Here is a 144,179-nt window from a genome sequence, read left to right on the forward strand (position 1 = left end):
TTCTATATTTCGTTCATGCTCTAAAGTTTTCTTTCCTGAACTAATTGGCCAACTAGGCCCCATAAAAATAGTCATTTAACAATTTAGTTAAGTTTTAGCTGAAGGTCAAAGGCAAGTGAATTTTAGCCTTCTCTTAGATCAGCAGAAACCAAACAATATGAGGCATAAACACCAAAGGCATGGAGCTGGGAACAGGAAGCCTGGAAGTTCAGCTCAGTTGTGCTAGTATCTAGCTAGTGTTTGTCTTGCCATGCTCAAGGTACTTCACTTTTCTGGACCTGTTGTTGTTGTTTTTTTTTCTTTTCTAAATGAAGGAACTGAATAGAGCATAATGTCTGGGGTGTCTGTCAGATCTAACATTCTGAGACTCGGCATAGCTTCATCTTTCCTACAGAGTCTTCCCTGGAGTGGTCCAGAAAGTCCTAAACTGAATTTGACATATTTTTCTCTAGACCACTTCCTCTTCCGGTATTCTTGTTCTCAGTTTCTCAGAACCACCATAATTCACTCATTCATTCATTCATTCAATACTTATTGAGCACATAGGAGGTTCCAGGCACTGCTCCTGATATTGGTGATACTGCAGTGAATAAAAGAGACAAAAATCCCTGCCCTGAAAAACCTCATATATTCTAGTGGCAGTAATGGAATAATATAAAACATTCTAGGAGTTATAGAAAAAGATGTAGGGGGAAAAGAGATAGAAGATACTGGTAAGGATGATGTGCAAGTTTTAAAAGGGTGGCCAGGAAGGCCTCATGGGGAAGCAATACTGTAGATACCTGGATGCTATCCCCTATCCCCCTCTTTAATATCTACCACATGACACTTTGTACACATTTTAAAAAGTCACTTTACTTGTCATGTTCCCAAATGGTCTAGAATGGCTGTTTCCTTCACTGGACAATGAACTTTCTGAGCATAGGACCATGTCTTATTAATTTTTGTAATCTTGGCTGTAACCAATCAATGACTTCATCTGTGTTCTGATACTCCCATTCCCATCATCTCACTGTTCTCAGTAATCCAACAATGATGATTTATAAATTGTGACTAAAAGACATATATGGAAATAGTCCCATTTCAAGGCTGATTCTCTCTCTCTTTTTAAAAAATATATTTTTATTGATTTCAGAGAGGAAAGGAGCGGGAGAGAGAGATAGAAACATCAATGATGAGAGAGAATCATTGATTGGCTGCCTTCTGTATGTCCCCTGACTGGGGAATTGAGCCTGCAACCCGGGCATGTGCCCTTGACTGGAATCGAACCCAGGACCCTTCAGTCCATGAGCCGAGGCTCTATCCATTGAGCCAAACCAGGACAAGGCTTATTCTCAACTAAAGTTAATTATCAGAGAGTCTCAGATTCTCAGACTTGGGAGAACAACTCTAGGTAGCCTAATTCAACTACCCCCCCCCCCCCCCCCCGCCCCGGGCACTTGGAGGCCCTTCTTCAACATTTCCTGTAAGTTGTAGAGTTATGGAGCTCTTCACATATGGTGTAATGGTGATAGGGGTGTGGGGAATCCTCAGCTCACTGGAGGCTTTGTTTTTTCTACCCTTTTTTGTTTGAGGATGTTATGTGTGAAAGGAATGAAGCAGGAAGTTATTTGTATTAGAACGCATATGTATTTACATACACAGTGTAGGTTTAAATCCGCAATTGCTTAAGATGATGAACAGCAGGCTGTTACTTAAAATGTTAAACATGAGTGAGGGACTGAGATTGTACCCAGAGAGGAAATTATTTGTAATTTGAAGTTAAAACCACCTGTCAAAGCAAGGACTCAGTGTAAAAAGCAAATGGGTAGGTAGATCCATAGATGAGTGGCAGGGGATAAGAACCACCAAGGCAGCTGGCAATCTGGGCATCAGTCTAACTGTACAATCAGAAGAGGAGGCTATACCTGACCACAGAAGCTTCAAGTAACACTTTTGCCCCAGAGTTTTGTGAGGAACCCCTTACGTATTGTGCATGTCCCAGTAAAACTCAGTATGCTTGAGCTGCTTAAGGCTGTATTTCACCTATGAGTCAAGAGCTTCTAATTCCCTATGTTCTTTTTCATTTGCTGGTCTTGTAGGACAAAGAAGTGTATCGGTGGGTGAGAGGAATAACAAACTCTTCAAGAATCAGAATTCTTTAAATTCTGCCTTTGCTTCTTGTTCTTAGTCTTTAAGTAGTTTGGGAGTAAAAACTATCTATTACAAAGGAAAGTATTAAGAGTTAAAAAGTAAAAAACGTATTATATCCAGCAGTTAGTTATTCGGTCCATCTTTGGTAACTATTCCCCTGGTTGATTGAAATCTGTCTTTTCTATGGCTTCCACCCATTGATTTTAGTTCTAACCCAGGACCACATAGAACAAATCCAAATGACCTCTGCCACACTGTATAGTCCTCGAATATCCTGAGGCAGCTTGCATATGTGATCAGAAATCACTGAACTCATGAATATCATGTGCCTAGCACAGTGCTGGCTTGTGGTAGCACCTCATAAATGGTAGCTGTTGTTATCAGCTGTATTATCACTGTTTTGTTTTGTTATTTTTTAGCCATTTTTTTTCATAAGCCAAATCCTTTTAGGAAAGTGGTTCACACTGCTGTCACAGAATTAACTAAACAGAGGTTCCAACTTAATTACATCAATAACTTTATGTGTAAATGTTAGACACCAGGGTGATGGACAATTGCAGATATCTTTTTTTACTTTTCACTACCTGTACTTTACCTTTGCTATGTGCCAAATTACCCCTGAAGGCTTGGCTCAAGTTATTTCCTCTTTGAATCCCCTTCCCCTCTTCCAAGGAGAACTGACCATCCCATTTCTTCCCTTGAGTTGAGATTGAATAATAATATTACTTCCAACTTTTTTTTGTATATATTTCTTTGTGTTCTAGTGTGAGTTTTTATTTGGGATGGGTTCCTAAATGTGCATTCAATAGGTCAAAGGTTATACATATTTTACATTTTGATAGATAATGTCAAATTGTCATGCAAAAAAATCTGTACCAATTATATTTCTTCCAAACATTGCATGAGTGACACAAAAAATCTTAACCTATCAAAAATATGAGGTTCCTCACTCTAAAAAAATGATAAAACAGTTAAGTTTCCACTTTGACCCATTGAAAGACATTCTCAGTAAAAGTATATTTGCCATTTCAAAAGAGTATTTTATAGAGGGGCCTAAACATTGGTCTTTAGTTCTTTTAGACAAGTATTTATAGTTGAAACTATTTGCCATTTAAATTCAATTCACCAAAATTCAGTACCTAAACAACTGAACAACACTTCTGGTTTCTATTAGTTTTCTATCTTTGTATATCAGAGACTTTAGTAATAGCTCTGATGACTTATATCATAAACAAAGAATGTGCTTAACTCTTGATATTCAAGGAATGTGGCTAAATGACCTTCTATAGCTTCCAATTTAAAAAGAAAAACATCAACCACAAATTTACTTAAATTCTTTACTTCTGATTTGAAATTCTAGCATCTCATATGTAAGCTTTTTCATTTATTAAATATTTTTATTAGTTCCTACAATATGCACGTGTATTTTGCTATGTACTAAGAGGATTAAAAAACTAGATATGGTTCTTCTAAGAACTTCCACACATATAAAAATATATTTAGAGGAATCTGTCCATCCATTTATTCATCCATCCATTCAATTATTCATTCAATAAACAATGTCTCTGTTGTAATAATACAGTGGGAACTCAAAGTTGAATAAAAGGTGATCCCTGTCCTCAACAAAGGACAATCTAGTGGAAGAAACAGACATGCTTATGTCCTCCTGGGGGATTAGAGAAGGTTTTCCAGGAGAGGTTGGCTTCCTTTCCCCTCCACCAGCAAAAGGAAACCCTAATTATCTACAGGGAGATGTTTGAAGGGTATGTATAATTTCAATAGATGATGTAAGAAGTTCATTCATGTTTGAAGAAATATGAAATATGCTGGGCAAAGGCGTGCAGATGCAAAAGTACATTGGAGAACAGGTTAGGGGGGAAGGCAAGTAATATAGCAGATATTGAAATTGTAATTGGAAAAAGTTGGCTAGAGTCAGTAAGAAGGAAGGGTATCACTCTTATGGGTAAGAATGATTAGAGAAGACTTTATGGAGAAAGAGGAAATACTTAAACAGGAGTTGACTAGGGGTCTAACGTTCTTAGGGAACAAAGGAATGGATCTATTTCGGAAACAAGAAGTATCCAACATTGTATCACACTCTTTCCTGCTTTAGGGTTTTCACATGGACTATTTTCTCTGTCAAGAATCCTCTTTGCCTGTAACAGAATGCTTTTGGTAGCCATTAACAAAAAACTCAAGTTGGATGGACCAGTGGTTGGTTTGGCCTTCAGTTTATAATTCCATCAGGGCTCCATCCCACTGTGTTTATGCTAGTTCTCTCCTGTATGTTGGCTTTATTTTTCAAGGCTGGGTTTTCTTCTGGTAGAGAGGTGGCTGCCACTAGCTCCCAAGCTGCATGTCCTTGTTCACATCCAGGAAGACAAAACAGCTCTTTCCCTTCCACCTTCAAGAGGAAGCCCTGACCATCATTCTGATTAGTTCAACTTAAGTCACATACCCACTAAGAATCAATTACTTTGACCTGAAGTCTGTCATATACTAATTGGCTTAGGCCAGTCCATCTCTGAACCAATCACTCTGACAAGGGTGCAGCAATCAGGGGCCCAGTCCTTGAGATGAGGGCAGGCTCTCTATACCAGTCCAAACTGGTGGTTAATATACTATGTGTGCAAGGAGTATGTGGGATGAAGGAGGAAGGAGGGAGGTAATCACAAAGTCTACTCTATTTCTCCACTAGGTTGCCCAGCCAACTCACTGCTTCTGTAGTTCTCATCTTAAATGTGAAGGTTGCAGAAAGGCTTTCCCTGATCTACCAAACTAAATTAGTCTTCCTGTTCTAGCTCATCATGGTGCCCTATAATTTTTCTTCATAACACTTAATCACCTTTAAGTTATATACTTCTTTGTGTGATTATTTGTTAGAAGTTTGGTTCCTTCACTAGACTCTAAGCTATATGACAGCAGGGACTATGGATTTTCCTTCACACAGGTCGCTAGCTGGCACATAAGAGGCATTCCATAGGAGTACGTGAAATGAATCAATGGATTCATCTCATCTCCTATTCAATAAGGAGAAATATTTTGATCAGCTTCAAAATTGTTATAGCAGGGGAGGGAACATAAAAGTGAATATTAAGCTCAGAGCTGTTATAATGTGAGCTGATAAGGATCATGTACAACAGATAAGGTCCATGGATTAAAAGACTCACTGTTATTGTAAATGAACTGTCAAATTTCAGTTTTGCATAAAAAGTCTTGTCATTTGTAATAATATTTTCTTATCAAGGTTACATCTCACAGCAGAGTACATTTTAAATGCACTTGCACAAACCAGGACTGCCTTGCTTTTCTTATAATAAATTATCTGCATCAGAAATGCATAATCATGGAATGATAAGGAGGTTTTTATATGGGCTAAAGAAATGATTATTATCCAGTAGAACTGCTGTCATTCAAAATATACATTTTGACTCCCGGCTGTTTCAAGCTTTATTTTCATATTAAGTTTAGTACAGTTTTCAATTAGAAGAATTTAGAAAAAAATCAAGTTTTAACACTTTGACATATTTATGTCAGGAAAGGTGGGTCTAATCAGCATTAGGTAGGGTGACTGTGGGTTTATCTAGTACAATAATTTCACTTTGTTAGGCAATCTCTGGGAATAAGCATTCATTTGAAAAAATAAATCATCAGTGGATTTATTTATTCTGCTCCTCACCCATTGTTTGTCTTTATTATTTGCTATATTATATAGTATTGATTAAAATGTATAAGAATATCATTATATGAAGAAATGAAGAGAATATGCACAATAAAAAAATAGAAATCCCAGGCTTTTAGTTGACAACAATATATATTTTTTAGCTTGTGCAAGATACAGGTAAAGCAATGAGAGAGATTTTTGTGTGGTTAAAATATTTGTTGGGCCCTGGCTGGTTTGGCTCAGCATATAGAGCATTAGCCTGCGGACTGAAGGGTCCTGGGTTCAATTGTGGTCAAGGACACTTAGCTCACTTTTAGGCCCTATCCCACATACAGTGGGGAGGCAACCAATTGATGTGTCTCTCTCACATTGATGTTTCTGTCTGTCTCTCTCTCTCCTTTCCACTCTCTCTCTCTCAAAAAAAATATATAATTTACATTATATATAATATATATAAAGTTTTATATATATTTATAAAGTTTTATATATATTTATAAAGTTTTATATATATTATATATATATATAATGTGTGTGTGTGTGTGTGTGTGTGTGTGTGTGTGTGTATCACATATACATCTCAGTCTTCTTTTGTTCTGTTCAAGAACACACTTTAGGCATATTTGAAATCATTATACCTTGCACAAAACCAAAACAGGAAATGGGCTTGTCTTTAAAATGTTTTACTTTTTGAGAAGCTCCTGGCTGTTTCCTAAATCTAAGTGGGGTTTTTAACATCGCATTAAGAAAACTAGCTTAGTCAGGAGGCAAAAAAAAAATCGACATTAGGACATTTGTTTTATCTCAACAGTGACTTTGGATAATTGCACCAGATTCCTGTGCCTCAGTTTCTCCATCCATAAAATGCTTTTCAGTTAGGTGTTCAGTGTTTGTTGAATAAATGAATGAAATAATAATCAACACTTACTGAGTTTTCACCATGTGCTAGACACGTTATATACATTATCACATTGAAGCCCTATGAAGTACATGTGGTTATTAGCTATTTTATAGAGGAGAAAGTTAAGCTTAATTAACTTGCCCAAAGTCACACGGTTAGCAATGTGTGAAATTTGAACCAGGACCGGCTAACCCCAGTGCCTGTGATCTTAAACATGCTATGTCTGAGTTGTCCCTCTGCTCCAGGAGGAGAAAGTCAGCTAAAGGCAACTAACAACACTCCAGCTATCCCTTGCCTGGTGAACTTGTGCCTGTGCTTTGTCGTGTGACACTGTGTGAAGAAGGAGCTTGGCATGGCTGGAATCTCTCACCAAAATGACTGGTCTTGAAGATTGAGTCACTAAGGTCCTTCTAAACCAAAGAGAAAATAATTGATCTCAAAATGTGTATTGCTCTTTGGCTCCTTTATGGTTAAGTGAGGGGCATAGAGCTAAGTATCACTGCCACCTCTTTCAGAAATCTAAATATAACGCCCTCAACAAAAATTTGACACCTAGCAGAATAAATGACCCAGGGATGCCTCAGACCCAGATGGCAGTGGTTGGAGGTTTGGAGAAGGAGGCCCCACTACGGTTTATGGGAGACACAGAGTATCCTAATTAATATTTACAAAGTGTATACGTGAACATTGAAGTTGAGTTTATGAGACTCTGAAAACCTTCATTTCATTTTATAACAGTGCCACATACTGACCTGGCTCTGTGGAATTTGAGATGAGACTCTATGTTCTTCCTTAGAATTTAGAAATACATTCCATGTTTTGAAATCAGATTGAATTTGGATTGATATAGTGAACACATTCTGGGCATAAACTGAATATTTTATAAAGCTGAAGTGAAGTGACAGTGACTCCATACCACTGTGGGTGTCAAGGGTGTGCTCAGCAATGCTAACCCTGTGAGTCCTGAACAAAAGTGGAGAAGCCACAGCACATGTGAAAGGTCAAGAGGAACAAACGCACAACCTATTAGGTCAGGCATGAAAAACAGGTATCACAAGCCTATAAGTATATATCTTCCCTAATCTATTTTTAATATATCTTCCCTAATCTATTTTTAATATATCTTCCCTAATCTATTTTTAAAATATCTTTTAAAAAATTCAGTTTGGTTGAGAGGAAGAAAACAAAGGAATTACCCCAAGGAACAAAGAAAAGATAGGTAGAGTGGAGGAGAGAACTGTAAGGAAAACAGAAGAAATGTGATTTCTGAGTATTTTCTTAACTAGAATCACATAACTAAAAGAGGTTAATGCTTCATAAATTCTAAAAAGTGCTTATCAAGCCCTAGTCAGTTGCTAAGACCATGGCGCCGAGGACCGAAGGGTCTCAGGTTTGATTCTGGTCAAGGGCATGTACCTTGGTTTCAGGCCCAATCCCTAGTGCTGAGTCGGGGCACGTGTAGGAGGCCACCAATTGATGTGTCTCTCTCACATCGATATTTCTCCCGCTCCCTTTCACTCTCTCTAAAAATCAATGGAAAAAATGTCCTTGGGTGAGGATTAACAACAATAACAAACAGTGCTTATCAAAACAAGAAGGTATTTTAAGGCCCTCCCTCTGGAATGAAACCAAACACAAAACTATTTAGATTGATACAAGCCAGCAGACAGCAAAATACTCTGTTAATTTTGGAAGCCTACCATATGTCATGAATACAACAGAATCTCTTAACATACCCTGTGGTCTGAGTATTGGATGACATAATATCTTTCTGGTTTAATTGTGCATTTCCTTGCTTCCTTTGGTTTCTGTCTATCAAAATAGAAATATTCTATTGATGCATATAAATATAAAAAATTAATAGTTAATAATAGAACAACTTAGTATGCTCAAAACATTTAAAAAATCAAAGCAAAGCATATATAAAATATTATAGAAACTTCTAAAAGACAGTTTTCTGTGTTAATTATTTACCTTCCAAATAATATTCAGAGCAATAGGTTTTTTAAAAAAATATTTATTATTTATTTATTTATTTATTGTCTAAAGTTTTAAATATGTCTCCTTTTCCCCCAATTGATCCCCCCCAGCCATTCCCACCTCAGGCAAGCCCCCACCGTCCCAGTGTCTGTGTCCATTGGTTATGTTAATATGCATGCATACAAGTCCTTCGGTTGGAGAGCAATAGGTTTTAAGGTGGTTATTCATACCATGTACAATGCATATTTATGAAAATGGCTGTAGAAAATAGAGGTAACTAGCTCTGAAGAAATTACTTAAATTATGTAAAATAATTAAATGGTATTAAATTATTAACTTATAAAACTGAGTACCATAAATGTTTGACGTAACACACTTAGATATCTGAGCACAATTACTTTTATTTACTAAAAGTATTTTTCCTTGTATAAAATATCTAAATAGCTGCACTTTAATCATTTGAAATACATTTATAAGAAGTTAAAATATTGTGTTTATGGAATCAAAATCTATTAAGACAACATCTAGATATTTGATTATATGTATTAGGGAAAAAAAGGTAAAATGGCTTCGTGTATGTTAAGGCAATATTAATACCGATGCACTCAAGAATGAAGACAAACAGAATTTTTACTCAAAATGCTGTACAGGTAAATATCATCTTTTCTTTTCTCCACAGGTCCTTTTATTTCCATGTGAAACGTAAAGGGAGCTCCTTTTAAAGAATTTAAGGATAATGAAGTAGTATAATTAATATTCTAAGTAAAAATAAATTGCCACACATATGAAACTTTTATTTCTGGATCATACATTTCAAGGAAACAGAATATAATAAGATGACTTTAACATCAAGACTAAGTCAAATGACTCCTTTGTGCTTCAAAAGGCACTTGCATCTTGCAGAGTGAAGGACCATCGGGAGCATAAATTATCATTGTCTGACTACAAAGAATCCTGATTTAGCTCTGACTAGATAGCTGCTTATGTTATTTGCTTTAATTCTACTTTTGACTTCATATAAACAATAACTTAAGTGAAATGGTTCTAGAACTTTTTTTAACTAATATTATAACATTAAGTATAACAATACATACTACATATATTAAATAGGAGTAAAAGTTTATCTATCTATCTATCTATCTATCTATCTATCTATCTATCTATCTATCTATCATGGTGTCAGGTACATCAATGTAAAATTGCATTTAGGAAGTCCATGAGTGACAAAATAAAAGAATTAAAAAAATAAGAAAATAAAGTCCATGACTGAATAGTGACTTCAAATTAAGAACCAAGTTTAATTGGGAGATTAGAGGAGCAGATTCTTTTGAACTCTTCAATTTTTGAAACTATGTACATGTATTATTGTTTTATTTTCTAAAAAGAAAACAAAGTAGTTGACATTTTCTTAGGCTAGAATGGGGGCAATAACATGTTATTAGTTTTCCCACAGGTAAAATGGCTTATTTTAAAAGTATCTTGCAGGGTCAGAATTGAAATTTTATTCAATTCTTTCTCATTGTTTTTTTTTAAGTAATACTATCTGAATTTCAGTTAGTATGGTATGATTGTGTCTAAAAAATAATTGAAGTCATAAAATCATCTTACAAGAACATTATGACTAAGATGAGAGATACTGAGAAGGTCTTTAATGTTTTGCAAAACATGTAAGAAAAAGAATTATGTTGAGTTGGGACAATGCACGGAGAGGCCGATTTCACGGTGGTTCTTTAAGGGAGTTGACATTCCCCGTATTGGAATATGTAGAAAACAGGTGCCTGGCTGCAGGGCAGTTTATTTTTTAAGCTGACCTAATAAAACCACATATATACATACACTTATGTTTTATTCATGGGAAGCAACAGGACATGTATGTTATTGTTGATTTAAAAAATGTTTTTATTGATTTCAGAGAAAGAGGAAGGGAGAGGAAGAGAGAAACATCGACATCGATCGATGGTTGCCTCCTGCACGCACTCCAACTGGGGATGGAACAGGAAACCTGGGCATGTGCCCTGACCGGGAATCAAACGGGACTATGTGCAACCAGCTGAGCCACACCAGCCAGGGTGTTATTGTTGATTTTTAACTCAGGATAGTTTAGGACAAAAGGTAGGATCCAATAATCTGGTGTGTCAGTGTAATTATAGAGGTGAAATAATATTAAATGCTTGATTTTTGTGCTATAGGTTGAGATTTGGAAACTGACATCAACTTTTTTGAACTGGCCACCATGCAGCCTCAGTTATGGCAGTCACATAATTCTTACTTGCTTATGTCTCCAAGTTTCCTGGTGGTTTTTAATAACAATATTTTGTTGATTTAACTAATGAGATGACATTGTAAGATAACTTTCCTACTAGAGAGCCTTGCTTACTTCCGAATGTTCAGCTGAGTACATATAGCAATAGTTCCTTTTCTTTGAGTGCTTACCATTTAGTCCTCTCAAAAATCTTTATAATGGTGCCACTATTGTTTTTGTACTTTACCAATAATGAAACTGAGACACAGAGAAGTTAAGAAACTTGTCCAAGAACCTGTTCATGAATGTCAGAAGTGGGATTAATTCAAGTCTGTCTATTTCTAAAACCTGAGCTCTTTCTACTATGCCATCTTCAGACTCCAGATCTTGTTTGTAACCATTTAGACAATATTTTGTTAAAAACACATCCAATTATTAAAGATTAATTATCTCTAAATGTTTTGACAAGTTTTCCTAGTTCACTGACTTAACTAACGGGCCACCTATTTCTTCTGAGTTTTGTTCCTGTTCATTAAAAAATGTATAGTTTTATTATCTATCGTTCTTTTTATATTTTTACAGATTGTATCTAATCTGCACAGTTTCATTCCAGATCTTTAAAAGTGACTGACGGAATAAAGTGTTTCACATTTCCAGTTTCTTGCTGATTTATAAGGAAGTCATTGTCTTTACATCACCATAGAAAATCCCCAATGTTATTCTTACACCTTTCTGTGTCAAAGAACGGAATGCCAGGAAATTCTTCTGTCTATAAAATGCCACTCATTTAAAAAGAGTTAAAATCTGAGTTTGTTTTCAAAAGAAAATGATCAGCAATGCAGTGAAACGGCTTCTGATGAAGGAAGTAAATAAAGCCAATAAATCACCAGCAAAGGGTTGGCCATCATAATGGACTCTGTTTTACGTGCCCGAACACTTCCCCTTAGAACTTCTATGCATTATTTTTTACTTACTTATCTGTTGCTTTGTCACTGTTCTACACTTTCATGCATTCCTCTTTTGTCATCTCAACTACTTTATAGTTTCACCAGAACAGGATCCCCCATATTATAGTTTTATTTTAATTTTTTAAAGACATGATCCGAAAAGTCTCATGTTATGAATAATCGTCACTCAATAAATACCTAGTGAAAAACACTAAAATAATCATTTCTACGGGAAAGGAAGAATTCACACCATAAACTAAGAAATGCTCTTTGTTTGTTAAATACCTTTTTTCTAATTCTAAAATCATAGTGTATGTTAAAATGTGTGCCTCCTCAAGAGCAAACACCAAAGGATTAATCTACCAACAAACTCAGTTTTTTGTGAAAAAATCATGAGGACAAAAAATGTTTATTAAATTTTATGAAGGCGAAGGCTTAGTCTGTGGGTGGTGAATATCTCACCCATCTCAGTCGTAGGTTTTTAAAAAATTGAAATGGAAGGAGCATTGAAACCTTCTTGTCTTGGCACAAGAACATCACACTCTTCCTGAGAAACTGCTAGAGGTTTTGGTTTGTGGGCATGTTACTCAGGCTCTTATTCCTTCATTAGGCGACCCAAGAACATTGATTTTACTATGTAGTTTGTCTTTCTGTATTAGATTCATTTGGGATTATTTGCCAAGTATTATAGACTCATCTTAGTTGGATCTAGATCCTCTGGACTAAACCTTTTTCAAGGCATAGGAGGAGAAAATGCCTTGCCCAGAGCCCTTTTCTTCTTAAATCTAATCTTTTCCCTCCTTGAGCCTGTTTTTGGGGGACAAGATAAACACCAGGTACAGCTAGAAATAAAACTTACCTCTGAAGACCCCAGAAAAGACACATGGGTTCTACTGGTATGTGTTTGATTTATAATTTAGACATAATTTTTGTTTTGTTTTGGATGATGGTTGAAGTAAGGTCTTCTGAAAAGGGCCCACAATATTCCTGACTCTTATAGCTGCTCTCCCCGCTACCCCATCAAAGTGCTTGCTAAATTTTCTGAAGTTAGGACAGCAATTAGACCCATAACAATGAAGTTCATTAATGAGAACTAATTGAAAATTAATTCACCACGACTCTACTTGTTGTGTTGTTAGTGAGCAAGTCTCGAATCATCAGAGCATGGCAAAATACTTCAAAATGACACATAGGTTAATGAGGTGGTGAAGCATCAGAAGAACAAAGTCTTGTAGTATTAAAATAGCCGCCAAGCTTACAGCAGCTGCTCGTCCCTCCCTTCTGACTCCCCTTCCTGCCTCATTCCACTTTCTTGTTACATTGTCACTCGACAGAGTAGACACCCAACACGCTATCTCTTTTCCCAACAAGTCTTTCCTAGAGAAGAAATTCCACAATATTTTCCAGGTTTTGATTACTAAATATGAACTTGGCAAATGTCCATTTATCTACTCTCCAAATCTTAAGGAATCCACTTTTTCATTTTAAAAAATGTTTATTATGGAAATTTTCAAGCATATACAAAAGAGAGAATGCAATAATGAAGTCTCCTTACCTGGCTTCTATAGCTAACTACCAGGAACCCATTTAAAACCATATCTTAGTAAATTTGAAAGAGCAAATATTTAGACTTAATATTAGAGCAAAAATTTTCTTTCTCATAAAATAGATATTGTGTCATAACAGGCTTGCATTCGTTTCTTTCTTATTTATCTAAAAAATGGTAAAGGCATTGTATGTACAAGGTGGAACTAGGAGAGATGGGACATTTATTCATTTAAAATGCTATCTATATCTCTTCTGAGAAATCATCTAGGATTCTCTCAAATCATATTTACATGCAGATAGTTTCTAATTTTATGTTTATATTTATGGAGTTTCCTTTTCCCTGTTAGGTCTCAGCTGTCATTCACATTTCCCTGTGTCTTTTGGTCACTCCAAGTGGGCTTGCTCTCCATTTTCATTCTGTTCTAAACACAATTCATATGTATGCTGGCATTTAAAATACAGGTAAGCTGGCGTGTGACAGAATCTGAGGAATCACTTCCTTTTTTCTCGATCGCATTATTTCATCATTTTTGAAAATGAGAAATTAAGGGAAGAATTTTGAAGATAAATTCTTCTCCATTTCATTATTGCCAGAGTCAATTTGTATTTCCTTTATCATTAATCCTTTTAGAAAATCTCATCTCTTGACTTGTCCAAAATTTATTATTCAAGCATTCTAGTTTCAATCTCAATCCAAAGAAGAGAATAAATACATTCTCTCTGTTATGTCTTTTAGAAAGTTTTCTAGGAAGCTATTCAAAGCTATTGAACTGTTCTGGAAATCTTTATACATTCTTTCAAGGAATAGAGTTTAGATATACCTTCGCAGTAGAGCAAGGCCCTCTTGAAAGTCCTTCTTTCTTCACATATTCTGTGTATATATAAGTTTAATTCCCCACTTCTCACGAATCACTTCAGAAAAATTCTGCTTTATGTGCTTTCCAAATTTTATTTAAAAGAAAAAGATATTTCCTTCCATATGACATTATTCTGATTTAGTCAACTAAATTGTTTAGGCAAATGTATATTTATGAGGTTGCTTTATTATATTTTGAAATAAGAATTTTTAAAACGGGAAAACAGAAAACCTGACAGAGTGAAAAGTTAAACAGCCTATGAAAACGCCTAGCACTGCCCTAGGTGGAGTAACAGATTGCTGTTGGGCTCTAACTTATTTATTTATATTTCTTATTTATTTAATTGCTAAGAAAAGTTCTTGTGTAAGTCAGTTTTTAAAAGATTTGATGTAACGCTAGCCATGACTTTATTAGTACTAGAGTCAACTTCAAAGGAGAACTGGAGACATGAAAAACACACATGAATTATCTTAATTTTACTCTCTATTAAATTTATCTGGTATGTTTGGTCAGATATTTTCCTCCTTTGGATTTCTTCTACACTTACAGTTATTGATTTAAGGAATAATATGCATCTATTTAGGGTCCATCCACTGCCTAATTCTGGGATATGTGCAAGTATACTTAGTAAGCAATACAATGTGATGAGTTAACAGGAATCAGAGAACAGAAAAGGAAATAGACTGTTCAAATGAAGAGCTCCATTATGAGAGAGGAGTCCAAGACTAGATGCAAGAAGAGCACATAAAGTTGTCTTCTCCTTCACAGAAATACAAGCTTAAATACATCATGTTTACCAAGTGAAATTCATGTACATGGTATTTCTTGAATTTCTGCATGTCTCTTTATTTTCTAAAAGTCATACCCATTTTCTGTGCACCTTGGCAGTTGTCATGAACAGAGTATTTGAATGACAGTATCAAAGAAAATATGTCTGTTTTCCTTTATTATTAACAACCAGTCAATTAAATATATCTAATTTTCCTTCGATACCTTACAATGGAACTTACAGTTGAGACTTGATCGTGTAAAAATTTTTTTAACTGTAAAAACACACACAACAACAACGAAAAAAAGAATCCTTGGCTTAATTTGACTGAGCATTTCAAAGCTGGTATTTGCAAACTCAGAAAAAAGAGCTTTTCATTAATCCATGATTTGGAAACAGTTACTCTAACCCACAACCACATCCAAATACAAAAATCCTAATGGGACTATTTTCTTACTAAGCCTGTAACAGTTTACATTCACCTAATGGCCTGGGGTTATGAGCAAACTACTCAATTAGAGAATTTAGGCTGGTTGCCCACATATTTTTAGAGCAAATTATCCCTTCACAAATGCAGAACCCCCTATATAAAACGCCTAACCAGTATTTCCTGTAAAAAAATACTATTCCCTAAATTCCCACCTTAAACCTACTAAGAATTTCTCTTTTTGCTAGGGCAAAGATTTTATGGAAATATTTGTTTTTATATCACATACCTTACTGTTGGTCTTCCTGTGGGCTTGTGTTTTGACCTTAAAGCAGCTAAAAAATTATAATCAAAACACTTCTAAATAAGATATTTCTTTTCTAAGTACTTTTGCTAAGTACTTAAGTTAAGAACTTAAGTTGTAAGGAATAGAGCCCTGCCAATTCTTTGATAACAGATCTTCTGCTTGGGGGGTTAAATGAATTTCATGGTTATCCTTAACACTTACTATTTCTTCTTAGACCTCTTTCATTTAAAAGGGGGTCGGTGCTTCCAATCTATAAACACCCATTAAAAGTTCTCCACCCTTTTATACTTGGCTGCTGGTCTTAATTGTCTGCAGATGGGTGGATCACTGCGTTTTTATTTCAAAGGTAGAGATTTGCAAAATGTAAACGAGCCTACTAAAAGTTCTAAATCAGACTCAACATCCATTAAAGGGATCCCTGTGTTAATGGGCATAGAACTCAATCTGAAAGTGTCCTTTTGTAAAAAAAAGTTTTCACCCACATCTAAGTGAAAATGTGTATCACCTCCAATGCATTATACACGTATTCAACACAATCAGTGCGTTGCTAGAGGGGTATTTAACATTTTCACGCAAAACTTGGAACTATGAAAAATGTTTGCAAAGCATTATGTTTTCTCTTATAATAGTTGATAGATAAGAGATTTCACATAACTTATCTTACATTATAAATTTCAGTAGGGTGAAAACAAAACATTTTTATATTTTAAACAAAAAAATAAAAAAAAAATCCAATACAATATAGACCTAGAGCATTAACAAACATATTTTATTGCATTTAATATAAAATCTTAGAAAGTGACTATTTTCAGTCCACCTACTAAATTATAATTTTCTATCCTGGCAAATCCTTTTTAAAAAATGAATCTCAATTCACAGTATTGCTGGTCACTGAGACCTGAAACCGGAGCCCGTTGTTCTTGGCACTGTGGTGTTCTGGCTTATCTTGCCTAAGGGACTGACAGTTTATCTCAGATTCTACAGTTTCTTCCATCCTTCTTTCACTAGCATTTCCCCTTAGTCTTGCTTTTCATTAGCCCACCCTGATGGCTAACCACTTCTAATCCATAAATTAAACAGAAGGAAAACACAAAAGTGTGCTTCTTTTATCTCTGGAAATCAAACCCATCACAAACTCAGTTTAGTTTGATTTCTCTGGGTGTAAAATAAATTATTTCAAGGAGCACGAAATATTGCTAGAATACCTGTGCTTAAAAACAAGTCTTATATATATTCACCTTGCAAAAGAGGATGCGATGCAATTGTTTTGGTCTATTTTATCCACTTTGGCTTTGAGCCTTGTAATCTGTAGCCAGTAGTCACATCAAGGTTTGAATATCTGACAACTACATTTCCTTCATCTTTTTTTTTTTTTTTCCTAAATGCAATGCACAATTTATTTAACGTTAGGGGAATGGTGTTTTTACTGAACTCCAGTTTTAATATACAGATTATAGTGACAATATTTAAAAGATGGTCCTGTCTTTGAAATTGCCTTTTCTTCTTTCTTTTTTTCTTCTTCTTTTTTTCTGCACCACAAAAAAAGGCAAGCAAACATTGGGTATCTAAATAGAAAGAAAAAACAATTTAAGTTATTCTCCTTCAGCTTGCAAAAATACATTTACAAGCTCTCAACAAAATTTTACTTTTAAAAGCCATTTTAATATTTGTTATCTTTTTTTGAGTAAAATAAGCTGATGCTTTTACATGTGGATCTTATTATGTGAAAAGCTGTCTAAGCCTGCTATTGAACATAATCATATGAATTACGAACTGTGACTTTATTTCTTTTATAATCTTTGTAGTTCTTGCCATTACTTTTACATGTCTATGTCTGGCATTATGTAGCTTTGAAACTATGCCAAAAATATTTATTGTCGTATATCTGGCATTCTCATACTATGTGGCTGAGTTTGGTTTCCAAGCTGGGCAAAACTTATTAGCAGATACAGTTCGTGGCATTTGTTTGAAAAAAATCATATGTAATTTTATGACCCCCCTGAAACACAACCTTTTGCACTCTTTGAAACATGTATGAAGTTGAAATGCCAATGCTTGAGCTATCTCTTTTTTTCAATTATTCAGTTATAAAGCACATAAAATGGAATGAAATAATAACAACCAAAGAAAACAGAAAAGGAAAGAATGAATTTAAGTGCAAACAGAAACATTTTGAAATATTCACATGGATGGTCTGTATAAAAATATTTCCCTAGAATGCAAATCCCAGGAAGCTGGAGCAGGCCCCATTGGTACAGTGCAGTGCTAGTCCTTTGTGGTTACATGAATCAATACTAAAGATAGAAGGCAAAACATGTATGAATAGTTCTTTTATAAATCTCTGTTGCTTGACTAGTAAAATTCTTTTAAAAAGTGTTATGAAGATATTCAGTTTCTGCACTTGTTTATTATGCTGAGGTATTGCAAAGAGAACCTTGTGCATTTCATTCTCAATATATTTTTGTGTACATAGATAAACTATTAACATTATTTAAGATGTTTTCAAATTATTATTAAGGTTAAATAATATTTTCTAGAAGAAGGTAAAATGACTTATGTGAATCTAAATGAACACACATAAAATATTTTATTTAATGCATTAATTAATGAGGGAACCAGTGGAGTGTTATTATAAGCAAATCAAAAGAGAATCCAAAGAACCGCATGCATTTGGGCAATATGGAAAGTTAAAATACATTTACAAATAGATGCAAAACTGATGTATGCTTAGAGCAGCGTTTTCCAACCTTTTTCATCTCATGGCACCCCTAAACTAATTATTAAAATTCGGTGGCACACCAAAAATTATGAAAGAGGAGTCCAAGACTGGATGCAAGAGCACATAAAGTTGTCTTCTCCTTCAGAGAAATACAAGCTTAAATACATCATGTTTACCAAATGAAATTTATTTCTCTGGATGAGGCTGATGGTGTAGGGTGGGATATAGGAATAGAAAGATTAAATTAGATTAAATTAAATTAAAATTAATGATTTTAATTCAGTCACATTGAATGGCTATTGTTGTGTTGGCTGTTGTCATTTTTTAATTTGACAATCTAAGGGAAAAGAGGTCAGTGACATGAGTAAATAGTCCGGTATTGCATGTTTTAAAAATTCTTGCAGCACACCAGTCTGCCGCTTCACACCGGATAAAGCTCACTGGCATAGAGCAATAATCAATTGCATTCTACTGGATATAATTTATTTGCATTTTTTATGAACAAGAATTATTTGTATTATCTATTTACTATAATTTAGAGATTAATAAATAATAATACTTGTGCCATGTACTTTAGATGGGAAAGATTCTATTATTTGAAATGTAATGTAAATTATTATTCCACATTTATATATTTAGTAATGTTTTTGGTCAATAAAATACATATACACAATGTCAAGGAACTGTATTTGTTGCTGGAGATACAACAATGATAAAAAATAACCCTCATAGGTTTATAGTTCAGTATTGGAGACACACATTAATCAAATAAGCACAAAAATAAATGTACAGTTGTAGCTGTGATCAGAGCCACAAAGATCTCTGAGAGAAGTCTGCAGGACCTGAAAGGGTAAAATTTGTAGAACAGTAATCTCAATGTAAGTTAATTTTACTTTAAGTAGCATCTGTATTTCCTGATTTTTGTATTGATCAAAGGTGATACTTTAAATTAAAAACACATTTAAGAAAATTTTTTCTTACTGAGTCAATTATTCATATAAAACATAGTAATTCTGCAGCACACAAATAAGTCTAACATTTACATACTTCAAATATTATTGTAAAAATACTGCATGACATAAACTTCTGTGTTAACTTAGTAATTGGGATCACAGAAGAGAATTATAGATGGTCATGATTAGTGAAGTCAAAATTAAATGAGCGAATCCTTTGCCAAATGCTTCTGGAGTCCTCCCTCCCCACACTCTTCTCCTTCATAGTTCAGTGGCCAATGTCCTTGTTCAAAAAAACTACATGCAACATACTTGGCCAATAGAAAGAGGTCACTTTTCATTCCATGACATCCTGTATTCTGAAGTCCCTGTTGGGTTACCCAGCGCTCAGTATCCCTGAGCACTTTTGTTGCCCATTTTCTTCATTCACTTAACTGTATCGGCACAATTCTAATTAGATTATTTTTATGAAGCTTAGTCTGATAAAATAGAATAAGCTTCAGATGCATCTCTTTTGCAAAAGGTTGTAAATATCTACAGCACAAAAGCTAAATTTACACATATGAATGTGACCCTAGCAAAATAATATACATTCGATGTTTTTTTCCCATGGTAGTGGTGATAGTGGTGAGCTAATGTATGGATGAGTCTGATCTTATGTGTGAAGCCATTAAAAATGATCCAGCATCTTTAATCCTTTACCTTGAGTCTTAGATTAGGTTTCCTAGAAGCAGACCATCAAATGAGGATTCATGTGCAAGTGAAATAAGAAAATACTCCTGGGGAAAAACCAATAAGGGGATGTGGAAAGCAGGGCAGAAAAGAAAATACAGCCAAGCAAGGATGAATCTCAGGCCAACTACTGAGGGTAGCCTCATCCTTTGCCTGCATGGGAACTCTGGAAGGTAAGTTGTGGCTCAGAATGATCTTGACCAGAAGGTAAGATCAAGCTAACTCTTGGCACTTTCCAGTGTTGGCAAAGTGAGATCCAGTGTCCTCAGAGCATCTTTTGAAAAATAGCTCAGTGTTTGCTGTTGAAAGCAGAAACACACAAAGGTAAAAAGGGATCTGAGGATATTGGGGATAAACATTGATAGTTTTGCAACATACTGTTTGGTCCCCCAAAATTCATTTTCTTCTTCTTCCTGGTCACATGGTTAGATTATGATTGCAGCTTCTCTTGCCAGGTGTGGCCCTGTAGCTGTCTCCTCTTCAGTGGTACTGAGTGTAAGAGATGTGTGCCACTTCTGGGCCCAGGATAACTTCATCCATACTGTCTTTTCCTCCCTGCTGGCTGGAACTCAGGGTGACCCAGTTTATACTATAAAAGTAATGGCAATAATAAAAGATTTGATGATGAGCCCTAGTCGGTTTGGCTCAATGGATAGAGTGTTGGACTGCAGACTGAAGGGTCCTGGTTCAATTCTGGTCAAGGGCACATACCTGAGTTGCAGGCTTAATCGCTGGCCCTGGGTCAGGGTGCATGTGGGAGGCAACCAATCAATGTGTCTCTCTCACATCGATGTTTCTCTCTCTGTGTCTTTCCCTCTTCCTTCTACTCTTTCTAAAAGTCAATGGAAAAATATCCTCTGGTGAGGATTAACAACAACATCAAAAATTTAAGATTTGATGATGAACATGATAGAAGGACTGGAGTCCCTGAAAGACTTCACGGAGCTGAACTCCTTGATGTTCCAGAGCAATCACACTGGACTGTTAGTAAAAAAACAAACCTCTTCTTCAAACCACTGAATAATATTGTTGGTTCTCTAGCACAGCAACCTAACCTTTTGCTAATTAATACAAGATGCCTATTTTATCATAACATTATGTTATATTACAGATCCATTTTTGCTTATTTCTGATTTCTTCTATTAGAATATATATTATAGGAGAGCAGGAAATTTGTCTATCTTTCTCCTGTTGGCACAAAATATCCAATGAGTACTTATTTAGTGAATAAGTGAAAGTGCAGCTACCTTGCCCTACAACAATTAAAATTTTAAAAATTACGTTACAATGAAAGAACTTACTGTAATATTGTTAGGAGTGACATAGAACAAATGGAAAAAGTTTAATGAAAAAAACACAAATGACTAATAAGATAAATATTGATATATTAAAAATGGACAGAAGATAAATGATATAATCTTGAAAATAAAAGGGGTTGAAGGGCACCTTGGTAACTGTCTTTGTGTCTTAGAAAGGTGATTATAAAGAGGTTGCTGACCAACTGTTTTCCATGTCTGCAGAGGAAAAACTAGCAGGAAAGAGCTTAAACTGACCTGACAGTAATAGTGATTAAACATTAGAAAAGGCTCCAGAGTAATACTGTAGAATCTCTGTCCCTAGTGAATTTTAAGGACAAACCATCTGTCTTAGACATTTCAGGCAGAGCCTTGCAGGAAGAGAGAGGTCTGGATTAAATGATTCCTTGAGCTGGCTCCCTTTCAATTTCAGGAGTCTGTGCTCCTATACAGGGTAACAGGGAACCTGGCAGCGACATCTTTCACTCCAGTGACCAGTGGAACTGATTAATTGGCATCTCTTATCTGTAACTTGAGTTATTTCTCTGGGTGAGGCTGATGGTGTAGGGTGGGATGTAGGAACAGAATGATTATTTTCTCAAATTAATGATATTAAGAAGTATATTTTGTACCTAGAGCTCTAAGATACTAAGTAATTTCCGTATGGCCAAACTAACTGGAAAAGTCTTGAGATTTTTTTATACATTTCAAGTGCTAGGTTTTATTTAGTAAAATGTAACTTTAATAGCAATAATGGAAATATAATGATTTAATGTCAACAGTGAAATGACAGAACATAGAGAATATATACCTTTGATATTCATTTATAATATTTATTTACATTGGTGTTGCAAATCTATAAACAATGTAAAAATGCTATTTATGGATACTGCATTAAAATTTATACTATGTTTAAATTACTCATCAATGGTCATATAGAAGTCTCTAAAGACAAACTTTCACTTTTTAGAAGTGAAATTTAGAAGAGAGATTTTCTAAGTCTTAGAAATTTGTTTTTTATTACTAAATAATATCACAGCTTTAGTTTTGAAGAAAAACTTTTTTATTGGTATACGTATTTTGCATTTGGCATGGAATTGTGAAACAATTACAATTGAGGAGTTATATATTGAAGGGATTTCTAACTGTACTAATAGATAATACTAGTGAAACTTTATACATTTGTTACAAGTTCAAAGATGGAACTTTTGAATTCTTTCAGAAAAGGTGGAAAACCCTGCTTTTATACTCTAAGAGTCTATCTATCTATCTATCTATCTATCTATCTATCTATCTATCATCTATCTATATTAGATATCTATCTTCATTACACTCTTTATGTAATGAATCTTGAAAGTAAATGTTGCTCTTGAATGCATGAAGTCATGTTCAACCTCCCTCATAATTGGAAAAATACAAAACTATAATGAGATATTATTTTTAAAAGCTTATTACACTATCAAAAAAACCCCACCTTTTAAATGTGATCATTCTCTGTGTTGTCCAGGGTTAGAAAAGGAGCACATTACTGATGGGACTAGGATTTAGTACAGCTTCTATAGAGGGAAGTTTGACAATATCTATTGAAATTACAATTGCATATATCCTTTCACCCAGCAATTCCACTTCTCATGGGTATTTATTGACACATAAAGAAATGGCACATGTACAAGGTTATAGATTGTTGCAGTGTTTGTAATTGTAAAAGGTCAGAAAGAACTTGAATGTTCATCAGTAGAAGACTAGACAAAGAATGCTACATTCTCTCAATTGAATGTAATGCAGCCACTAAAAATATTGAGAATTAATTCTTAAGATGTATGCAGAATAGTGTATAGAGTGAACTACTCTTTGTGCAAAATAAAAATTAACAAAAATTTAAAGAGAGAGATTTACATATTTACACAATGTATCTGAAAAGCTACCGAAAAAATGGCAACAGTGGCAGCCTAGAGGCAGGGGAACTATGAGTCTTGAGGACAGGGTGGGAGAGAGACTTAATTTTCACTGTATGCCCTTTAGCAACTTTTACATTTTGTGTTATATGTACGTATTACCCATTCAAAAAGTAAACAAAATAATTAAAACTAGAAATATCAGGAATGGTATAAGCACTCATTTATTTTTAGTTTGAGGAATATTATAATATTTACATTTAATATAAAATTATAGGCAATTCCAAAGTTTTTAAGACTCTGCCAAACTTTCTGAGTGGGTTATTAATATTTACAATATGAAAATACACCTCAAAGCAATTTAAAAACAACATCCTATATAAAGTCACAGGTTTTCATTATTTTCTCCTTTATCCTTAAAGTATGAGGTCCTTGAAGCTATACTCTTTCACCTAGAAGGATAGAATGGAAAAAACAACACACTACTTCTTTTTAAAATGATCATTTTTACTTACTGAAGTAATATGTGTCGTGCATATTTCAAATTTGGTAGTTTTTAAAAATTGACCTTAAACAAGTACCAATTTGAACTTAAACAAATACTTCCACCAACAGGGTGTAAGACTACACATTCAGAGCACATCTCAAGTAGAATATCCGAAGTGTGTTACTCCATTATCTCAGAAAAATGGCCATAAATATGTTTATTTAAATAATGTAGATGGAGAATAAGAACAACTTACTGATAGATATATAGGTAGAGTTACTACAGGAAGCATAAGGTCTCTGAAGCTCTCTGAAATGAACCATTTTGCAAAAGGTTGAGAGTGAAATTTAAATAACTTTAGTGGAGGAAAACATGGAGTAGATCATTCTAGAGTGAAGTTATCTCTAACAGAAATTATTAAAAGATTCTCCAAACAGCAAGCACTTTTTAGTAACACAAATAATGTTTGTAAGATAAAACCAAGATAATTTGCTCATATTCATCTGTTGTGGAGGGTCAAGTTTTAATGCTAGAAAAATTACTTTTGGAGGTATTAAAAGATGGCATCTGTCAAAACAATGGAATATAAAGAGAATAATTCAAATTTGCTATTAATAAGTATAAAGAGAAATAATATTCCAAATTTTTTCATTAAGTTTTGAGAACCAGTACTAAGGCGAGCCATTTTAGATCCTAGAGCAAAAGAAAAAAATTAGTAAAACCGATCTTGTCATTATATAAAATTTTGATATTTTATTATAGATTTTGAATAATATTGAATTAAGTACTATTTATATTGATTACTGAGTTTTTTGGTAATCCCTCCTATATTTTAGACTTGAGGCAAACACCTTGCTCATTTCGTCCTAGTTCCAATTCTGTTGGTCACCCACATAGTAAAATGTTAAAAGAAGAGAAATAAATAAAGCCTCTCAAGGGCCATTTTCTCAATGTTCTTAATAGTCTATGGAGAGATATTAAAATTAGAAAAAATAGAATTGATGAAATGCTAAGTTCTAAAAAATTCTTATGTTAGCAATATATATATATATATATATATATACATATATATATATATTCATATATATTATGAAGAAATCAAGATTCAAAGAAGTTAGTAATTTGCTTGTGACACACAAATGGCATATGACTCAGCCATAATTAAAACTTAGATCTGTTTTTTATTAAGGCCCAAATTCTTTCCAATATACTAAGTCCTTTCTCATGGAACTATTGACATTTAAATCAAGCCCCGAAAGAAGAGTAGGGATTGCCAGGAGCAGAAAAAGGGATATGGCATTCCAGGCAGTGGAGGGGATGTGGATAAAGCCTGGAAGGAATGTCCAGAGACGGATTTACCATGAAACGAAGAAGGGCTGTGTGTCACGAATCCTGGGAGGAAACTGTTACAAAGCTTCTTCACAGGGACTCCAACGACGTGCTCACAGGATCATATATTTTTGCAAAATTTGCCCTAGTAAAATAATTTAATTCCAATCAGAGAAGATTGCTGTGTCTTTCCCTTTTGGCTTTCCTTCCATCATACGTCCCCTTGTGTTAGGTGGCTTTGCAATTGCTCAGGCAATTTTAGGATCCAGCTTAGGAGCAGTTGATTTGGAGATAGGCTATTTTGGGTTTCGTGCGATATATTTACATCGTTTACAGCTACTCCTGTGGTGATTGCTAGCCCTCTTCGGATAAGATAACTTATAGGCATATTCCAGTTGTCCATTCTGCCAATTCACTTGGCACGATGGTATCAAGGTGCAAGGCCAGAGACTATCACAAAATGAGTGGTACCTAGTGAGAATTGTTTATTAGTGGAACAGAAACAAGATTTGCAATGTATGGAGCTAGAAGCTAGTCTATGGAAAATTCATTCAATCAGATGAGTAAAATGTAAGTGAAGAATTGAGTTCCCATTAATATCTAGTGAAATTAAAAGTTATTTCACATCAGGAATGTACTTGATAATGCAGCATATGCAATTATATATGACTCACGTGTTTGTTTTTTGGTGGGAATTGTGCAAAGTAGGGTTTATCAAAATTCTGGTGTTTGTAGGGCATATACCTGTAGCAACACTAAAACAATGGACATTCTGTGAATTTTTCTGCATCCCAATGTATTAAAAAGTATCTTAGGCTAACTGATTCATCTTATCCTGACAAAAGCTGGTGGTTCAGGGGACTTGATATGCAAAGTTACCACTAACACAGTGCAGACAAGTATTCCAGTGACAAAACCCCCGTATATATTCATCAATAAACCAATGTATGCAATATGAGTAGTTTAGTTACACAAGTTTCCAGCTCATAGTATAAATTCAAATTAAAAAAAAATGCATTTGAATTGCTCCTTCATATGCTTTAATTTTGGAATTTTTTTAAAAAAAATCAGGCTTATTGATCATTCTAAGATTCAAATACAGTGGAAAGAAAGTATCCTTTTGGAAGCCAAAAATTTAAACTGAAGACTCACAAAAGCTTCAAAAACTATCTTATATTAAAGTATGAACTGAAAGTGTCAAAATCATGGAGAAAAGAAAGCATTCACGAGGGCCAGAAAATATAGGTGGTTAAAATGACAACAGAAAAGATAAAGATTATAAGAATCAGGATACTCCTAAAGAGGAAATGAAAACGCAGAAGAAATGGAAAATAGCAAAGCAAAATACAATTTGTGTAGCCAACAAAGGTTGGCAGCAGCTTCATGTTGGTGACTTCCTTGACTTTAATAAAGACTATGGTTTCATTAGATCTGTTACAAAAAGTAATAATGTCATTTAATACTTTAATTAAAGACTTTTTTCCTTCAAACTTGTGAGTCCAATAATATTTATATAGAATCAACAGAATATGAAATGGGCAAAAGAGATATTTCTCAAAAAGATTAAAAAATATTTTAAATAGTCATACTCTTAGATTCTAGCTAGTCTATTCCAAGGCAATAAAAAAGGAGGTCATAAATATTGTTTTGTTTATAAATTATTTTCAATAAGACAGACATTACTTCTACTGGATGGTTTTTCAGACTTAATGAATATATTGAAAAAGCTGTGACTATTCCATGAGCAAAAGAAAACTACCTTCTTTAAGATTACACACAAATAAAAAAACAGCTAAGAAAGAATATCCCATATTATTTTGAAGTGTTCAATAGAATAGTTGAGGTTATTGCATTTTTAAGGGAATCTTCAGAGGTAATGATGAAAATAACAATCATGATTCAAAAACCAAGTTTAATGGGAATCCTAGAAATGATTGTTAAATGTAACTCATTTTTGCATGAGAACTTGGAAAATACACAAAATGAAAAACAAGTAACGGTTAATGAACCGGAAAACCAGAAGACTTACAAATAACAAAAGGGTTAACAAATAAATAAACCAGACACCAAATATTGCTTCATTATTGTAGATTCTATGCCGGATGTATCCAACCCTGATTAGATGGCCATTATTGTGCTCTACTGCTGTGACTGAAAACTGTATAGTTTTAAACTTTTTCACTGACTGAAAACCAGCCTGTGGCTTTATTCAACAATGTGGAATAACTTTTGGACAATAGTAACCTGTGGTTGAAAACATTCATGGAGTGTTGTCCAACAACATGGCTGCTATGAAAGGTGAGGAAAAGGGCTCCTAGCACTCTTTAAAGATATTAATAAGTGTGCAGGATGTACACCATGTGCAGCTCATTTCTTTAATCTGGTAAGAGAAAAAGCTGCCTCCACAGTTGTTAACCACGTTGGCATTTTACGACAGTTATTTTCCTTTCAGGTTCCTCTCATAAATGGAGTATTTTACATACACATATTAACTTGGATTAAAAAAAAGTCTAAGTGTAATATAATGCGTTGTCTATTGTAAGTTGTTTAAGTCTTGCAACATGGGTCAAGGACAGTTTATGGACTCTAAAAAACATTTTTCAAAGATTTGAAAGAAAAACCGCAACACAAAAAAGCAAAACGCTTATTCAAAAAGATAATAAAAATCAAATACAATGTTTTAACTTCAATTCAGAAAGATACTTTGAAACATTTCTGTAAGATATGTAAGAAATTGCAATCACATTGTTTGAATTATATGAAGTGGATAATCGTTTGTCATGTTTGAATTTATTTGTAAAGAACTGAGAAAAAATTCAGATAAAAAATTAATGGAATATGACACAAAAATGAAAAAGATAAGTACTTAAGTCAATATAAAGTATTTTGATATCAAGAAGAATTTTAACTAGAATGATTTCAAATCATCACCAAAAGCAGGAATTCACTAGATGAGATACATTTCAAATAGAAGTAATCGATAGGTTCTTGGATTATTTGCTAATCTACTTAATGAGACGAGGGAGTCATATAAACACATTGAAACTGGTTGATTTGACATAAAATAATTCGTTTGAAAAAAGTAATATAAAACACATAATATGCCATTTCAACAAGGACATCACGGGTGGGTAATAACTCTCGTTGTTTAAATGACGTTTCAGATTAATTATTGCATAAGGAAATTTGAAAAGCCCTGACATCTAATAGTACATATGTGAAAACAATCTAACAATCTAATAGTACTTTTCCCACATTTGACAGCCATTCTAAAAATGTACATAATATTAATACAAAGCTGACATATTTTCCTAAACTGTAAATAATGCATTTTTTAATCAACCAAAAGACTGAATTATCTTTCTATTCTTTGTAGAAAATGACATTACAAAATCATTGTCATATGAAGAGGCAATTAGGAAGGATGCAGGTTGAATTTCTGATGTGGCCTAGGTGGAGTCAGCCCACTGAAGCCTCTCTCTCTGCTAATTACAACTGAAAACTCAAGACAAAATACAAAAAGCAACTATCTGAGGACTTCGGTAAGCTAAGAAAAGCAGGCAGATTGGGGAAAGGAGTAAACCTAGAGAGTTTTTTGCTCATGTTCTTAAGCTGAGGGTGGGCCCCTGGCAGAGATGGGCATCCATACTGCAGAAAGCTAAAACTCGGAGAAATCCTATTTATGGCTTACCCAGGCCTGGCCTGAGCCATTGGTAATCATCCTCCTCTCTCTCCTTCCTGTAGGTTGGGGGATGGAGCTGAAAGTTCTAAGCTTCTAATCAAGGTTTAGTTTTTCTAGTGATTAGGTCCTGTCCTGAAACTATCTAGGAGACCCTCAGGCAACAGGCAACTCTTAGCATTCCAAAGGCACTTTTATATAGGAGATTGTAAGGGTTTTAGGAGTTCTGTGCCAGGACCTGAGGATAAAGACCAAATATGTATTTTTTTGTATCACAGTGGGAGACACAGAGTTACATAGCAAAGGCTTTGAGATTGGAATTACAAATCTCAAAACTCAGATTAACCTTTAAATGGAACATGAGACAAATACTAAACAGCCTAGCAAATCATTCAACCAACCAATCAAAACAAAACAAAAAACCCTGAATTAACATTGAAACCATCACCTTTATTTTTTATTTTTTAATATATTTTATTGATTTTTTACAGAGAGGAAGGGAGAGAGATAGAGAGCCAGAAACATCGATGAGAGAGAAACATCGATCAGCTACCTCCTGCACATCTCCTACTGGGGATGTGCCCGCAACCAAAGTACATGCCCTTGACCGGAATCGAACCTGGGACCCCCCCAGTCTGCAAGCTGACGCTCTATCCACTGAGCCAAACCGGTTTTGGCAGAAACCATCACCTTTATAAAGAGAGATGAAACTTGTGTTTTGAGCTTATATAGATGGATTGCATGCTACCTAGAATTAGCTAAACCAGCGGTTCTCAACCTGTGGGTCGTGACCCCTTTGGGGGTCAAACGATCCTTTCACAGGGGTCGCCTAAAACCATCGGAAAACACATATATAATTACATATTGTTTTTGTGATTAATTACTATGCTTTAGTTATGTTCAATTTGTAACAATGAAATTGGGGGTCACCACAACATGAGGAACTGTATTAAAGGGTCACAGCATTAGGAAGGTTGAGAACCACTGAGCTAAACTGTGAAGTCTCTAGACTGCCAAGTCCACCTAAGGTTTCTGACACCAGCTGCAAGTTCAGAGGGGTTCTCAAAACCACATTCAGGTTTGGTCATTCACTAAAAGGATGCACAGAACTCTGTGAGAGTTATTATACTATGGTTACAGTTTTGTACGGGATTTAAGATTTGAAAATCAGTATCAATCATCATATCTACTCAGTAAAGAAGAAAAATCATGTGATTTCAATAGATGCAGAAAAAGCATTTCACTATTTTTTTATTTGTTAAACCTCACCTGAGGATATTTTTTTCATTGATTATTTTTATTTTTATTGTTTTTATTGTTGAGAGTATTACAGATGTCCCCCTTTTTTTTCTTCCCCCCTGTCTCTCCCCCCCACCCCCATCTCTCTCTCACCCCCTGTCTGGGTCTGTGTTCATGGACATGTCCATTGATTTTTAGAGAGAGTGGAAGGGAGGGAGGGTGGGAAGAAAAGAGAAACAACATTGATTGGTTGCCTCCTGAACTCGCCCTGGCCTGCAACCCAGGTTCATACCCTTGATCGGGAATTGAACCTGAGACCCTTTGGTGCTTGGGTTGAAGCTCTACCACTGAGCCAGCCACACTGGGCTGAGCAACAACCTTCTTCTTTTTTTTTTTTAAACTGATAATTCTCTGAGTATGATCTATCTGGGGAATAAAGAGAAGTCTTTAGCCTCTGTGTCCACAAAGATAGTGCCTGGGGATGGTTTGGGCTCTGTATACTACACTGCACAGGAAGTTGGTCTCTATCTTGTAGGGAAATATTGGGTCTGATTCAGTACTGCCTTAGCATTGGGACTTTTCTAGAACATATGTATATATAAAGAAAACTAGTGCTTTTGACTATATCTTCTAAAGTGAAGTTCCTATTACACTATAGCTAAAAATTTAACTTTTTAAAGTTGTTCACAATTCAGCTGCATACAGATTTGTGTGGAATTTGTATACATACGTTATAGATAGAATAATATGGCTTGAACAAGAGATTTGGTTTAATGCCTACTGTTTGGAAAACTAGATCTTAAGTTTATAAGAAATTAATTGCATAGTTAGAATTTCTAGTCATCTAATTTCAGAGGTTTGTCAAGCAAATCAATCCTACCTTCTTTCTCATGTATTGGTTTGTATCTCACAGCATCAAGCATTTTCATTTACCTGTATCTTCCTCTGTCCTAATTTCTTACAACTTTGTCTTTCACTTCTCTCATCTCTTTTTCATTCTTTGAGCTTTCACAGTCTCCTTCTATCTAAATCCTTGGCATTTTCCAATTCTTTCTTTTTATAGGACTTTTTTTAATACCCAGTCTTCCATTGGTGATCACTTTGTAAATCACCATGTCTTAATTTTTTTTCCTGTTAGCTGTTGCCTACACATGTTTTACTAAACTCCTTAGGGCAGAGAATTTGTCTTCCATATTTTATGCTTTGTTTTTACACCATGTACTCTTATGACTTTTATTAACAGTAAATCTTAGTATGACTTAGATAAAGCTACATCTTTCTTATTTTATGTGTAAACTTTACAAGCATACAAAAGAAGATTCAAGTTTCACCAGCTACCTGATTAGTCAGTGTATCATTATTTTTTAAGTAGCATTAGAAGGCCACATTTTGGAATTACTGGGCACCAAGCCAATAATTTATTTTAACCTGCTTAATTTATATATACAGTGTATTTTTTCCAGAACAAGCAAAGTTGTTTTGTTCCATTGTAAGAAGGAAATGTTCCTTTTTTTTCAATAATTAGATTGATTTCACATGGAATTGTGCACATGACAGAATACCTTGTGTCCTAATTTTAAGTCATGCCTTTCAGATACAAATGGTCTTTGGAATTATGCTTTATTTATGATAATAGGAATCTTCAATGTTAGACTGGACAAATGTCAGTATCAAAATACATTGATAGCCCTAGCTGGTTTGGGTCAGTGGATAGAGTGTTGGACTGCGGAGTGAAGGGTCCTGGGTTCAATTCCAGTCAAGGGCACATGCCCAGGATTCAGGCTCAATTCCCAGTGGGGGGTGTGCAGGAGGCAGCCAATCAATGATTCTCTCATCATTGATGTTTCTATCTCTCTCTCTCTCTGAAATAAAAGAAAATATATATGTGTATATATAATACTTTGATGTTTTTAAAGTTATTTCTGTTGAGTGTTTCCTTCCCACGTCCTGTGTGGTTCAGGGTTCAGGACCTGGAAGTGGAGCCAAACACAAATGAAAGAGAAGAGACAAGAGATAATTTGGGAATATTGGGGGCCAGGCGGGCAAGTCCAACTCAGGAGGAAGGACTTCCTCCCATGCTCAGGCCTCACCAAGCTTTTATTGATCTGGGATGCACCCATAGCATAGCCCTTAGGCAGGCGGCCCCCTGCAACAGGCAGACTAGCCCATCAGCAAGGATTTACATAATAATAGATGGGGAAGTTGCTTCAGCTACCACTGTCTGGACAAACAGAGGTGGCGCCTAGCTCCAACCTTTGCTAGGGCTTCAAAGGCACCCAGCCTTGGGGGAGGGGGGGTTCTCTGTCTATGCTTATCAGATAGTGAAGACAATAAACTGTTTCCCACATCTTCACAGAAGTCTAGACTTTATTTCCTACTTTTTTTTTTTTATTGGAACCTGTGAACCAAATTTAGCACACATATGCTTCAGGAAGGTGTGATGGATGAGTTTATACTGAAGTGGGCAAGCGGAGAGGTTGAGGAGCCACACTACTCATTCTGCTGCACTGGGAGCTCTTGACTTTGGTGCTGTTTTTCCCCTGACTTGTTCCTCATCTCCCACATACTCTCTTGTCTTGTTTACTCAACCTACCTTCTGGAGGTAGCTGAGAATAGCTTTTTTTTTTTTAAATATATTTTATTGATTTTTTTACAGAGAGGAAGGGAGAGGGACAGAGAGTTAGAAATATCGATGAGAGAGAAACATCGATCAGCCGCCTCCTGCACACCCCCCACTGGGGATGTGCCTGCAACCAAGGCACATGCCCTCGACCGGAATCGAACCCGGGACCCTCCGGTCCGCAGGCTGATGCTCCATCCACTGAGCCAAACCAGTCAGGGCGCTGAGAATAGCTTTAAGTGCCACCTCACTTAGATATATGTGCATTTTCTTCAATCCTTTCCTGAGGATATGTTTTTATTGATTTTTAGAGAGAGAGGAGGAGAGAGAAACATCAATGTGAGAGAGAAACATCGATCAGTTGCCTCCTGTACATGCCTGAACCAGGAATCAAACCTGCAACATTTTGGCGTACAGGATGATGCTCCAATCAACTGAGCCACTCGGCCAGGGCAATATATGTGCATTTTTAGTCTGAATTCTAAAAGATGAAAAATCTCAGCTACAGGATTTGAGTAGTGTGACCTTCCTGGTATCATTGTACTTAAAGGCTTACTTGATGAGCCACCAAACATATTTTTGCTTAATAAGAAAGGTGTGTATGAAAGGATGTATTAGTTTTCTTTTCCTGCCATAACACATTGCCACAACTTAAGTATCTTAAAACAGCACTCATTTATTATCTCACAGTTCTGTGAATCTGAAATCCAGGCAATTTGGCTCAGCTGGTTCTCAAAGGCCTTGGATGCATATGTGCATAACCCATGGGCATAGACAAAAGGGTGATTCCTTGATTTCACAAGGCTGAAATCAAGTAATCAGCAGGCTAGCTATATACTTTTCTGGAGACTCCAAGGGAGAATCTGTTTCTAGGTGGTTTAGGCTGCTGACAGAATTCAGTTCCATATAATTGTATGACTGAGTTTTCCAATTGCTTGCTAGTTATCAGATAGGAGGCATTCTCAGCTTTAGAGCCTGCCCACATTCCTTGGATTATGATCCTTTCCCTTCATTTTCAGTCAGCAACAATGGGTCAAGTCAATGTGTGTGTGTGTGTGTGTGTGTGTGTGTGTGTGTGTGTGTGTGTATGTATATATATATGAGAGAGAGAAACATCAATGAGGAATATCATCGATTGACTATCTCTTGCATGCCCCCTACTGGGGATTGAGTCCACAACCCAGGCATGTGCCCTGACCAGGAATTGAACAGAATAACAAGGTCAGAAACAAATCCACACAATATGACTACTTGGTTTATTACCAAGATAGCACTGCAGGGGAGAGGGGAGAGGTCTGCTTGTCAATAAATGGTGCTGGTTTAAATTTCCACATTGGAAGGAGGTGGAGGGGTGTGAGGGCTACAGATGTCTCACATTCTTCATACATAAAAAAGTTAATTTCAGGTCTGCTTAGAACTAAATTTGAAAAGCAAAACAATAAAATTTTAGAAGACATATGTCCTTAGGGTAGGAAAATATCTCTTAAACAAGATACAGACATCACTAATCATAAAGGAAAAGAGTGGTAAATGTGACTCCGTTAAAATTTTCTTTTTTCTTGGAGGGAAGGTAGGGGAGGGTGGGTGAGTGGGAGATAATCAACCAAAGACCTTGTATGCATATATGTATCACCCATGGACGCAGACAATAGGGTAGTGAAGGCCTGGGGGGGCGGGCAGGGGTAGGTTGGAGGGGGTTAATGGGGGAAAATAGAGGACATATGTAATATTTCCAACAATAAAGGTTTAAAAAATATTTCTTTTAATCAAAGGACATTATTAAGATAGTGAAAAGGCAAGCCACAGAGTGGGAAAAAATATCTGTAGCACACTATATAATCAATTAATACAAATAGATAAGAAAAAGACAAACAACCCAATATAAAAATGGGAAAACACCTGAACAATGAGTCCATGCTCATATAAAAAGATTCTATTCTTTTAAAAAATATATTTATATTGATTTCAGAGAGGAAGGGAGAGGGCAAGAGAGTTAGAAACAGCAAAGATGAGAATCATTGATCGGCTGCCTCCAGCAGACCCCACACTGGGGATTGAGCCCACAACCCGGGCATGTGCCCTTGACTAGAATTGAATCTGGGAGCCTTCAGTCCACAGGCTGATGCTCTATCCACTGAGCCAAATCAGCTAGGGCAAAAGATTCTATTCTTCATTAATAATCAGAGAAATACAAAATAGTGTCATAATAAGTTAGCAGTACACATCCTTTAGACCAGTGGTTCTCAACCTTCCTAATGCTGTGACCCTTTAATACAGTTCCTCATGTTGTGGTGACCCCCAACTTCAATGTTACAAATTGAACATAATTAAAGCATAGTAATTAATCACAAAAACAATATGTAATTATATATGTGTTTTCCGATGGTCTTAGGCGACCCCTGTGAAAGGATCGTTTGACCCCCAAAGGGGTCGCAACCCACAGGTTGAGAACTGCTGCTTTAGACCGACAAAAATTAAAAGTTCAGACAATTCAAGTGTTGGTGAGAATGTGGAGCTACAGGAACTTTTATGTTACTAGAGGTCCGGTGCATGAAATTCGTGCACTGGGGAGGGGTGTCCCTCAGACCAGCCTGCGCCCTCTTGCAGTCTGGGAGCCCCACGATCGATTGCCCCACAGAGGAAGGCCCTGACCGCCCACTGCAGCGCCACCTGCCAGGTAGCCTGGGTCTTCCTCTGCCCACCTGGGCAGGCTCTGCTATTGATTACCCCGCAGAGGGAGGACCTGCCCACCTGCCGCAGCGCCGCCGGTCAGGTAGTTTGGGCCTCCTTTTTTGGGGCAATTGCTGAGTCCCTCCGATTGATTGTCCCGCCAGCCGGTGGCCTGGGCATCCCTCTGCGGGGCGATCATGGGGTGATGGTGGGACCCCCTGACCAATTGCATCTCACCTGCCTTGGTAGGCCTGGTGCCAGTGCATGTCATAGCGTGATCGTCCGGACGGTCATTCTGCTGTTCGGCCGTTCAGTTGATTTGCTTATTACACTTTTATTATTATAGAAGATTGTTGGTTATATAAATTGGTACTATCATTTTGAAAAATTCTTGCATAGTCTTGTAGAGCTGAAGATAAACATGCCCTATGAACCAATAATTCCATTCCAAGCTAAAACTTCTATAGAAATCTGTTTAGGTGCTTCAGGACACACACACACACACACACACACACACACACACACACACACACATACACGCACACTCACAACGGCATTGTTTATAATAGCCTACAGGTTGATATAGCCTACCTATATGTCCATCAATAATAGAGTAGATAAGTAAATTATGGTATATCCATGCAACATAGTAATTTAAGCAATGAAGAAGAATAAACCACAGCCACATCCCATGGCTGAATCTTAAAGACATAACATTGATTAAAGAATTTTAATATGTATAAAAAACTTACTCTATAATTCCATTTATGTAGAGTTAAAAAAAAAACAGGCATAAACTATATTGTTTAAAAATGAGCAGTTAGGCAGTAAAACTACAAAGAATGTAAACAATTCGATAATCATTATAGTGGTTATTTCTGGGCACTTGGGGTTTATAAGTGAAGGGGCACAGTGGGACCTTTAGGGATGTTGGTAATGTTCTACTTTTTGACCCAGTGGAGGTACATGAGTATTTAAGTTATAGTCTTAAGTAGCACACTCCTGTTTTGTGGACTTTTCTCTGTGTTTGCTATACTAACAATCACAAAAAATAATTCTAATCTTTTTCTCCCATTCTTCCTGATTCGTTCTCTAGTTAAAAGCATAGAGACTTAGAGCTGTTATAGCAAGACTACAAAGAGAACACACAGTTCAGTCTTTAAAAACAAAAACACTTCCAAAGTAGGTTCTCAACACCACCAAAAAAAGCTTTGCTGAGAGTGAAACATAGCATTTGATCTTATTTCCCTCCCAGCCCTGGTCAGATTAGCTAAAAAAGTACTAAACTGGGAGGAGTATATGGAACATACCACTGAAGAAGATTGGGAAGCCAGGGAGGGAAGGATAGATTGGATGGGAGAGTGGAAAAACAGCATCAGAGTGGGCTGAGTGCCATTTCAGTGGACAGGAAAGGAGGCTTGGGCTAGAAGCCAGGAAAGCTGTTATCAGAGGAGCTTTTGAGGGCTGCCTACTGCCTACATATGCATCATCCAGCAAAGGACACTAGCTTTCCTCCGAACTTCCTGATAGTGAGCCTAAGATGGAGGGTGAAGTTGTGGTACTGTACAATCTTCCTCTTTCCATTCCTCCCTTCTGTTATACCCCTAGAGATTTTAGTCTGCGGGGCCCAAGAATCTGTATTTTAGTAAGCACTGTGGGTAACTCTTCTGCAGGTGGCCTCTGGTACTGGAGTACCATTGCCCAGGGAAACACCCATCAGCACTTGTTAAAAATCCCAATTTATGAGCCCCATACCAGACACGTAGAATCAGAATTTCCAGAGAAGGGGTCTGAGAGTTTACTTTTTTAAACAAAGACCCCAGGTGATTCACAGGGAAGCTTGGGAAACTGCTTGAGACTACTTTTTATTTTCTGTTTTTCTGCAATGTTCTTAAAAACATCTGTTTATAATAATTGCATTTTGAGAAAAATAAGTACCTCATGGAAAAGAACAGATTACAAACTATATTTTCTTTCTCCAGTCCAGACTTCTCCTCAGGGCTGAAGATTCATAATCTGTTTACGTGGCGTCTCTCCTTGCAGTCACAAAAACATCTTAAACTCAATGTGTTCAAATTGAAATCACCCCCTTCCCCATAACCCAACTCTATGTCAGTGTTCCCACATCTTAGTGATAGTAGCATTACTATCAACTCACTGTGCCTGACAGAAATCCTGTCATCTCTGACTCCTCCCTCTCCTTCAATCCCCATTCAGCCCCACCAAATCTAAATTCATCATCAAAAGCTAACATTTTCTTTCCTAAATTGTTCCAGTTCCCCATTAACATAAAATAAACAAAAACAACCATTCAAACCTGTAAAGAATTTTTGTGTTTGAGCCAAACTGTCAACAATTGCTGGGAAGCAAAACCTCTACGTGTTGGGATAATGCTCCGGAGAATGGCAGGTTTTTACCTTGTTCTTATAAATTACCATCAAAGGAGGAGCCATAAGTGGGTTACAAGAAATCCATTGGTGATAGATTAGGGAGATTGGAGAAAGCAAAGCGGGGAAACCTCTGGGACTGGATAAAAAGTGAAATGATGGACATATGGTTCTTTCCCATTGGTGGATACTCTTTTCCATAGGTGGATACAGGATAGTTAACAGTTGACAATTAACATGACAACAATAACCATGGGGGGGAATTTGTGGTCTCCAGCTCTGGTGCCATGTGTTGTGCCCTAAAGGGTCTTGAAAAGGGGAAATTACAAGTTACCCAGACATTTCACAGGTATGCTATCTTAGATGCAGAAAGACAATAGGCTCAGTAAAGATTGAAGTTGATTATTGTCAGGGAAAATAGTGGCCTAGGAAATGACTATGGACTATAAACAGCTTTTAGTTAAATTTTTAATTTCAGACCATCCTTTGTGGTTACTTTAGGTCTTTGAGTTTGCAAAACCGCCATGCAGGCCTTCTCTGAACTAGTCAGGTTAGCATGTGGCCTTTTTTTTTCCATCCATGCCCCCACTTGTCTTCATCTCCTTGTTCCCACCCCAATCCACTTGACTACTACCAACTCTAACCACCATCATAAATCCTAATTGGTCCACTGCTGGTCCTGTTCATATTTTCACATTGCAGCTGGAATGATCTTTTCAAAACACAGTGCTGATCAGATCAAATTCCCTCCCCACTATGTTCTCAAGAAAATGATGAAGGTTCTCAGTATGGCCAGTGAGGCCTTGCTTAGTGTGGTCTTAGTGCTTCACACTGTAGCACCCTCTCCCTGCAGCCTGTGGCCTACGAGGCCACAATGGCCTCCTTTCAATCCATCAGACTTATAATGTTCCTTCCTGGCAAGATGCTGTTACATAAGATGTTCTGCTTCCTTTTCGGTTCTTCAGTTTTCCATCCTTTAGATCTCCATTCCAGAGTGACTGCCTCAACGAGGCCTTTCCTAAATGTTCTGACCAGGTCAATGAATGATCCACTGTAAGCCCCGTAGCACCTATTTTTTGCAACTTTCATTTATTTCTCTAAATACATGTGTCTCACTTAATTAGACCTTTTAGAATTCCTTTGGCTAGAATAGTTTCCTGTCTCATCTTTTCTGGTGCTCTTGCAATTTCACTTCCTGAGAATCTATTGCAGTATAATTTTAGAATTAGTAGGAAATAGCTCTAATATTTGGACTCAACTAAGCACCACTTTCATTGGCTTTCCCACATAACCTCTGGCTTACTATTTCTGAACCTTTTGAACATTTGTCTCCATCACAGTACTTAGTTTGTTGTTTTCTTGAAGGGTTCTTTCACTAGTGTCAGTTGCTTCAGGGCAGCTGCTTTATTTATCTCAGTGTCCTCAGCACTTAACACAAGGTCTTGTCCTCAATATTTAGATGGACCCTCGCAGCTTGTAGTCCAGCCATATAGTGCACATGTCCATTTCTCAGCTGGTAACGTCTTCCCTCACTGTGCCTAACACTCTTACCACTTGATAGAAAGAAGGCCGTGGGTACAGTGTTACCTTCAACAATAAAATCTACTTTTCAGTTTCCTCATTTGCAAAAGGATACCTTAAAAGTTGGTGGGGAGGATTAAAATAACGACTCAGTACTTCTCTCCCTCTCCTTGCCAGGCCAAATCTCTGCTCTTCTAGAGCAATTACCTAGAGAATTTTGTGGCTGGATTAGGTTTCTGGAATCTCATCCAGCTAACTCTTCTGTTTCCCACTTCCTGTTTCCTTCCCCTTTGCAAAGAGACTCTCTGATGGCTCAATTAAAACTAGAGAATAAATCCTTAGCAAGTGGAAAACATTCCCTACCAATTCTTCTAGAAAAAGAGATCTTCCTGAGGGGAGATGCAGTATTTGCCTAACAGCACAGGCCTTCAAACACACACACACAAACCCACATGCTGAAATAGCGAAGGTTGAAAAACAAAATGCTTACTTTCTATATTAAACTAGGCGAACGGCTTTCCTTTTCTTCTGGATTTATCAAGTGCCTGACCCAGCGTACACAACAAGCAACTTTGGTTCCCTTTCCTTCATCCTGCTACTAGAGATTTTTAGCAGCGAGGACAAGGAACTCCCCAGAGGATTATCTGGGTAGCTTCAGAAATAAATTATTCTTACTATGTAGATACCACGTTCAGTTGCCTTTCTTGTTTGCATATTAAAAAAAAATTTACACTCTAAAAATCAGCGCCACTTTTTCACCTTAGAACGTGTAACCAATAGAACAATCCCACGCACGTGTGTGAGCACGGGGTCCGAAACACATGCCACCGGCGTAGGTGATACACGACAACAGCTTTTGCTGCGGCTTCTCTACGCTTCTCCGTGCTACCTGGTGTGGTCCTAGGATCTAGTTACTTAGGACTGTCATTCCAATTTGACGTGGAAACTGAATCCTCGCCAGGCAACGTTTCCAAACGGGGGGGGGGGGGGGGGGGGGGCAAACGGGGGCTGGGAGGTTACGTTGTTTGGGCCCAGGTGTCAGATGGACCTTTGAAGGGAGTGTTTTTGAGGTTTCAAGAAAGAAAACTCGGCTCATGTTGTTATCTCTATTTTGGAATCAGCCTCACTTGGCATCGGAAGCTCACCACGCACGTGAGGTGAGCGTGCAGTTATCAAGTGACTCCTTGACGTCCTTGGTGGTAGGAGCCTCAGGCTCTCCTGGCTGTTTTCTCACCGATTTTTTTTTTTTTTGGGGGGGGGGGGCGCTGGTCTCTTCTATGACGTGTAGCACTAACTTGCTCTGCTACCCGCCGGATGACGGCGACCAGGGGGGACTCTTCAGGGAGGAGAACCTTCCATCCGCACCCACCTCCACCTTCAACCCCATTCCTCGATCGTGATGGTCCTAGAGGACCCATCTCGGGCGTTTTCTTTCTCCGAGGAGATCTGCAGAACGGGCTGAGGAGGCAGAGGAAGAAGGAGAATAATGGTATCGGTAAGAGTCAAAATCCATAGCATCCCACCTCCGGGTCCCGAGGACCTGCACCCGCTTTGGCTGTGAAGTCACCGGGGGCGGCGCGCTCAGGACAGCCGCTCGCCCGCCCTCCCCAACGGCCCGCCCGCTCACAGTCACGTGACGTCGCGGCGCGCGCCGGCCGCGGCGCCGATTGGCCGGCGGCGGGAGCGCGGGGTTTGATGGGAAGGAGTTGGCCGGGCCGCTGTCTCTGTCAGTGGCGGCTGCTGCCTGCTCCGTAGGCGGGCTGCGCGGTGGCGGCCGAAGCTGGCCGAGGCGGACGCCAGCGCCGGGCTGTGCCCACTTCTTGACGGTAAAGCGCTGACAATGAGGGCACTTGGGAGGGCTTGGCAGCGGGAAGGCGCGCTGAGCTTTTTCCTGGGAAACACGCTCCGGGTGCCCGCGCTCGCCCTCCACGCCGCCCCCGCCCCTGCCGAGTGGCCTAAGCGCTCCGCGGTGGCGGCCCGGCAAACCCACTCCCTGCTGCGCGCTGACCCAGCCCCGCCGCCCGGGCCCTTGGTTTCCTCGCACAATGGCCGCGGCGGTTCTGGAATGCGGGAGACCCCTGCCTTCCCCCGGGGCGGTGGTGCCCAGCCCTGTTCGCGGCGGGGGTGGGGTGGGGCGGGGCACCCGGGGGGTGGGGGCTGAGGCGATCTGAGCCTGGGCTCTGCGGCCCACCTGCGTGGAGGCGGAGGGTCAGCAGGCCCTCCGCCGCGCCTTGGCGTTCAGTGTCCGACCCCGACTTTCTGAGTTGCTCGGAGGCGCCAGGAGTCGGACAGATCGGGAGGGACCGAAAACTGTCAGTGTCACGCGGCTCGGCCCCGGCGTGTGGGCGTGGATTGTGTACAGTTTAGGGAAGCCGGTGTGCGGCGGTTGTCCTGTTCTGAGGAATGGTGGGCCCCGGAGGGGGTGGGGGCACGGGCAGGGGCGCTCAGCTGTCGTGAGCATGGCAGCAGAAGAGCAAGTCGAGTCTGCACCGGTAGTTTTCACTCTTTAATATTGCGTGTTGGGGATGGAGAAGGAGTTGGGACCGGTGAACTAACTCCGTTTTGCTGGCGGCTCCCTCGCCGGACTAAGTAAAACCTGTGACTCACCAACTTTTCCAGGGTCGGCTTTTCCTAATGAGCTCCTGGTTTGTGATGCCTAATGTCACCTGTTTTCTCCTTTCTCTGGGGCCTGGGCGTCACCACTGACAGAACTAATCCTGTTCTGCAGGGTTTTGTGTGGATGTGCATACGCTTGATTTCAGGCTTATGTTCAAACTGGCAGGGAATGCTAATCTCTCATCCTCAGCTGTCCCCACAGTTCCTTTGTAGGAGGACCAAGTTGATTTTGAACACATTTAAACAAATGCGAGTGATGCATTTAAAATTAGAATTTCATATAGTGTTTATATATTGTTAAATCGGAAAAGGATATAAGAGGAGGAGGACATTATTGGCTATCATAACTTCATATAAAAAACTTTCTAATCAGATCATCATTTTTTGGTAGTGTTTAGTTCAGAACGAACATTGGCCTACCATGAAGACCAGAACGTCATCATCATCTAGTAAAAGTGCTTTTGGAGGCGTACTTCTTTTCAGTAATTTTATTTTTAAGCAATAAATGTGGCAATTTGGGATATTTCAGAAATGCCTTTTCAGTTATGTACTCGAAAGTTAGAGTTTTGGAACAGACCACTTTTAATCTTAAATTGAATAGTACATACACTGTGTTATAGAGGTACTGTTGATAGTGATTGAGTAGTTTCTACTTAAGTTTTAAACTTGATAAACATAACACTAAACTTCCTTTGCTTTTAAAGGCCTCCATGTTATTTTAATGGAAGATTCTGCAGAGTATTTTGGTTTATTTTTTATACTAAAGATGAGAGCAATACAATTTCAGTAAAAAAACCCTGCAATTTTATTTTGCAGTTTTAAAATTATGAAGCAGGTTCTTTATAGGAAGTTAGAAAGAAATATGTTCATATTAGAAGTACTGTCTGTACTACATGTGTTTTCTGGTAATAGTAATGACAATGGCTACAATGCACTTAAAATTTGTTGGATACTGTACCAAGTGATATATAATTTCATTTAATTCATACAATAATTCTGTGAAGTATAGATATTTTTGCCACTTTACAAATGCAGAAACTGAGGCTTAGAATTTAATTTACCCAAGATCACATAGCTAGTATGTGCTTGAGTCATATTTTGAACCTAGACTTTTTCTACTCCATTATTTTAATATGACTTGAAATGAGCTGAAAATCTAAAAATAACATGCCCCAAGATTTTAAATTTTAACATCCAAACCTGAGTGTGAATTGCAGTTAATAGAAAAAAACATCATGTACTATGGGGGCATTATTATTCATTGAAAACATATTAGATGCACCTCGTTTGTAAGGTCATGTCAAGTCCCATTATGATATCAGAGTGGAAAGAGGCTCTCTGTACATGTTCATGGGAGAGTTCTTGGGGATAAGCCACTTGAAATTGAGCCATCTGTCCACTCAAGGACAAGCACATTGATTTATACTTCAGAAAGAAATGCTAGTTATTTGGTCCCAATGTAATTTCTATGTGTTGAAAGGAAGTAGAGATGGGCTAGAAAACAGCAATGATCATAGCAGTTAAAACAACAATTTGTATTGAGAAATTAATATGGGTCAGGCACTGTTTTAAATCGTTTTGAAGGCATGATGTCATTTAAGCCTTTCAACATTTAAGACGGTCCTTAACTATCCCTCCTTTGAAGATGAAGATATTGAATAACTGAGGGTAACCTATTTGCCCAAGGTCTTATAGTAAGTAATGGGTCACAGGAATTGGAATTAAGATGTTTGGGTGGCAAGGAGGGAAAAAGTGTTTGAAAATAGAAGAGGTATGAAATTAAAGCTATAGAGAAATAGTTGATTTATTTAACTTTGTTATACTTTTATATCTTTATAACATTACATGTGCATTATAGTAAGTTAGCTTCTTTAACAAATACCAGAAATTGATAGGAAAATTGCTGGAATAATGAGGGTTTACTGGTTCTTTGATTATGAGCCTGAAAGCATAGATATGGCATTTAATGACTGTTACTCTAATGTTTTAGAGGACAAATTGAAAAGCACAATCCTCTGCTTCAGGGATCTTGAAGGCTAAGCCATAGTTTGTTTCATTAATTCCAAAACAATTCTCCAAGCAAATAATTGATGTCAAAATCAGTATTAATTACAATTTTATGCATATATTTCACATTATACTTATTTTAAAAGTGCTATACAATAAACAAAGGAAGTGCCTGCAGGTTTCTAGTGTCAGTTCTGCTTCTAGCTGGAGTTGCCTGATTTTGGCAAACCATTAGCATCTCTTCCACGCAGATTTATGCATTCAAAGTTAATCAAATGAAGGAATTGGGCTACATGATATACTATACTAACACTGTCTCCTGTGTTTATAACTTATTTTCCACTTCAGTATCTCTGTTTACCAGCTATATGAGAATGGCACAGGTGCTTTCATGTATTTTATATATGAACTAGAGGCCCGATGCACGAAAATTCATGCAAGAGTAGGCCTTCCTTCCCCTGGCTGCTGGCACCTGGGACCCTGGCTGCTGCCCTCCTCTGACCACCCGCAGGCACCTGGGACCTGGGCTGGCTTCCCTCCTCCGGCCGTCCGCAGGCACCCGGGACCTGTGCTGGCTTCCCTCGGGCCACCCACAGGCACCCAGGACCCAGGCTGGCTTCCCTCTGGCCCCGGCTTGGTCAGGAAGGATGTCTGGAATGACTTCAGGAAGACATCTGGTTTAATTAGCATATTACCCTTTTATTATTATAGATAGTTCAATCACATATATAAACTAGACTTTATTTCTGATTTTGTGTTAACTGGTTGCTTTAAAAAAATCAAAACTAAAATGTGTCTGGCTCTAATATATTTGGGGCCTTAATAAATTACTTCACTTCCCTAGCCTCAGTTTCCTCATTTATAAAATGGAGCAATAGTAGTATCTGAATGATAACATTCATGTAATAAAGCATTTATTTTAGGGCCTGCGAGAGTGTAAGTGCTTAGCAAGTGTTTAACTGATATTACCATTGTTGTTATTACTTTCAAATATTAAAAATTCTGATTTGTGATGGCTACAAACTTAACTTGGCATGTAAGTCTGTTACAAATCAAAATGTGTAGGTCAGTTGTGTACAAAACTAGATAACCATACATTAGTTTCAAAATAATGGGATGATGTATACTTTGAAAATACCAACTTAAAGTGGTTCATCTGAATCTCCCCTTCCCAGTCATCTTTCTTGATTATTTTTTAGCATCTTAAGAAGATTTTAAGGTCTATTTAATGTCTTAACTCAGAAATGTATACTTTCATTCATTAAAGTTCCTGGATTTCCTACAACTGCATTTAGAAATTTGAATATTGAGTTAATATTGAAGGATTAATAATATTTAGATTGCAACTTAAATATGGCTTATAACATTAGTTATATTTATAAACTTCAAAAAATTTTGGGACTGATTATAGTTATTTCTGTCTGTAAAAATTATTCTGTAAGTGAAAGTATTTTATAGTTAGGCTCTTTGTTACTTCTCTAACCAAAAAAGTCCAAGATAGGTATGGCTTGTGCTAATTCTAGCCTATCAGTAGTGTTGCAGAGAGTACCTATTTGGTACTGGCGTTATTATTATTTTTTTTATTACATATATGGTTTAAAAAATGTTAAGAATCATGACCCAACTTTTTATTTTATGGAAATGAAATAGTTTTATACATTGGCAATATGTAACTATAACCTGGTAAAATATATATAAGTTTGAAAGTGTACTTTCACTGGTTCAACTTAAAAGAATAAAAAATTGTATAATTATTGACTGGTAAATTGACTTAGAATATAATTGCTGATACATTTTCAAGCATATGGTAATATTAGAACACATTTCAGAGTAATAGAAAAACAACTAAATGAAGAGGCTATACAGATAGCTGACATGAAGATCAACTAACTTGAGGGGGACTTAGATACAGTTTTAGAGAGAAATGTTTATTTGGGTTTTAAACAGTAGTGAACAGATGAGAACTCGGAAGATAGAGTGGCTTTTGGCCATGTTTTTTTCTGAGCTATTGGACAAATCACTAAACCTCTTTAACTTAATTTTCTTGTAAAATGGTAACAATGAAGGCTATTCTGTGAAAAGTGATAGCATTAACTCTAACTTACAGAAAAGAAAATTAAGGTTCAGAAACATGAAATGATTTACTCAAGGTCACAGGTAGCCTTGAAAACCTTGTTTTCTTATTCAAATCCAGTTGGGTTTCTATATTATTACTTGTAAGGTGATATTATTCTAAACATTGTAAAATACCTTTAATTTCAAATAACTAGTTGGAGACAGCTGAATGAAAAAGTTGTGTTTAGTCATGTAGAATGAAAATAAAAATTAAAACTTTTCTGACAAGAACAATACGGGGGACTTACTTTAAAGAACAGAAAATTGCAAAGTAGTATAAATATACACTTCTAAAATGCCTTGCCATTAAAAAGCTTTTCCAGCTTTATCTTCACTTTTAAATATGTCCTAGTTTGGAAGAAAGGATTTTTTAAAGGATGGACTCTATCCCAAGACTGTCTAAATTAAAATTTCACATAAGTGGAGTCCAAAGAAATTAATCTTCTATAGTATTTTTAAGGAGTACTACAACATCTAAATTATAGTGGATAGGCTGTGTGTTGTAACTTAAATTTTTTAAGTGCTTGTTTTATTTCTAGCTGGGAATTTCTTTGGACAATTGATGGTATTTATCATTGTGCCCAGTTTCTACAATTAAAAGATGGGTGGATTATTTTCCCGATGGAGGGTAAGTTAACTTTTCTTTACAGTCAACTTTTTAGTCTGATATGAAAGTGTCCAATAAAGCTATTTGTGAGAGTCTCCTTTGTGATGTAGACTTGAATAGTAGTTTGATATTATCCCTGACTCTAATTTTTCTTCTCTTAGAAATTAGTTTTTTATTTGGACTTCAGAGTTCTACTTGCTATATAGATGTCTAATGTCTCTGTTTAACAATTTTTTCATTCTGACTTATGAATTGTTTTTATGTCTCTATGTATTCATGTACGAGTAGTTACCTTTCTTGTTTTTTTTTCTCATAATACCTACATTTCAATCTTATTTGAAAGATAGTTGAAAATAGTATTTTATACAGTACTTACGTTTTTACAGGTTATATTTCTTTGCTTAAAACTTGTTGCAAATATTTACTGAAGTCACACTAAATATACTTTCAGGAAATATAGGTTAAACAGATTTAAAAATGCAGTCTGATTTTAATTGGTTAATTCTTTAGAGGAAATAGCTCAACTTTAGAGCTAGAAAATATAAAATACATTGATAAATATTCTTCTCTAATATAAGAGGAGGTAATATAGTCTAGGACAGTGATGGCGAACCTATGACACGCGTGTCAGAGGTGACATGCAAACTCATTTTTTTGGCTAATTTTTCTTTGTTAAATGGCATTAAATATATAAAATAAATATCAAAAATATAAATCCTTGTTTTACTATGGTTGCAAATATCAAAACATTTCTATATGTGACACGGCACCAGAGTTAAGTTAGGGTTTTTCAAAATGCTGACACTCGGAGCTTAAAAGGTTCACCATCACTGGTCTAGGAAAAATTACTTTGCTTATTTTAGACTCCTTTTTACCATAATAATGGAGTCTAGTAATACTTGGTACACAATTTAGTTTTCAGCTATTGCTGGAACTGCTCTGTTTTGGATTTGCATTATATTTACCCCTGCCCTCCTTTAGAAATCTTTTTACAGAAGATCAAATTTATCTATTTTTTTTGTCTCTTGTGTTAGGTTGGACCATATGAAATTGCCAGTTTTCAACAGCTTTGACTTACATAAATAGCAATTTCATATGGTTCAACCTAATGTTAACAACTCTTGTGGGAACTACAATGAATTGATATTCATTACTCACTTAGATTGTTGAGTATATAATTGGTAAACATTTTCTCAAGTGTTGTATGAGTCATTTTGGCTGGTTTTTATTCTAGGTGGTATTAAAAACACCTTTAACAAACAAGCTCTGCCTTTTTTTTTTTTTTTTTTTTTAATATATTTCTTTATTGATTTCAGAGAGAAGGGGAAAGAGAAAGAAACATCAATGATGAGAATCATTGATTGGCTGCCTCCAGCAGGTCCCCCACAGGGGATTGAACCCGCAACCCAGGCATGTGCCCCTGGCCGGAATCAAACCTGGGACTCTTCAGTTCACAGGCCAACGCTCTATCCATTGAGCCAAACCAGCCAGGGCAAGCTCTGCTTTAATGAAGTATTTTTAGATGCCTTTTTAAAATCTGATCTTCAGAGAAGTACTTTAGGAATTCAGAATGATTTAGACCTCCAGAGTCCTAACTGACGTTTTAGCAATAGAAAATCAGACTAATTTTAGTCTTGAATTTTTAATATATGAATTTTTTTTGAATAATATCTGAGAAAATTTTCTTGGAGGAAAATTTGTTTCTCTTGATAAAAATATGTTCTGTTGTGTTTACGAATGGTAAAAATGGAGCTATCAGTTAAAGGTACTTCTAGGACTAAAAAGACGTTAAGTGAAAAATGCTTATTTAATCTTACTTATATAGTCTTGTTTATAATTATAATTTTTTTAAATCTAAATTTTATTTATAAATAAACAGGAATATATATAGGTTGACAGCATTTGAAAAAAACAATTTTCAGTTAAAGTGTTCTTTTATGATTATATAAATCAAGGTGTTTCTAAATTTGCAATACCAAGTTTTAATGCTGTGTCTCATTTCTGTTTCTGTAACAGACAAAACCTTCAACTGTAGAAGTTCTGGAAAATATAGATAAGGTAAGTTCTTTGTCTCTGGGGTGTTTTAAATCCATTTTAGGTATTATGTAAATACTATTTTAGTATATATTATTTTGGAGACTGGATCTGGTATGGGAATTTAGAGATGATAGAGAGTAAGCATGAAAACTCTGATGTTACATAATCTCAAAAAAATCCAGTCTATCACTGATTTAAGATTGTGCCAAGCGATAGTGCCTGTTCTAATGGAATTAGATGTGTACAGCATTGTGCAAACCAATGTTACAGGTGGATAAAGTAGATTATAAAATAGTCTGCAACAATTTTTATTAGTCTTCAAACTTCACAGCTTTTTATGCTTTCTATGATTATTAAAAATGGCTATTTCTTGGGAATACTGAGAGCGATGAATGGATTGAAAAATATAGTATAGATCACTGTTTCAATATTTATGAATTCTTTTTATAGCCAAATATTTTATAGACCTTATACAGGAGAATTCCTATTTGATTTAATACTATTTATTGATGCTAGTTTCAAACCTCCAATTTTTGATAGGTTAAAAACGGTATCTTAAAATATTGCATTTAAAAAAGTGATTTGTCAGAATAGGTATTTTTAATTTTAGTTTTTCATATTATGTTCTATTTTAAAATATTAAGATATTCTATTTCATTGAAATTTAAGAGTTCTTTCTATATAATCTCTTTCATGTGAAAAATTTTTGTCAACATGTTTATGAAATTTGAGATTAAATAGTATAAAATAATTTTCTCTTAACAGGAAATTCAAGCATTGGAAGAATTTAGGGAAAAAAATCAGAGACTACAAAAATTATGGGTTGGAAGATTAATTCTTTACTCCTCAATTCTCTATCTGTTTACATGTTTAATTGTATACTTGTGGTATCTTCCCGATGAACTTACAGCAAGACTTGCCATGACACTCCCATTTTTTACTTTCCCATTGATGTAAGTAAATTGTTCTTTTTGTTGACTTTTCCTCTTTCTGATTAGATAGTTTTAATATATTTAGTCTTTTTTTAATTAGAAAAAAAGCAATGTCTCAGATTGAATAAATATGTGTTGTTTTTGCATTTTGAAAAATATTTCTTTAAAAAAGTAAAATGATGTTTTGAGCCTTTTCATATAGTTCAACATACCTGAGGAATATGACCCAGTGACATTAGTAATAAAGACTCTGGCAATCTTTTGTGATTCTCTAATAGAGATCTATCTTCCCTATGTGTATTGGGCATGGAATGGGCATTTCAAATTGTGGGTAGTGGCAAGTGAGGGAGGGTTTGTAAATCAAAAGGAACAACTGCCCCAATGATTCTGAATATATTCCATTCATTCTACTTGTTTTCCCCTCTTTTTAATCACTGCTATAAAACAATTGGCCCTTATGATAGAAATATTTTATAATTTAGTACACTACAGAAGATGTAATGTGATTGAGAATTGAATAAAAAATTTGTCCATTCAGTCAATACACCTTTATGGGTACCAACTGCATAGACATTGGATTATAATGGTGTATGGTACACAAAAAACCAAAATTTTTGACTGTAGAGTTTAGACAGCATACATTAAATTAAGTACTAAGTATGATGAATATTATGAAAAAAGTGCCAAATGCTATGGGAGGATTAACAGGGGCCCTCACACAATCTGGGGAGGAGGTGGGGGTCAGAGAACGTCCTTTGTATTTATTTTCTATTGCTGCCACAAACTTAGTGGCTTAAAACAACACCCATTTGTTGTATTACAGTTGTGCAGGTGAGAACAGAAGGCTTGACTGGTTCCCTGTATAGGGTCTTACAGGTCTAAGTCAAGGTTATTAGCTGGCCTGGGGTCTTATCTAGGGTCTCTGTGGGGAGAATCTTCATTCAACTTCTGCTGTATCTCTCTGACTCTTTTGCTGTATTCTGCCCTCGGGTGTAGAAAGCTCTGCTTTTAGGGTTTAACAGATTATATTAGACCCACTAGGATAATCTTTCTATTTTATTTATTTGTTTGTAAATATGTTTTTGTTGATTTCAGAGAGAGAAAGGGAGAGGGAGAGAGAGAGAATCAGTGATTAGAGAGAACCATTGATCGGCTGCCTCATGCACAACCCCCTACTGGGGATTGAGCTCGCAACCTGGGCATGTGCCCTGCATGGGAATCTAACCATGACCTCCTGGTTCACAGATTGGCGCTCAACCATTGAGCCATACCAGCTGGGCTCAATGTGTTCTTTAAGTCCTAAAAACAACACCAAAATTCAAGAGTTGAGAGATCTTTCTAGTAATTCTCCTGTATAAGAAGAGAGAATAAAAAATGTAAAATCTGTAAAGTAAGAGCGTGACTTATTTAAGGGTCAAAAAGATAGGTATATCTGGCATTTGTAATGGAGAGGAAGTGAGCTTGCAGAATCAGGCAGGATCTAGATCATGGAGAATCATGGAAAAAAGTTTGAATTTCATTTTGGGTGAAATGTGAAGTTTGTACAGGTTTTAATGGAAGAATGGCTTGCGATTTAACTTAAAAGGATCATGTGTGCTGCTTTGTAGAGATTAAGAGGAGGACAAGAGTAGAAATGGGGAGGAGGCTATTATAGAAGTAATCTAAAAATGGAAGATGGGTTGGATTGCCCAGTGCCAGTGGAGATGTGTAGATGACTTGTGTTTTGGAAGTAAAACTGAGATAGTTTGATGGTAGAAAATAACAGGTAAGGGAAAAGGCGGAATCAAGGTGGTGATTCTTAGTTTTTTTGGTTTGACATGGGGGAAGGATAGGATCTTTTTCTTAGGGATTACTATAATAAAAATTTTTTTTGTCTTAGTCTTTAAGGTATATTTTCAAATTGGAACTCCTGGAGCTTATAAAATTTTAACTTTGTAGGTAGAAAAAAGAACCAAAAATTGAGGGCATACCATTACAGAATAAATGTCTTGCCATTTTATTTTCCTTTGGAAATCTTTTGGAATGCTTCTTACTTTAGGTCTAGTAGCAGACTTTATAATGCTGTGCGGCTTTCTCTCATTTTCCTTGTATTTTTTCATAAAAAGAGGGGAGAAAAGAAATTTGGAAAGGGAATTAGCATTACTGTGCTAATTTTAATGGCTACCCACAAACTGTGATTTTCTGGAACTGCTGTTATGAGTCAGAAGACTTTTTTTTTTTTTTGCAAATCATATACTAATTGTTTTTAAAAGTAGAAAAATTTCAATTATTTTAAAATATTTGTTTTTCTTCATTTTGATCTTTCTACTATTTTGAGTATGAAGCTTTATTCTTCTTACTGTGTCCTCTGACTGTTCTGCATCACCTGCATCTAGTATTTCTTGGCTGGCTAAGCTTCAGAGCCATTTCTCACTTTGTCTCATTCATATCTGTGACCTGGTTCTCAACTGCTGCAGCTTCTATTTCAGTGAACTTTTCTCTCTTGGAAGCATAGAACAGTTACCCAACAAAGAATAGAATTGTCCTTCTGATTGATGACAATCAAAAAAGCATGAAATAAAATAAAACAACATGAAAGTGGATGTTATGGTAGATAGAAGAAGACTTACCAAAGGACATTTTCTTTTGTGTGTAGTGTGAGTATTGCTCAAGCTTATCCTTGGACTCTTTTCCCTTGGAAATAAAAGTTTTGAGGGTTTGCTTAAAGAAATGTAGGCAAAAGGAGCAATAAAATGTATTGCTTTACTTATCACTGTCTTTATTGTTTGCACAGCTTAGAAATCTACTCAATAAGTGCAAAAAGTGACTATCTCTTGAGTCCAGGTTTTCCAAATACTTTTACTGGACTGAGAAGTCATGGATTCAGGGCTTAGCATATATTGCATAATCATAACTGTTTCAAAATTGTCTTTTATGGTAGATTATCAATATATTACATAAGATGCTTTGAGGTTTTATTATATCTTCTTTTCAGGTTGTAATATGGAGGAACTTGCTGTGATTTCAACCTATTGTTTTTCTGCCTTTCAGATTCAATAATATATATGTCTCTGATCTTTGCAACTCTTACTAAAATGAAATTATAGTATAAATGCTGACCTTATTTCATAGGAGTATTAATGCTTAGTGAGGGGGAAGATATGGGTTACAGTTAAATTTTTGTATTTCTACATTATGCTGGCAGATATGCATTACCTCGAGAGTTGGTTCATTTTCTAAGAGCGAACAACCATGAAGCTTTGTCTCTATCTTGACAGACTCTACAAGCAATGTTTTTCTGCCACAGTGATTTTCAACTCATGGCACACATAAACTAATTACTAAAATTACGTGACACCAAAGAATAATCTTTTGCCAATCTGACAAAAAAATTAAAAAGGTATAATATTGATTTATTCACACCAGACCGCTATTGTTGTGTTGGCTGTTGTCATTTTTTATTTGACAGTGTAAGAGGAAAGAGGTCAGTACTCCTGACTAAATAATCGGGTATTGCATGTTTTACAAATTCTTGTGCCATACCAGTATGATGTGGCATACTGGTTGAAAATCCCTGTTGTACTAATAAATTGAAAGCCATTTGAGGTTAGGGCTTTGATATTGTATAATTTTTATGCCTCTTTCACATACCTCCTTCTTCCAACTAGCTAGTAACATATTTTCTCAATCCAGCTAGAAGGTTGAAAAACATAATTTGTAGTCTTTTACACTGATAAAAACAGGTACTTGGCTTGATTTCAGCCAAAAGGCTGAGAAGTGATCATTTGTAGCCCTTTTGAAGAAAGTTAAATATTTGTTTCATGGCACTCTAATAAGAATACAAAGTATCTCTCATCAACTATAGTTGGCTTTTAAAGGAGAAGATATCTGTGAACATTTCCTGATATTTTTACTCAAGGAGGATACAATTGACTCTTTTTTTGTTTTTTCTTCTTTTTCCGTTGATCATCAGCCTAGCCAGGTTCCCCAGCCAGGTTCTCTCTTTATTCTCCTGTTACAGCTGTTTGTGTGTGTGTGTGTGTGTGTGTTACAATTTTTTTTTTCTAAATTAAATCTTTATTGTTCAGATTATTACATTTGTTCCTCTTTTTCCCCCCCCATGACTCCCTTCCTCCCAGTTCCCACCCCACCCTCCACCCTCACTCCCCACCCACTGTCCTCATCCATAAGTGCACGATTTTTGTCCAGTCTCTTCCCGCATCGCCCACACCCCTTTCCCCCCCAAGAACAGTTAGTCCATTCCCTTTCTATGTCCCTGATTCTATTATAATCACCAGTTCATTCTGTTCATCAGATTATTTATTCACTTGATTTTTAGATTCACTTGTTGATAGATGTGTATTTGTTGTTCATAGTTTGTATCTTTACCTTTTTCTTCTTCTTCCTCTTCTTAAAGGATACCTTTCAGCATTTCATATAATACTGGTTTGGTGGTGATGAACTCCTTTAGCTTTTCCTTATCTGTGAAGCTCTTTATCTGACCTTCAATTCTGAATGATAGCTTTGTTGGGTAAAATAATCTTGGTTGTAGGTTCTTGCTATTCATCACTTTGAATATTTCTTGCCATTCCCTTCTGGCCTGCATAGTTTCTGTTGAGAAATCAGCTGACAGTTGTATGGATACTCCCTTGTAGGTAACTGACTGTCTTTCTCTTGCTGCTTTTAAGATTCTCTCTTTGTCTTTTGCTCTTGGCATTTTAATTATGATGTGTCTTGGTTTGGTCCTCTTTGGATTCCTTTTGTTTGGGATTCTCTGTGCTTCCTGGACTTGTAAGTCTTAATTCTTTCACCAGGTAGGGGAAGTTTTCTGTCATTATTTCTTCAAATAGGTTTTCAATATCTTGCTCTCTCTCTTCTTCTGGCACCCCTATAATTTGGATGTTGGCACGCTTGAAGCTGTCCCAGATGCTCCTTACACTATCTTGGTATTTTTGGATTCTTTTTTCATTTTGCTTTTCCAGTTGGGTGTTTTTTGCTTCTTCGCATTTCAAATCTTTGACTTGATTCTTGTGATCCTCTGGTCTGCTGTTGGGAGTCTGTATAAACATTCTTTATTTTAGTCAGTGTATGCTTAATTTCTAGTTGGTTATTTATCACAACATTGAGGGTCTCACTAGATTTCTTGAGGATCTCACTACATTTATTGGTGGCTTCTGGAAAGTTCTTGAAAAACCTTAAAAGTGTGGTTTTGAACTCTATATCCAGTAGTGTGCTCTCCTCTATTTCTGTCATTTGTGTCCTGTTTCTTTGTCTTGGCATTTTTTATGCTTCGCTATGTCGATAGAGTGGCTTTCTGTGCTAAGTGTCCTATAGGGCCCGGTGGCTCAGCCTCCCCAATTACCTGAGGTAGACACTCTTGGTGCACCCCCTTGTGGGCTTTGTGCACAGTTTTGTTGTAGTTAAGCCTTGATTGTTGTAGGTAACACTGGGAGGATTTGACCTCCAGGCCAATTGGCTGTGAGATTCAGCTGTGTCTACAGTGGGAGAACTTCTGTGCTGCAGACACCGTTATGGGGCAAGACTTGCTTCAGTGGGGCTTTGGTGCTCACTGAGTCTGCCCCCTGAGTGTGTCCCTTATGGATCTGTGGAGTTATAATTGGATGGTCCCTCTCTGACCACTGGGTACACTGGCTCTTGGATCTAAGGAGGTGCTAATCTAGCCTCTGCCTGAGGCTACTCTGCAGAAGCCAGCTGTATAGCAATGCAAGTTGCCCTGGGGCCTTGGGCAGCTGCAGTTTGTTAAGTAGTTTTCAGATTACAAAGTGCTGGGCCTTTCATATGCAAAAGCCTCCTAGCACAGCTTGGGCGGGACGGAGCCCCAGGGGATCAACTGGATGGGTGGAGCGAGCAGTATGGCTTCTCTCAGTCCTGTCCTTAGAGGCCCAGGCAATGGCTGCGTGTGCCTCCGAGAGAAAGCTGCCCCTGAGTTCCAAATGATGCCGGACAGTCCCGTTTCTCCCGTATGAGTTGGGTTCCCAGAGACTCCCCTGGAACTGGAGCTCAGAGCCTGAGACTCCCTCCCGATTGAAAAAGACAATTGTGACCTCAGCCGCCAGCCCTCTCAGCATGCACCTCTGCACCTTTGTATTTTACTTCTGCACCGCACCTCCTCTGAGTCTCGGTATGCTTTTCTCTTTCATTCTAATTGTAGAATTTCCACTCAGCCAGCCTTCCTGTGGTTATGGATGATGTCCGTTCCTTCTTTTAGTTGTATTTTTGAAGTGGTTGTGCGAGGCAGCAATCTCCGGTGTTTTGACAATTGACTCTTGAACCAGGTGGAGATAGGGGCAATGATCCCCCCCCTCCCCCACTCTGATGCAGCTAGAAATCCATCCACATATAGCTTTTGACCCCCCCCAAAGTTTTAACTACTAATAGCCTACTATTGCCAGGAAGCCTTAATGATAACATAAATAGTTGATTAATACATATTTTGTATGTTATGTGTATTACACTGTATTCTTAAAGTGAGCTAGAGAAAAGAAAATGTTATTAAGAAAATAATAAGGAAGAGAAAATAACATTTATTGAAAAAAATTCCATATATAAGTGGACCCACATAGTTCAAATCTGTGTTGTCAAAAGTCAACTGTATTTACTTTGGTAGGTAAGAAAATCATTTCGCAAGTATTCCCTTTGCAATATTGATAATATTTGAATATTGATAGATAATCACTTGATAGATTTTATACTTAAAGAATTATGTACTGAGACATAATTAAGAGACACATCCTATTCTTTGATTTGAAGACTCAATATTGTAATGAGATCAGTTTTCCCTGGATTAATCTAAAAAGTGTGTTATCATAATAAAAATAACAATGCTTTAATAATCATGGTACCCTTCTTTAATTTTTAATGGAAAAATAAGCACCTAAAAATCGTCTTGGAAATTCTAAAAAAGGAGAAGAATGAGAAGCAGAGGCCTACAAGGCATCAAATTCATTATAAAACTTTGTTAATTAAAAGTTTGGTACAGCATATAAATAGAGACAGAGACCAATGAAAGAGACACAGAATCCAGGAATAAATCCCCAAATGATTTTTTATGTATGGTTTTTATATATGATAGAGATGACATTTCAAATCATTGGGGGGGAAATGATGTTGAGTTATACCGAAAAATAGATAAAAATTAAATATAAAGCTTGATGCCTGCCTTATATCAAAATAAATCATTCTTCTTCTGTCTGAATATGAAGATTAGTCTTGCTAAAACCTTTGATAGTTAAATAAACAGACAAAATAGTCAACATAGTTATAAATATTGAGACCTATATATCTTTTCATTTTTAGTTTTATATAGTATTTAAATCTCACCTAAAAACATTTCAATAAATTGGATAGGGCTTATGTGGTTGTTGGAAAGAGAGCGCTTAAGTTTGGCAGAATGAATGAATGATTTCTCTTTAAGCTCCGCCTTCTCTGTGTCATTGATGGGACCACACTAAGCAGTTTCTGCCTATAGCATGTATGTCTTATTTTCATTGTGATAAACAAGGCTTTATTACACCTTGAGAAGTTTCTCTTGCTACCTCTTTGTGAGATAAGCCATTTTTCTTCTCTGCTTCCACTCTTTTGATTCCCAGCATGATTTCCATTGCTTTTGGGAGCCCTAACACATATTTTGAGGGTTGGGTTTTAGCTGTATTTTAGTTTTACCAGAAAAGGAATTTTTGATTTTGCTTTTTGGATTATTTCCAGAAGAGGAAGGGGAAATGTTGATTATGTCACCTTTCTCAAAGTAGGAGTCAGTAATGGTATCTTTAATGTCTTCAGAAAATATGTTGCCACATTTTCATAAATTATGTTTAATTTGGAGAGAAAAACCTTTCTTGAGATAACTAAAACATAGATTCCTGATGTACTTTAATTCTTTTTTGAAATTTTATTTTTAAAATGCTATGAATTTAATTTAATTTAGCCTTAAAGGATAACTTACATGCACTTTCAAGTCTTGAAGACTTGACACATGGAAATTTGATAGCTCATTTTCTCCTGCAGTAGTTCTGATCAAAACCAAAAAGAGAATTTTATTGTCCATGATGGTGGGTTAATGAGTTTTATTTTGAAGTAAGGGAGTCTATTTCAATTCTTGTAGTTTATACACTTTGAAAATTACATGTTTGGTTTTTTTTAAAAAAATATATTCTTATTAATTTTAGGGAGAGAGGAAGGTGTAGAGAGAAAGAGAGAGAGGGAGAAAGAAACATCTATGTGAGAGAGGAACATTAATCAGTTGCATGCACCCTGACCAGCTCTCAAACCTACAACCTGGGCATGTGCCCTGACTGGGAATCGAATCAGCAATTTTTTTGTGCATTGGACGATGCTCAATCAATTGAGCCATACTGGCCAGGGCAAAAATTACTTATGTTTTCTAAAAAGTTCCTACTCATTTAAGAAAATTTACTGATTTACTGTAGAATTCCAGGCACTATCTCTGTGATTTTTTTCTCTCATGTTTTCTGTTTTTGTTCCCTGTACTTTTTTTCTAATTCATCTCTCAGCTTGCCACTATTTCAATTTGTTTGAAGTGGAGAAATATCATGGGGACTTTTCTACTGTTGTGGGGTCCGTGAGGGTTATGAGCCTTATGTTTAACCTCTTCTCTCATCTTCCTTTCCTTGATAAGGACAATATTCAAGGGTTTTTTAGTGCTTAGGTAGCTGTTCAAGTACCATGTGGGAATCTGGTGTGGTTATTTGGTGTTTTCAGATCATAAAAATAACAATATAAAAAGCAAGTATTAGTTATCTGTTGCTGTCTAACAAATTGCCCCAGAATTTAGTAGCTTAAATCAACAAATGTTTATTATCTTTTATAGTTCTTGAGGGGCAGGAATGTGAGAGCAGCTTAGTTGGGTGGTTCTGGCTCAGGGTCTTTTATTCATATACAGAGTGTACAAATTTCATTTAAGCTGTTGGCTGGGGCTGTAATCATCTCAAGGCTTAACTAAGACTGGAGAATTTACTTCTAAGCTCACACATGTAGTTGTTGGCAGGCTTCAGCTCCTCGCTGGCTGTTTGCCAGAGATCTCTGTCCCTTGCCACAAGGGCATTTCTATAGAGTTCCCTGAATGTCCTCATGTCATAGCAGCTGGCTTCTCTCAGAACAAGTAATCCAAGAGAGAGAAAGATAGTGAGTGGAAAAGGAGGTCCAAGATGCAAGCTGTAATCTTTTATAACATAATCTTGTTGTGACATGCTATCCTTCCTGCCATGTGCTATTGGTCACACAGATCAACATTAATGAGAGAGGACTACACAAAGATGTGAATACCAGGAAATAGAGCACACTTGTGACTATCTTGTGAGCGCAATCCCAGGTGATTCTAATGTGCAGCCAAGATTGAGAACCACTATCTTAATTGTTGATACTTAGTACAAAGGGATTCTAAATTTTGTTCCTAATCTTTTGTTGAGTTCATAGACCTCTTTGAGAACGATGAAAGCAGTGATCTCTCCAGAGAAATGTGTTTATTTAAACAAAGGCAATTTTGCAATTCAAAAGAGCCTCAGAAGGCCCATGGATTTTAGATTGAGAACTCTTTTGAAAGCACAGGTAGACTTCTGATGTCTCTGAAAGAAAGGCGCACTTTTTGATTTTCAACATATAAAAGGAAACAGTGAACCTAACTCTAATGGGAAATGTGTATTTGTTTTAATTTTATATGGCTTCTAATTTACTTATTCTAATGATGATTTTTGTTTTTGAATTTTGCCACCTCTGTAGCATCTGGAGCATAAGAACAGTGCTTATCTTCTTCTTTTCCAAGAGAACAGAAAGAAATAGTAAGTTAAATTTCTAAGTTTGTATAAATGCATTAGAAAACTCATAGTGCATTGGTTTGTAATTAAATGGCAGGTTATGCAATGTTATATGGAAATGACAAACATGGTATATATTGAAGAGTTGTTTACTGTGAAGCATAAGAAAGGTTATGAATGATCAAGATGGTTCTACTTTTCATTTGTGTTATTTCTGTCTTATTCATTTAGAATTTTTGTTTACACAAAACAAAATAATTCATCTAAGTCAAGAGAAATTATATTTGTTAAATTAATCTTTATATAAATCTTATGTTATTATGGAGTAAAATACAGTTAAAAATCTTTTATTTTATTAATTGCACCATTCTTTGTAACCTCACAGCCCCTAGGCTTTTGTTTTTATTGAAATATGCAAATTATGATGAAATAGTCTGTATTCTCTATGTGTACAGATTTTAAGAATTTTCAGGTCTTAAAACTATGAGCTATAATTAACCAACGATGCCAATTTAATTTTTAATAAAATTTATGTGACTTATGTTTTCTTTTCTTGTTTTAACTTTTCTTTTTCTGTGTGTTTTGTTTTTTTGTTTTAACTTTTCATTATAGAAAATTTCAAACATATACAAAAGTAGACTGAATAATATAATGAACCCTCTTATAGCTATCATACAACTTAAAGAGTCTTCAACTCATGGTCAGTTTTGTTTCATTTTTACCCCCACTTATCTATCTTCTGTATTATTATTCTGAAGTATATCCCAAGTATATCAATCCATAACAGACTTTTAAAGCAATTAACATAATACATTATAACAGCTGGAAAAGAATTTTTAAAAATCCTGAGGTTAACATAGGGTAATAACGTAAGTTTTAGGTGTACAACCTTGTAATTTGATATCTGTATACACTATAGTTTGCTAGCTACCAATAGTCTAGTTTCCATCGTCACCATATATTTGACCCTCCCCTTCTCCTTCCCCACGGATACTACCAATCTTGTCTGTATCTGTGAGGTTTTTTTGGTTTTGTTTTGTTTGTTCATTTGTTTCTTTGAAAAGAATTCTTAATATCATTAAATATGAGAGTATTAAATTTCTAGTTATCTCATAAATATAATTTGCTTTAAAAGTATTTTGTTTGTTTGACTCAGGATCCAGATAAGGGTCGTACAGATATATGACTTTCAAACTGCCCTTCTTGCTCATTATTTGAACCCAGTTGAGGTTCTGTGGTTTAGCCCTGACCATCCCTTGCAGACTCTCTTGATTCATTTGCCCTCTTTCCCAGTCTACTTGCCTGGCAAAACCATACCCTGTTTAAACATAATTATATGCTTAATCAGTGACTGCCAAAACCCTGTCCTAGTTAAAAACATTTATATGCTTAATCTATGCCTACATCAGAAAAGCTAAATTTGTTGGAGGAAAATCATACAACATGTTGACCAGACTTATTGCAAACACCAATGTACACTCAACATTGCACAGTCCCATTTTATAGTTCCCTAGACAGTGGTCGGCAAACTGCAGCTCGTGAGCCACATGCGGCTCTTTGTCCCCTTGAGTGTGGCTCTTCCTAAGCCTTAGGAGTACCCTAATTAAGTTCATAACAATGTACCTACCTATATAGTTTAAGTTTAAAAAATTTGGCTCTCAAAAGAAATTTCAATCGTTGTACTGTTGATATTTAGCTTTGTTGACTAATGAGTGTGCCGACCACTGCCCTGGTAGATTCACTGTTTTCCTTTTTGAGAGCATTGTTTGAGATTGTATTTTTCCTCAAATTTCTAACATCTACCTCCCTGCCAAAATCTCAGAACCAAACCAAAATACAACCAACCAACTAACAAACTAACCAACCAAATAAAAATTCAAAAGCCATAAACAAAACCACACAAAAATCTACCTGGCCACTCTCACCTGATAGTCTCACTTTATGGAGAAAATAGATGTAAACAGATGGGAGCTACCTCTACCACCAAATATATCGTTAGCTCCATCTGTTACTCAGTATGTTGTCATCCTTCATGAAATTCTGGAAGAATGACTTTGATCCTGTATGTGGCTAAGCCCCTCATTTATGCCCTGGATCCTAGATGCTGTCTGGCCATCTCAAGAACTTTGCTCTTATAATTACCCTTTCCTGGAATTATCCTCTCTTTTGCATCACCTGTTTCTGTTGGATTTTCTCTATTGCAGTGGTTCTCAACCTTGGCTGCACATTAGAATCACCTGGGAATCTTTTTAAAATCCAGGTGATTCTAATGTGCAGCCAAGGTTGAGAACCACTGCTCTATTGGCATATAATTCTGCCTCAATGCAATCATCTAGAGGGGAAAAACCTATTTGGCCTCCATTTCCCTTTAGTCTAACATGCATTTCTCTTTCCCCTTCAAAGTCCTATTATCTTTACCTCTAAAATTATCTTGAATCTTACTATTTCTAACCTTTATCACTAGTACAGTTCTACTTCAGGTCATCATCATTTCTTGCTTGCAGTACTGCAGTGGTTTTGTAACAGCCTATATATAGATTTTTTAATCCTTACCTGAGGATTTATTTTCTTATTAATTTTAGAGGGAGAAAAAGGGCAGGTGGAAAGATAGAGAGAGAGAGAGAAAGAAAGAAACAGAGATACGAGAGAGAGAGAGAGAGAGAGAGAGAGAGAAACAGATAGAGATACAATGATGTGAGAGAGAAACATGGGTCGGTTGCCTCCCACACACTCCCTGACTAGGGATTGAACCTGCAACCTAGGTATGTGCCCAGCCTGAGAATCGAACCTGCAATTGGAGTGGGGCAACACTCCAATTAACTGAGCCACCTGGCCAGGGCTATATAACCAATCTATTTTAAATTAGATCTTGTGTCTCTTCTATTTAAAATTTCTAATGATTTCTTATGGCAACCAAAGTAAAATTTGAATTCTTACCTCAACTCTCTGGCTTATTCCATTTCTCTAACCTTAATCTCCTTCCACTCTCCTTTTTTCATTTTTGCTACAGCCATACTGGCCATCTTTTTGTCATACAAATAAATTTAAATTATCTAAGCCTCAATTTATAAAATGTAAAGAAATATTTGTTTTGGCAGGACTATTGCCAAGTACCAAACAAAAATACATGTAAAAGCATATAAACACTGTTAAGTGTTATACACATGTGGCCTGATGGTACTAATTTTTCTTTTTCAATTCTTACTCTTTTAAAATGTTTCTTGCCTTAGTTAATGGGTTAAGACCCAGTATAATATTGAAGTGGGATAGCAGGTCAACTTGTCTAGTTCCTGATTAACCATTAAGTGGGATATTTGATATGGTTAAAAAAATATTGATATTTTTAAAAATCAGATTAAGGAAATTAAGTTTATTATTGTTTCCAGTGGTATTTAGTAATATAGTAGCTTCTGAGAGGATAGTAAGAAGTTTAAAACAAATATGCTTTCTGACTTCATGGAACTAACAAAATGGTAAAAATCACAGTAAGTCCTTGGAAACACTTTTCTAAGGAAATCAAATGTGTGAAATTTTTTATTTAAACATTTTTATTTCACCAGATATTGAGTTTGTTGTATATACTTTTTTCAAATATGTGAATGAAAGAGAAAGAGGCACATCGGGGCATGGTTATTATATAAAAAGATTATGCTTTAAAAATTTATTTTAGGGATCCTTTTGTTTAAAAAAAATGTTACTAATTCATTTGAATAGGTATTGCATATACACTTAATATAGACTTTATAAAAGATTGTCTTGCAGTCTTACACTTATTTTTAGCATAAAGTCAGGTTACATATATACATATATATGTATATACACACACACACACACACATATATGTATTTAAGCCTGAAGCTATTTGTCATGTTCTTGCCTTTTTTTTGGTTTGTTTTATTTTGTTCTTGCTTTTTGTTCTCTATTAGTTTTATTTCCTTTGTTTTACAAGTTGGAAAGTATAGATTAAATTAAGGGTTGGCAACTACAGCCTGTGAGATAGGTCCTTGTATAGCTCATGATCTAGGAATGGTTTGAACACTTTCTTTTTTTAAATTCTTTATGTTGAAAGTATTACATATGTCTCCCTTTTCCCCATTGACCCCTCCCTGGCCACTCCCACCCCCCCAGCACATGCCCTCACCCCCTAGTGTCTGTGTTCATTGGTTATGCTTATATGCATGCATACAAGTCCTTTAGTTGGGTTTGAACATTTTTAAATCATTGAAAAGATTCAAAAGAATAATATTTTGTAGCATGTTAAATTTGTATGGAATTCAAATTTCTGTTTTTATTGAAATACAGCCATGCCTATTCACTTGTGTTGTGTATAGCTGCTTTCATTCTATAATGGTAGAATTGAGTAGTTGTGACAGACTGTACTGGTGCTCTCAACACTTCAGACTTGCCACAGTGACATAGTTATAATTTGACAGCATTTCAAGTGCCACCTGTATTTCTGTTTTGTGACAACTTTATTTTTTGTTACCAGTGCATATTCATCATGTAAAAACAAAAACAGAAAATTGGACTTTAAATGTTGCACTTTTAGGGCACAATGCAGTATAGATTTTATTATCAAAACGCAAAGCATTGTGTTTATTATGCAATGACATTATAGTTGTGCTAAAAGAATACAAATATACATTGACATAACTACATTAAATACTCATCATGATGTTCCCAACTCACAGAAAAGCAATGGTCAGAAAATTAGAACATTTAAAATGGAATATCTCATCGTAGTAAAATTTCTTCGTAAAAATAAAAGGTGAAAATGGAATGTCTACCAAAGTAAGTTTCCGAGTGGCTTATGAAGCAAAGAAAGGCACTTACCAATGGTGAATTAATTAAATTGTGTGTGTTTGCTGCAGCTAAAGAAATGTATTCAGAGAAAATATATTTGTTTGACTAGTAATCTTTGGCAAGAATATTTGCTTGAAAAATTGAGAACATTGGCAGCAACATAGTCAATTTAAAAACAAGGCAAATGATTTCAAGTGATCTTCCTCGGCTCTTGATGAATTGACAGATGTTACATATACTACTCATTTGTAGTTTACTTAAGGAGTCATTGCTGAGCTTGAGATGACTGAAGAATTGGCCTCTATGAAGAGTCTGTAGAACAACTCCTGGAGAGAATATTTGTTAAGTTGATAAGTTGAAAAAATACATACATGAACTCAGTACAACCTGAAGTGGAATCTGCTAAGATGCAACTTTTGGTAGTAAAAATATGTGTGAAACAAAAAAAGCTTGTGAAACTGTAGGTGTTTGAATTATATGGTTAGTCACTGTACTATTTAATAGCAGGTACTTACAGATTATATTTGAATTTACTTATTATTGAACTAGTAGTGTCAATGGGGAGCTTCATTTGCTCTTATAGACTTAACCATAATCAGATATGTGAATTGTATCAGAAGTAGAAGATGAATATCTTGACCTGTTCTACCACACAGCTGTTTGATGGTTTAGCAGTGGTAAAGTTTTATTTGCTATTTTGAGCTCAGAGCCCAGATTGAAATTTTTCTGAGAGGAACCACCTTCAACCACTCACTGGCTTTGGAAATTAGCTTTTGCTGCAGACTTGATAATGGTTATCAATGAGTAAAACTAAGATTTCAAGACAAACAATCCTATATGTGAAACCTACACTGCCATGAAGTCATTTAGAAAACAAATAACGTTGTAATGACAAAAAGTAATTTTTTAAAAAAGTGCTATGAAAAGTTAAAACAAGAAGCAAGATCTCCATTCCACACAAATTTGTAGCAGATACATTATTTGAGTTCAAACTACAGTTTCAGCAGTTTTCCCCCCTGAGCTCACACAACTATAAAGGATATTCTAATATTTCAAAATTCATTTAACTATACAATTGAGGAGCTTTCACTTACCTTTAATCAGAAGTGATTAATTTATCATGTACAGTGCTGACATGATAAAAGGCAAATATCAAGAAGAAAATAAAAATAATGATTCGGTTGATTTCCTGAGCAGGATGCAAGGATGATTTCTTTCCCGGGTACTTGTCCAGATGGATTCGAAGAACGAAGCCATGGACAAAAGGTGATAGGTGAAAAGGTTGGACATTTATTGGAAGCAAATACAAACTCCCATGTAGGGAGAGGGTCCCAAGAGGGTAACCCACTTGGCTCCTTTTTTCTAAAGCTTATAAATGCTGTAGTTTTGTGTCTCTTCATGCTCCCTTTTAATTGGACCCCTTCCCGATTTTATGACTCTGTGCTTTTTAAATTGGTCAGTCTTTTGCAGAATATCAACTTCAAAGTCCAAAACCCATGTGGTTCCCCCGCTTTTTCTCTCCCTCTTGTATCATTTCTCTATCTCCTGTGAACATATGTTTACCTTTTTCCAGCATTTGTTGGCATTTCTCTATCTTCTGTGAAAGTATGTTTTCTTTTTCCCCACACTCTTGTGATTTTTCTTGATCCTTTGTGCATGTACTAGGTGTACCAGTTAATAGTGGCAAATTTTGTAATCAAAGAAAACACGATAATTTCAAGAGAAACATCAAAAGTGCTTTATTCAAAGTAATGTCCATCGCTAGCTACACATTTCCCCCACCTTTCAGGTAATTTGTGGATACCGTCCCAATAGAGCTTTTCTTGTTTTGAGGCAAACCGTTCAGAGACCCTATTTTCCACTTCTTTGTACGTTTTGAAGTGATGCTCAGAAAGTGCATGTGCCATCAGTCAGAACAAGTGGTAATCTGAAGGAGTAAGGTCTGGTAATACAGCGGGTGGGTTAATACTTCCCAGGCAAGATCTTTTAATGTGTCTCTAACTGGTTTTGAAGTGTGTGATAGTACGTTATCATGAAGCAGAATTATTTTGCTGTGTCTTCTGGCACATTCTGGTCGTTTCACGATCAAAGCATGGTTCAAATTGACTATTTGTTGTCGGTAGCAATATTAACCATCAATATTAATGGTTTCACTTGGTTTTAGAAGCTCATAATACACCACACCTTCTTGATCCCACCAAACGCAGGGCGTTGTCTTCTTTCTGAAGCGATTTGGCCTTGCAGTCGATGTTGATGGTTGACCTGGATCAACCGATGATTTTGTGCATTTGGGATTCTCAAAATAAAACCACTTTTCATTGCCAGTCACAATTCGATGCAAAAAAGACTTTTTTCTGTGCCGTTGAAGCAACATTTTACTGATGACTTTTCGGTTTTCCATTTGTCTTTGTTCAGTTGATGTGGCACCCATTTTCCTTCCTTTAAAATCTTTCCCATTGCTTGTAAACGATCAGAAATTGTTTGCTGAGCAACGCTTAATCTTTCTGCAAGTTTTGCTTTTGAGTTTGACACGCATCTTCATCCTATAATGCTTGTAATTGTTGGTCTTCGAACTTTATCGGTTGACCTGGACGTTCTTTGTTTTTCACATTGAAATCATCACTTTTAAAGCATTTAAACCAGCGTTCACACGTATCTTGAGTTGGAGCATGTTCACCATAAGCTTCCTGAAGTATACGATAACTTTTTCTTCAAAATAAAGTAATGAAGTAAAACTTCCCACAAATGCTCTTTTTTTTTTGCACAAAATTCAACATTTTTAAGCATAAAAATATCTATGATGTTAACACCTTCAGCAAATTTGACATATGAAGTTTTGAAGCTTACTGTCAATATAACAAAATAGCATACATATCAAATCGCATATATATCAACATATGTGTAACTCCATCTATTGAAAAAAAATCTGCATTATTAACTTGGTACACCTAGTATGTCTTCCTCTCCTCTTATCCTGTAGCACCTTTCTGTTCTCTGTGAATGTATGCCTTCTGAGGGCTCCAAGGCCTCACCTATGCATTCCTCTCCCATGGACACTTTATTTCTAAGACTTCCTAAACCTGCCTATTTTATCCCTAAAATTCCTTTCAATAATATGCTTTAAATTGGATATTCAGATATTTGCTATCCCAGAACTTGAATGAACAGATATTATTTATAAATTTAATTAAAAATTTAAGAAAATTTAAATTCTCTTTGATAAAAATATTTAAATCAAGGTATAACTCTTCCCCCCCCCCCCAGCTGGAATAGTATTCCTCTTTGCACTAATTAAATATTTTTAGATAAAACCTCAAAACCTAAAATTAATTTGTAAAGCAGATGTTGACAATATTTCTAGAGAAAAACTAGAGACCTAAAATACATTTGTAAAGCAGATATCGACATTCATAATTCATTTGAATGATTCTTTACCACGCCAACCTAAAGCAGACAAATCTTAGAAAAGTTTAATTTTGAAAAGTGATTAGTGTTCTCTTCCTTTCCAAGTCCCTTCTCAGGTATAATACTATAGATTTTCAAAGTATTTTCTTTATTAGTGCTTAATACCTTGAAGGTTGAATAACTTAATAAAATATATTATGCACTTAATAAACAGAACATTTTTATTAGCAATATATAAAAAGATTTGGTATTAATTTCATAAATTTGGGTGGGATAATGAAAGGAAGGAGAAATAATAGTAATGTTTCTGAAAACTGAATAATATATTTTTGAATTTGGAAAAGTGTTGTAGTCTGTGTTAAGGCAATTTTTTCTCTATTTAAGTAGCTTGTAATATCTAATATGGGCAAAATATGAAATATATGTGGGTAAAGATTGAGGTCATTTTTATCTGTATATATCAGTGAGAAATACTAAAATGAGAAAGTTTTCTTGCAGTTGCTTAATGTGTGTCATTTGGCATGATTTTTTTCTTTAAGTATCTTAATATCTCATTTAGCTTTGATTTAAATTTCTTTTTCTAGATGAAGCATTGGATGATTTAAAATCCCAGAAGAAAAAAATAGTAAGTTAACTTTTACTTAAAGTTAATTTATGTAAAATTAATAAAGAACTGAATGTTTATATGTTGTAAGTAATGACTCTTCTAAGAAACAAATATGCTTTTAGATAGCATTTTAATGATGAAGCTAAATTATGAATATTTTTGCTAGTTAATAATGATTGACAGGAAAAAGTAGCTAATGGACTTTTGAGATCCTGAGAATCTATATCAGTTGGAAGCTGAGAAGTAAGTAAATGAATAATATTGGAGGACTAAATAAGGCAGAGAGATGAAAAAGTGGTGTCCAGATTGATTATTGATTAGTGGTAAAAAAGGACCAAACATTTACATATGTCAGTTTTTAAGTTTTCTTGGCATGATAACGGTAAGAGAGAGGGAATCAAGAAGATTGATTGTAAGAGACAAATTTAACATGAATAGACTTAAGAAAGGGAGAAAGAGATTTTTTTCCCCCTTTGGTTTCTTTCATTTTTTTGTCAGCAACTCAGTTTACATGGGTAGCTATTGTAGGGGCAGTTAAATGTATCTTTCCAATATGTTGGAAGGAGGGCCAAGAGTGAGAGAAAGGACCCTAGATATTTAGAGGTTTATATATAGTAGTCTCTAATAAGTTAATTGAACTTGGCTTTTGACTTGAATTTACATGTACTTTTTTCATGTAATTATTTTTTTGAAGTATGAAAATGATAATTGATAGTACTATCATGTTAGATGCAAATGATGAATATATTTTAGTCTAAATGTAATATGTAACAATTATATATGAAATCAGTAAAATTAATATGGTTAAGATTAATGTTAAAACTGGTTCTGTGAATGGGTAGTAAAAGACATTGGTCTTGAGGGTTTTAAGTACCTGAAAATAAAGAAACTAAGTTCGAAAGTCTTTCTTATCTGTTTTGTTTAATGTTTCTTCAATGTTCTATGAGGTATTTATCAAAATTGCATTAACATTTTTCATGGTCCTAAATTGAAACATAGAAATATTTTCATTATATTATGTTTCCGGCATTCTGTACATTATGGTGCAGCTAGAATTCAAAGTGAGGAAATACTTCACTTATATGTGGAATTTAAAGAACAGTGTAAATGAACAAATAAAACAGAAACAGACTCACAGATACAGAGAACAGACTGATAGGTGACAGAGGGGAGAGGAGTTGGGGGGCTGGGTGAAAAAGGTGAAGGGATTGAGAAGTACCGATTGGTAGTTACAAATTAGTCATGGAGATGTAAATATAGGAAATATAGTCAATGATGTAATAACTATGTATTGTGCCAGATGTGTACTGGAAAGAATAGGGAGAACACTTTGTAAAGTGATTGTGTAACCACTATGCTGTACACCTGAAACTAATACAAAATAATATTGAATATAAACTTTAATTGAGAAAAAAACCAAAGTGAGGAAATAATGATGGTTCTCATAATCTAGAAGTTGTGATATGATTGATATAGTTTTCTGATACGATAAAAAGGAGCAGGTTGTGGTGGTCCGAGCCAAGCCCTGTATGTACTAAAATGGAGAAGTATTGATTAAAGTAGAAAAGACAAGGAAGACAAAAGAAAAAAAGAGAAAAAAACACAGAAGAAAATAAAAAATTCCAAGTGATGAGAAACCATTCCCATATTAGTGGCATCACATCACCAGAAAACAGAATCTTGGAGCAAACTTGGAAAATTCTGTGAAAGGGCAAGGCAAGCTATTTACTAATTCTTTAATAGCCATTGAAGGACTCACAACATAAAAGGTGCTTCATTTAGGCCTGACAGTTGGAAAATTCATTTCAGGGTTCAATAGTTGAATATTAAAATGGATTATGAAGCATTAGTATTACAGAATAGTTCAGTATGGCATTTTTCTTATAGTATGATTAAGGAAAAATAAGTTGGCTATTATAACTCATTAATTAGGAAACACAATTTATATTGACTTGAATGTTGCTGGTAATAATACTGTTGCTTCTGGGAACTAGTCCCTGGCCTTCATTGCTGGAGCACTTAACAAAACTGCTTTGTTTGAGTAGCTTTACAATTTGTTTAGAACAATAGGTTTGTTAAGGGTGAAATAGTAGTAGGCCAGGGCTAGCTAATGATTGTGCTGGTTATGAGAGGAAAAAGAAGGGACATTAGTTTGAGCAAAAGCTAAATAATTAAAACTGATCTGTGCCGCACCAGCATGGCCAAGGGTGAACCTGAGGAGGGGTGGTGAAGGATTGAAGAAAAGATAGACAAGAATACAGCTGGGGCTCGGTGGATCTCTGGTGCCTGGATGAGGACACAAAAGACCCAGCTTGCAAGCCGATGCTTTATTTTATAGTCTGATTAAAACAAGGGTAGATTAACATGTATACAAATGTTCTTGTTTTGGCAACACTTGCTGCACCTCCCACAAGCCCATTAGCTACTTAGGAAGGAATTAGGGAGTGCTACAAGGTCAGGCTTAATTATGCTAGGAGAGCTCTGCCCTCCAGGCTGGGACTTGTTTGTGGCCCTGCCACAGGTCAGCCTGAGGCTTGACCCTAGAGCCGCTCCCTACAGTGATCTTGTTCATTGATGTTTAAGTTTTCGCTCTACAGCTATAGCTTTAAAAATACTTTTATTGTTGAAATGTCTGCAGGAAAATGACTGACAGTCCAAAATTATCCAACTCCTAAACCTTCTCTTTTATTTACAAAATTAATACACTATATTTACTACTTGATATTTTATTAAAGGTGGTTTTCTTAAGGATGCATCTCTTTAATATGATTAGATTTGTAATGTAATATGTAATTTGTAAAAGTATAATTTTTAACAGTGAACGTGAATTACCAATTGATTAAAAAGTTAAATTACTTAGAAAGGAAAATGAGTAACATCTTAACAGTGTTTTAAATCTGAGGACTTAATGTAAATATTTGCTTATTAAAATAAAGCTAGGGTTTAATCTTAAGTTATCTAAAAACTTTTAAGTCTGGATGTGTATATTTTGCCACTCACATATTTTGTGGTCTTTAAATTTTTTTTTCATTTTTAAAAAATCATTGTTAAATATATAATCCCCCTGCATCCATGAGCATCCTATCAAAAAGATTCAAAATCAAGATAGAACACATGAGTCAAAATGACCTCTTTAAATGGCTTCATGAAAATGCCATGTTTTTTCCAAGATAGCATTTCTGTGTGGTAACTTCTTCCTGGCATTTCTCAGGAAATTTACCAAATCCTGAAAAAAATCAGTTGAGAAATTGGAAACATGAGAAGAAGTGTTATAATTCTCAACTACAAATATTACTGGTTCAAAAGAATCCACTAATGGCCCTGACTGGTTTGGCTCAGTGGATAGAGCGTCGGCCTGCGGACTGAAGGGTCCCGGGTTCGATTCCAGTTGGGGGCATGTGCCTTGGTTGTGGGCGTATCCCCAGTGGAGGGTGTGCAGGGGGCAGTTGATCGATGTTCCTCTCTCATCGATGTTTCTGACTTTCTATCCCTCTCCCTTCCTCGCTGTAGGAAATCAATGAAATATATTTAAAAAAAAAAAAAAAAAAAAGAATTCACTAATGTCACTTGAAAACAAGAGCTAGAAATGCTTACATTCTGAGCTGTAAGTTAATGTGGACATATCTGGGAACAGGACCATGTACAAGAGAAGTGGAACAATCTAATTAGTCAGTCTTGCTCCTGTGACCATGTTATAAGTATGTTTTATGGGCCTGTCTTATTATTAATGGTGAGTTCTCACAAATAAATGTTAGTAAGTTTATACATATAGTATACTTTATACAAAATCCTGCAAATGATCTTCCATGAAATAAATTTGGAAATAAAGGATGTCCTTAAATTGGCAATTTCAGCATGTGATTCTCTGTAAGGTTGTTAACCTCATTAGATGTTTCAAATATTACATTGTTATATTATCTAATAATGTTTGCTGGCATTTTCCAGTGTTTGAATATTCACTATAGGCTACAGATCTTTTTAAATACTTTAACAAAAAAGTGTAGAGAGAGAAAAGTTGTGACTATTATTGTGAAATACTCCTATATGAAATTAGAAAATGATGTAAAATCTGAATTAGTCAATACAATATTGATTTCAACAGCAAAACACAAATCAGGGTAAACAGACAATATTTTCATTGTTGTAAAAAGATGAGTTTAAATGTCGCAACATGTACCCTAATGTTCTGAATTGAAGATGCCTTTGAGCACATTCTTAATAATTTGACCTAAGCCAATGTAAAATGAAAGAAATTTTTCTACATTTGGGGTATTTTTCATGGAACAGAAATCAAAAATATTGGCTAGGGCAATTAATAATGTGTGTATTTTAAAATTTCATTTCAATAATGATAATTTAAATATTAAATATGTGTAGAATTATTTTTCAAAATTAAATTTTTTTAAAAAGTTTAATTGGAGCTCCAGTGGCGCAATCGGTTAGCGCGCGGTACTTATACATCATAAAATGTTTAATCCCCCATTTTTAATATTTTTTTCTTTATTTCAGAGAGAGGAAGGGAGAGGGAGAGGGAGAGATAGATAGAAACATCATTGATGAGAGTATCATTGATTGGCTGCCTCCTGCATGCCCCCTACTGGGATTCGAGCCCGCAACTCAGGCATATACCCTGACCAGGAGTGGAATGGTGACCTCCTGGTTCAGTGAGTTGATGCTCAACCAATGAGCGACACTAGCCAGGCTCACCGTTAATAAGAAGACTGGCCCATAAATTAAAAATTAAAATGTTTTTGACATTTATTTTGTGTTAGTGTTTCCTTTTAGGAAACACACTTGCTTAAAATCTTTCTAGATGATTAAGAATGGAGATGTGCTTTGAACCCAGATCTTTTCTGACTTCAAAGTTACAAGTTTATGTTCTTTCCACTGATCAGAATGTCTATTTAAAACAAATTATTCACTTAAAATATTGTATAGATAAGTGTGTTATGCTATTATGTGAAAAATTTTGGCTAGAAGTAAATGCAAAAGAAAAGGGGAATGGATTTATATCAGTGCTTTTAAAAATGGTTTTATTTAAGATACTTTACATGTACATGGACATAAACATTAATATTTGTTGAATGATATACCAGGAATTTACAATCCTTTGATGAAGAGACATTTTGGTTTTGTGTTAAAGATCACAGTAGTAGCTAATCATATTTTTAAACCTAGCAGTAGTCTCAGTTTAGACCTGTACTGTCCAAATCAGTAAGCACTAGCTTTTTTTTTTTTTTTTAGATTTTTAGATTGAATTTTAGGGAGAGAGGAAGGTGGAGGGAGGGAGGGAGGAAGAGAGAGAGAGAGAGAGAGAGAGAGAGAGAGAGAGAGAGAGAAACATCGATGTGAGGATGTAACATTGATCAGCTGCCTCCTGCACACCCCCTACTGGGGATGGAGCTTGAAACCCTAGCAACCCTGGCATGAACCAGCAATTCTTCCATGCATGGGATGACGCCCAACCAACAGAGCCATACCGGCCAGGGCTCCAAGTAGCTTTTAAAATTTACATTATTTATAATGGAATAAAATTACAATTTAGTTCCTCAGTTGCACAAACAGAATTTTAAGTGCGAATTTATCACATATGGCTCAGTGGCTACCACTTTTATTTAGATATAAACCATTTCTTTTCTATTTCTCTTTTTTATTGTTTAAAGTATCACATATGTCTCCTTTTTCCTGGATTGACACCCCCCCCCCCCCCCACACACACACCCGCCTCCCAGGACAAGCCCCCACTGCCCCAGTGTCGGTGTCCATTGGTTATGCTAATATGCATGCAAATAAGTCTTTTGGTTGACCTCTTATCCCCCCCTGCCCCCCCCCCCCCCCCCCCGGCTTCTCTCTGAGGTTGGACAGTCTTTTCAGTGTTTCTTTTGTCTCTGGATCTACTTTTGTTCATCAGTTTATGTTGTTCATTATATCTCACATATGAGTGAGATCATGTGATATTTATCTCCAACTGGCTTATTTTGCTTAGCATAATGCTCTCCAGGTCCATCTATGCTGTTGCAAATGGTAAAAGTTCTTTCTTTTTTATAGCAACATAGTATTCCATTGTGTAGATGTACCACAGTTTGTAATCACTCACCTGCTGACGGGTGCTTAGGCTGTTTCCAAATCTTAGCTATTATAAATTGTGCTGCTATGAACATAGGGGTGCATATGTCCTTTCTTATTGGTGTTTCTGGTTTCTTGGTATAGATTCCTAGAACTGGGATTACTGGGTCGAATGAGAGTTCCATTCTTAATTTTTTGAGGGATCTCCATACTGTTTTCCACAGTGGCTGTACCAGTTTGCATTCCCACCAGCAGTGCATAAGGGTTCCTTTTTCTCCACATCCTCTCTAGCACTTGTCATTTGTTGATTTGTTGATGATAGCCATTCTGATAGGTGTGAGGTGGTACCTCATTGTTGTTTTGATTTACATCTCTCAGATGATTAGTGACTTTGAGCATGTCTCCCAGCCTTCTGTATGTTCTCTTTAGAAAAATGTCCACTTAGGTCCTTGCCCATTTTTTGATTGGATTGTTTATCCTCCTCTTGTTAAGTTGTATGAGTTCCCTGTTAATTTTGGAGATTAAATCCTTATCTGAGATAGCGTTGGCAAATATATTCTCCCATTCAGTGGGCTTTCTTTTTGTTTTGTTGATGATTTCTTTTGCTGTGCAGAAGCTCTTTATTTTGATATAGTTTCATTTGTTTATTTTCTCCTGTTTGCATTGCCCTAGGACAGTGATGGCGAACCTATGACACGCGTGTCAGAGGTGACACTCGAACTCATTTTTTTGGTTGATTTTTCTTTGTTAAATGGCATTTAAATATATAAAATAAATATCAAAAATATAAGTCTTTGTTTTACTATGGTTGCAAATATCAAAAAATTTCCATATGTGACACGGCACCAGAGTTAAGTTAGGGTTTTTCAAAATGCTGACACGCCGAGCTCAAAAGGTTCGCCATCACTGCCCTAGGAGCTGTATCAGTAAAGATATTGCTACAACAGATGTCTTCTATTTTGCTGCCTATGGAGTCTTCTAAAATTTTTATGGTTTCCCATCTTACATTTAAGTCCTTTAACCGTTTTGAGTTTATTTTTGTGTGTGGTGTAAGTTGGTGATCTAGTTTCATTTTTTTTTGCATGTATCTGACCAATTTTCCCAGCACCATTTATTGAAGAGACTGTCTTGACTCCATTGTATGCTCTTGCCTCCTTTGTCAAATATTGAGCATAATAGCTTGGGTTGATTTCTGGGTTTTCTGTTATGTCTGTTCTTGTGCCTGTATCAGGCAGTTTTGGGAACAGTGGCTTTGCAATTTAGATTGATATCTGGTATTGTGATCCCTCCAACTTTGTTATTCTTTCTCAGGATTGCTGTGGCTATTTGGGGTCTTTTTTTATTCCAGATGAATTTTTGGAGAGTTTGTTCTAGGTCTGTGAAATATGCCATTGGTATTTTAATGAGAATTGCATTGAATCTATAAATTGCTTTGGGTACTATGGACATTTTTTTTTAACAAAAAATAAAATCACGAAGTTCAATTAAACATGCAGATTTTAAAGAAAGGGAATCTTTCTAGAAAGTCTGAGCTGAAGGAGTACTCTGGGGGATGGGTACTGTGGTCAGACTTTGAATTCTTTCTGGGGTTTTGTGGCATGAATGCTAGGGACTGTGGCAGGAAGCAGAGAATGCTGCAATGAAATGTACGGGTAAGAACAGAAAGCTGCATGTGTGTGTGTGGGGGAGATAGTTTTCTTTTGGTGGTGGTGGGGGGGAATTGTCAGCAGCTAGACAGCCCATGAGAGGCAGGATGACCTCAGAAATGGGCAGCAAGAAATCTATATGGACTTTTTTGCCCTCATGTGGAGAAAAGCCCCTTCCCTCCAAAGTCTCTACCTAGGCATCCTCCAATAACGGCCCACAGGGCACCTGGCCCTAAGGGAAAGTCCAGACATCTACAGTCGTCATCAAATTCAAGTAACTCTTGGCACCCTCTTCTCTAAAGGGTGCCTTCCACATCTCTTTCTTCTTATAGAAGCGCCAGCAGCTCGTCCAGAGGTTCTGGAGCAGAGACTGCTACCTGGAGGTGACAGATAAACCTTGGAATGGCTGATACTCCAGCCTACTTGCGATACAAAGAGGACATGAGCATTCTTCTCAGGAACAAGTAGACATAGGTGCCAGGGAGGGAAGATGATGTGATAACCCCAAGTCCTCTGTCAGCCTTCCAGAATAGAAGGCTCCTATGGGCAGGCTCTGGACCCCAGTGCTTGCTTTTAGCCCAGCAACAGCACAGTCAGAACCAGAATGCAATAAATAGAGGCAGGGAGCCAGGAGGTGAAGGGTGCCAGGATGGTGCTAGCTTTCTGAGGCTGTCTGCGGCGCTGCGGGTTGGTCCACACAGACGCGTTTCAGGGATGGGGCACCTGAGTCTTCCTCTTCCGTGGCCATCTGTGTCTCCAGTGGAACTGGTTCTTCGTTCGTGAGGGTGGGAGGTTCATCAGCCACTTCTAAGGCAGGCAGGGAGGGCTCCTCAAGGATCTCCTGGCCCAGAGTAGGGGGCTGGGAGTCATCTGTGCGGAAGTCAGAGGTGTGTGCTGGGCTCAGGGACTCGCTCTGCTGGGGGCTGGGGCTTGAGTTGGTGCTGCTGTCCACCTTGAATTGATAGACATCAGACACAGAACTCTGGTTGCTGTTTTCATTCTGGAATTCAAAAAGGAGAGAGGAATTGGCTGAGGCATCAGAGGGAAAGCCGTTAGGTTCCTGGGCTGCTGAACCATTCGATTTTGACTTTTCTTTCTCCTTGTTGTCGGTCACAGGAACCCACTTAAATATCCTAAGGGATGTGTCACCCACAGCAACCCATTTTTCTCCCATTTCCGCACTTTCTCGATGGCAGCCATCACCTTCTTGATGTCGTCCTTGGCCCGGCTGTGGGTCTCGGCCCTGACTGACCTGCTCGACATGGCGGGGGCGGGGGCGGGGGCGGGGGCGGCGGCTGCGGCTGCGGCGGTAGCGGCAAGAGCTGGGGCACTGCTTCCAAGACGGGGTAATCGCGCGCTTCACGCGCCGCCACCCGCCCGCTGCAGCAGTGTCACCGCGGCCGTCGCCCCCTCCATGCGCCCGGACATTTTAATGATGTTGATTCTACCAGTCCATGAATACAGTATGTTCTTCCATTTGTTTATGTCTTCCTCTATCTTTTTTCAATGTCCTATAGTTTTCTGAGTACAGGTTTTTTACCTCCTTAGTTAAATTTATTCCTAGGTATCTTAATTTTTTTTGGTGGAATGGTAAATGGGATTGTTTTTTTTAGTTGCTCTTTCTGTGAGTTCATTATTGGTGTATAAAAAAAGCCATAGATTTCTGGGTGTTAATTTTGTATCCTGCTACATTGCTGAATTCATTTATTAAGTTTAGTAGTTTTTTGATGGAGTCTTTAGGGTTTTCTATGTACAATATCATGTCATCTGCGAATAATGACAGTTTTACTTCTTTTCCAATTTGGATGCCTTGTATTTCTTCTTCTTGTCTGATCGGTATGGCTAGCACTTCCAGTATTATGTTGAACACGAGTAGTGAAAGTGGGCATCCTTGCCTTGTTCCTTTTCTTAGGGGAAATGCTTTTAGTTTTTGCCCATTGAGTATGATGTTGGCTGTAGTTTTGACACATAAGGCTTTTGTTATGTTGAGGTATGATCCCTCTATTCCCACTTTGCTGAGAGTTTTTATCAAGAAAGGATGTTGGATTTTGTCAATGTTTTTTCTGCATCAATTGACATGATTATGTGATTTTTGTCTCTCAATTTGTTTATGTGATGTATCACATTTATTGATTTGCAGATATTGTACCATTCTTGCATCCCCAGAATAAATCCCACTTGGTCATGATGTATGATCTTTCTAATGTAATGCTAGATCTGATTTGCTAGAATTTTGTTGAGGATTTTAGCATCTTTGTTCATCAAGGATATTGGCCTGTAGTTCTCTTTCTTTGTGGTGTCTTACCTGGTTTTGGAATTAGGGTAATGCTGGCTTCATAGAAAGAGTTGAGAGTGTGCCTTCCTCTTGAATTTTTTGGAATAGTCTGAGGAGGGTAGGTTTTGGTTCTTTGAATGTTGGTAGAACTCCCCTATAAAGCTGTCCGGACCAGGGCTGGAAGATTTTTGATTACTGCTTCAATTTCATTGGTAGTTATCTAGATATAAACATTTCTGTCACTATATAAAGTTCTATTGCCAAAACACTGGTCTAAAACATCAAAAATTAATTTGTAGAGATCAGGGATTCAGTTATTTGATATTCTATATAGATTATGTTGATTTGGGGACATATTCTATCCTATGTACTTTCTCTAACTTCATTACCAACTTTTCCCCAACTCTAAAGTTGATATTTCCTTTACATCAGAAGATTAAATTTCCTTGCTTTGAGAATTTATTATAATTTTGAAATAATTAGGAAAATGTTTTAGTTTCACTAAACCTAGGTTAATAAATCATTCATCTAAGCACTTAGCTGCTTAAATGTTAGATTGAGTTTTTCATGAGGAATGTATTAATTACTATTCTGGCAACATATTTTTAACTGTATTTTTAATTTGGTATGTTGCATTTTAAAATAAAAGTCCTTTGGAATATGACATTTAATGAATCCAAGAGGCTATCAGTGGTCACTGAAAAGGAAATGGTCCTGTTCCAATGTTTGCAAAAGCATTTTATTCCACACATTAGCTATGTGTTATAACTATGACTGTCTTGTACTAAAGTTAAACTTTTTTTTATATTGGGCCATAACTGCTAAAATGATACTTTACTAGTAATTACTTTAAAATTGAACCCAGTATTAACCCATAAAGTGACTTGAATGCATTGTAAATAAAATGCTATGATAATGTATTTTAATTACAGTCTCTAGTGTGAGCATAGAACTCAGTAAAATTTTAACTTTAATTATTAGTATGTTCATTTTTTTTCTCTTTAAAGTTATTTGACTCTAAGTATAAAAAGGGGGAGTTTTAGTTTTTAAAGTAATTTGAGCAAATTCCATGGCTGTTCTCCCAGTTTAGTGAGTGTTCGCTGCATTTGCAGCAAGCTAATTGCTTCTGCTAATAAATAATCTAAAATCGATGCTGACAGCAGTTAATTGGCACAGAGATTTTATTTTGTAAAGCTCTTGGCTAACGACCTTCTTTAAATTAATAGCATTAAGTGCTATGAGGAAATAAATCTAAGGAATTGCCTGTCATTTGCTTGTCATGTCTAATAACTTCCAATAATGATGGCTGATAGATTTTTGCACATTCCATTATTGAAGTTGGTGCATGTAATTATTCTCCTCATTATATGTAAACAATTAGCAATATTTGGTATTTCCTTGCAGTAAAACTGTTAAGTACAAGTAGCATATTAGAGGTTAGAAGTCATTTAAAATCTGGATTTTAATTATTTGAATGTAGGAAGTCTTTCATGCTATCTGGATGTATTATGTGCTGTTTATTTTAAGCCTGTACTTGAACACTTTTTGAATGGGACTTATAAAATAAATTGTGTGTGTTTTAAAATGTGGAATTTATGGAAATTTTTGTTCACAGCTTGAAGAAGTCATGGAAAAAGAAACTTATAAAACAGCTAAATTAATTCTTGAAAGGTTTGATCCAGACTCAAAGAAAGCAAAGGTAAGGCTGTGATACCACTACTATTTTATTATAAATTGCGCATTGTAATAGATCACTGTAATAACATTATTGTAATTGACAGGAGTTTGAGCCGCCATCTGCTGGACCAGCTGTAACTGCAAGACCCGGACAAGGTAAATAACTTTGTAGAAACTGCTGCTGCTGTTGGAAAGATCCATATTTACCCAAGTGAGTTCAAAAATGTGTTAGAGGTGTATAAAAACTTACGTAGAATGCTTTTGTGTTAATTTTTATTTGGTAATTGGGGGTATGACTTGGAATGATGGCAATATGTTTATCTCATTTTGATTTTATAGAATTATATTGCCAAATAAAGATGTTTTCTATTGAGACTAAATATACAATTGTTTTGACTTTTTGAAATCTAAGTAATTTAAACAATATTTTTATAGTTTCTTTTTTCTCCTCTAAGTAAGAATTCCTTGGACTATCTATTTTTAAGAAAATTTTTACATTTTTATTATTTTTTTGAGTTTAATGAAGATTTTTGTCAAATTTGAAGTTTCTCTGAAATAGCACTTCTCTTTAGGAAGAGAAAATAATTTAGAAATGAGGAAAAAATTGAGTTACTGCTATTTAATAACGTTAACTTTCTTTTGGAGGTTATATTGCCAGGTTATTAGTGAAATAATCACTATATGTTATTAGTTATTATGTAAATGTTAAAAGTCATCATTTTAAGTGGTTACATATTTTAAGTGGTCTTTTCCCAAGACTGGCAAGTGAAAAGATATTTTTGAGTTTTCATTGGCTTTCCTCTTTATTCTCTTGTCTAAAATAAAATAATGTAGTTTATAAGGCTTTTGTTGCAATATAGAATGTAGTATTTAAAATTTTTTAACATTTATTCTTATAAATCATCAGAATTATAGTCTGGCTTATAAAGTTGGGATGACATGTAGAACTTTGAGAAGTCAATTCTTTTATAAATGTCCCCAAAGACTAAGTATACTAAAGAAGCTATGATAGTTTTAGGTTTTCTAATTGGGAAAAATACCATCTTCTCCTATAATTCCATAAATAGGATTTTGGTTTTTAGAAACATTAGCTTGCTCTTTTGATAAATGTAAAAGTTTACATATGATTAAAATAAATTAGGCATAGATACTTTCAAAGAAACTCCTACTTTCATAATCAGTTTAAATTTTCTACAATTTAAACTTTTTCCTAATAATTATAAAAACCTTTTTTTTGGTGTATAGGCTACATATCTATATTTTTGCAGTATTTTGTATAACTAGGACTTTTTTTTTAAATTAAATCTTTATTGTTCAGATTATTACAGTTGTTCCTCTTTTTTCCCCCCCATAGCTCCCCTCCACCCAGTTCCCACCCCACCCTCTGCCCTTATCCCCCCCCACTGTCCTCATCCATAGGTGTACGATTTTTGTCCAGTCTCTTCCCCCACCCCCACACCCCTTTCCCCCCGAGAATTGTCAGTCCACTCCCTTTCTATGCCCCTGATTCTATTATATTCACCAGTTTATTCTGTTCATCAGATTTTTTATTCACTTGCTTTTTAGATTCACTTGTTGATAGATATGTATTTGTTGTTCATCATTTTTTTTTAAATTATTATTTTACAGAGAGGAAGGGAGAGGGATAGAGAGCTAGAAACATCAGTGAGAGAGAAACATTGATCAGCTGCCTCCTGCACACCCCCTGCTGGGGATGTGCCTGCAACCAAGGTACATACCCTTGACCAGAATTGAACCTGGGACCCTTGAGTCCGCAGGCTGACGCTCTATCCACTGAGCCAAACTGTTCATAATTTTTATCTTTACCTTTTTCTTCTTCTTCCTCTTCTTAAAGGATACCTTTCAGCATTTCATACAATACTGGTTTGGTGGTGATGAACTCCTTTATTTTCTTCTTATCTGTGAAGCTCTTTATCTGAACTTTAATTCTGAATGATAGCTTTGCTGGGTAAAGTAATCTTGGTTGTAGGTTCTTGCTATTCATCACTTTGAATATTTCTTGCCACTCCCTTCTAGCCTGCATAGTTTCTGTTGAGAAATCAGCTGACAGTTGTATGGATACTCCCTTGTAGGTAACTGACTTTTTTTTCTCTTGCTGCTTTTAAGATCCTCTCTTTGTCTTTTGCTCTTGGCATTTTAATTATGATGTGTCTTGGTGTGGTCCTCTTTGGATTCCTTTTGTTTGGGGTTCTCTGCGCTTCCTGGACTTGTAAGTCTATTTCTTTCACCAGGTAGGGGAAGTTTTCTGTCACTATTTCTTCAAATAGGTTTTCAATATCTTGCTCTCTTTCTTCTTCTGGCACCCCCATAATTCGGATGTTGGTACGCTTGAAGCTGTCCCAGATGCTCCTTATACTATCTTGATATTTTTGGGTTCTTTTTTCTTTTTGTTTTTCCAGTTGGGTGTTTTTTGCTTCTTCGCATTTCAAATCTTTGACTTGATTCTTGCGATCCTCTAGTCTGCTACTGGATCTCTGTATAATATTCTTTATTTCAGTCAATGTATGCTTAATTTCTAGATGGTCCTTTTTCATATCCTTGAGGGTCTCATTATATTTATGGAGGGTTTCACTAAATTTATCGGCGGTTTCTAGAAAATTCTTGAAAAACCCTATAACCATGGTTTTGAACTCTATATCCAGTAGTTTGCTGTCCTCCATTTCTGTCATTTGTGACCTATTTCTTTGTCTCCACATTTTGGCTGCTTCCCTGTGTTGATAGAGTGGCTTTCTGTGCTAGGTATCCTCTAGGGCCTGGTGGCTCAGCCTCCCCAATTACCTGAGGTGAACACTCTTGGTGCACCCCTTTGTGAGCTTTTTGCACAGTCTTGTTGTAGTTCAGCCTTGACTGTTGTTGGTATCACTGGGAGGAATTGACCTCCAGGGCAGTTGGCTGTGAGATTCAGCTGTGTCTACAGTGGGAGAACTTCTGTGCTGAAGACACCCTTATGGGGCAAGACTTGCTTCAGTGGGGCTTTGGTGCTCACTGAGTCTGCCCCCTGAGTGTGTCCCTTATGGATCTGAGGAGTAGTAATCTGGATGGTTCCACTCTAACCACTGGGTACACTGGCTCTTGGATCTCTAAGGAGGTGCTAATTTAGCCTTTGCCTGAGGCTACCCAGCAGGAGCTGTGGAGAGATCTGCAGATTCCTCTTCTTTGTTTGGGGTTTGGAGGTGTCCAGATGAGGCCCAGCTGTGAAGCAATGCAAGCTGCTCTGGGGCCTTGGGCCTTCTTTTGGATGTTCTGCGTCTCTCTGACCCAGCTGCAGCTTGTTAGATAATTTTAGATTGCAAAGGGCCAGGTCATTCATATGCAAAAGCCTCTGTGCACAGCTTGGGTGGGGCGGGGTCTCAGGGAATCAACAGGGTGGAGCAAACAGCTATGGCTGATCCTCAGCCCTGCCCTAAGAGGCCCGGGTCTCAGTGTCCCCTGGTAATTGCTGCAAGCACCTCTGAGAGAAAGCCGCCCTCGAGTTCCGCCCACTGCCAGACAGTCCAGCTTCTCCCCATATGAGTCTGGGTCCCCAGAGACTCTCCCGGAACTGGAGTTGAGAGCAGCCGGGAGCTCGTGACTCCCTCCCGATTGAAAAAGATAACTGCGTCCTCAGTTGCCAGCCCTTTCTGCATGCGCCTCCGTACCTCTGCACTTTACTTCTGCACCTCTTCTGAGTCTCAGTGTGCTTTTCTCTTTCCTTCTAGTTGTAGAATTTCCACTCAGCTAGCCTTCCTGTGGTTCTGGATGATGTCCGTTTTGTCTTTTAGTTATATTTTTGAAGTGGTTGTGCGAGGCAGCAATTTCAGATGTTTACCTATGCCGCCATCTTGGTTTCTCTAGGACTAACTTTTCAAAAAATACTTTTTAAATAATCTTAGTGAATAAATTTTTAAAATGTGATATTTTTCAGTTACTTTTAAAAAATCTATTGCTAGCAGTTACTTCAAAAAAAATCTGACCTTTTCACTCTTATTTAAAAAATACAGATATATGATTCCCTCTACTGACATTCTTAAGTATTTATTAATATTTAGGCAACATAAGTTTCTTCAAGAAGCTAAACTTATCTTTACTTAGAAGCTTTGATATTCAAATAATTTTTTCCCTTCTGATGGTATATCATAATTACAGAAAAACCATTGCTAAAAACGACAACAATAAAACTTATTGTTGGTGGTCTCTCTGCTTTAGAATATTCTGCTTTCAAATATTCTTTTCTGGAGAACTGACATTTAGCTACATATAAATGAAGTGTTCATGTAAAAGAATGTATTAAATAACTTATGTGCAGGCACCATGGAGAATAAACAGATGATTACAATATGGCTTTTTACTTTAAGAAGTTGATAATCTTTAAAAATATTTATTCTGGAGTCTATTGTTCCAGTATTCCTGGCTCTTCTAGGTCTATTGTAATTAACTCCTTTTTAGAGTTAAGGTGGTGAAGAACAGAGTTTATTTTGGACATACGTTTGAAATGCCTTTTAGACAGACATCCAAGTGGTGATATTAAGGAAACTGTTGAGTATGAGTCTGGCAAACAGGAATTATCTGGGCTGGAGATATAAATTTGGGTGTCACTAGTATGTGGATGGTATTAACACAGTGAGTCTGGATGTGATTACCACGGAAGTTAAATGTGGAGAATGAAAAGGACTAAGGCCACCCTAGGGTATGCTAACATTAAGCTGTTGGGAGCAATGAGGATGAACCAGAAAAGGAAGCTGGAAAGAGGTGGTCAGTGAGACAGGAAACCCGGGAGAGGTGGAGTCCTGGATGCTAACTGAAGAGTGTTTCACGGTAGTGGTCATCTGTTACAGAAACTACTGCCAAACAAACTGAGGATCAGTCATTGACCATTGATTTTAGTAATGTGGAGTTCCTTGGTGACCTTGAAGAATGGGGGCAAAAGCCTGATTAGGGTGGGTTTAAGAAAGTAAGGGAGTAGAGAAGTTGGAGACAATTGAACAAACAATTATTTTGAGTAAATGGGAGTGGAAAAATAGGTAGCTGGAGGCAGAAGCATTTGTATTTTATCTGTTTTCTTAATGAGAATGCATGGATGAGGAAGATGTTGGAGTTATGAAAAAAAGGTGTAAAATAATTCTCTAGGAGAGTATGAGAGTAAATAGATTAGGAAAATGTAGGAGTGCCGGAGGACACTAACATCCACTTGAAGTTAACCGTCATGCATTTAAAGCATATGTCTTTTCCAGTTGTATTTAGCTGTATGGGTACCAGGCATGGAGTAGGCAGAGAGTTGGCTTTAATCGGGACTAAGATTTTGCCTAATGGTTTGGATAAAGTGATAAAGGGGCAGGGAAGTGAAGTTGTATACAAAAAGGGAGGGATTGTAACACTGTATTACAAAATCTAAGATGATCATGAGGGAAACAAGGACAAAGAGAGGGGAATAATGGACAGTCAGAGGTATTGGTAGTATTAAAATAAGGTTCTGCAAACTACAGCTTGCAAATCTGGGCCCAAATCTCTTTTATATGGCTCTTTAGAATTGGTTTTATAGTTTTAAAGTGTTCTAAAAAATAACAAACAAGAATAAGCTATGCAACAGAAACCACATATGGTCAACAGAATATAAAATGTTTACTGTCTGACCCTTTACAAAACAGCTAGAAAGTTAAGTGTGTTTTGAGAGTGGGATGATTGAACTTGAGAGGAGTGCAGTTATCCTTAATGACAAGGATATAGGACTAGATGATGACCATAGATAGGAGTGAATGACTGAAGTAGAGAGGCTGATAAGAATGTTGGAGGATGCCATCTGATAGCTAAAATAAATTCTTAACAGACCCTTCTATATTTGTTTCAAAAAGAAAGCCACCTATACATTCTCTTTACCTGTGTATATAGCACTACATCTCTCTTAATGAAATTAACAAAAGAAAAGTCAATTGTATCCTGCCACAGCTAAATTTGAAATCAATAAGTATTGCAGAAAAATTTAATGGCTCTAGCAAATAGATTACAACTTATTATTTAAGTAGGATTTTAGAGTTTACTTACTTCCGTGGCATATAGGGAAGATTAAAGTAGACATCATTAATCTTTTTTGAGAGCAAATAAATGGCACTTTATATTTTGCTGTTTTTTTGTTTGTTTGTTTGTTTTTTTTCCGGAGGATGTACATTTGATTAAGAAAATCTGGAAAACACCTTATAAAAATAGCAAATTTTCTTTTTTGGGTGTTCTTAAGTGTCATATCTATACTGTTACAGTTATTGTTGTTACAAACCACCTCAAAACTTAACGGCTGAAAACAGCATTCATTTGTTTTGCTCATGAATTTGTAATTTCGGCAAGGTTTGGTAGAAACAGCTCATCCCTGCCTCACATCAGTTAGAGCTATCTAACTGGAACTGAAGGATGTATTATCAAGATGGCTTAACTCACAAGGCTAACATGTTGGTGCTGGCTGTTGGTTTGTCTCCACCTGGACCTCTCTAATGGGGTCACTTGGGCTTGCTGCTAACATGGCGGTTGGGTTCTAAGAGCACACAGCTCAAGAGACAGAAAGTTGTCCTAGAAACTGGTACACCTATATTTGTGTGGTCAAACAGTGACAGCACAGATTCAAGGGAGGGGACATTTACATCCTCCCTCCTCCATTTGATGGGAGGCAAATCAAAGAATTTTGGACTCTTAAAACTGCCACATGTACCTTAATACAGTTAACAAAGGCATTTCTATCCCTATCCATTTTCAGTGTTCATCTTAAATGCCACCATTATTATGAACCCTTTCTTCATCCCATCACTGAGTTTATATCTTCCCCTTCTTGAACTCTCCATTGTACTTTATTGGTTCTTTTTTTATGGCAGTTACCTTGCATATGTGTATTTTGTAATTTTGTATTATCTTTGCTTGCCACCTCTAATGCAGCTCTGGGTCCCATTCAGTAGTGCCTTCCTTATAATGGCTGCTTAATAAATGTGTTGAGCTTAAGAAAATAAAAGGAAACCTATTTTTAATTCATGAATTTTGTTTAAATGTTATGAAATAGTAATTTACCAAATGGGACAATCTTGGTGAACTTTCAGATCAAGTTTGCATTTTAGAAAGAACACTTTTTTTTTGTAATATGGAGAATGGATTGGAGAGAGCAAGGCTGAGACTTGGAGATCAATTTGGATATCATCTAGCATAGGTAAGAGATAAAGGCCTGCACTAAAGTTGTAGTGAAGGAGTTGAAAGGAAGAGATTTAAGAGAATTCAGATTTAAGAGTAGATTGACAGGACTCAATGGCAATCAGATTTGGAAGAGGAGTCACAATATTGCCTAGGTTTTTGGCTTGGGTAACTGGTTAGATGTTAGTGTTTTAAGCAAGATAAGGAACATAAGAATTGGAGTAGTAGGTTGTGTAAAAGATAATGAATTTGTTTTGTTGAGTGGGAATTATATTCTTTATAGAAAGTTGATTATTTGTAATGGAGCTCAGGAAAAAGGTTGAGGTTATAGATATAGATTAGAAATCATTGGGAAGTATAGGCAACATACTTATTGAAACCATGGGATTGAGTAAAATTTCCTAGGAAGAGGAAATAGAGGAGGAGGACCTATAGCAGAACTCTAGGGAACATTAATGTGTAAGGATAAATGGAAAAAGAAGAGCCCAGGAAAAAGACAGAAGCAATGAGCAGAGTTAAAAGTATAACTAAACTGGTATCTAAAAAATTGAAGTGTAGTAGAGAAGGCATCCACTGTCATAGTTTGCAAAAAGTCAAGTACCAGTAAGTAGAAGACAAATGAGGCAATTGTAGCTGACAGGTTATATAACAGAGTGAGGGCATTGTTGTCATAAAAACTGGGATTTGAATCTTGGCTCCAGCTCTGAGCTGGAGTAATTTTTGGCAAGTTACTTAGTTTCTGAGCTTTGGTTTCGTTTGAAAACTGAGGATAGGTACTATCTCAAAGAATTAACTAGTGCATAATATTATATAAATACTACATAGATTAGTAAACTCACATAAAGCACCTGGTATAGTACCTAGCAGATAATAGGGATCGATAAAGAGCAGCTACGCTAATGACAATAATGGCAATATGACCAAAACAATGGTCCTTTCAGTGGTGGGTGATACTGTGGAAGTTATGAAGGAGCACAAAAATCCGATTGTGTTGTGTTGAGGAGTGAAATGTTAGGGAAGTTTTTCTTTTTTCAAAAAGCTTTGCCTCTATGGGAAGGAAGATTTTGGAGTCATTTCTGTTAATAAAAAGCCATCAACCTATTGAGAAAATAATTTCAGTAGAGAAGTAGGGTAGAAGCTGTATTTAAAGGATCTCGGTATGAATAGGATTTGAAGATGATATAGTGAATGTAGACTTTAGAAAAATGTGAAAGTAAAAGGAAGAGATGTCATATGCATGTTCTTTATTATTGGTTTTTTAAAGGAATTATAAGTATATACATTTATTTATTTATTTGTTTGTTTATTTAATCTGCCTACCTACCAATTTATTTATTTATTTATTTTTGTCAATCCTCACCTGAGGATATTTTTCCATTGATTTTTAGAGAGAGTGGAAGAGAGAGGGAGAGACACAGAGAGAAATACCGATGTGTCTCACATGGATTGGTTGCCTCTGAACACACCCTGACCAGGGCCTGGGGATCTAGCCTGCAACCAAGGTAGGTGCCCTTGATCAGAATCCAACTCAGGACGCTTCAGTCCATGGCCGACGCTGTATTCACTGGGCCAAACTAACTAGGGCTATCTTCTATAATAATAAAAGCGTAATATGCTAATTAGACTGGATGTCCTTCCGGACGACCTTCCGGTGGAAGCTGGGGCTGTGAGGGAAGCCCCGGTTCCGGGTGCCAGAGGGAAGCTGGTGCTAGCAGCTGGGGGAGGGAAGGCCTACTCTTGCACAAATTTCACGCATCAGGCCTCTAGTATGTATATAAATTTAAACAATGAAACTTGAATTTATATAAATTGAAAAATAGAAACTCTCCTGAAGATAAACCCCCATACCCCATTTAAATACATCTCATATTTATAAAGAGCCAAATTCACCCTAGGTTTAAGTTTCCATATGCATGTGAATGACTCATAGGCTTAAAGTTTTTTTTTTTTTTTTTTTTTTTTTTTTTTTAAATATATTTTATTGATTTTTTACAGAGAGGAAGGGAGAGAGATAGAGAGTTAGAAACATCGATGAGAGAGGAACATCGATCAGCTGCCTCCTGCACATCTCCTACTGGGGATGTGCCCGCAACCCAGGTACATGCCCTTGACCGGAATCGAACCTGGGACCTTTCAGTCCGCAGGCCGACGCTCTATCCACTGAGCCAAACCGGTTCCGGCGGCTTAAAGTTTTTTCTCATTACTAAAATTCACTAAGTTTTGTGGGGGTTTTTTTATTTGTTTGTTTTTGAGGCTAAGAACTGCACACAAAAATTCAGAAAGTCTTTGGCCAATGCTAAGGAAAATATGAGGATTGTGTTTGTAGATTTGCCAACACTATTTAAAGAAATATGAAACCCAGAGTGCATAAAAGACTTTTTAGTTCACAGGTGATTTCAGCTAGGATGAAAAATCATGCCTCCTAAATATTATATAGTGTTCTTCCTACTACAGCTTGATACCAAAACAAATGCAGAATTTTTTTTTATCAGTATGTAAAGAAGTAGTATTTAAAAATTTGATGAAATTGAGAGGTAATTATTTGTATTATAGCACATTTATCTCAAGAATTATTTAATACTAAGCTAGGGTTATAGATTTAAGTTTTTACATAAATTATGAATTTGCACTTTAAATATGTTCACAATAACTTTAGGAAAACATTTAATTTGAAAATTAATCTGTATTTTATTTTAATAATTGATTTAGAAATTGTAGATTGCTTAACTATTGATTTATTGTAATCTCTGGAACTTTTAGATGTATACTACTTCTATTAGTTATTGCTTATTAAATAATCTTCTGTGCTGTGGCTAAGTTCTTTGCATTGATTTATTTAATCTTTACAAAAACTATAAGAGGTAAATATTCTCATTATGAGGAAGCTGTACTGAGAGATGCTATCAGCTTGGAAAAGGCTGCATGCACATCTAATAAATGGGGTGGAGCTAAAATTTAAATTAAAACAGTTTGATCCCAGAGTTTATGCTTTAGCAACTATCCTGTTAGTTGAGGGAAGGAGACTGGACTTTGGGTGGTGAACACACAATACAATATGTAGATGATGTAAAATAATGATGAACTGTTCATCATTATTTTAAACCTTTCTTTTGTATCATACTATAGTAGTTTAAAATCTTATTTTGATTTGTTTTATTATAATTTTAAAAATTTGTCCTCATATTCAGTGAGTGTGATTTTTATTGAATCCGTGATTGGTCATTGATAAGGATGTTAAACCATCCTCCAGTGTAGAATTGACCTTATGGAATACCTGTTATAATACTATACCAGATTGAGGTGGAATGCTAGGTAAATCTTTTGGGGGATGCTACTTTATATTTCAATGCAGGAAATATTTAATATAACCATATGACTACTTTGTTGAGTACTGGAAACTTTTTGGCATAGTAATAACACAAGGCATTTGTGAATGGCAAGTGGCTAAAAGTTGAGAAATCTTAGATATTTTATTTTTTAAAATTGATTTGAGAGAGAGAGAGAGGAGAGAGAAACATCAGTGTGAGAGAGAAACATCACTTGGCTGCCTCTTGCACGCATCCCAACCGGGATTGAGCTTGCAACCTGGGTATGTGCCCTGACCAGGAGTTGAGCCCACCACATTTTGGTGTATGGGATGACATTTCAACCAACTGAGCCATACTGACCAGGGCAAATCTTAGATATTTTAAATCAAGACTTACCAGAATATTTCATAACACTTTACCAAGTGTAGATTTAGATTGTATCACTAGCTATTTTTAACTATTGATATTGTAACTCTTATTAGGATGACATAGGTTAATAAAATTATATAGGTTTCAGTTGTACAATTCTATAATATATCATCTACATATTGTATTGTGTGTTCACCACCCAAAGTCCAGTCTCCTTCCCTCAACATTTATCCCCCTATACCTTCTTTTACCTTCCTAACCCCCTTTTCTCTCTAGTAATCATTATACTGTCTTTATTACCTGCTTTGCCTTTGAAAATGATGATACTATTTTCTCCCTTTCCTGACTCTTGTATATCATTTACCCCCCTTTGTCTGCTTAAATTTAAATTTTGAAACTATTATGCTAAGTCTCTTTTATGGAATGTTAGACATGGTGTTCTTTGCTTACCAGTTAGTTATAAACCTCACCTTATAGTAGCGCATGAGTGATGTTAAAAATGTGCTTTGGTTAATTTTCACAGGGTAAATGCACATTCAGAGGAAGCACATCATAAAACTTTCTGTAAAGGGCCAGATAGTAAATATAATAAACTAGAGACCCAGTGCATGAAATTTGTGCACACAGCGGGGTGGGGAGTCCCCTCAGCCTGGCCTGCGCCCTCTCGCAGTCCGGGAGCCCTTGGGGGATGTCCAAATGATGGCTTAGGCCCACTCTAGTCGGACATCCTTAGCGCTGCCACGGAGGTGGAAGAGGCTCCCACCACCACTGCTGCGCTTGCCAGCCATGAGCCTGGCTTCTGGCTGAGTGGCACTCCCCCTGTGGGAGCACACTGACCACCAGGGGGCAGCTCCTGCATTGAGCGTCTGCCCCTTGTAGTCATAGCAACCAGTTGTTCCACGGTTCGGTCGATTTGTATATTAGCCTTTTATTATATAGGACTAGAGGCCTGTTGCACGAAAAGATTCATGCAATAGGTCTTCCCTTCCCCTGGCTGCCTGCACCGGTTTTCCTTCGGCACCAGGGACCCAGGCCTTCGCTCCGGCCGGAGCCGCCTTCAAAGCCTTCGCTGCTCCGGCCGAACCCGCCTTCAGTCTTCGCTCAGCCACTTCACGCCTACATATTGGCGCCATCTTTGTTGGCAGTTAATTTGCATATCTCGCTGATTAGCCAATGGGAAGCATAGCGAAGGTATGGTCAATTACTCTGTTTGTCTATTATTAGATAGGATAGGATGGCTTTGAGAGCCATATGGTCTCTGTTGCAACTACTCAGCTCTTTTAAAGCAGCTACTGACAATCTGTAAACAAAAGAGCATTATTGTATTTTAGTAAAACTACAAAAAGAAGCAGCAGCCTGGATATGGCACATTTGCCAACCCCGTTACAGAAAATCTTTTAATTTCTGCAACTAAATATAAGATTTATTTATGGTGATACATTATTTATGCTGAGTAGGAAGTTTTCTTTTATTGAATGTATTGGCAAAAAGAAAGTAGTATACTGAGAAAATAGCAGTAGTGTAAAGGAGAATACGCATGGTACCTAATAGTAAAGAATACTTTTGCTACATTTCTATGACTACTTAGATTAATTACCTCATAAATTATTTGATAATTCCAGAATATACTTATTCACTCATTTTTTAGAGTTACCATTGTTTTTATCTTGAAAAACCTGCAATTTTCACTAAATTCTGGTAAACTTTCTTTTCTTTATTATAAATTAGGAAGGGTTACCGTAAAAGACACGACACATTGGGTGATGATTTTATTTTACTTGAATTTATTTTGAAAAGTGATATCAGTGGATGGATTGAGATCAAGGTTTATTGTGTAAATATATGCAGTTGACTTGTAGGTTCAGAAATAGAGTACTCTGGTATAGTCAGTTTTCAATGTTACATTTTATAGATTTCTTATTACAAGCAGTTTTAGCCCTATAAATGCCTTTTGGTGTCACAAAATTAAATTAAATGTAAATAATGTGGTATTGGCTAATGTGGTATATTGGATATTAAATGTAATTTATACTTTTTATTCTTTTTCTCAGAGATTCGTCAGCGAACTGCAGCTCAAAGAAACCTTTCTCCAACACCAGTAAGGTCTAGCCAGGGCCCTCCTCCACAAGTTCCAGTATCTCCTGGTCCAACAAAGGACACTTCAGCCCCTGGTGGGCCCCCAGAAAGAACTGCTACTCCAGCCTTATCGTCAAATGTGTTACCAAGACGTCTTGGATCCCCTGCTACTTCTGTGCCTGGAATGGGTAAACAGAGCACTAAATGTTATTTACAGTTTATATTGTTTTCTCTGGTTACCAATAAAACGGGCCATTTTCAGACAGTATGGAAATGGCATTTCATTTGGAAATAGCAGAGCAGTTATCTGATTAAGCAGGAGTTCCATATTCAATTAGCCATAACTCTTTACAGCTGGCACCTTGTGATACTGAAACCTATTTCTTGAGCTCATTTAACTGTTATGGCTTCTTTGTTTAAATGGCGATAAAACTTTGTAGTATTTGTAGTCAATAGTATAGCATATCTTTTTATATTCACCTTTAGAATGGCTCCAGATTTATTTAACATGGGGATAGAAGAGAACACTTTTGGAATATATTTATGCTTTTTGCTACACCCTTCACATATATTTTTAAACAGGACAATTAACATATTTCAGGAAGAATATTCCTTTATTGTGGTGTACAGTACTACTGTTGTTAATATGGACTGGTATTAAAGTATTCTTTTATAAGCCAAAGAATCTTAGTATTTTGTGACAGATACTTTAGCATCAAGTCCATTTAAATTAGCATATTTTCTTTACTATTATTTCATTCCTTTGGATTCTCTCTTTTTTTAAAAAAAAATATGTTTTTATTGATTCAGAGAGGAAGGGAGAGGGAGAGAGAGAGATAGAAACATCAATGTTGAGAGAGAATCAACGGTCGGCTGCCTCCTGCACACCCTCTACTGGGGAATAAGACTGCAAGCTGGCATGTGTTCTGACGGGAATTGAACCCTGACCCCCGGTTTCATAGGTCGACGCTCAACCACTGAGCCACACTGATCGGGCAGATTCTCCTTTTTTAGTGTGGAGGATCACTAGGGAAGATCCCATTTTTGGAGTGTAATATATTACGTTACCCTGCAATTATCTTTTGGGTGTGATTGGGACTTGGAAGTTCATTGCTTTAGCAAATCACATTATTTTATGTAGATTCCATGTCAGGTTCTTGACTCTAATTATAAATTATACTATTTTAGGATATTTAATTCTAATTTAGATTATGTTGATATTTTTATGACTAATTACTAATATAATTTATAATGATTTTGAGGCTAGTCAGTAGTTGATATCAGATATTCAAGACACTTATGTAATAAAATCAATAACCAATCTAAATGTTAATATTACAGTAGATTGTTTTTCCTGCTTTTCCTTCAAAAAAAGCAGCATTACATTTTAGAAAACTAGAAAACTGTTAATTTATAAACATTAAGAAATCTGGCTGTAAATGAAATATATACAAATCATATTTTTCAAAAACAGTTATTGAAAAAATACTTTTAAACTTGACATACAATGATGTTCCTTAAGGTAGCCATGTATTTTGTGAAATTGAGAAAAATGAAATTGATTGAAAATTATTTATCTTTCAATTGTTATCTGACTGATTTGAGATACCCATGATGTTTAAAGTTCGTAGTTGTTTAATGAAATACTGTTTTGGTGAGAATGCATGTATTATATACAGTTGTGTATCTAATTAGTTTTAAAGAAATACAAGTTTAGCAACTTACATAAAGTAAAAACTGTATTGCACATTTCAGAGTAGGGTTAGAAGGAATAATGGCCTAAATTTCATGATCATGTCAATATAACATTTTACCAAAGTTTTAAATTAGTTTCTGTGTAAGACTGTCTTTAAGTTGTACATTGCCAAAAATATGAATGAGTTAAGTGATTTCTTATAGAGAAGATTAATAATTCATTTTTTCATTATGCCATATTTGTGGAAGAGAATCAATTTAATGTGTATTACCACAGGGCACCCATATGTTTGAAAATTAATAAGCAGCAGGTACTTGATAATTTGCCAAGCTATATAAAAATGACCAGTATTCCTACAATGATTGCACTTGATGTTTGTATTAATTACTGTAAATCCTTAACAGTATGAAGATGAATATGCATTATTTTAAAAGTTAATAAGTATGTAAGGATTTTAAGATATTTTTATGAAATCTGTTATTTTATGCATTCAGATTCCATTATGGACATTTTCATTTTAAACATGTAGAAGTAAAATATTCCAGCAAAAGTTAAGTTGGCTTAAATGCTTTCTGAATCTCATTTGGCATGCTTATTCAAGTTGAAAATTTTATGAGTTAACACTTAACAGTCTGCATTAATGTTTATTTTGTTATGATAATGATTGAATGTTGTTAGTACAAGTAAACAGATAACTTAACTGATAAAACCAGAAAAATGTACTTGATTTGTAATACTAATTACTTTTTCTAGAACTAAATTTTATTTACTAATAGCTATAATTTTGGTATCTTTTGCTTATTTTTAAGTTGGTAATAGTTTTTAGGTTTGTGATTATTTACAAAGCAAATCTCTTATTCTTTAAAGTATTAATATAATATCCTACCTTAAGCCTATCTTAACTGCTTTAAAGTTTTTGTCATAGACAATTTGTAAACCTTGTATCCTTGTGTGGCAAGGCTTGTTCCAACAAGGCCTCATTTTGTTTCAAAAGCTTCTGTGGGGTCTCCTGTAAATCTCCATTGCTGCTCATATTACTCTTAAGTTCATCCTGCCTTGTTTTACAAAGGCAGACATCACATCTTTATCCTCCCACTTTCTTCTCAGTGCTTCTTCTGTGTTGTCTTTTCGTTTAGAGTATTTCCTGTAGACAGTTCTCCTTCACTTTTGAGAGATTGTGGAGTAACAATTCATAGTTTGTGTAACTCTCTATTCTTGTTATTATTTTTATATGATATAAATAAATCATTAACTAAATTCTAGGTTATTCTTCCACTCCCCACTCTCCATTCCTCTCTTCTGATATTACCTAATTTATTACACGAACATAATATATTTTTCTATTTATTTAGATATTTAGTTTTTCTCAGCAATGTTTTATAATGATCAGTATATAGGTTTTGCACATTTTTGCTAAATGTACTAGTACATCTATTTTATATTTTTGATCAAATTATAAATTATATTTTTAAAAACTATGTCCAGTTGTTCATTTTAATATATATAGAAATGCAATTGATTTTTGTATATTAATTTTATATTCTATAATCTTGCTAAACTCATCTCAATAGCTTTTTTATAGATTCCATAGTATTTTCTACATAGACTATCAAATTGTGGATACAGTACTACTTCTTCCTTTCTACTTGATTTCTTTTATTTCTTTTTCTTGCCTTATTACACTCACTAAACCTTTATTAGTAAAATGCTGAATAGAAGTGGTGAGAATAGACATCCTTGCCTTATTGCTGATCTTAGGAGGAAAGCATGATATTAGCTATCATTTGTTTTTTGTAGATAGCGTTTATCAGGTTGAGGAGTACCTTTCTATTCCTAGTTAGCTGAAGGTTTTTATTAGTAATGGATTATGAATTTTGTCAAATGCTTTTTCTGCATCAATTGAGATGCTTACATGGGGTTTTATTTTATTTTATTTTTTAAAAATATCTTCATTTAGTGAAATACATTAATTTTTAAATGTTAAATGACCTTGCTTTCTTGGGATAAATCTCATTTGGTCATGATGTTTTATTTTATACACACATGCACACATATATTGTTGAGTATAGTGTGCGAAATTTTTGTTAAAAATATTTATATTAGGAATATCAGTTAATAGTATTTTTTTTTCTTCTGTCAGTGGAATGCTGGCCTTATATGAGTAGTAAGTATTTCCTTCAGTTTATGGACAAGTTTGTATATAATTGATATCATTTATTTCTTAAATGTTTGGTAGAATTTATAGGTTGAAACATCTTGGCCTGGTGTTTTATTTGTAGGAGAGGTTTTTTTTTAATTAAATTTTTTTTTTTAAAGAAAAATGGCAGACTGATATCCCTTATGAACATAGATGTAAAAATTCTTAACAAAATTTTAGCAAATTGAATTATCTATTTCTTGTTGAGCAAGTTGTGGTACCTTTGTAGTCTTTCAATCAATCTATGTCATCCAACTTATAAAATTATTTGGCATAATGCTATTCATAATATACCCTTATTATATTTGTAATATCTTTACAATTTGGATTTGTGTCATTTCTCTTATTCCCGATATTGGTATTTTGTATTTTCCCTCTTTCTTTTTCTGGTAAATCTGGCTAGAAGTTTACCAGTTTTATTGATCTTCTCAAACAACTAGCTTTTCTATATTATTCTTGTATTTTCCAATTTATTTGTTTTCTCTCTAATCTTTATTATTTCTTTTATTCTGTTCACATTGGATTTTATTTGCTTTTCGTTTTTAGTTTCTTAAGATGGAAGCTGAATTCATGGATTTTAGACCTATCTTATCTTCTTTTGTAAGTGGTTAGTGTTATAGGTATTTAGTGTTATAACATTTTCTCTAAGTACTGCTTAGCTGCATATCATAATATGATGTTTTAAAGTGTTTTATTTATTTAAAAATACTTTCTAATTTCCCTTTGAACCCTGAATTATTTCATGGATATTATTTCGTCTCCAAATACTTGGAGATTTTTTTTTTGCTTATTTTTAATTTAAATCAGTTATGGCCAGAAAACATACTTTGTATTATTTGAATCTTCTTAAATGTATTGAGATTTGTCTTATGTCTTTGAATATCATCTGTTTTGGTAAATGCTTTTTTTTCCTACTTGAGAAGAATATATAGTCATGTGCCACATATGGTGTTTTGGTGAGTGATGGACCTCATATACATATGATGGTGGTCCCATAAGATTTTAATGGAGATGAATTTCCTGTAAGAAATGGAAGGATATGTGGTTCAGGAGGAATTTTTTTCTTGGACAGAAACAATATCTGTTTGGCTTAGCAATAGATTCCCTTTCACTCTCAGAACCTCAATTTTGAGTGTATAGATTATATCCCAACCACTCAGCCACTCACCTGTATCAGCACAGAGGAGCTGTTTCCCCCAGCACTCTACATTCAGAGGGCACTACAGCCCTCCCAGATCTAGCTGATGGTGTTCAGAGAACATTGCTATAAATTCTTAGTTGAAGAACTGAGATCCTGTACAAGGACACAGGTCCACAGGTGCTACCTTAAAAAGTATTAAGTGCTGCTGCCACTTTAGTAAAAGCTTTCTGTAGTAGTGTGGAGCCAGCCTGTCCCTGAACTTTGCAAATATTTTCAGGCTCTATTTTCAGTTCAATGCCAGAGAGAGCCTTTTGTGCCAGACAGGGTCAATGGAACCAAAACATATTTCCAAAGTAAAGGTATTTCCTCAATTCTGCACCCTCTCCATGTTAAACACTGTTTTTTCATGAATACCACAAAGTTTCTTAATCTGACTACTACTCCAACAGGTAGCCAAAAACAACATTGCCATGACAATCCTTTATGTTCATTTATATATTCATCTGATTTCTTACTTTACTGAATCTCAGGCCACCTTTCACTCCTTCCTAACAGTCACTACTATGCTGATCTATGCCTTATCTAGACAGTTTCTCTTCAATGTTTCTAATAAGTGCAGCCCATATCCCTGTTCATGGAGAAACATTGACAGCTTCAGTGGTCTATTTCTGACCCTGTTGGAAGAAAGCAGGGGGAGGGCTTGTGGAACATTATTTATAAAGCCTTTAGTAGTGTGTAGCAATATCTTAGCCCAGTGATGGCGAACCTTTTGAGCTCCGCGTGTCAGCATTTTGAAAAACCCTAACTTAACTCTGGTGCCGTGTCACATATAGAAATTTTTTGGCCGAAACCAGTTTGGCTCAGTGGATAGAGCGTCGGCCTGCGGACTGAGAGGTCCCAGGTTCGATTCCGGTCAAGGGCATGTATCTGGGTTGCGGGCATATCCCCAGTAGGAGATGTGCAGGAGGCAGCTGATCGATGTTTCTCTCTCATCGATGTTTCTAACTCTCTATCTCTCTCCCTTCCTCTCTGTAAAAAATCAATAAAATATAAAAAAAAAAAAAGAAATTTTTTGATATTTGCAGCCATAGTAAAACAAAGATTTATATTTTTGATATTTATTTTATATATTTAAATGCCATTTAACAAAGAAAAATCAACCAAAAAAATGAGTTCGCATGTCACCTCTCTGACACACGTGTCATAGGTTCGCCATCACTGTCTTGGGGTTTCACATTCACTTACCATTTACTCACTGACTCACCCAGAGCAACTTCCAGTTCTGCAAGCTCCATTCATGGTAAGTGCCCTATACAAGTGTACCATTTTTAATCTTTCTGTGTTTGGATACACAAATAACATCCTATATAATAAAACCCTAATATGCAAATTGACCGAATGCACTGTGTTGAGCATCTTCCCCTCCCCCACAGAGGGAGACGACCAGATGTGGTAATGGGGGGGCGGGGCTGTCCAGCAGATGGTGCCAGGCCACCAGCCATGGCGGGTACTAGTGGGGGCCCCCCAATCGTCCCTCCTGCCGGTTGCCCCACAGATGGCTCTGATTGCCAGCCAGGCCTAGGGACCCTATTCTATATATTGGGAACAGTTTCTTAGATTTAAAAATTAAAACCTGGCAAGGCTACTCTAACTGAAAAAACAGGATGATGCAGTGATGACATGCATGGACTCTGGCTTGCACATTTTGTGGTCAGCCCTGATTCTGCCACTTGTAACTGTGTGACAAAGCCAATTAACTTCTCTCTGCTTCAGTTTTTCCACCCATAAGATGAGGAAAATGGTACTACTGCCTCAGAAGGATCATGTTATGTACTACTTTTCATAATCAGGGCAAAAAATGTAGCTGCCCATACAAATAGCAAGATGCCTTTCACCTGGATGAAAAGTGTGGTCATTGGTCCATGCAGTCTCCCGGATGTCCGACTGCTGGTTTAGGGGTCCCGGATTGTGAGAGGACGCAGGCCGGGCTGAGGGACCTCCCCCTCCCCCCATGCATGAATTTTGTACACCAGACCTCTAGTTGTGTTGTAATCACTTACGGTGTCCAGTACAGTAATGTGCTGTACAGGTTTGTAACCTGGGATAAATAGGCAGTATTATACCATATGGCTTAGGTGTATAATAGGTTATATACTGTCTAGGTTTGTATAAGTACAAATTTGATATTTGCACAATGATGAAATTGCCTAATGATGCATTTTTCAGAACATATCCCCGTCATTAAGCAATTAATGACTATATGCTGTTTCTGTTGGGTAGAGTGGCTATAAATGTCAACTAGGTCAAGTTGGTAGTAGATAATGTTCTTTTTTTAAAATATATTTTATTGATTTTTTACAGAGAGGAAGGGAGAGAGATAGAGAGTTAGAAACATCGATGAGAGAGAAACATCGATCAGCTACCTCCTGCACATCTCCTACTGGGGATGTGCCCGCAACCCAGGTACATGCCCTTGACCGGAATCGAACCTGGGACCTTTCAGTCCGCAGGCCGACGCTCCATCCACTGAGCCAAACCGGTTTCGGCTAATGTTGTTCTTTATCAACACTAAATGATTTGCTGACCTGCCAGCTATTGAGAGAAGGCTGTTGAAATCTCCAACTATAATTGTGTATTTGTTTATTTCTTTTCATAGTTCTATAATTTTTGCTTTATGTGTTTTAAAGCTCTGTTATGCACATATATATTTAGGATTGCTATGCCCACTTGATGAATTGACTTTTTGTGATTATGAAATTACTCTTTTATTTTATCCCTGAGAATATTCTTTGTTCAAAAATCTACTGTGCTTGATATTAATACAGCTACTATAGATTTTTTTTATTGGTGTTAATATATGTGTGTGTGTAAATGTATGTTTTTCTATCATTTACTTTTAACTTATTTGGTCTTTATATATAAAATGTCTTTTTTTTGTAAGTAGCTTATGTTGGTCCTTGCTTTCTTGTTCATTTTGTCAATCATTGCCTCAGAATGAGGATGTTCAGGCCACATACATTTAATATAATAATTGGTATGTATAGGTTTGAGTTAAATGTTCTATTGTGCTATTTCCCCTCCCCCCTATTTGTCCTATCTGTTCTGCGAACTTTCTTATGTTCTGCCTTCTTTTGGATTATTAATATTTTTAAAAATTAATTTTATTTTATTGATTTCTAGAGAGAAAGGGAGAGGGAGAGAGAGATAGAAACATCAATGATGAGAAAGAATCATTGATCAGCTGCTTTCTGCACACCCCCTACTGGGGACCGAGCTCTCAACCCGGGCATGTGCCCTGACTGGGAATTGAACCCTGACCTCCTGGTTCATAGGTCCACATTCAACCACTGAACCACACTAGTTGGGCTGGATTATTTTTTTTTATGATTCCATTGTATACATTTTGTTGCCTGATTAGCTATATTGCTTTTATGTATAATTTTAGTATTAGAATTCCATATTAGTGAAAAAATTTTTTTAAAAATAAAGGCATAGATGAAGACTTTTTCAGACATACAAACTGAAAAAATTCATCACTAGAACAATTTCATTACAAGAAATGTTAAAAGAAGTCCTTCAAGCAGAAGGAAAATGACACCAGATGAAAAGCTGGATCCAAAAAAAGAGGAGTACCAGAAATGATTATTATCATATGGGTAAAAAGATAATTGATGGTATAAAGGAAAAAATTAATTTTTTAAAAATATGTTTTTATTGATCTCAGAAAGAGGAAGCTAGAGGGAGGGGGAGAGAGAGAGAGAGAGAAACATCGATGAGATGTTTTGGGTTTTACAGTATATATCTTTGATTTATCAAAATTTATCTACACATGATAGGGTACCAGTTCATATATAGTTTAAGACTCTAACAACAGTATACTTACATTTTTCCTTTCCTAGCCTTTGTGCTGTTGTTGTCATGCATTTCGTTTCTACATATGTTATAAATCCCACAACAAATTATTTTTTTCCTGCCCTGCTGGTATGGCTCAGTGGTTGAGCATTGACTAGGAGGTCACTGTTCCTTTCTTGGTAGGGGGGCTTGCAGGAGGCAGCCAATTAATGTTCCTCTCTCATCGATGTTTCTATCTCCTTTCTCTTGCTTCCTCTCTCTGAGATCAATAAAAACATATTTTTTAAAAATTAATTTTTTCCTTAATACCATCAATTATCTTTTAAAAGATTTAAAAAGTAGTTGTTTTGTATTTTTACCCACATGGTAACCATTTCTGGTACTCTTCTTTTCTTTGGATCCAGTTTTTCATCTGGTGTCATTTTCCTTCTGCTTGAAGGACTTCTTTTAACGTTTCTTGTAATGAAATTGTTCTAGTGATGAATTTTTTCAGTTTGTATGCCTGAAAAAGTCTTCATATTTGCCTTCATTTTTAAAAGACTTTTTTCACTAATATGGAATTTTAATTTGATAGTTTTTCCTCAGAATTTCTTTTTTTTTTTTTAAATATATTTTATTGATTTTTTACAGAGAGGAAGGGAGAGAGATAGAGAGTTAGAAACATCGATGAGAGAGAAACATCGATCAGCTGCCTCCTGCACATCTCCTACTGGGGATGTGCCCGCAACCCAGGTACATGCCCTTGACCGGAATCGAACCTGGGACCTTTCAGTCCGCAGGCCGACGCTCTATCCACTGAGCCAAACCGGTTTCGGCTTTCCTCAGAATTTCTAACATATTGTTTCGTTGTCTTCTGGCTTGCTTATTTTTCTGATAAGAAATGTGCTGTCATTCCTATCTCTGTTTCTCTGTACATAATGTATCTTTTTCTGACTGCTTTTAAGGTGTTCTCTTTATCACTAGTTTTAAACAATTTGAATATATTGTGTCCTGTTGCAAAATTATGCTTCTTGTGCTTAAGGTTTGTTGATATTTTTGTATCTATGGGTTTATACTTTTCATCAAAGTTGGAAAATTTGGGTGCATTATTTATTCAAATATTACTTTCTTTTCCCTTTTCCTCTTCTCTGGACTCCCAATTATATGTATGTTAGAATAGACTGTTCTATAGCTCACTGATGATTTTTTTTTCCTATTTATTTATTTATTTTTATTGCTTAAAGTATTACAAAGGGTATTACATATGTGTCCTTTTTACTGATGATTTTTTCATTTAAAAATATTTTTAGTCTGTGTTTTGTATGGTTTCAATTGCTATATCTTTATAATTACTAATTTTTTTTTCTGTAATGTGCAAACTGTTATTCATCCCATGTCTGGATTTTTCATCCTAGACATTGTAGTTTTCATCTGCAGAAGTTCATTTTGGGTCTTTTAAATTTTTTCCGTGCCTCTACTTAACATTGAATGGCTCCTCTAGATTCTCAAGCATATGGAATGTAGTCATAACTGTTTAAACATATTTGTCTATGCATCCTATTATCTCTGTCATTTCAAGGTCATTTTTGATTGATTTTTCTCATGATGGGTTGCATTTTTCTGCTTGCTTGGTTGTGGGATATTTCTATATTCCTATACAAAACTCCTCTGAATACTTGATCAGTGACCTGTGAGTTATGAAGTTTTCCACTCTGACTGGTGGAAACATGCAACATTTTTGGCCCCGTGTGAGTTACTGTTACCTTTAAATACTTCGGAGCAGTTTTCTCTGTCCTCAGGTAGTTTCCTCATATGCATGTGCCAATCAGTACTCTCTTGAATAGTCTGTAAATCTTGGCTCTGTGCATTCTCTTCTACTCTTTCCTGTGAACTCAAGCTGCTTTGGCTTCCCCAGAGTTCCAGCTTTATCTCCTCATCTCAGGGAGACTTCACCTGGGATTACCCTCCCTGAGTTGTTGCCTGGAAATTCTTTCTAGACAACAAGTTGGGGCAATTGTAGGGCTCATCGTATTTGCTTTTTGTCTGTCAGAAATCTTTATCCTACATTGCCTGATATCCAGTGTCTTTAAAACTGTTGCATCATATATTTTGCACAGTATTTTAGTTGGGAAGGTAAATGTGACCCCCTGTGACTATTATGGTCCCAAGTGGAATTCCATAATTTATTATTACATACACTTTTAAGAGTCTGGCCATTTTAAAAATTAGTTTGTACAGAACCTAACATCATTTCATGTCTTCATAGATTATGTATGTTGAATGCTTTAGAGGTTTATAATATTTAATGTTATTTTGTTTTGTTAAAATTTAAATTCTGAAAAGCATAGGTAGTTCTTGGTAAACTGAATTAAAATTTATGTGTTTTATACATATAATTTTTATGTGTTTATTTATATACTAGGTCTTCATCCTCCGGGTCCACCTTTAGCTAGACCCATCCTCCCCCGAGAACGAAGTGCTTTGGATAGAGTTGTTGAATATTTAGTTGGTGATGGTCCACAAAACAGGTAATGTTTACTAAGGTGGCAAAAAAAAAGAAAATGAAGAAAACATTTATTGGTCATGTTGTGTATGTTGTGTGTGCATGTACTAGATTTCTGTAGTTTTGTGGCTCCTGTTTCTTTATTTTAAAACATAATAGAATATTTTATAGCCCTGCAAAGGAGTATGCATTCAGTTGTTTTTTTTCAGTAGGAGTTTGGATAAAGTATGGAGGTAAAATACTGAAAAATATATATATACATTGCAGCCCTACTATATTATAATCCTACTCTACAGTTATTTTTAGAGAAATTGATTCTTTTCACTAAAACTTAAAATACAAATAGTGAAAACTTGATAGGTTATAAGAAATAGAATTTTATAGATGTCAGTACTAGACTTGGCGATAGTGATAATTTTAATAACAATGAGGACAATTTATATGTATTTGGCACTTACAGTTTTCAGAATGTTCTTTCAATTGTTATTTTATTTGATCCTTACAATAATTTTAGGAAGAGAGTTATGATATAGCAATTGTCATAGTATAGACTTAAGAATTATTTTTAGGATAATAGAGTAGATATTTGATAAGGTTATTGGTTAATGTTATCAATTTAATAAAGGGACTAGATAAAGTTAACATAATAAATTACATGTTATTCAAAACAGAATGTCATTTAATAGGGCCAAATATTTTGTTAAGTACATACACAGAGAATAGAATGAGTCTAAAAATAGAAAGTGAGGAAGATGTTAAGTGTAACTAGGATAAATACAGGAATTATGGTGTACAGAAATTAACCTTTGGATTGAACTAAATAAAATTAATTTCTTTACTATAAGACTTCTCATTGTGAATCTCTAAGAAGTTCCATCTTTTCCAATCTTATGTGACTACACATTTTGAGTCTATCATCCCCAGCAAGGTACTTTAGGAAACACTGAAGTGTTCTGTTACCAAATGTTTCTGCTAACTTAAAAGAAAGATGTATTTATTTGACTGGCTGCTTAGTTTTTTTAAAAATTGATGCATAAATTATATTTTAAAATGGTTGAAATTTTGACTGTTATGTTTAAAGAGTATTGTTTATTGTTTACTAAGAACATCTAGTTTGTTATGACATATTTAGCTATGTTAAAATATAAGCTATGTTGGCTAAAGTAGCCTCTCCCATGGGCTTTGTTTGCATTTGTAACTAGTCTATTTTTCCTTTTGGTATAGGTATGCCCTTATATGTCAGCAGTGTTTTTCTCATAATGGCATGGCTTTGAAAGAAGAATTTGAATACATTGGTAAGAATTATTAGGCAGATTTAAATATTTTACGCTCAAATTTTTCATTCTATGCCCGTTCCGATATAATGTCATTTTATTTTTGGTACTGTCTCTGTATATATTTTTCAGGATATTGTCCTTATTATAGAACACAGCAAAGCAGGAAAGACAAATCAGATTTTTCTCACAACAATGTACGAGGCCAGCTGTTCTCAAACTTCACTGTGTACCAGAATCATCTGAATAGCTTTTAAAAAGTATGATGCCCAGTGCCCACCTACAGAAAGTCTGCTTTAATTGATATGGGGTGGGGTTCTGGGCATCAGCATGGTTTTAAAGCTCCTCAGATGATTCTCATGAGCAGCCACTATTAAAAAACTTTATACTAAGTTAATTATGTTTCTCATATATGATATACTACACTTTCTTGGGTAAATGAGCAAGGTTCTGGATTTAAAAATACCTAATGACTCTGGTGACTAGAAATGTAATTTCTATAATACACTTAGGTCATTATTAATATTGTTTTGCTATTACTAGTTAACCTGCTATATAACTTATCTTTTCTATTTAAAATTAATATTCTAATAATAATTAGAAAGTATACTTTAAAATTAGTTTTGGTTAGAACACCTGCAGTAATATTACTAAAACTATATGTAATTTCACTAGGGATAAAATAACTTTTTTTTTTGGATAAAATAACTTTTGAAGAGTTCTTTGACTATTTGCAAAAGTAATCTTGTGAGTTATCTGACTAGTCCTTGAGTTTTCTTTGGTTTGTGGTTTTATTTTTTTAAAAATTCTCTGCAGCTTTTCGGTGTGCCTACTGTTTTTTCTTGAATCCTGCAAGAAAAACCAGACCTCAGGCTCCAAGATTGCCAGAGTTTAGTTTTGAGAAGAGGCAGGCTGTGGAAGGCTCAAGTTCAATTGGCCCCTTGCCCTCAGGAAGTGTGATTTCATCAGAGAACCAGATAAGTGAAGGTATGAATATGTTAATTAAAAAGTTTTGTCTCTTAATAATCTTTACTATTTAACAATAACAGCTTAATGCTTTTAAATAAGAATGGATTTATCAGATTTTGCAGCATGCATATATCACTTATCAATCTGATACTGTAGCCTCCTGTATAATTGGTATGATGTGTTTTAGTTTTAAAATATACAGATTATAACTTGTTAAGCATCATCCAGCAATAGCTAGGCAAACATTGTTTATGGAGTGACCTCTTCTAATAATTGTTGGAAGGTTTGACTAATGTTTTATGGAATAATTTTCCCCCAATTTATTTAAATGAAGCAGATTATGATAATTATGGAGCAACTATAAGATACAGTTTTTTAAAATTTGCAAATAACATTGATGAAATAAGTTTGTGCTTACCACTTGAATTAGTAGAAGTTATTGCAAGCAGGAAACCTTGGAATTGGAAAGTCATCCTTTTATCCTTTAGATGACTGTTGATACGACTGGTAGTCCTTTGAAACAATTTATCTTGATCAATGAGACTAACATTGCTGACACATGCCTTGATGTAAACAACCTTATTTTAGAGAAACAGAGTTCATCGGAATTCATTGGATTTTAGGCCTTATCTTGCAATTCTATTTTAGGAATTCTTGAGGAAGTTTCATGAAAAAAATGGAAAAGATGAGTTGGAAGAGCTGACTATTAATTGCCAACTATTTCTTGCTGTTAATAATGAGGTGAGCTGTTTGTTAAGCAGCTCTGAATTCTGAAGATTGCTAAAATTATGATACAGGCCATGATATTTTGGTGCTGTGGCTGATAGAGAAAAAAAATCCATATTGGAAGTTTAGCTCACATAGTTTATTTAGCAATCAATATTCATCCTTTTAATTTCTAGGAATTATCATTTACATGTATTTTATTTCCTTCTTTATAAAAGCATTGAGTAGGGGAAAATTGCTTTAAAAATAATATGAGAGGGAATTTTCATATACCAGAAGTTTATTATGAAAATTTGTGTATCTTTTTTAAAAAATTTGAATAATAAAATAATGTGTTGACTCAGGCTTGGCTTTGGGCTTAATGACAAATACCAAAAGGAATTTGAATAGATAAGCATGACAAGAGGTCTGTTACTTCCAAAAGTGAATCAATGCATTCATCTTCTCCAAGTCTGCAACATCAACTCCAAACATAATATCAGATTTTTTCTTTTGCTTAAGTCATGCTCTGAGCTTCATACTGCTACATGAAAATCATCTGCCTCACCAGTGTGCACCCTCTTGGAACTGAAAAATGAAAGACTTTCTTACTGAAGATGCCTAGAGGAAACATTGAAGTCCTTTCCATGAGTAACCTTGCTTATGAAAGCTAAAGTGAATATTTGAAAGCCAGTAGTTGGGACAAAAAGAAAAAGAAAAATCAGCCAACAAAATAAAATCTTGATAATGAGCCCAATGCTTTATATTTTCTGCTAAGGTCAATATAGATAGTTAGCAAACAACACCGAGCTATACCTTTCCTTCTCATCTAATCTAGGAGGAGCAATACCCCAGATGTCTCATTTTCTGTCTGAAATCTCTGGAGTGAAGTCTAACTGGCTCATATTCAACCCTAATAAGGTAATATTAATAGGTGAAGACAAAACTTGAGGCAGGGACAGCGGTTCTCAATGTGTGGGTCGCTACCCCTTTGGCGGTCCAATGACCCTTTCACAGGGGTCGCCTAAGACCATCCTGCATATCAGATATTTACATTACGATTCATAACAGTAGCAACATGACAGTTATGAAGTAGCAACGAAAATAATTTTATGGTTGGGTCACAACATGAGGAACTGTATTTAAAGGGCCAGAAGGTTGAGAACCACTGGTAGTAACTTCATAGTGCTAGAAACTAAAGCAACACTTGAATTTGGTTTAAGATAGTCTTTAGAGTAGTAACTTTTATACTTCTCTTTGGATTCATTAAAATGGCTATGAGCACCCTTTACTTCTTTGGCTTTCTAGAAGATTGAACTTTTCTACAAGACTCCTGTCTCAACACTATGATATACAGTTACCAATTTCAAGCTGGATTCCTTTAGTAAATGACTGGAACTATTTTTGATGAACAGAGAAGCTGCATTTGTTTTGAACACCGGAGGCATATCTTTATGATTAAATTGAACTATTAAGATCATATTATCTCAATCATCTATTCTCTATGCTGACAGCCAATGTAATTGGGGGCTTAGATTTCTGATTTCTACAACTTTTCTGCTATAATTTTTATATTTTTTAAGTATCGCAATAGCTCCTCGATAGCAGCAAAAGCTATAGAAATTCGGTTATTGAATTTACAGATGGAATGAGAAGGTAACTTTCTTCCATTTGAATTTTCTTTCAATGAATATTCTAAAACCATTTATATGAATAATCTAGAATTGATAGAAGATACCGTCTTAAAAATCTATGATGTGAGACTTTGAAATTAAGTTGTGTCTATAGATTCTGCTACTGGAAGATTTTGCATTGAGGATGAGGCACAAGGCTTTTGAAATTTTTGGGCCACTCTTTAGAACAACACATGAAATCTTGGAAAGTTTTACCAAAGAAGGAGATCTAGAAGAAATTTCTCCCATTAGTTGCTCATTTGAATTCCTAGATATTTTTTTTTAGAATTGTCTATAGAAAATGCTTCGGGAATAGAATATTAAAGAAACACAAGAAATTAGGACTATGGATTGTCCTTGTATCTAAGAGCATCCTGGGTATGGTATTCCAAAGTAATGAATTACTTTTAGGTTCCTCAGTTTCTTTTATGTTTAAATGGATGGTACAGTAATACTTGAATCTGCTAAGCCACATTAAAGTGGTTTATTAGTTTTGCTTTTAAAAAATATGCAATCCAAAATACCTGACATAGCATTTTTTTTTGTTACATATGGTAAGAGAGTATGAAGTTTTTACATTGTTAATATACTAGTACAGTGGTTTTAGGCTAGCATGCTTGAAAATATTAATATTATTGTTTTCATTGCTCAGTTGTATTTGTCTAGATTTTATGTAATTATATTAGGAAAAAATAGCTTTTATTCAACTGGAAATAACTTGCTAATAAAACTCATGGCATCTAATCAATACTATAAAAAATAACAAGTAAAATTTATATAAGGTAGAAATTTATTTTGATATCCTGATTTCTGCTCTTCCCTTCCTTTCTTTTAAGCAATATACTGTTACTGTTAGATTCTGTTGATCTAGAGAAAATTCTGTTGTAGTATTGTTTGTTATGATGCTCTAAGACCGTGGTCGGCAAACTACGGCTCGCGAGCCATATGCAGCTTTTTGGCCCCTTGAGTGTGGCTCTTCCTAAGCCTTAGGAGTACCCTAATTAAGTTAATAACAATGTACCTACCTGTATAGTTTAAGTTTAAAAAATTCGGCTCTCAAAAGAAATTTCAATCGTTGTACTGTTGATACTTGGCTTTGTTGACTAATGAGTTTGCCGACCACTGCTCTAAGATATTGAACTATTTGATAACGTAAATTTTGTTGAATTCTGTATATTTACTAGATCTACTAGTATAAAGCTTATACTTATATATTTAATTATGTAGTTTACTCAAGATGTAAATTGAATTCTGTATATTTACTAGATCTACTAGTATAAAGCTTATACTTATATATTTAATTACGTACAGTTTATTCAAGATGTAAATTTAACCGTAGTATCAGTTTGCATGCTTCTTTTATTCATAGAGATTTTTTTGGCCTGCAGATTCTCTTTTCTAAAATACCTTCACCAAAAAAAAAAATAGTTTTATACCATTGCTTAATAATGACATTCTTACTCATCTAATGGATTTGTTCACCAATGGTATATAAGCAGTATATTGTGTATTGAATACTAGAGGCCTGGTGCACGAATGCGTGCATGGGTGGGGTCCCTTGGGGTGGCCTGCAGAGATCGGGCCCCAGCTCATGCCCCCAGCCTCGCAGCCCCACCTGGCACCCTGCTGTGGCCTGGCACCACCCCCTCACCTGCTCCATTATCCCTCCTGTGGGGCGATCAATGGGGGCCAGGCCCTCCCCCGCTGCCGCCACTGATCACCGTCTGCAGGACGATCAGGCCCCTGCTCGCACCCACTTTGGCCTGGTGCTGCCCGCTCACCTGTTCCAGTATCCCACCACGGTCCCAGTCCTACTCTGCTGTGGTCCCGTTCTCGTCAGGGCCCATCAGGGCCGGCAGTGCCTCCACTGCCACCCGCTGCCAGCGCTGCGTTGCCGATGCCCGCCATGTTCCACACCACTCCCTGGTGGTCAGTGCGAATCATAGTGAGTGGTTGATCTCCCTGTCTCCTGGTTGACCTCCTGGTCAAACCACCACTCGGGGCAACTTGCATATTAAGCTTTTATTATATAAGATGAGCTGTTATCTCCTAGGTGGTTATTATTTAATTGAAGTTTATTCATTGGACCCGTGAATATTCATGTCTTTGTTTCTTAAAATAAGTTGGCCAGTTTCTTTAAGAGAGAAAAATCTTGTAAACACTTCTTTGTTTAAAACCTGCAAGTTCAAAGACAAATTGTCTATTTTAATTTAATAAATTTCATATGAGCAAGTTTATAGTCTATAGTGAGTATTGCTGTGTTAGCAAGGCAGATTTATTGTTATTGTGAAAAGGAATAAAATATAAAGAATCTAAATACGAGGGTTTAAAATATATATATATTGATTTCAGAGAGGAAAGGAAAGGGAGAGAGAGAGAGAGAGAGAGAGAGAAACATCAATGATGAGAGAGAACCATTGATCACCCTACTGGGGATTGAGCCTGCAACCCAGACGTGTGCCTTGACAGAGAATCGAATGGTAAACTCCTGTTCATAGGTTGATGCTCAGCACAAGGGGTTTTTAAAGGCACAATCTAAATAGAATTATGTATTTTTCTGTGAAAATTTCATATATTTTTCTAAAGTAAATATATGAAATTGTTTTGCTAGACTATTCTTTAATTTTCATAGAAAATTATTCTCTCGAGCTAGACTAAGAGTCTAAAGGTAAGTTGATGTTCTTATATGTTTTTGCATGTGTGTGCTTTATAGGTGAGGCAGTAGTGTTAGTTTTACAATTATACTGTTTTATGATTTTGAGTTGTCTAGTTAAGGCTTTTCCTAAACAACTGGAAGCCAGTTTTTTACATTCAGTAGAAAAAGTTTCTCTCTTAAGATTATTGGGGTGGGCGTGGGGCAGTGGGTAGGAGTGGGGAAAGGAACACATTTCATGGGTCATTTTTGTCGCATCACATTGTAATATATTGTTTTCTTGGCATTACAGATGCCATTTTTTTTTTTTTAAATCCTCACCCAAGGACATGCTTAGAGATGGGGGGCCGGGGGGAGGGGTGTCATTTGCCTTCCCTCAGCTCCCTGACTGGGGATCAAATCAGCAATTCAGGTATGTGCCCTGACTGGGAATTGAACCGGCAGCGTTTTGGTACATGGGCCGATGCTCGACCAACTGAGCCACTCCAACGGGGCAACAGTTGATTTTTAAAATTTCTTATAGATGGGATTAGATCATTCAGGTAATTTTGTTTCATTTTTAGTCTAAACTGGTGTGACCCCAAAGGCTGGTTTTTCTTTTAGTATTTTATGCCCAAATGTTGACATCTCATTAAATTACAACTTCACAGAAAAAATTTATTGTTTTATTAGACTAGGCAAATGATACTATCTCATAGAAATAAAGTCAGTACCTTTAGAATATACTTAATGATATTATAAAGCTCTTTGGTTTAGTTAATAAACTGGTAGTATTTCTCTGTTCTTGCTCACCTAGTTCACTTAAATCTTTTTTGGATGACTTCTCATAAAGTAGCGTTGGTATCCAAACATTGAATATCTGAGTCATTTAGACTAGCCAATACCTGCATTATAGGCATCATGGCACATGCCAGTTTTTTTGTAGTGTTAGTGCTATTAAAATTACTTTTCTGCAAATTAACCTGGGAGAAGTTGTCATTAGTAGGCTTTTTGAATATTTTTAAGCACTATCATTTTACCAATTTTTAATCTTTCATATATTCTGTGAAATACAACACAGTATATAATATCCTTTGTATATAAATAATATCCTTTTCTAGTTATAATAGCACATGGTATTTCTTAGAATTCACCTTTGTAGACATTTAAAATTTTAAGTATGGTAGTTCTGTTGTTTAACTACATTTTTAAAATCCAAGAATTTTAAAATTGAATGGATTTGAGTAGTGATGTGTTTCTGAAAATAGTTGTATCACAAAGCTTTAACAGAATAAACCATAGACTTTGATACTTCTCTTGTGTAGTACTGAGGCAGAATGACAGAATATGACAAACTGTGGGCCTATGTTCACTTCAACATGTTTATTGGTGAATTGAGTTGTGGATTCTGAACTTTTTTCATTTTGTTTGGCTTTATTGGTTTGATTCAGAAGGCTTACTATATTTTAACAAATTGTAAAGTTCTTGGCAAGTAAGTATTGTGGAAAACCATAACTTAAAATTGTATTGATAAATTTTGTGAGGGTAGAATTACAAATGGTTGGTGACTCCTAAAGTTTTTCATTGAAGGCCTTACTTGCCCAGGTAGTAGAATATCTGTACATGTCCATAGAATTTTATCTGCACTGTTTGCTTTTGCTTTTTATACACTGAAACATTCAAATAACAAATTCAGTCAGTCTACGGCTTTTTACCTTGGATTTTTGTAAGATTTGAAGTGGTGCAGCAATGCCATTTTAAGTTCCTTTTGAAATAAAAATAGCATTTTTGTGACATTTGGTATAATATGATTTGAGAACCATTCCTTACTACTTTTTGTGGTTATATGAAGTTTTTATATAGTAAGACCTCATTAACTCGGATGTTCCTAACTGTATAATTTTGGTCCTTCATCCTATATATAAAAATTGGAAAAAAGTTTACAATTCTGTAAACTGTACTTTAAAATATATGTGTAGAAATAATTGTTTTAAAAATATCACACACACACACACACACACACACACACACACTTTGTACTATATAAGGAACTAAACTAGTACTTTTTACTGATGTAGACTGGTCTTTACTCCATAAATGTTGAATCAATAACATTTGTTGTATGTCATAAGGGATCTTTTATGAGGGTAGGAAAATCTGCCCATTTGTTTAGCTGATGTGGTTTAACCTTATCTTCCTAGCAAAAATATTAGTTGCTATTTATTATAAAAACTGCTCTGGTCATTCCCTCTCCCATTCCATTCTTTAAACATAAAGAATTATAGAGACTTTATATAATAAAATTGTTGTCATTAAATTATTATTAAGAGATTTGAATTTAATGAAACTTACTAGAGCGTTTAAAGGGAACAAATTTTCAGGTAGGGAACAAGACCTTTAACTAGTTTCCGTTTTAGAGACAGGAACAAAAGACCCTTCTCTTTCTCTCCCTACCATTGTAGGTATGTAGCATATTCTGACCCAGAGGTTTAAATCCTGAGGATTTGTCTTGTATAGCGGGATGAGGGGAGCCTTGTCATGCCTTTGGAAAAGGTACATCCTGACTTCTAAGGTCTTGGATAAGAGAGATGTAAATCAGTGTGGGAAATAGCACCACCTACATACACGCAAAGGTACATATTTACACACTGCCCACAGGATTGCCTGGGCACAAGGGAGACAGTTCCTTCAAGAAACATAATCTGAGATTTAATACATTTGTTTTGTTTGCTGGGCTGTTGTCTTACAGCACATAATTCTATTGGGGCTTTGTTTGGGCATTCAACTTTCAAATGCATCTTTAGGAAAATTCTTAAATATTATGAAAGTTCCTAAATTTTATGAAAATATGGGACTTTAGATACAAGTTTGGATTTGTTTCCCCAAATTGTTTTTTTTCCTGTTTTTGTACCAATTCATATACCTTATTTAGCAATTTTAACATTTTTATATTCCTGAAGTCTTAACTCTTTGTCTTTTCAGAATCTTTAGAAGAACAAGATGTTTTGGATAACACTACAGAGCAGAGAGAGGACAAAATAACAAATACAGAGCAGACAAATGAAGTGATTGAAAAAGCATCTGGTACAGAGGAACCAGAAGAGAAGCAAGAAGAGACTGAGAATGAGGAAACCTCAGTGAATGAAGCCAAATCAATAGTTCCCAAAGCTGATTCTATTCCTGATTCTATTTCTGATCCTGTTCCTGATTCTATTCCTAGTCCTGAATTAAGTGGAGAATCATTGATGACAATGTAGTAAATGCTTCCACATGCCTTCAACTGGATAGTTGTAGTTTTGTTGATGTCAGTTATTGCTTTTTAGGTGGTGCTTTTTTCTCTCTAAGGATATGCTTGATATCATTTGAATTCAGATTGCCTAGCTATTTCAATGTCAAAATTGTATCTACTAGGTATTAAAACTACAAGCAAGTGATATCAGTAAAGTAAGATCTTTTTGAATTTGCAAAGACCCATACTGGCTTTTAGAATTTTTTTTTTTTTGCATTCTAAAAGTAAACAAACATGATAGCATTCTTGTTTTCTATATGTGTGACCTGTAAATAATATCCATTTTGACATAGGAAGAACTTTGGTTAGGAATAAGTTCTAATAGTGTTTGTTTAAAGGAATGGAACTCAAGATTTTTAATAGTTCATCATTAAAAATGGATAGAAGTTTTACTCTCAAGATATTTGCCCGGGGGGGCGGCGGGGGGGGGGGGATGTCTATTCAGGCATTTACATTAAGTAGTATGAAAGTTTTAACTATATAGGCATTGGTATGAATTCTCAGTAAGAATGCAATTGAACAGTCAAGTGCAGTGTTTCTTTTTGATGTCTCTTATTTTGCAGCTGGGCCAAAGGCACATAATATTATAATTAGCTTATGTTTACATAGTAACATATAGGAAATATTTCTGCACTTGACTGTAACTTCAATTCTGAACATTATTTATACTTGTAAAATAATGATATTATAAGTGAATTTTGTGCTCGTGTGTATTTTGTTAAGGAAAATAAAGATTATCTGGCAGTAGTTTCTTTTTGTTAAATATCTAGACTTCTTCAGACAGAATCTTGGTGGGTGACTTAGCTACCTGAAAATATCTTAGTAGGAAGAACTCACAATACAACAACTCTGTAGATACTGCTGAGGGCAAATTATGATGCTTTTATTGAGACTTGTTACCTTCTGAATTCAGGGAACTAGTGACATTGAGAGGTTCTAATCAGAGATTAGGTTTTTCTGATTCAGGAAAACCATAGGCCATTTGTAATTCTTAATTTTGAGAGATACCTAAGTTTTATGAGAATAGGTAGTTCATTGGATTTAATATGTGTTTTAAAGATTAACTGAAAAAAATTTGACCCAGAATGGTAATTCTGATACCTTAAATACAGTGTGGTTATCTTTTCTGTCTTTTACCTCTCTTCTCCATTATTAAAAAAATTTAAATCAAGTTATGACAAAAGGAGAAATGTATAGAAATGGTGTGTATAGCAAATATTTCTAAGTTGTACATAGTTTATTAAAAATTTAATAAAATGACATTTATTTAAAATTCATGTTTATGATTTAATAACATATCATTTAGGTATTTTTAAGAAACTCAATCTGCTAATAGTCTGAAGCATCATGGTTTAGTAACCCAATTTTTTGATATTACAGAACTGGGCTTAAATTTTGCCTCTGCAGTCTTAGTATGAGGATGATTAAACATAATTTATGTAATGTTCCTACCTCAGTGCCTGATAATAGATATCAAGTAAATAGCATTTTATGTTATTGATGTTCTTATGAAATAGGAAAGGGCCATAAATTCTTCCTCTTGCAGATAAGGAAATGGAAAAACTATGAACATATAATTCAGCTGCTCAGAATCAAGCCAATGTTTTCTGCATCAACTTTTATCTATGATATACATGTATATAAATATATAAAGGAGATAGGAATCTAAGATAGAATATAAACTCTATGGAAATTCTTTTGGATGAATTTAATCAGGTTTTAGTAACACCTTGCTGATTCTTGTTATATTCAAATTCTGATGTACATTGCTTGAAAATACTCCAGAGAAATATAATTTAGTCATAGAATCAAGCAGATATGAGAAATATCTTCAAAAGAAATATGGACAGTTAAAAGGGGATTAGTAATATTAATGTTAGAGGTAACATGCTATAATCATAATGTCTTCTAAAATAGAAAAGTTTATTGTGATATTGTTGTAATAAACAGTTAATGGTTGAAAGAGTGGTGACATGTCCTATTTCTGATAATTAAGGCTAGTATAAATGAGGAAAAGCAAACAAGTGCTGTTAGCTAGAGTGACCTTAACTTCCTATTTACATGCTCAACAGTCATCATCTGAACTTTTCTCACTATGCCCTCAGCATAGTCTGCAAACATGCCTGGCTTCTCTCTCCATCCCTCCACCACTGTTAGGCTGTGGCCTTATGGCTTCTTTCAGTTCTCTGACCATGCTGAGCCCTTTCCTGCTTTTGGTCTCAGTTTAGATATTCCCTCCTTCGAGAGAGGCCCTCCCAAACTCACTAAAGTGGTCTGCTTCTTACTCTCTTTTATATATGTCACTTTACTATTTCAAATAAAATAAGTGTTTTGTTTACTAGTTTACTCTCTACCTTCACAACATAGAGTCTGTGTGTGCAAGGCTCTTGTTGACTTACTTACTACTGCATCTCCAGGCCTGGTGCCTGACACATATTTATTATGTGCATGAATAATTTGTTGCTAGATGCAGTGAGAACTGTCCTTATTTTGCTGCTTCACAGTATTGACATTGCTGAGCACTTCCCTCTGTTTGAAACACTTTTTTTTTTCTTTTGGTTTTGCGTTCTCTCACTGTTGTTCTCTTATTTCTTGGCCCGCCTTCTCTCCGTGTCCTTTGCAGGCTTCCTTTAATGTTGCTGTTCCATAGCTTCTGCCTAGGCCAGCTTTTCTTCATCCCACATGTCCTTTCTCCAGGGGCTCTCACCAACCTCCATGGATTAGGTTACCATCTGTTGCTCAGATTCTCAGACCTCCAACCTTGATGTGTTTCTTCACTTCAGAGTACTACATTCACCTGCTTGCTGGAATGTCTCTCACTATCAACATACCAAAAAATGAACACTGTTTTCTGTTTCAAACCTTCAGAACTTTCAAACCACCTGTGTTTCTCATCTCATCAAATAGAGCCATTATTCAAGCCAGGAACTAGAGTCTAATTTTTTTCCCCTTTGTCCTATATCTTCACTGTCAATTTCTGTCTCCTAAACATCTTCCAGTTAATATTCTCATTTCTCTGCCCACTAACAATACATTAATGATGAACATTAGCATTCTTACTCTGCCTGGCAACATGCTGTTTATGAATATTATTTTATTTGTTCTTTGGCAATAACCCTGTGAAGATTTTTTATCTCTGGATTATAGAAGAGAAAACAGGTAGAAACAGCAAGTTGGTAAGTGGAAAATCTGGGACTCGAATGCAGGCAACTGACTGCAGAAGTTTTCCTTATTACTGTTGTACTGCCTTCTAATTCATCATCTCAAAATTGTCTCTTAACTGGTTTTCTTGTTTCCAGTCTTGCCTTGCTATCCTGTGCACTGGAGTTTTCAAAATTAGAAATTGAATCATACCACCATACCATTGCTTAAACCCTTTAATGATTCCTCTCTGGTCTTGGGAAGAGGTCTGAATTTATTGATATGGCCTACAGAGCCTGTGTAATTTTGCTGCTAATTACCTCTGGCATTTCTTACCATAATTACTGCCACTGTCCCCCCTCTCCCCTCCCCACATATACATTTTTAATGTAGCTACATTAATATTTTCTGTGGTGGGCATATGCAAAGTGTTTCTAATCCCCCACCCTCCTTGTGTTCTTCCTCTGCCTGCAATATTTTTCCACTCACAGGGACCAGGTACACTCAATAAATAGTTGTTGACTTGAAAAAATTGCAGTTAAAACTCATGTTTAGAAATTTTGCTAGCTGTTGAGTTATGCTTTTTATTTTTGAAATGGATCTTTCTCATTTTATACATTGGACACAATATTGTTATGGAGAATATAACTGAATCAGAGCTATAGCTTCGTGTGTGTGTGTGTGTGTGTGTGTGTTGAGAGGTTTAATTAATAATTCATTAAATATGTATGCTAAGTGTTAGAAAAGCTAAATGACTTATAAAAGTTCATAGCAATAAGTAGCATGTCAACTAAGCCAAAACTCAGATCTCAACTCCTAGTGCAAGATGTTTTATATTGAAACACCAATTTTACACTGTCAATCAATATTGGTGTTAGTGGTTAATATTAAAAATGTAACATGTTTACTTCTATTTCCAGCCGACGGCTACTTAACTCTTAAAACTAAAAAAAAAAAAAAATTCCTGTAAATTATTTTACAATATTACTCTCCAATACTACCTGTTGAATTGTGTGCAAATCCGCTAGACAAAGGGTCAAAGAATGGCGATAATTTATGGGATTATGGATAGATTGTGAAACAATTATGGAGAACAGAGCTGCTTTAGAAAATTGGAAGAAAATGCAGTGTTTTTATCTAGGATAACTTTAATTCATTGTAAAAATTATATGTGATTTAGTGTATGAGCTACCAAAGAGCTATTAAAAATAATATGTAAAGATGAAGCAAAACAGAGATGGTTGTGAATCAATGGTCTGCTAAATCTTAGTTTGTAATTTGACTTGTTTCAAAAATTATTTCATCTGAATGTATAAACTCTACCTGGTTAGTAAGTTAATATATTCAGGCTCTGAATTTAGGTAGATAAATATATAAATACAGAAAAGTACTTTATTAGAATATACACTTAAGAATAAAAATTAAACAAGTACTGAATTAAAACATTAAATTGTATCAGTCTATAAACTATTGTCTCAGCTGAATTTCTTTCCTCCTCAGAAATTAATCCACATTTTATACTTTAATACTATTTAAAAATGCCTTTTTAGAAATTGTTGCATTTACTGATAGCAGGTGGCTCCCAATTGCCCTTTATCAGTTTGTCTTTGTGTGAAACTTAGATGCCATTTTTCATTCTTTCTCCTCCAGAGGTCCTGTTGTATGTGGTTTAAGTTATGCTAGCCATGGGCTTTAGGAGGAGAAAACACTATTTACATACATAGTTCTATCTAATTCGATGTTTTTTAAAACTTAGATTTTCTGCTTTTTGTATTTTTCCCTAGATTTAAAAAAATATTTATACCTTTCTTTTTTCTTTGGCAGTAAACTTGGTAGAATTTGGAAGCACTCTGAGAAGATTAAAAAATGTTCTCAAAAATCTCCCTCATAAATTAGTTTTTTTTAAGTTCTTATTCCAGGATTATATGAGAATAAGCCAAATTTTTAGCTGCCAAAGACTTTTACCAGATCCCTGGCACTTGATTTAGGAAAACTGGGGAAAATAATTTACTTTTGTGAAAATAAATATTTCTATCATAGTCTGATTTTGAAGGGTGAAGAAAGTGTGGAATTAAATGAACATTTTTTGGATACCTACTTTTGGTCAGGCACTGTGCTCTGGGTACTTTCACAAGTACATGCTCGTACAGTTCTCACAGCCACTATGTGAGGAGAGGGAATTCTATTCAAGCAGGGATTACATTAATTTCCCAGGGCCTCTTAATTTATGGATGTTGTAAATGAAATTGGAACCTAGGATCGTCAAGTCCTTGTCTTTTTCACTACCTATGAGTTCTCTCCTTTGGTAGCTGAAAGAAATAGACTAATGCTCTTTTAGGTTCTCATATTTTTGTGATAACTCAAGTGTTACTTCACCAGCTGTCTTCTCTTAACCTAACACTTGTCAGACTCTCCACTCACAACCCTCCCCTTGAAATTCTTTCATAATATGAAGGCAGAGCCATATCTGTTTTTGTTCATCATTACATTCCTAGTGTCTGGCATCTAGAAGACACAATAAATTATCTGTTGAGTAGATAGTACACATGCACGTGCACACACAGAATGGCAAATACTGCTGTCATTTAGTAAAGATTTTAGAGTTTGGGGAATTTTGCAAATATCCTATTAGTTGAATTATTCAGTAGGGAAAGGGCCAGATAACTTTTAACTCATAATTTGGGCAAATTCCAATGGACTCTTTTTTTTTTTTTTTTTATTGATCCATTACCTGCATTGTTGGAGCTTTCTAAAACATAAATTAAAAATTCTAAAGCTCATTTGAGGATGGTAGTCTCCTTAGGTGGTTTGTAAGGATGCCCTTCAGAATGTGAATTACTTTTCCAGACTTCTCTCCCACCACTCTCCCTTATGCTCTGATCGCAGATGAGTATTCCATACTTCTGAGAGATGCTCAACTCTGATCTCATATGATGCTATCCTTGTTAAACTCTCAGTAAGACCTAGCTTTATCTGTAATCTTCTGAGTGCTATCTTTCTCAGCTTTCCTACGCAGTTACTTGCTTTTTGTTCCCCCTGCACTTGATGCACTATATGTAACTTGTAGTGTCCTGACCTCTTGTTATTGTCAGCCTCCCTTATTTGACTGTAAACACTGAAGATGGGCTATGTTTCTCAATTTTTATTTTCTCTTGCTCTCCTCAAACAAAACAAGACAAATTAAAACTTTAGCCTGGCATGGTGTCTGCTACATGCATGTTTAGAGAGTGGATTTGAATAAATATGTGGTAGAACTGACTTGGTCAGCACTAACTAGTGGTTGGTGTGCTGCTTTTCTATCTAAAGTAGTTGAGTCTGGAAAGTGAGGACTAGCTCAAGATATGAGGATATGGAAACTGTTAGCACATTGAGGGTAGGGAGGAATCATTTGTTTTTGTATTCTTAGTGTCTGACATAAATGTTCAATAACTATGAATAAATTGGAAGGGAGATGATCTAAGAGCCATATGCTAGGGTGAGATTACAGTGTAGGAACTCTTCTAATTCACATGAATCCATCATTTGGGTAAGGTTCCTAAATCGCATATAAAATAAGTTGAGTTTTTTTTAACAAACTCCCTTATTTTTGTCACCTAAGGATATTTTTTTCCATTGATTTTAGAGGAAGGAAGATAGGGAAGGAGGGAGAGAAAGAGGGAAATATCGATGTGAGAGAGACACATCAATTGGTTGCCTCTTGCAGTCTCCCCAACTGGGACTGGGGAGGGAACTGCTACCCAAGTGAGTGCCCTTAACCAGGAATCAAAACCATGACCCCTTGGTGAACAGGCCGGTGCTCTAACCACTGTACACACTGGTCAGGGCCAAACTCCAGTTCTTGAAGATTCCTACATTCCCCATCCCTGAGCCTACATTTTACTTACCTATGGAATGAGGTATTTAAAAATCTTTTTCTTTTTATTTATTAGCTCATATCTGACCCATTACTGTTACAGCTGGCATTAAGTTAGGAATTTTCTGGATAAAGTTGCTGCTTTCTTTACACTACCTGGTGGAGTCTGGATACACACACACACACACAAAAGAATATTTTCACTTTCAGTATATAGGCCATAAGAATTCAGACCTTAAAGTTGAGTACTTGCTGTAAAAAAAACAGATTAAAAGGCAATGTATACTGTACATGGCATGTATAATTAAAACTTGCATTAGTGAGGTATATTTTATGACTTATAATCACCTAGGTTAATCATTTTTATTTAAAATGAAACAAGTGTCCAGCTGGTGTGGCTCAATGGTTGAGCATAGACCTGTGAATCAGGAGGTCACGGTTTGATTCCCAGTCAGGGCATATGCCTGGGTTGCAGGCTTGATCCCAGGTAGAGGGCATGCAGGAGGCAGCCAATCAATGGTTCTCTATCATTATTGATGTTTCTCCATCTCAAATTGATTTTATATATATATATATTAAATAAAATAAAAATGAAGCAAGCAACTTGTGCCTTACTTTCTATAGCAAGGATTCTAAAGGCTTTGCCTACCTGCCAAGAGTTGACACATTTTATGAAGTTACAGTGCTTTGCTTTTTAAAACGTATTTTTTTCTAGGAATAAAAAGGAATCACATTTTGGAAAACATATTGTCAATTATGAGTGTTCACACAGCCAAAGGATACATGAATTTTCGGAATAGGATACTGTGAATTTTATAAAATAATCTAAACTGAGTACAGTCTGAAATAAAATTGATATGCTTGAAACATGTTTTGAGTGGACATTGTGGATTGTTTTCAGCACTTTTTTTTTCTTTTAGCTTTGAAGCCCTGGATTCTTCTTGCATGTTTCTATGATGTTTCTTTCCAATAAGACAATCTGTAGCTGGGCTTAATGAAATTAATTGTACTTTATTTAAGTACAACCACCATCATTGCTGAAGAGTGGGGATTTTCTCTTTCCTGCTGTCCACACCCCCCTCTTGCCCTCCCTCCCTCCCCCGCCCACTGCCACCTCTCACCCTCACATGCAGCAGCTGCTCAGGTTTTAGTAGATTCTGATAAGACCAATTTATCCACCCAGCAAACAATTGTAAGCAATACTTTGCAGCAAGCCTAACTGTCCAGCACTCCTTTTAGGTCAGGATGGCACCAGACTACTAAATTGGGTGTCAGGACAGCAGTGCTGTGTTCTTGGAGTTGGAAGAGCAGAGGTGGGAAGCAGATGACTTGCTTTCTAATAAAGTGGCTGAATTTGAGGCTGCTGTTTTCCAGGTGACTAACAAGAGGCATGGCCATGGCTGACACTTCTGTTTTTAGCAGTGCCTCCAATGCACATGTAAACAATTCAATTTGTGCATTATAGGTTTTATTGTCTCTAAAGAGTGATTTATGTCCTTATTTCTGCATTATTTTCCACAAGGCACTGCCCTCTGTCAGCGGGCCGGTGCTATCTAATTTTTTAGACCTTCGTCTTCATTAATACAGCAATGTTAGCTTGTGATCATTGTGCTAGACCTCATTGATAAGCTACGACAGTATGAGATTCATAGCGCTGACATCTAACCTTGCCACTGGCTTCCTGACCCTTCTGCTTCCGAAACATAGGTTCATTGTTTTAAAAACCCAAGGTAGAACTCCATCTATTTCTCACAAACATTGTGGGCAGTTTAAAGGTTGGTCAGAATCAAATATTGTGCTTTCAAATTTGATAATGTATGAGTACAGAAGGATGACCTTTGATACATAGTGATACATCAACATGACATGAGCAGTAAATGCAGCAATTACCTTTACTACATTGAAATGGTGCTTTAGTTTTCATCTTCAGAGCAATTATTGCAAAAACAAAAATGCATTTAAGTTCTTACTATGAAATTTTAAAAATTAAGTATCTTTATAAATAGTCCTAATTTATGCACTTATTTTCAACATTGATTGGTCTTACCGTGTGTGTTTTAAAATATATTGAAATCGCCTGGCCTGTGTGGCTCAGTGATTGAGCATGACCTATGAACCAGGAGGTCACAGTTCGATCCTGGTCACGGTACATGCTGGGATTTCTGGCTTGATCCCCAGTAGGGTGGCAGTGCAGGAGGCAGCCAGTAGATGATTCTCATCATTAATGTTTCTATCTCTCCCTCTTCCTTTCTTTCTGAAGTCAATTTAAAAAGTAAAATGTTGAAATCTGTGTCTAGTGGTCATGTAAAGGAATATTTGGTGATGACAAGGAGGTCTTTTGTGTTGTGGTAACACACAGCTACATATAACTTCTGCCATGGGATTGCTGCACCAGTGTTTTAATTTATCCATTCATTTCTCCTTTAATGAGTACCTTCTATGTATCAGGCCCTGGAGATATAAAGTAACTGAGACATGGGCACTACTCTCAGGGAGCGCACTATCTACTAGGTACATTTAGCCTCACAGTTCAATTCTACCTTGAGAAGTCCCAAGATGAAAGAGCAGTTAAGTTGACATAGGAAGTGCAAAGTAAAATGTGCATTGGACTTAAGAAGTCAGGAGGTTCGATTTGCATTTGACTCCGCCACTTTCCAGTAGTCTGATCTTGTAGGAAAGTCACATAACCTTTCTGAACCTTAATTTCCTGGATATTAAAAGAAAAATCTGTAGTACACAGAGCTGCTGTGAAAAGTAAATAATAGGAAAAGTTTAGGCCAAGTCCAGAAAGGAAAACTTCCTTTTATATTTTTCATCCTTTATCTCCATCTACACCTCTCAGTCAGTCAGTTTACTATTTTTCTGGTATAGACGTTTAGTAACGGAGTCAGGGAGTCCAAGTGCCTTTGGAAATTTTCTGCAGAATTTGTGTGTGCCTGCACATTTTTCCAGAAAGAGAATACTTACTCTCATCTACTTTTCAAGGGGGACCATGAGTCAGTAGAGCAGGAATGCTGTAGCTCTCTTCTAGGATAATGGCTATCAAAGATTGCGTAGCATTACCGTAATATTTGGATTAATGATGTAAAAAAAACAAACAACCCCACAATTGAATCGTATGTACCTTTTCTTTGGGCTTAAAGAATCTTTCAAATTATCCCCATGGCCAGGAGCTATATTCCAGATACAAAGCAGCAATGTCTGCTAGTGGTAAAATTAGTATAAAAATGAAACTACAGTTTAGTATGTGGGTCTTGGTGGTGTGTGTGTGTGTGTGTTTTTAAATATAATTTTATTAATCCTCCCCTGAGGATATGCTGTTGTTTTTTTAAATTGATTTTAAGAGAGTGAGGAAGGGAGAGGGAGAGAGAGCACGCAGGAAACATTGGAGAGAGAAACATCGATCCCACACGTCAGGGAGAAGCATGATTAGTTGCCTCCCACATGTGTCCCAACCAGGTTCCTGCAACCTGAGTATGTGCCCTGACCTGAACTTGAACCCACGACTCTGAAGTGCACAGGATGGTGCTCCAACCCATTGAGCAACACTGGCCAGGGCAAGTCTTGCATGTTTTTAGACAACTGATAGCTTTAGCAATGATCACTTTAGACATGAGAATTGCTTAAAACTTGTCAGGTTTTAGTGAAGTTGAATTTTAAAAGTAAAAGGGTGGTATTGTAAGGAATCACAAATCTGTTACTGAATTTTGGTATTGTAAATATTGTTCCTTCATCACCCCCAGCTTGTTCTTTAATTGTCCCTGCCACATCCCTACCCCCAATTAACCTAATGCAATAATGTCATTATATTAGTTTGTTTTGCCAACACATGGCTATTTTTCTCATTTGGTTTTTAATTTAAGAATTCTAAAGCTCAACTTGAAGAGAAAAATTTGAAAAGCTATTTCACTGTATTCTGTCACTGTAATGTATTAACTGTTTTCTCTTAGGTTTTCTTCTAGTCTTATTCCTTTTAGCTCATATACTTTATAAATTGATATGTACACAGCTGTATCCTTAAACCAAACCGCAACTGAAGCAGGTACTCTGTGTGGGATCCTACTTGCCTCTTGTAGCTTCTCTCACCTGAACTGTGATCAGACTTCTGAGTCCATTACTATCCACTCTGCAACACCTGAAGCCGTGGGCACTGGAAGAGGTTTGAACCTGTAACTGGTTACAGACCACGGAGCAGCTGTCACGGGGTGATGAGCTTTCCCCCTCCTGCTCAGGCAAACGGACGCTGAGGGCTTGGATACCTGGTCTCGCTCCTTCCCCAAGTATCTCCTCTTCCATTTCTCCTTCAGAATATACCTTGAGTTTGAGTTTGTATAACTTTTTTTTTTTAGGTCTAAACCTGTTGCATTGTAAAATGAGTTTCATCACATGATTATTTATGATAGTAAAAAAAAAAAAAAAAAAAAAAAAAAAAAAAGATGACCCAAATGTGCAGGAATGGGAGAATGTTTAAATAATGCATTTAAGTATTTTTAATAATGTGAGAAAGTGCTCGTGATTTAATATTAAGAGAAACGTGGGTACAGTTGTATATGGTTACACAGTATATGTAAGTGTGGTCTCAAGTTTACACATGTGTGTATATGTGTGTGTCTCTATATAAAGAGTCTGGGAAGAAATACAACAAATTAGCCCTTCATCCCTCCCCATCCCCCCAGTCCTCCCGGCTACCGAGAGTGGCTCCTAGAGCGGCGCTTCTCCCTTCCTCAGGGGCCCGCCCAGATGCCCACGGAAGTGCAGACACCTGCGAGGGCTCACATTCACCCCACGAATGATTCTTGGGTGCCCGGCCTTTGGCGGAGAGATGAACGAGGCGCAGCCCTTGTCCACATAATGGGTGCATAAAAGGAAACTCTCCGGAAGGTAAGGCCTCGAGCCCGGCAGTAGGCACGCAAGTGTTCTTGTTTGCTTGTTGTTGTTGTTGTTCTCTGATCTTTATTTTTTCTGTTTTATTATTTAACCCCCCTCCCCCCGTTAATATTAAATATTAGATTAGGTTCAGGTGCTCAGCATAGAGGTTACATATTTATATAACTTCCCGAGTGACATCCCTGACATCACACGTAATTATTACAGTATTATCGACTACATTCCCTATGCTGTACTTTACATCCTTGTGGCTGTTTTATAACATCCAATTTGCACTTCCTAATCCCTTCCCCTTTTCTTCAGGTGTTTGGGGCCGGAGGGCACTCGAGTGGAAGAAAGGTGGCAGCCATGGAAAGGTCCGGGTGTGCAGGTCGTGTGGGTGCCTGGAGATGCAGCTGGAGAGGTAAGCAGGGGGATCCCCAAGGGCTTCCTGTGCATAGTAAGACATTTAAACAATGTCCTGAATAGCCGAGGTGGTATTTAATCAGGACAGATGAGCTCTGATTTGCCATTTAAAATACAACTGTCGCCAAAACCGGTTTGGCTCAGTGGATAGAGCGTCGGCCTGCGGACTGAAGGGTCCCAGGTTCGATTCCGGTCAAGGGCATCTCCCAATGTGCTGGAGGCAGCTGATCGATGTTTCTCTCTCATCGATGTTTCTAACTCTCTGTCCCTCTCCCTTCCTCTCTGTAAGAAATAAATAAAATATATTAAAAAAAATATTAAAAAATAAAATAAAATACAACTGTCAGCCACCAGGATTGGAGGAGGAAAAACATCTGAAGGCTGTTGCCCGGTGTCGACAGAATGGAGGGAGGAGCCTGACATCATGTATTTGTTTAGCCAATAACAGTCTTGTCTCTTCTGCTAAGATGTAACTCCCATGAGTGACGGACTATGTCTGTTTAGTGCGTTTCTCTTGCCCAACACTTGAAAGACCGGGCACACAGTAGGCACTGAACAAATGTTTGTTGGACGGATGAATCATTTTGCCATTGATAGGACTCCCTAACTGACTGGGTGGTAGATGAAGGTGGGAAGACCAATCACTGAAGGTTGGAAGAACATAAATAGTGACATCCTGTTCCATGGGTGTTTCCTGGGCTGACCACAGACAAGATGCTGTGGGGCAGAAGTCTAAAACAGGCTCCAGCTTCCCATGTAGTGAAAGGAGGGCCCAGGTCCAGAACCTGCTAACAAGTACCAGCTCTAGGGTTTCGTCCCATCAACAAAAATGTCAGTTTGCTTTCTGCACACTCACATGACTGCATTAGAGAACACGCTCTTTTGTTTTACTTTGAATACTACCACCCACATACATAGAATCTGTGATTAGTTGCTTGTTTACCTTCACAGATAATGCAGAAATGAGTATCTTCATACCTTCCTTTTTTCTTTTGTTGAATATTTTCCCACAGGAGAGTAATAGTCAAATAATATTACATCTTATACGTCTTATTATATGTATATTGCCCCATTGCTTTCCAAAAAGTTAATCATGACAACATCCCTTTATGCAACAATTACAAGTTGAGTTTCTGCTGGTGTAGGGCACTGAGCTTGACTCCACGGGCATGAGAAGAGCAAAATAGACACAGACCCTGCCTCCATGTGGCTTTTTCAGATCACCACACAAGTGTATCATTACAAACTGACAAATAGTGTGAATTAAAAATACAGCTACTCACTAAGTGGCAGAAACTAGTTTTCCAACAGTTTCAGCAGCACTGGTGGTGGTTTTGGGGTATTTTTTTAAAAAAATATATTTTATTGATTTTTTTTACAGAGAGGAAGGGAGAGGGATAGAGAGTTAGAAACATCGATGAGAGAAACATCAATCAGCTGCCTCCTGCACACTCCCTACTGAGGATGTGCCTGCAACCAAGGTACATGCCCTTGACCGGAATTGAACCTGGGACCCTTGAGTCCACAGGCTGACGCTCTATCCACTGAGCCAAACCAGTTAGGGCTATTGTTTTTTATTTTACTACTGTATTAGCTAAAAAAAAAAAAATGGTTTCTCAGGATTGCTTTGCCTATTTTGGTTTCAAAATAAACTGATTTGTGCCTTCTTAATTCACCTGCAGCTTAAGGGAAGTTCTCCTTTGTAAACCAACAACAAAAAAATTACAAATTTATGCCTAAATTTTTGGCTGAATAGTGTATTCAGAAACTTGTCCTATCTTTTCTTCCTGCTTATCCTTTAACTGAGTGCTGTTTTTTAGCTGAAGCAGGACCAGGGTTTGACTCCCAGCCCCTTCACTTCTAGCTCTGTGAGCTTGGACACGTTACTTAAACTTTTTCAGCCTCAGTTTCCTCAAGAGTCAAATGGAGTTAATAATAGTACCTTTTTGGTGTGAATTTGGGGTGTGAGCATTCCTTTATGTGGAAAAAAAATAGACCAGAGCAGACTAGAGGCTCTGGATGCTGGCAGATTTTATTAGCATACCCAAATCAATACTTGCGTGGGTCACAAAAATACCGTGCTAACCAAGACAGGAATGTGCAGGTTACAGTTTTATATTTTGAACATGTAGGATGGGTAACGCACCCCCGCTCTACAGGAGACCTCACCTACTCTGGATGCCAGAGAAGGTCTTCCCTAGGGAAGAATCTTAGAGCTGAGAACTCAGGTCAATCAGGGCAAAACCTCTCTGTCATCCTACTCACACATTCAATCTATCAGAAAAGCCTGCCAACTACACCTTCTAACCACATGTCCTAAATCCCTTTACCTCCACTACTGCTGCTGTAGACCAGGCCACCACAGCAGCCTCCTGACTGACCTCCCATTTCATTCTCGCTCCTACACTCTTCTCCAATAGCAGAAGGGATTCTTTCACAATGCATCATTTCACTCCATTGCTCAACATGCTCTCAGGCTTCCCCATCATGAGTAAATTCCCCATCATGTCTGCAAGGCTGTACATGATCTGCCCCTGGCTATCCCACTGCTCTCACTTTCTGTCACTCCTTCCTTTGCCCACCCCACTCCAGTCATATTGGCTTCCTGGTGGGGTCACAATCCTTGAACATTCCCTCCTCGACATGCTTGCACTTGCTGTGTTCTCTGCTTACCTGTGAGGCTCATTCACTCACTTCAGTGCCCTGCCCAGGTGTCACGACTCCGGAGCGAGCTTCTTTGGGCACTCTTGCGATAGTGTCTTCTTCTCTCACAAGTCCTTTACCCTGCTTTATTTATTTTCATAGAAATTCAACTCCTGACATTATTATTTTCAGTTATTTACTTGTTCAATTATTTTTTTCTGTTTTCCCCATGAAAACAGGTATTTAGCTTTACTCAGTGCTGCCCCCAGCACTTAAATAGTATCTGCCACATAGTAGGTCAGTGATGGCGAACCTTTTGAGCTTGGCGTGTAAGCATTTTGAAAAACTCTAACTTAACTCTGGTGCCGTGTCACATATAGAAATTTTTTGATATTTGCAACCATAGTAAAACAAAGACTTATATTTTTGATATTTATTTTATATATTTAAATGCCATTTAACAAAGAAAAATCAACCAAAAAAATGAGTTCGCGTGTCACCTCTGACACGTGTGTCATAGATTCGCCATCACTGTACTAGGTACTCTATAAGTATTTGTTGAATGATTAAATCATGAATGAGTGAATGAGCCAAATAAGCAAAGGGGGAGGGAGTAGATGTTCCAAATAGAGGGGACTGACCGTGCATAGGGCTTGTGGCCACTGAGGGTTTTCACAACTGAAAAAAGGCCTGTGGGCAATACAGACAAGGAGTGTTAGTGTTAAAGAGGAAAGAAACCATAGGCCCACAATGGTATCACTAGTGCTAAAGGCCATGATGCCAAACCTAGATTTAACAACCTGACCTAATTGTTGTTTCAACCTTTCCCAGAAATATAATCTTAATGAGCCAGTCTGGAATCTTCTGGTCCAGCACCAACAAGGTAATCTGTCATGTGGACCCTCTGCACACTCACCTGCTCCCCATCTGCACGATAACATTTCTAGTCATTCCCTTCCCCTCCAAAGGAGATGTCCTGGCCTAAAAGTAATCTTTACTGTTATATGTAATAGCTCCCTTGCCCCACTCTTCTTCCTATAAAAACCTTCCATTTTGTATAATTCCTCAGAGGCCCTTTTAGTTGCTAGATGGGATGCTGCCCTCATGAATTGTTTAAGAAAGCTAATGAGATCTTTTTTTTTTTTTTTAAAGAAATACAACAAAATTTAACTAATTATATTTGGATTGTAGAATATGAGTTACTTTTATCTTTATCTTTTCCCCTAATTTTCCAAATTAAATATCAAGAATTTGCATTACTTTTAGCAAAGCTAATTTTTAAAGGAAAAAAATTAAAAATCTAGAATGACTTACAAAACATCACTGTGTTCCAAATTCAGTTAATACTTCAGATATTCCCAAATTCAGAACATTTTTATATGAGTCTTGGGAAAAAGTTGACTTAAGTTCAAATTTAAAATGAAGAGAGAAAAAAGTGAGTATCTGAGCAGTAAAAATATAGAGACCTTTCTTACCTTGGAATAAAGAAGAAAGGTGAATGGCTTATGAGTGATATGAACTTAAAAGTCAGGAAGAAATCTGAGAAGCTTAAATTTATTTCTTTATTGCAGTTCAAAGTGCTCACAGCTTGTAGAGTGGTTTGAAAGCTCCCCACATTTACATCTTTTCTCCATATCCTTTTATAAGCATATATATAGAGAGGCATACACAGCCCATTAACTTATTTAATCAAAAAGAATGAATCAAATGTTTTGTCTTATAATAATTAGTTGATTTGTTATACACAATATAGCACCATAATCTTTGATCTTCCCTTAATATATTTCTTTGGAAATCTTACAACTAATTCCATACTGAGACTGCTTCTTATGGATGTTCCAGTAATTCCCTAAATCTGGGTTCTGATAAACATTTAGAAATTATCACAGTGCAGTATGCAGTAATGCATTTAAAAAAAATTTTTCTATAGAGCATTTGCAAGTTGTCTGTACTTTTTTAAAAACATTTTTTATTGATTAAGGTATTACATATGTGTCCTTATTTTCCCCCATTACTCCCCCGGCCCCCCCACTCATGCCCTCACCCCCCTGGCGTCTGTGTCCATTGGTTAGGCTTATATGCATGCATGCAAGTCCTTTGGTTGATCTCTCCCCCTTACCTCCACCCTCCCCTACCTTCCCTCTGAGGTTTGACAGTCTGCAGTAATGCATTTTAGTACAGTTTGGTCCACCATTGTCTTGTGACCAATTTATGTATACCAGTATCTGGAGCTACTCTGATATACTGGAAAAAGAATACTGTATTGCTTACTGGCCTCCTACTGGGGAAATCATAATGTTATCAGAAAGGGGACCTGGCCCTTGGTGGGTCTGCCTAGGACCAGCCAGCAGTGTGTGGGTTCTTGACTGTGTGCAGGAAAAATTTTCAACATGAGTCCAGGTGACTGTGAGGGAACATTTATTAAAGCTGGGAACAGTAAAACAAGAAAGGGCTTAGCATAGACGAAGCAACAGGAGAGCCTAGGCTGGGCGCCCTTGCTCCCTGGGAAGTCAGAGAAAAGGGGGCCTTGGGACCAGGTTCAGGGTCCTAGCCTGCGCACTGCTGCTGCCCATTGCTCCTCAGGTTGCAAGTCTCATGGGGTCCTTTAGGGGAGATGCATGCCTGTGGGGGAAGAGGTGGAGGAATCAGAGGGCAAAGGGAATGGTGGGGGTTGCTCCCCAGAGGGAGAGCATGGTCTAGGTCCTTTGTCTCTTTATCAAAGTCTTTCTCGAAGGTTGGAGGCCAGAATCTTAGAGGAGGTCTCGGGGAGGGTGTCAGCAGAATATTAATTAGCCCTCTAGGTGTGCTTCTTCAGGGCCATGATCCTCACTGATTGGTGAGTATCAGGGCAGGGGGTCGTCAGTCATTGCAGGTGGTCCTGGTGTTGCCCACCTGGTTTTGCTGCTTTTCTGGATCTGGAGCTGAAATACAACTGAGGTCTGGATGTTATCTAGGTAGGTGACCTTCTATATCTCTGCAAATTGCTCTGCCAGTTTGTTCTGCTATCTGCCTCAGTTTCCCTGTTCCACTTGTCCTGGCTTACTGGCCTGTCTCAATAATTGACAGAATAAATACTCAACCTGCTGTAAGGCATCTCATATATGCAATATCATTCGATCCTTAGAAGAATTCTTTGAAATGGGCAATTTTCATCTTCATCCTGTAGGTAAGGAATCTGAAGTTCATACAAATTCATTAACTCATCTAAGGTCACACAGCTAGGAAGTGGTAAAGGGAGGATTTGAACCTAGGTTGATCCATAAATGTTTCACTGTATCCCACCACCTCCAGTCTTATTCATTTATTAAAGTTGGTTCTTTGTTAGCAACACTGTCTTTACCTTGTATACTTTAAATGATTAAAATATCCTGTAAAAATGTTCCATAGTAACATTTTTGTTTAAATATTCTGAAGACTATCTTGAAGAACCCCTTTAGTAAGATGACCACTCTTTAGGTTGCACTAATTTTGTGAAACACTATTAGAGATGTTAACTATCCTATATAATAAAAGGGCAATATGCAAATTGACCCTAACAGTGGAACAACCGGTCCCAAAGACGCACACTGACCACCAGGGAGCAGATGCTCAATGCAGGAGCTGTCCCTTAGTGGTCATTAGCTTCCACAGGGGGAGTGCAGCTCAGCCAGAAGCCAGCTCATGGCTGGCCAGCACAGTGGTGGTGGCAGGAGCCTCTCCTGCCTTTGCGGCAGTACTAGGGATGTCTGACTAACAGCTTAGGCCCGCTCCTCAGGTTGAGGCACCCCCCCCCAGTGCACGAATTTTCATGCACTGGGCCTCTAGTTATTTTAGAAGCTGAAAAAAGAATACTGTAATGCTTGCTGGCTTCTCCTCCACTTGGTAAGGTGAGTTTGCATTCACTCCACTTTCACTGTTGGCTGTGTCTTTTGCGGTACCATGTAGAGTTGAGTTGATTTGTGACAACAGCAGAAAAGATGATTATAAGTTGCTCTGTATATAAATTATACTTCTGTTCTTGATACTAAGTGAATTTATAAAACCAGCATCTAAATTCTTTGATTCTGTGCCATTTAAAAAATTAGTCTTTCCAGCCTGGCTGGTATAGCTCAGTGGTTGAGCATCGACCTATGAACCAGGAGGTCATCGTTTGATTCTTGGTGAGGGCACATTCCAGGCTTGCGGGCTTGATCCCCAGTGGGAGACGTGAAGGAAGCAGCCAATCAATGATTCGCTCTCATCATTGATGTTACTATCTCTCTCCCTTTCTCTTCCTCTCTGAAATTAGTAAAAAAAAAAAAAAAAAAAAAAAAAAAAAAAAAAATAAATAAATAAATATATATATATATATATATATATATATTAGTCTTTCCAATGAGATTTTCAGTGAAAGCACTGAAAAATAACTAATATTTCTTGTCTATCAAAATGTTTTTCTGAGCACATGTAAATGTTGGTTTGGTTTATGCAAAGGATGTAGACTTCTTTCTGGACTGTACATTCACTGAGGGACTAATTGTGAATTAGGTATTGTCTGCTTTCCACTCAAAACAGTGCTTGGCAAACGGTATGGTTTCAGTGCACGTTTGTTGAATTGAATTGTTTCTTAGCAGGACACTGTGCCCTTGATATTGATGCTTATCTTCTCTGAAATTTGGGATTCTGGAATGGAATGAAGAAACCTGCATTTCGGTTTTCTTTGTGTTTCTAGGTCTTCTATTGAAGCCAGAAAGGGAAGGGGATGGCCATTCCCATCTTACTGGTTTTTACCTAGACATTCAGGCACTGGTGAGCAGCTGCCTTTTCCACTTCACCTTTGGTGAGAGGCCCTGGCACCACAAAGGATCCCATACTAGTCAGCCGCCTTGTCTGGCCCTTCTCTCCTTCCTTCCTTTGTGATCATCCTGTGTGCACTCAGCACTTGCATACCAGTAGTTGGCACATCTTCCTATTGACACTGGGGTGGGTATCAACTACTCCCTTAGTTCTTACGGCTTTTCCGGGTAGTTTTCACGACTCCTGTTTATTATATGTAATTCATGCGTTGTGATGGTGCTTTTCACAAAGAGTATGCTTTCTATATAAACTTCTACCAACACATTTTGCTGTCAAACATTATTGCCAGATGTTTGGTAGGCAGGTAAGGAAGTAGTTTGGGGCTGTGCGATCGGGCCCTCCCAGGAGAGTGAAGAGGAAGTGGGCTAGCCTATTGCTTCCAGTCACTTCAACAGTTCTTTACTCAAATATCAACTTGCTTTCCCTGACCCAACAACACCCTCCTTAACATATCCCTTACCTGCTTTTTTCCTCCATTAAAATTGTCTATAATTTCTCTCTTATCACTAACATTCAATAGCAATGCTATTACCATCTAACATCTTTGTTTATTGTACCCTTTCCCCCAGTAGAAAGCAATCCATGTTGCCAGGAATTTCTGAATGTTTTGCTTTTTGCTCTACTCCCATTACCTAGCAGTTGGTAGGGTATCAGTGAATATTTGAATTCTCTAGAATAATCCATAAGCTTCAGAACATGAGTAAATAGACTAAATTTTCCTGGGACTTTTGCAAGAGACATGGACAAGATGGTTTATGTCCAAGAGGAGATTCTCCTTTCACTTTCTCCTTTCCAGAGACTCAAGTCCAAATTGTTTTGACTTAAGAGATCTGCTCTCCAGTGCCTTGGATACCACTATAAACAAATCCTTTTTAGGTCAGTAAAACATTTAATCAAGCAGACTAGGTAGTGATGTGCGTGAGAATCTGAGAGTGAGATGTGCCATAATGCAAATGATTTTAGAGGAAAAAAGATTTATGAAAATTCTTTTTCATATTACTTTGGATGCAGTATAAGCATTTGACCTATATAGCCTAAATAAGTAACTGAAATTTTTTTGCCCAACCACCAACCACCTCCCTCCTCACCTCTACCACAGCCCTACTGATGAGGTAAAGCCAAATATATTGTCCAAATGGTAGAATATCCAAGCCATTTGCTTTTTCCTCATCCATTTTCTATTTCTAGATTTTTGGCCATTTCTCTGTCACTCTTTCTCACCTGGGATGAGAGTATAAAAAGATGCAATGAAGGTAGTTAGTGTTATCATTTATGTTAAAAAGTTTTGTGAGGAGAAAAGAACAATTATTGGCTAAAAGGAAACTTGAAGGGTCTATATGGATTGTATCTCCATGTATTTTATTAGCACGCATAATTAATAGTAATACTAATTCATTAAAATTATATTTTTTACTTCCCAGTTTGCATTATTAGTACACCTGTATTTCACACATACGCAAGAGCAATACACATGTAGTAACAAATGTGATTTCTTTACTAGCCATTTTGAAAAGTTGATGAGGGGCTATTTTTAAGGTTGATGTACTAGTGTATGTAAATGTAAACACCTCTGTGTGCTATTGTGACATCTCTTAAGTAATTGAAAGCTCAGCATGAAAATTGTGTCCAGCTTTAAGAACACTCTCAGTTAAAAGGTTAATCCTTTTACTAGTTGAATAGGCTGCCCTCTCAGACATATCTCAGAGAAGAGAATTTATTATATATAGTAGAATCTCATTGGGTATGCAAGGTAAATAACCTTATTAAGAATGGAATGTGAAGGGGATATAGTACTATTCAAATAGGGCAGGAGGGGGCCAACAAGGTAAAACAAAAGGCAGTTATGGAAGTCAGCCACTGACTTTATTTTGTTTCATATTTTGTGCTGAATAAAGCAGATTAAGAGGATGAGCTGCTTAGCATCAAGAAGGGCTAAAAGAAAGAGGCCTGGGTAAATTCTTTCGGTGAAATGCAATAGAGTGCAATACAGTATGTTGGACATTTATTGATTAAACAGTCCCAAAGGGTAGAAAGTGTTGACTACCGTGAATGTGTCTTTAAAGGGCAGTAAATGAAGAGATTTTTCCTGGATCTAAAAACCATGATATAGCTTGGCCACCTGTTTCTCAAAGGCATAGATATCCCCTTATGGATGACTTGATTAGCTGTCCTCTTATTTGACTGAGCTCTCTTGTTTGTAGGAATTTCAAAATCATTCCATCTTTATGAAAACTTCCTCTTGTACTTGAGTTTCTGGGCAATGGTCAGTACCTACATTTATTGTCAACTATATCTATATTGTCTACAAGTATTATCATTTACCTATCATTAAGAAATTAAATTGCTATGGAGCCTCCAGAATTGAATATTTCTAAAATGGAAGAGCTAGATAGGTCTTGGAGGTTGCGTAGGTTAGGTTTTTGCTTCTAGATTGTTAAAGGAGTAATGCATACAGGACACTTAGATGTCTTATGTTTTCTCATAAAATACCACGTCAACATGTGGGCAATAGTTTTTCCAGTAGAGTGTGTAGTATGTTTCTGTAGCATTAGTTAGCTCTCATACAACTGGTCAATAAGAGAATGAGGCTAGCATCACCAAACAACAGCTGAACGCAGCAAGCTGTGGAAGAACATAGAGTATAGAACAAACATGCAAACTAAGTTAAGGAATAGACTGTCCTGTGATTCTCTCTGCTCTTTGGGTATTTTGCTCTTGTCTCCAAAAACCAGCAGCCTCAATCCTTCTTTTTATGTCTTCCATTAAGCTATCCTCTCTCTCTCTCTGCTTTTTTTATTGTGGCAAAATATATACCTTTTTTTTCCAACGTAAAAATTCCTCTGTTTACAGTAGTCTTTTTAAAATTAGGACATTAACTAGACTTTTTTTTTGAACTGTGAATATATTTTTATTAGGTTTATTCTTTTTGTTGGTGTTTTTGTTACAAAATTGCTCAAATTTTGAGTGGTCTGCTACTAACTTTATTTTTCCCATAGGTCCTGTGATTTTGCAGAATGCAAATATTTTTTGAAACACATATATAGCTTATAGTAGAATAGGTTTATTTCATTTTCTTAATGCATGTTATGTGGTTGTTATAACTGATCATCAGGGCTTGTCCTGGGAAGCTAAACTAAAATTGGAGCAGGATTATCTATAAAGAGAAAAACACTAAGAGATTCCAAGATAAGCCAGGAGACTTGCTGAAAATTTTGTAGGTTTATTAGTATCAAAGTTCAGAAGTCTCACAACTTGTCAGTCTTAGTGTAATGTTCTGATGCCTCAGGCCTCTCCTAGTTCCAGTGAATGAGAATATATAAAATGCTGCCTAAGCTTGTAATAGCGACTTCTCTGAACCTTCTTGCAACCACTAGAGATACCTTTTAGTGTTAAGAATATAGTTTTCTCAGCACACAACGAAGCCTCTTTCTAAACCTTTTTCAGTTAACATAAGAATTATGAATTTTCAGGTGGGATGTAAATGTTCTGCTCTCTCCCGTCCTCTCCCCCATCTCCCCACCAAACCCCAGCACTCAGGACTCTTGTTTTGTCCTCTGATGCTTTTGCCCATTACTAACTGGGCAAATCACATGGGTGATCTCGTGGGTGCTATTTCAGTTCAGGAAGCATATATTGAACACCTACTACATGTAGGAAACTCTGATAATGAGTTCCTGATAACCCTCTCAGATCAGAAATTGGTGTCTTACTAGAGACCTTCTAGAGGCAATCCCTTATCCCAAGATAGCAACCAGAATGGAATAGAGACTCAAGTATTCTTTAAGTGTCTCTTAAATCTCGCAAGGGACCAACCCTGATATTTTGCTGGATGACCTATTTACTATGGTGTCTGCAAACAAGCTGGGAGCTGAGAGAAGGAAGGTGAGAGGCTGATAGGTATCCATACCTCAGAAGCTACCTTATTTTGTGTCTGGTTTCATCCATGACATTAATTTAATGACATGTGTATCGTGGGTATATATGTACATGTATGTATGTGTCCAATTACTCCACAAAAGACGATGAGACTTAAGTGTCTCAACAACTAAATTTCTGTATGTCACAAAGCCGGCCTGGAATAGTGAAATTCCCATGAAATTGAATTGATCCTCAAATTATTGCTTAAATGATAGGACAGTAGAAACTTAAGAGCATATTAATGCTAATGGGAATTGCTCAGCTAATGCGCTGCAAGACCAGTCGAGAAGTGCACTAGGCACGCTGCAGAAAAGCCATTATGCTCATCTTTTCATAGATGCATGATTTGTTTTATTCTTAAAACATTTGAGGTTTAAAGTTTTTATACCATGCTTTATGAATAGATGTGTAATGAGGTTGAAATCCAAAGTAGTGCTCACCACGGTGCAGAGAAATAGAAAAAGAAGCTTTAGCTGAATGTTGTCCATTTGAATCCCTTTCCCTAAAAATCCAATTTAATTTTTTATTACTTGTTTCATTAACCCCAAGATTTAGAAAATTGAATGCTACCTGAGTAAAATAAGAATGACAATGCAAAATGATTTTAAAGGGCTTAGTTTTTATATTGATCTTCTCGTAAGCGCTTTAAAATTAAGATGTTCTTACATTATAAAACAATTTTGCAATATGTATGTGATTTAATCTTAAGTTTGAATCTACCTGTCTTAAATGCATACTGAGCTTTTATTTATGCTTTGAAAATATAGTAGATAAAAAGCATAAGTGTTTCTGATATTATGTTTTGTCATCTTCAGCTAAGAAGATTGAAATCTTGAGAAACAATTTTCTGAAGAAATGAAATTGTATGCCCTCCTGAACCCTTGGGGGAAAATAGCCTCTCTGTTTGCTCAGACTATGAAACAGTAAAGTAGGACAAGTAAAAGAGACAGCCATGCCATGCATGTCACATTTCTATTTGTATCGTTTGAAATGATGTTTTAAAAAGATTTTCTGGGATTGTATTTATTTATTTAAGAAATAACTGCTACAAATAATATTTGCACAATCTCGCTGATGTAAGTTTCCAAATCAGATGTGTTTATTTTCTGGGAAATGTGGAAGATTGCTTTGCAACCCTTGTGTTCTGTAACTTGACAGAAAATATGTAAAAAAAGATTTTGGAAGTGTTCCATAGTGGTAACATTTCTGAAAAAGTTAAGAGAATCCTCCATCCCTGTCCCCTGGGCCCTTGGAGAGTCCCCAGTAGGCTTACTGGCCTCATAAGAATACCTTATAGAGGAATACAAAACTTTCTAAAAGGCAAAAAGTGAAAAGCATTGATTATATTTATACTGCTATGGTATGAGAAAACGATCATATTTAGAGTAAAAAATTTCTGGATATTGTCACTTTTCATCCCTCAATGTAATGAATGCCCCCTGGGGCTGAGATGATAGTCCAGGTAACTCAGTATTGTTGAAGTTGGAATGGAAGATTCTGTAAAATCCAAATTAATTTTTTTAACAAGTGGGCATAATACATCCAAATAGTTTCGGTGGCACACCTTTTGCTCTTATTCTAAGATGTTGGGCTTAGGGGGAAGAGGTTTTCCTCCTCCCCACTTAGGGATCTGCTTAGATAAGTAGTAGAAATCAGATTTAAAAATTTTACTTTGCAGGTAAACTATATTAAAAAAATTATAACGGTACATAAATGAGCAAAATCACCTGTCAGAGGCAGTTTGTAAATAATGAAATAAAAATCTATCTCCATATTTATATTCAAATGTTATTTCTGATACCAAGTGGTTTTCTAAGCTTGATTACTCGCTTTAATCAACAACCTTGGCTCTAATATTTTGGCTCATTCTAAAAGTCTACTCTGGTCTCTAATGACAAAGGTTGGTTCCTTTAAGAGTATTCAGAGGCACAGGTGGTAAGCTGTGAAGGTCGTCCCCAAAATGGAGTTCTGGTGCTGTCTGAGAAAGGGTAGCCTCACAGATCAAGTGCACAGCCCTAGGCTGATGGCTTTGACGGAAAAAACACACATTTTGGCTTTAGATTCTGGCATATTTATTTAAAAATTATTTGCTTTACCGTGGAGTCATACCTTGTGTACCACTTTGACTTAGAAACGAGGTGGTCCTATGTGCTCAAAGAAGAGGGAAGGTCTCAAGAACGGTGGGTGAAATTGAACCACTTGGCAACATTTACGGAGTTGTTGGTTGCTGATCACTACCTTTAGGAAAGGGTTCCCTGATCAGACTCAACCTTATGTATATTTATGTGCCATTTTAAATTGTGATAGAGTAGTTCTTGCTTGCAGCTTTTTAAAAAAAATTAAATATACTTCTTTATTGATTTCAGAGAGGAAGGGAGAAGGAGAGAGAGATAGAAACATCAATGATGAGAGAGAATCATTGATGGGCTGCCTCCTGCGCGCCCCCTACTGGGGATCGAGCCTGCAACCCAGGCATATGCCCTTGGCCAGAATCAAACCTGGGACCCTTCAGTCCGCAGGCTGATGCTCTATCCATTGAGCCAAGCTGGCCAGGGCGCTTGCAACTTGTTTTATACAAATTTTTTTATGTGAGTAACTTCTTTGTGTGTGTGTGTTACTCAGGACCTTTTTGACTGCAAGTGGCAGGACTCCAACTAGCTTTGGAAGGCTACAGGTTTATCTCATGTGATCTAAATTCAGTCAGGGGAGTCATGTGGCTAGACCTTAGGGACAACAGGATCTAGACTTTCAAATTTCCTCAGAACCCCTGCTCTCTCCAACTCTCAACGGTGTTTCTCTCTGCCTGTTGGCTTCACCCTCAACCACTGCAGCAACATCCTGTATATGGCGGAGGACACATGGCCAATGATGCTACGTCTTGCATCTCACAGCTCCTTTCACTAGATTCACCAATTGTCATCTCCAAGTTCTAGTTCAATCAAGCCTGGACAAGCATACCTCTAGATCAGCGGTTCTCAACCTGTGGGTCGCGACCCCTTTGGGGGTCGAACGACCCTTTCACAGGGGTCGCCTAAGACCATCGGAAAAACACATATATAATTACATATTGTTTTTGTGATTGATCACTATGCTTTAATTATGTTCAATTTGTAACAATGAAATTGGGGGTCACCACAACATGAGGAACTGTATTAAAGGGTCGCAGCATTAGGAAGGTTGAGAACCACTGCTCTAGATCCATCAATTGTGGCCAAGGAGGTCATACAAGAACATGGCAGTCCTCACTGTGATCACGTGGTTGAAGAGGAAGGGGTTGAGGAGAGAAGTTCTCAAGAGGTTCAGGGTAGAAGACATGCTAGTAGTCCACCACAATTTCCAACCGGAAATACCAGTGACCCAAGGATAGAGGTGGTAGTGTCTCACATAGAATGTTCTGAATGCTTAATGTTTGAGGCTGACTGCCTTCCAGATAACTTTTAGGACTTGAAAAATATAACTGTTCTCCAAACTGTGGAATTGGTAAGAGCAGATCTCCCACATTTCCTTGCCCTCACCACATAGGTTATCTGTGATGAAACTGCGGTTAAGGAAGTGGGCTCCCTGAGTCGAAATCTAGCCTTCTAGCTATGTGACCTGGGGCAAGTTACTTAACCCCTCTGTCTCAATTTCCTCTTCTGTTAAGTGGAGATAGTACCTACTTCAGAGGGATATTTGAGAATTCAGTGAGATTTCAATACCTGTACCTGGAAAATAGTTAAGAGCTTGGTACGTGTTAGCCGAAGAAACTGCAGGGAAATGTCTATACGTCTGCATATGCTTCTCCTTCTGCTGCGATGGCCCTTTCCCTGCTCTCCTAACATGTACCACTCCAACTGTGACCTAGGTCCGGCTCCGCTCCCCTGGCTGCTCAGAGCACCCGCAGGCTGACACACCGTTGCGGGCTGCGCTGCTGCTCCCCCAGGTCCTGTGAGAGCCTTGAGAGTGTGGACTGCATCTGGTTTGTTTCCACTTTCTTAGAGTTTAGCAGAGGAGAGGAGATCTATTTTGGGTGGGATGACTGGAAACATGCACATTTTAATTTTCTCTTGTGGGTTTTGCCTTTGCCATTCTACCTGGATTTTTTTTCTTCTGTCCTTGTCTTATTGAAGGCTTACCATCCCTTCAAAGCCCAGTTCAAGTATTGTATTTTTGGTTAGGCATTCCCTGACCAGTCAGTCTCCGTAATCTCTTAGCACACGTTCCTCTCCAGTCACGCGGTACTGTCATGTATTGTACATATTGCCTTACCTAAGAACAAAGGGGACATAAAGGTTTTTGTTCTTGCAGTTGCATAAAGGAACTATGTAGTCAAATAAATATGGCTCTTTGAGTACGCGTAGAGTATATATAACTAACGCTGGCTTTAAAAATATCAGCCTAATGTATTTTTTAACATAGTTATTTATCTTATGGCCAGCGAAGGGCCCTTTTATTTCCTGAATTCTTATACTTGATTTTAAAACTTGTAATCATATTCTTGGTAAAAGATAGAACCTATTAAAGGATTCATTTTATTATAGAATAATTTGGGAATTCTGATTCCTGGCTCTATTAGATTTTAATGTATTTCAAATAAGCATAGATAAGCTAAATAATCATAAGCCAAAAGAAAATTTGCAAAAAGGAAGAAGAAATAAGTGTGATTTATGTTATTTCCTAGTAGATATTAAGGATCAGATTAAAAAGCAGTGTGCAGTCTATGGACAAAGCCCCGTTGCCAATTTTGGGAATGGGAATTACAGTATGATTGAGGGTAGCCAATGTCCTAGGGGCCCTTAATTGTGAAGAATTATGGACAATATTCTTCGTCTCAAGTCATTTTCTTTTTTCCAACAGGAGACCCCATATTAGATAGAGATGAGAACAACTTGGAATTGGTTCTAGTCCCAGCTCAAGTCCCTTGCCTATAAAGTCAGACGACATAATACCTATGTTGATAAGGATCTGAAGGCAGGAGATCTGGGAGCATGTGAGCCACAATGTCCTTTCTGTTTCACTGTTGGCAAGCCTTTATATTCCCATTCCACAAGTAGCAAGTAATCATTCATGTGATATTTTATCTAAATAGTCATTAGTATTAAAAAAAAAAAGCAATGTGCTTTTAATCCTTCAATGGTTACATTAAAACTGTTAACTATTTAAAAAGGGGTGTGTGTGTGTGTGTGTGTGTGTGTGTGTGTGTGTGTGTAGATTTTTTCTAAGCACAGCTGAAAATTTCCAGGCTGATTTACTTGAAAAACCAAAATATTTTAAACAACTCTTTCTATTGGCTGGCTTTTAAATAGGTCACCATGGATCTGTCTTCAAAAGTTTGACAGAACAGGCTGAAACATTTAAAAAATGCAGGCATGCTGTGTCAAATAACTTGCTAGACTGTTTTTTTCCCCCAGCGACTTGATGGATTTCCAGATCTGATCCTTTCCTCTGATCACATCTCCTAGCTTCCGTCTCAGGACCCTGTATCATCTGTTTTTCTCCTCTAAGCTTTCTTCCCACTTCCTCTTTCCCTTCCTCCAGCATCTCCTCTTCACTAGTACTTTTCTTTCTTTCTTTTTTTTAGACTAGTACTTTCCTATCAGCCCAGAGACTCAAGTTTTTGACAACCTCAAAGAGTATTTTCTGCATCCTGCCTCTCTTACACTTACTTGTTTCCCAGGCAAGTTATATGAAGAAGAAGCCTATTCCTGCTTCCTCCACTTTAACTCCAGATGCTGGCTTCTGCCTCCAGTGTTTACTGCAACGACTCGTGCACAAGTCACCAATGACCGCTAATGTCTAGCTCAGTGGCCCTTTTCTACTGCCCCTCCACTAGGCACTGTTGGCGACTCCCCT

At 36.5% G+C, this 144,179-nt stretch overlaps 1 protein-coding gene and 1 pseudogene across 9 annotated transcripts; one reads left to right on the forward strand and one right to left on the reverse strand.

Annotated features, from left to right (window-relative positions):
- The first annotated feature begins 40,981 nt into the window (after positions 1-40,981).
- LNPK (lunapark, ER junction formation factor) lies at positions 40,982-116,648 on the forward strand. Of its 9 annotated transcripts, none has more exons than XR_004969135.1 (15): positions 40,982-41,124; positions 46,576-46,664; positions 48,660-48,701; positions 49,446-49,633; positions 59,348-59,406; positions 65,380-65,451; positions 68,175-68,215; positions 79,800-79,883; positions 79,966-80,017; positions 92,751-92,963; positions 104,063-104,168; positions 105,368-105,438; positions 106,234-106,404; positions 107,035-107,127; positions 107,930-107,987. XR_004969135.1 is itself a non-coding variant. In XM_036318644.1 (15 exons), exons 2-15 carry the CDS (start codon positions 46,638-46,640, stop codon positions 114,385-114,387), a joined length of 1,218 nt encoding a protein of 405 aa, XP_036174537.1. In that variant the 5' UTR covers positions 40,982-41,124; positions 46,576-46,637; the 3' UTR covers positions 114,388-114,522. The 9 variants fall into 9 exon arrangements, 8 of the variants coding, with proteins under 8 accessions (XP_036174537.1, XP_036174534.1, XP_036174535.1 ...); XM_036318644.1 differs by lacking the exon at positions 107,035-107,127 and adding an exon at positions 114,379-114,522 and having other exon boundaries at positions 107,930-108,012; XM_036318641.1 differs by lacking the exons at positions 107,035-107,127; positions 107,930-107,987 and adding an exon at positions 114,379-116,648.
- On the reverse strand, positions 76,496-77,172 carry LOC118661098 (annotated as a pseudogene).
- Positions 116,649-144,179: the final 27,531 nt, after the last annotated feature.

This window comes from Myotis myotis, unplaced genomic scaffold (genome assembly GCF_014108235.1).
Source record: "Myotis myotis isolate mMyoMyo1 unplaced genomic scaffold, mMyoMyo1.p scaffold_m19_p_8, whole genome shotgun sequence".
NCBI lineage: Eukaryota > Metazoa > Chordata > Mammalia > Chiroptera > Vespertilionidae > Myotis > Myotis myotis.

What these genes read in the sequence shown, in the direction of transcription:
- LNPK (XM_036318641.1), top strand. Translation starts at nt 46,638, where the DNA reads ATGGGTGGATTATTTTCCCGATGGAGG. An exon ending in TTCTGGAAAATATAGATAAG is followed by an intron (nt 48,702 to 49,445) that starts GTAAGTTCTTTG and finishes TTCTCTTAACAG; the next exon opens with GAAATTCAAGCATTGGAAGA. An exon ending in TACTTCTGTGCCTGGAATGG is followed by an intron (nt 92,964 to 104,062) that starts GTAAACAGAGCA and finishes TTTATATACTAG; the next exon opens with GTCTTCATCCTCCGGGTCCA.